General features: G+C 43.3%; 5 protein-coding genes across 6 annotated transcripts; 3 read left to right on the top strand and 2 right to left on the bottom strand.

Annotated features, from left to right (window-relative positions):
• The first annotated feature begins 29,333 nt into the window (after positions 1 to 29,333).
• Positions 29,334 to 36,515, top strand: TAGAP (T cell activation RhoGTPase activating protein). 2 transcript variants are annotated; one of them, XM_086461159.1, is made up of 9 exons: positions 29,334 to 29,395; positions 29,505 to 29,558; positions 30,123 to 30,189; positions 31,669 to 31,835; positions 32,628 to 32,789; positions 33,267 to 33,376; positions 34,084 to 34,279; positions 34,801 to 34,918; positions 35,120 to 36,515. In XM_086461159.1, the coding sequence occupies exons 1-9, from the start codon at positions 29,369 to 29,371 to the stop codon at positions 36,271 to 36,273; spliced, it is 2,055 nt and encodes a 684-aa protein (XP_086317285.1). In that variant the 5' UTR covers positions 29,334 to 29,368; the 3' UTR covers positions 36,274 to 36,515. The 2 variants fall into 2 exon arrangements, with proteins under 2 accessions (XP_086317285.1, XP_086317286.1); XM_086461160.1 differs by lacking the exons at positions 29,334 to 29,395; positions 29,505 to 29,558 and having other exon boundaries at positions 30,130 to 30,189; positions 31,672 to 31,835.
• Positions 36,516 to 48,502: 11,987 nt separating this feature from the next.
• Positions 48,503 to 57,113, top strand: RSPH3 (radial spoke head 3). The gene is made up of 8 exons (XM_086461161.1): positions 48,503 to 48,621; positions 48,868 to 48,955; positions 50,114 to 50,255; positions 51,590 to 51,735; positions 52,070 to 52,273; positions 53,314 to 53,476; positions 54,566 to 54,652; positions 56,851 to 57,113. The coding sequence occupies exons 1-8, from the start codon at positions 48,503 to 48,505 to the stop codon at positions 57,111 to 57,113; spliced, it is 1,212 nt and encodes a 403-aa protein (XP_086317287.1).
• A 12,882-nt stretch (positions 57,114 to 69,995) lies between these two features.
• Positions 69,996 to 109,478, top strand: PLAGL1 (PLAG1 like zinc finger 1). Its single transcript, XM_086460437.1, has 7 exons — positions 69,996 to 70,044; positions 99,915 to 100,070; positions 101,107 to 101,219; positions 103,497 to 103,646; positions 105,692 to 105,811; positions 107,304 to 107,800; positions 108,203 to 109,478. The coding sequence occupies exons 1-7, from the start codon at positions 69,996 to 69,998 to the stop codon at positions 109,476 to 109,478; spliced, it is 2,361 nt and encodes a 786-aa protein (XP_086316563.1).
• Positions 109,479 to 114,952: 5,474 nt separating this feature from the next.
• Positions 114,953 to 124,405, bottom strand: ZC2HC1B (zinc finger C2HC-type containing 1B). The gene is made up of 7 exons (XM_086460438.1): positions 124,369 to 124,405; positions 122,947 to 123,011; positions 120,703 to 120,822; positions 119,583 to 119,721; positions 117,416 to 117,540; positions 116,478 to 116,583; positions 114,953 to 115,089 (listed from the first exon to the last, which is right to left on the bottom strand). Exons 1-7 carry the CDS (start codon positions 124,403 to 124,405, stop codon positions 114,953 to 114,955), a joined length of 729 nt encoding a protein of 242 aa, XP_086316564.1.
• A 1,051-nt stretch (positions 124,406 to 125,456) lies between these two features.
• LTV1 (LTV1 ribosome biogenesis factor) lies at positions 125,457 to 135,360 on the bottom strand. Its single transcript, XM_086461162.1, has 11 exons — positions 135,310 to 135,360; positions 133,777 to 133,908; positions 133,069 to 133,257; positions 132,125 to 132,212; positions 131,080 to 131,200; positions 130,030 to 130,279; positions 129,194 to 129,321; positions 128,093 to 128,232; positions 127,757 to 127,809; positions 126,826 to 127,026; positions 125,457 to 126,224 (listed from the first exon to the last, which is right to left on the bottom strand). The coding sequence occupies exons 1-11, from the start codon at positions 135,310 to 135,312 to the stop codon at positions 126,111 to 126,113; spliced, it is 1,419 nt and encodes a 472-aa protein (XP_086317288.1). The 5' UTR covers positions 135,313 to 135,360; the 3' UTR covers positions 125,457 to 126,110.
• Positions 135,361 to 143,034: the final 7,674 nt, after the last annotated feature.

Consider the following 143,034-nt stretch of genomic DNA (forward strand, 5'->3'; position numbering starts at 1 on the left):
GGGTCAAATAATCACAAACACAGAAGTCTCTTTTTCTAAAGCATCTAGAGAGCCTGAATCACTTTTGTACTTGGACTTAGTGGTGACAGCCCATAGGGTTTTTGGAGAGCATGTCCCCATCCCTCTCCATATTCCTGTCCTCTGGGTTCATCTAGCACTGGCTCGCACAGCCCTGATTTAGCCACATGTCTCTGAGTCCTTCGTAACCCTCCCAGGGAGCCTCTTTTCCCACCCTCGCCCCTTCCATTCAGTTGTGTCTGGGGGAGACCCTGCCCATGCTTGGGCTGCAGGGCCCTCCCCAGCCCCGGGTGAGCCCCAGGGCTGATTGGAAAAGCAAATCCGTGCACCTGCTAGCAGGACATTGCTAATCTGCACGGGACCACTTCAGTGCCCAGAGCTGACCTAGGTGGGACTCCAAGCTGAAGCCACAGCAAAGCCAGGCTAAATGTTTCAGGCTTAGGAAAGTTTGGAATTTTCCTTTTCCACCTGATTTTCAGCCCCACTTGTTGTGCTGCCGATTTCCTGCGTGCCCACAGGAAACTCACTTTGTCCTCCTCCTCAGCACCCTCCCCAGGGAGGAACGCTGAGATTTATGGGTGAACAAAAAGCAGCTGAGAGCTGGGTCCTGTTGTTACCCCAGTGCAAATGTACTTGGCATGTATTGTGCAGCCCATTTGTGCCAGTGGCAACGGGCACCTTTGAGAGCAAGAAAGATGAGCCATAGAGGGCTGCGGGGCCATCCCAATGCAATGATAAACCCCAAGACTGAGCTGAGCCGAGTAACGCTCATCCTCCCCTTGCTCAGGTGTGCCTGAAGCAGTGCCCGTTCCCTGAGAGACAGCCTTCAGTGCTGAGCAAGTCTCATCTCAGCAGGGCGAGATGACTGCAGATTTGTTTGGAGATCAGCTTCAAACCATGCCATGGTATCAGCCCATATGGGCTATTTCAGCCATCAGCGTGAATGGAGCCAGAGGGCTTCCACCCACTTCCTGCCCGTGCTCTCACATTTGGTAGGCTTTTAAGCCCAGTCATGCAGTTATCCAGTGCTTCCACTGCCAGGCAATCTCCTGCTAGCCAGGCCCAGGGGTACTTAGAACCCAGGTTCAGCCAAGCACGGGTGCCTGCAGCCTTGCATGGCTGCGAGAGACCCAGAAGGGCTCTGCCCTTAAGAAAACCAAGGTCAAAATGTGTAAACACTATCAGTCAGCTCTTACGGCATGACACCTACTTCTCCTACTCTTTCTCTCATCCACACATCACCTCCCACAAACAGCACCTTTTACTTCAGTCTCCACAAAACTGGTTAATAGTTAAATGTCAACGAAAGCAGCAAAACTTTCACAATTCTGCAGCAGCCCTGAGCTCCCTGGTACCACGCAGCCGGCACAGCAAGCGAGGGTTTGGGAGGAAGTGGCACGTACTGTGTATATGGGTGTGCTCCTGTTGTTGCATAAGAGGAGGGCATTACTGGGATATCACTCGTGCTTCTCATTCCACATGTGACCCTGTCACCTGCTCTGCAGAGGAAAAGGCATGTGGCGTCGTGAGTGAGGCAGGGAACAACCAGATGAAGCTGCAGTTGTCTGACTGTAAGAGAACCTTCATATGCCTGGAAGGCATGCTTCACACCATATCGCTCTCCCTCTGCTCTCTTTGGAGTCCCTGGAGATTTGAGTGATACCTGTCATGGGAACCAGGTGCAAATGAGTTAGAAAATCCATCTGCACTTGTTAACCCTTTATGAGAGAGGGCAGACTAGGCCCTTTAGTTCTTAGAAATACTCTGGTTCGAAATGACTTGTCTCTTCTGCAAGTTGATCTCTACACTGTGCATCCATATACAGGAGATTTATTCACATTATTCTGCCTGGGTATGAATTTGGGTTTCCTTGAGACTGCAGGTGTGAAGCTGCTGTGGGACCTGGTGTCCCCAGAGCCAAGGTACAGCTGTCCCCACCTCTCCTGCAGCACAAGATGTCGTCTGAACAGAGGTCCCCAGCATCTATGGACAGATCTGTCCATCAGTGTCTGCATGGCCCATGACACCTGGCCTTGGCTTTGCTAGGGGATGGCACAGCGCTTTTACCCTCCATGTGTTGGTGGTCCGTATCTTGCTTTAATTCAGGTAGATGATGGAAGCTGGAACAGGCAGCTTGTTTTAAAGCTTCTTTCAGCTGTTTGTTAGCAAGACAACTACTTGTAAGGAAGCTTTTATACACTCAAAGCTTGATATGACCTTTGAGTATATAAAAAACAATTAGCAGAAGTAAGGAGATCAATTTTACCTTAGAAAGGTGTTTGAAAAGCTGGAACTGAAGGACTATGGAGAAGCTGGTGTCTGTATTTTTAAAAGGATTTGGGACTTGATGAAATTGCAGAAAGATCCCATAAAAATTGCTGCAGGATTTGAGAAAGCTCTGCAGCATGAATCTGAAGGATATCAGCCCAGATTACTACAAGGAAGATGAGGAGATGACTCAGTGTATGTGTGTAGATTCATTCATGTAGGGGAAACAGCTGCCACAAGGGACTCTTGAAAGTAAGAGAAATAGGCGTTAGGAGAAGTGGTAGCTGTACAAGCTGGGAAAAATAAAATGTGGTAGTACCCACACTGTTAATAAGCCATTGAGAAAGTTTGAACCACGGTCAAAAAAATACCAAAGTAAATGGCAGTCTGTCTGCTGAGATTTCCAGGTCGAAAGGAAGAGCTTTTTTGGGGAGTGTATGTGTTAACTAAAAGCAGAAATGTTTTAGTCAGACAGACATTGCTGGCTGGACTTGCTCCAAGACTAACCAACTGAAATTCCAGTGTGGACACGCAGCCAGACTACATGATTTTGTGGACTCTTTCCTGGTTTTGTGGATGAACCTATGTGTCCATGTTACTCATTTTCCTAAGGAAAAAAAAGAAAAACATCTCTGTTCTGCTTGATATTCCCTCACCCTGCAGTCCTCACCTGAGCACAGTTTCCATCAGCCTCATTAAAGCGGTGTTCACATGCTCCTGCAAGGCCAAGGCTGGATCTCATTCTTGGACCTTCTCCTGGCTCAGACCGTGACTCTAATGTGCCACTTCATTGCAAAAGTAAAGGCCCAGTTGCAAGACAGGAAAAGAATAAGCATCTAAAAGGGACCAAATACACCCAGAGGCATCTAAAGAGACAATTCCTTGCTTTCTTGGGCAAGCAGCAATATTTAACTACAGCCAGCCACACTTTGCTCTTATCCGCAGTTGTAAGTTTGGCCCCGTGGTGGCCCTGAATTGCAGCCTCCCAGAAACTCATCGATGAGCATCCATCTCCCCTTGACTAACAGCAGTAATCCTAATTCTACAAAAGAAAATGTGTACACTGATTATATCTCACAAATATCAGTTCAGATGGATTGTCTTACTTCTTATACCTCTCTATTTTTCATATAATATCTCTAAAAATAATCCCTGAAACCCCCCAACCTTAAGTGATTTTTGAAAAATAACAAAAAAACCCAAGAAATTCTCCAGTCAGTTATAAACAGACGACGGGAAAATCCTTCACTTGACTAATTGTAGTACTGTGGCCGGGCTTTGTCTCTGGGGATTTCTCAAAGTTCAACTTCTGCATGAGTGAGCTAAGAGCCAAACTGAAAGCGAAAATCGGGCTCTGCTTGGAGCCCTGCTGAGACACAGATGAGCCGGGTAAACCTGCGATTCTGCTTTAACTAACCTACACCAAACAAAACAAACGGGTCTTTTTGGTGCTGGCTTGAAGAAGAAATTTGAAAGGAGCTTGATTTCTTAAGAACAGCTGCTCAAAATCTTATTTTTGGCAGGCTGCTGGAGACTTTCTTGCTGAAAGTGGAAGAAATGCAAGAAGTCGACTCACATTTCAAATAGTTGGTTCTCAGGTGAAGAAACCTTACTTTTTTCAGTGAAAGCATTTTATAGTCAGTTAAACTTTTCTTGATGCAAAAGTAATTTCCAAAAATTTGCCCCTTCGTTTTGCAAAGAGACCAATCTAACTATTTTTCCTCAGCAAATTTACCACTTTTACCCTAATGGGGGCTCCTCACAGAGCTGGCTGGGGTGGAGCAGCACAGTCAAGCGACCACAGTTGCCCCATCAGCACCCTTCCCACTAACCCGGACCCTGCAAATGAGCAGGTCACTGCCCCCATGTCACCCCAGGGAAATCCACCCGCATCCTAACTTCAGAGAGCCTACTCATGGCAGATCCCTCCAGGCTATTCTGCTTAGCTTATAAAAATATTTCCCAGGAAAGTGGTAGCAGGTTCTCCTTTTGAAAAGGGTTACCAGATGCCTTCAAACTGGTAGCCGTCTCCATGCACAGACCCTGGTCACCTGCTGTGTCCAGGCTATAACCCGCTCAGGCAGAAACCTGGTCCCTGTTTCACCCATGGTGCCCTGATTTGGCTGAGCCCCAGCCACTGCGCTATAATAAGCCAGGTTAATAATAATCATGCCAATGGCTAGATCAGCAACATCAGAGTCAATCAAGCGTGCCCACCCTCGGACACCAAACCCAGCCTCTCTATATATAACATACTGACACAGTAACCTTATCAAAACAATCAATTGACTGTTTATCTAGCATTTAAGTATTCATCACTGGTTTTCAAATTAGCCATCTGATGTTTCCTGATTTATATATGAGAGGCGCAAGCTTTCACTTCAGGAGAGTGACTTGCACAAAGCGTGTGCTCAACTTGAGGAAGTCATTGGTATTCACTGCTCTTCCACACTGCTGTTCAGCCACGGGCAGCTCTCCTCCTACTCCAGCTCCACTTTTGTAGTTGTACTTCTCCATTCAGACCTTGGTAGTACAGTCTCTGGTTCAGATGCTATCTAATGAGCAGATCCTTCAAGACAAATGGAGGTGAAAGACCCAGCAGCTCTGTTTATTTTAAAGAAACTTGAAAATGTAATCATTCAGGAGGATACTAGAGGCAGAAAGGGAATTTCCCTGGACAGGCTTGGTCTGAGGGGGCCTGCTAGCAGGGAAGTCCATGGCACAGAAAAAGTTATGTCCAACCTTTAAATACATTTCATCTGCTTCACAGATCATAAATGTTCCTCTAGATTCTTTGCTGGGTAAATTGTTCATTTCAGGGTCCCAGCTCTTGTTTTTTGTAAGCATCTCAGCTAGAGGAAAATGAAGGAGGCTAGGCACCCTGAGGGGAGCGATGCTTTTCAAGCCCTTTAACCTCACAGAAATGCATCAAAATCTAGTAGGCTGTGTAGGTCATTATTCAGAAAGTGCTGCCACTCTAAACAGGTGCCAGCTGGATGCTCTGCAATCTGGTATGTAAATAGAGCTGGCTAGCGACTTTTAGCGCAGCTTTTGCCCAGTGGACCAGGACAGCTTTTTTGTAGCAATAAAAGGAAACGTTTTCTGAACGCTAGCAGACACAGAGTGGGTTTTGAAGTATGATGTTCCCTGGTATCTGGTGTTTGTTTTTCGGTTGGGTTTTGGGGTTGTTTTTTTTTCCCTGCAACTGTTTTGCATGCATGCACCTAAACTCTGTGTGGCTCATAGGTGTAGTAAAAATGATCACACTCTCCTCCTGTGTCCTGTCCCGATAATTGTGCCACATATTTGGAAATGCACCACAAATCAAGCCAGTTTTTCTTTTCCTGGCAGCAACAGAGGAAGGGACTCTGATAGTGCTCCAGGGCCCAAATGATCTGCTTTTGTTCTTAGAAAGACCCTCTCCTCAGGTAATATTATCAGCCTAAGCTCTAAATCCTTGGGGGGAGAAAAAATACCAGCTTTTCTGAAAGAGTCTCTGCCATAGCCTTAAACCACAAACACCCCTGGGCAGCTTTTCTCTTCACATTCAGCCCGTGCATAGGTCAGCCAGCCCACCGCACTTTGTTGACTTCTCGCTTTCCTCCTACATTCAAACAAGTTGGTGCTTCTTCATAAAGCTCATACTTCTTAAATTACTCAGGGCAAACTTAATTTTTCAGTCTGAAGGTCTGGGAAATAACAGAGGCTACACCTCCTGATTCAGCCTCAATTGCAGTATTTGCCTTACTAATGGACAAGTGCATCTTGTGTTTCCCATCAATGCTATTCATTTCTGCTGAGAAGTGACTTATGAGAGAGAGATGACTGAAAAATAACAGAAAGATACAGATGTATTCCTATCTAATTTCTTCTCATAGTCAGTTCAGATGTAGTTTTTCATTTCCATTGTTTGGGGTAATTAAAAAAGTTTCGGTTATTGTATTAGATACACTTCCCATCAGAAATTCCCCTAGATGATACCTATAGGCAGAATTATTAAAATCAATTTGCAGTGTCACCTTTGCGATACTATGATACGGGTTTGGGCTTTTTTTTCTGCTGAGAAGCACCAGGAAGAGCAACAGTCTTTCCTGCTTCTTTGGAATGGTTTTTTTGCTTTGTTGTTTGGTGCTTTTTTTGTTTTTTTTTTTTTTTCCCGGTAGAGCTGCTGGTAATTGTAAATCTTGTCTTTTTTTTCTTGGCCTCTTCTTGGGTGACAGAGGAAGGTGAATGGGAACTCAGCTGATACTTGAAGGAGAAGAAAGGCTGTGCCTTTAATGGCAACATTTTCATCTACCTTCTTTAGCAGATAGTATTAAAAAAGTATAATTTTAAGAAGCCTTCAAGGAAATAGAGTAATTAAACCCAGAATTTTGAGTACAAGCCCATTCAAGCATTTTTTGTCTTCCTTATGTTGCATGAAAAGACTAAAGCAATAGCATAGTACATTAATTCACTTTGTTAGTCATTCTTTAACATGACTGTATGCTGCTTAACAGAGAACAACCAAGATAAGGGTCTCTCTGGATATGACTGAGAAAACTGAGTGATGGAAAAAGCACAAGCTCTGGCAGAGAGGAAGGCTCTTCTCTCTTCAAGGACAGCAAGCTCAGAGTCCTGCTGCCACGACCTAATGCAAAAGGGCAGCATATGTGTCACAGCTTGCATGGATTGGACAAACATTTGTTAATTGATTCTATTTTGGAGGGTAGAAGATGCTCCAGAAGAACACTCTGTGTCCTTACCAGCAATCTTTCCGTTGAACACTGTGCTCTTCTGCCCATGGGGACAGAAGCTGATGTACTGGTAAAACTGAAATGGTTACCAGTGTATTATCATTCATGCTTTTTTTAGGCAAACAGTTTCTAATGAAATAAGAACCTAAATCAGCCTTCTCCTATTCTCATTTGTCAAGAATAAATAAAATTAATAAACTAGGGGCTTGGAAGAAAAAGCTTCTTATAAAGGCATGAGAATTGCAACTATTTCCAAAGCAAGCAGCATCACTTGCCATTACAGATAGAAACCTGGATTAGGTGGCTCGCAAGCTGGATCCGACCTGCCAATTCTTACATTCCTATGTTTTATGTACACTCTTTTTCCCCAATGAGATGGCTCAAGCTGAAAATTCAGCTGTGTTCGAGGCTTCCATGAGCTGCTGAATATTTGGATAAACATGCTAGCTGTGGTCACCTGTCGGGACTTCCCACCACCGCACATCTTCACAGATTTTGGTTTCAATTGCAACTACAAGCAGAAGTTCCAGAATAGCACAAGAAATGATGTTCCCCGAATTGTTTCTAAAATCGGGAAGTAGAAGAAAGCTGGCAAGACCTTCAGAGCTGATACAAATGCTAGCCTCATTCACAAGGTATGCCATTCTTGTTGAGTGCTTCTGCCACCCAGATTTTTGGACTTCCCCATCCTTGAGTATATTTTAAAAATAATGTAAAAGGACTATGCTTGGCTGTTCAGAGAACCACAAACCCGCAGGATCAGCCCACACCACAGAAGTCTTCAGGTTGTTTGAATGTGTTGCTTGGGGATTTGCTCTTTAGACACCTCAATGCAACCAGCATGGAGAAAGGGCAGGGCAGTCCCCTTAAATGGGCACTGTATGGCCCAGAACTATTACAGACGTGAATTATAAATGCAATCTGCAAATCTGCCCTGGATATCTGTATTTTTTTTCCCAAATAAAAATGAAGAATCATGTAGGCACACAAATGCTGCCTATACAGTGTATATGGAAGTCTCTATATGTAACAATACATTTAGTGTTGTCTTTTCTTTATACAATGCATTGTTATAAGGAGACAAAGATAATAATGCTCATATAGCTCTGGGCCTCTGGCCAACCTCCCCAAAATCAAGTTTTCTTGTTCAATTTGGAATAACTAGATGGAATAAAAATAGCTTGTTTAGTGAAATGTGGTCACCCACTCCAAAAGCAGACTCCTGCTTTATCACCATCAGCTCAGAGCAGTGTTGGGAGGCTGTCTGTTACAGTGGCTGTGTATCCAGTGTCATCTGGTAGCCCTGGAAGACCTTCCCAAATCTGGGAGCAATGTCTGCACTGATTTCAGCTCCTTCCAGCATTAAGCGCACAAGCTGTGGGCAGGTGGTGTCTGGAGAACTAGTTAGAGCTCCCTGACCTTCCTCCTGGCCCTGAGATTTGGGTCTGATTGCAACACCTTCTAGGTTAGAAAATACTTGCAAAAGACTCTTAGTCCTGTTAAGTTTCGTACTTTGGAAAGAAGATTCGTTTGGCTGACCTCCTCTGCTCTGCCTCCAAGGGTGTCTCTTTTGTGAGACACCATGCTAAGATGCCTCATATGGCAGAGACAAGAAGCACAGAGAAGTCTGTGAGCTGGCTGGCAGTGGTCCCAAAGACTAGCCAGGATTTGAGGAGAACTGTAGAAGAATGAGGGCACTTGAGGCATGTCTTTTTCTCACCTTGCAAAGCCCATCTTCTCCATCTTTCTTTGTCCTGAAAGTGGGGAGGATAGCAGAAGTGCTCCTGTGCTAACCTTGCAAGCAACTGAAGCTCTCATCCAAGGGGACACTGAAGTATCTCGGGAACAAGGCAAGACAGAGGAAGTGCCCTGGTGACTCGGACTGATAACAACAAATTGGGTTCAGCATATTTAAAATGGGACCCACATGACTGCCAGCAGCACATTGCAGAAAAGAAGAGTTACTTGTATTTAAGCTGATGGATATAGGTTTTATTGTGTGTGTTCTGGTTTCTGAAGGTCTGCAAACACTTGAGGTCCTCCATCAATAGTTAAAACTCCCAAGTGAAAAATGTAAAAAAATAAGCTTGAAATCACCCAAAGGAGGTGTTGACAAATAACAGTTTCTTAGGGATCCACAAGAAGAGATTTTGCCTCAGTTTGGGTTGGCTGAATGCTAGTTGATGAAGCATGAATGTGACAAATGTGGGCTCTTCTCTGTGTTACCAGATAATCTGAAACTCCATCTCTGGCTTTTTCAAATATACTGTGTTTTTTAATCACTAAGTAGTCAGTCAGCTGCTGTGAGGACAACAGAAACAATGGTCACCTCAGCACTGAGGGAAGACGCAGTGCTGCAATGATGACCATCATGCCCCAACGAATGGAGAATTCTGGTTATGGGAATGAGGAATTCAGCAAATTTCTCAAACAGCAAAAGGCACATAGTTGCTTTCAAATGAATAACACAAGCCAAGCTAAGTCACTTAACTGGCAACAAAACAAAGAGCTCATTTAAAAGGAACAGAGCATATCTGAGTAGTAGAAAACTTTCATGCTTGCACAACAAGTCACTAGGCACCGAGGCAAGACACTGACCAGTTGTCATGGATCATATGATGCTGTTGGTCACATGAACCAGCTTTGCAGACAAAATCTTTTCTGATGTGCCTTTTAGACCATTACTTAGCAGATTAGCTGCCATGGCCCTTGCGGAAGATTATGTATCTTCCCCATTTTGTAGCGTTATATATTCTGTATGTACTTGTTCTCACGAGTCCTTAGCAGGGTTAAAGAGACAGAGAGGCAAAGGCCCCCAATCCCTGTGAGGTGAGACTGGGAAAACTTTTACCTTTCCATACTCCAGTATAGATTGTTGCAAGTCTAAAAATTATTATACCTGGTCAGATTAGAGGGACTGTTTTTTCTCTGCTTGCTCGCTTAGTTCAGCACAAGGAAGCAGACCCTGCTTCTAGTTTATCAGCCTCCCACATGCAAACAAAAAGTGTAACACCTCAAAACCTGCCAGTTTCTCTGTGAGGAGGAGGCCATGAAGAAATGTCACCAGCAATTGCTTTTTGAACACGATGGGCTGGAGCATCCTCTCACTGGCACTGCTATTGCACAGCCCTTGCTGGAGCCCCTTGCTGACATGTGCAATCACAACTGCAAGTCTGCCTCTGCTCCCTTTTCTTTTTTTGCCTTTCTGCCTTCTACTTGGTCAAACTGGAGTCATAAACCCAAATGCTTTCTGGGCCTGGGAGCATTTTGCACTCACGATGCCCTGGGCAAAGCAGGGGAGAACTCAGCTTAGAGCATCCCCAGTGGCATGGCGGGAGCCTAAAGCAGCTATTACAAAACTATCAGGAAAAATCAGATATAGAATCCCAGACTTCTTTTGTCATAAGGAAGGCATGAGAGTGGTACAGACCCATTCTGCTGAAGGGAACCTAGATGAGTAAATGAGATGCACCTCAGGGAATAAAAGAGCTGAGTGAGAGCTACTGCTGGGTAGAACAGTTTAAGAGCAAGGTGCTACTGTTGTTATGTGAGCAGTATTGGTGGAAGGAATCTAGCGGTGTTATTTCCTAAGAGCTGCACAAGGATAATGTCTGTCTTTATCAGGAAATGAAAGAAGCACTTTTCTATAAAGAGAAGAAAGAAGAAGTTTTTATTCCATCTTAGTTTAATTACTCATTGGGAAAATAGGCTACCTCCAGTTTTCCTCTTAGACTGAAGGAAGTGTGCTACCATTCATGTTGTGTATGCTCCTCTGTACGTATTATGTGTTTACCACACGTGTACGGTGTTGTGGGAAATACTGAACATCTGAGCCTGTGGATTAAGCCCCTTTATAGTCAATGGGCAGAAAGAGGCAGTTCCAGCTGCAGAAACCCTCTAAGTTGTCTTAGGTTCCTGCCGTAGGACAGGATTCCTCACCATGTAGACATGACTTGGTCTCTCTCTCTGCACTATGGAGAGAGTCTAGATGACGAACTTGGATGTAGATATGTCAGTTTAGACAGAGAAAATAGCCAATGAGTGTTTTGCCCACTACCTTTTGCACTGACAGGGACATCTCATCAGTTCCTCATGGTGCCCCCTTGGACTGTCTGTGTCCACTCACAGTCTTAGCTTTTGATTGCATCCTCTTTGGGCAAAAGCTGTTATTTTGTGCTGTGTTTGAACAGCACCTCGTGCAATACAGGTTCAGTGAACCTTCAGTGTTGCCACACTCAAAACTGATTATAGCCATCATCCCAAAAAATGGAAGTATGTTTGTCTCGCACCTCTGTGATTTCAGTGTTGGGATACCAATGCTAGTGTAAATAGTAAGAAAAAAATAGACATATGTCATAGGTCAGAAACCATGGCAGTGCCAGTCAGTATGTGACTTCACAGCAGTGACTGTTGCTGATTTCTGCCATTGAAGACTCTAGGCCTCCATTCCCAAGGCTCTGCCTCAGTGAAATGACTCTCCCAGAGATGGTTCCCACGGTTGTCCTAAGAAGGAAACCTCAAAGTGCATCCCTGCTGCTCCCATCTGCAGCTGTGGCACAACCTTCTGCCTGAACCACAGGCTGGGTCTTGGTGAGCTGTGGGTTGTGTGCAGCAAGAAGGCAGCATTCAAGTTTGAAGAAGAGCAGGAGTTATTCATCTTCAGATGCAGTAGTTCTTTTATCCTTCTCTGGCCCACCAGCTTCTGTGTTGCCACTTTCTGGTGAATTTTGGTGATAGTTCACACATCTGTGCTGGGTTGTATGGCATAGCATTCATATGCCATCCTATCTGGGCTACCTCAGGCTTGTATCAGAATATGGGAAGTGAAAGTAGAGGCACCACTTTGTATTTATTAAACAGGCCATGCAGTAAGCATGCAGCACCACAACAGCGAGGCCAAGTTTGCAGGAGGGAGTGTGCTGAGATGTATGCATGTGTAGACAGGTGGAATGAGAAACGCAAATGTGCAGGGGTGCATCTTTTGTGTACTCCTACCAAGAGGAAAGTGGTCACTCTTGGTCGCAGGAGACCACAGATTTACTTTCATCTAAGAGTTGTCTAAAACCAGTTAACCACCAGTAAGCACCATTCCTCTTAGCAATCCTGAATTGCAGGCTGTGACATCTCTAGAAGAAGTGGATGGCCTGTATAAAATCTAGAGAACCACTGAGTTTTCTTTATTTCATGACAGGGCTTACCAGTAAATGGCAGCTATACAAGATGTAGAGATCCAGGATTGAAAGGGACTACTGTAGAGATGTCTTCTAGCATCATGCACCTTTGTGTCAGACAAGCCTTTAGTCATTTTATGTTTCTCTGCTCTTAGTCTGCCACAGGAGGACAGGAACACTTCCCTTCTTCCACCTCATCTCCTTTGTCCATTGCAACCTGTGTGTTCCTGGGGGCAATGGCAGCCTCTTGTTAGAAATATCCAAGAGCCATGGAGAACTCCTTTTTGGGCAGATCCTTTTGGTACCACTGGGATATGGACATGGCCCCAGCCCTGGCCTCCAATCTGCCTTCTTTTATGACCAGGGAGATGACCCCCACACTGTCTCTGCTCCACATTTGCTTCAGAATAAGCAAGGGAGCCAAGGTATTTCACTCCTCTGAAGCACCATGAGATCAGGGGTAAGAGGCACTTCAGGCCTTCACCTACCCTTTAGCCAGCAGGAAGCTAGGGGGACTCTCTGAAACTATCTGTGGCTGTCAGAGCAGGGCCCAGATGACAAATGAGCTGTGGCTTGATGGCTAAACTGTTTTCACTGACAGAAAGTCCCCACGGTACAGGATAGGGCCAGGTGCTGCCATGTCAGATCATGTTACCAACCTTGCACAGTCTCTGCCAGAGCTAAGGGAGAAGTGCACTGATTTGGAAAAGCCCTGGTGACCTGCCTTGGACATTGCCATGACCACTCTGAGGAACAATCCTGACACTGTAGCCCCGGCAGGCATTATATTGGTATGGGGAGACTCCAGGTGAACAGCAGCCTTACATTCAGCCAAAGTAAGAATGGGAAAACAGAAGGGGAAAGGCTGGTTATGTGGATATCCCATGTAGAAGCAGAGCTCCTTTGTCCTGGGATGGGACTGGGCTGGTGCAGGCACATGCAGCACCAACGGTGCTCCAGGAGAAACCTACAGTCTGTGCTCAGAGCCAAAGGGGAGGTGGGATTTAGGCTTGCTAGCCCTTGGTAACAGACATCCAACCCCAAAACTCCCTGGCCTTCTCAGCCCCGCTTCCATGAGGAATTCCTGAGCTTTTCAGATATGGGATGATGAGCTGGATGAGAAACACTTTACCCATCCCACGAAAATTTCTAAGTCTTACAAATTTTCAGAAGAAAATTATCTTCAGATTGCACAAAACTCCAGTTTCCCAAGGTATTTCCCAAGAAATTGGAAGAGAAGATTAAAGAGCTGCATTGAAATAAACAGGGAAAATCAGGCTAGACAGGCACTTAATGTAAGTCATAGACCTACCAATATTGGGCCACTTTCCTGTCTTTTGTTGCAAACTGGTAAAACGAAAGTTAAATTCTGTGGGTAGATTTTAATTGCAACATCATTCTCCGTGATGTCAGTTTATGGATATGTTGAGCCTCTAAGAAAAACTTGTCCATAAACTGCAGAAGTAACTGCCCTTCTGCCCCTCTTGCAAAACATATTCCAGGAAATTATGAGGGAAATAATATGTCTAGTGAGGAATCCATTTCCACGAAAAAAACCTTCAGGCTGGATGGGCCAAAGACACAAGAAACTGAACAGTGTGGAGGGGAAACATAACAGAAAACTGTGTGGTAGCTGCGTATCTCAATGCAGAAATAAAAACGTGTTAGAAAACACCACATGGGTTGTGATGAAATGTATCCAAAAATTTTGCAATGAGAAGGATAAGAATATTATTTACATTTATCTTAAGCCCACTCCTTATGCGTTCATTTGAAACCCAGAATGAGACAGGAATCTTATGAAAAAAACACCTATGTAGTCATATGGCCAGACATTATTAGAGCACATGAAGTCAAGCAGCTAATGTAGGCTTGCCCATGTGTGGGAGGACATTTATGAAATAAGGGACATGTGAACAATCCAGCCTTTCCAGAGAATCCGAGCTGGGACGTACCGGAACTGCTGAAAGCATAAACAACTTCTGGTGCAGGGAGCATGAACATCTTACAGGTGCAGGAGAAGAGACAGCCGCCATTAATGACGCAGTTTTAATTTCTTGAAGAAGATGGGTGTGAACATCTGTGAACGTGACTTGAACATGACTCGCAATGTGGCCAATCAGGTTGGACTATGGGCTGTTATTTGCGATGAAGCCAATCAGTATTTATTGGGTGTGGTAGAGGGTTATAAATTGCACTGGAAACACGGAAATAAAGGTTCACTTGTTAGATCACATTGATCGTGTCAGTGTCCTCACGCAGCTCCTGCACCCATGCAACCATAAAGCAGACACTTCCCAGTTTGACTTGACCATCAAGATCACTTTCTTTCTTCAATGTCATTTCCCAGGTCTTCATTAGAGGGAAACCAAAGACAACCTTTTTACTTTGTTATGCAGGCCCATGCATCCTTTCACTTCAGATTTCATTGCTTGTAAGCCTGAATTTGAAAGTTGGGACTCCCAAGCCCCTGGCAAGGAAAATCAGCTATATTTATAAATTTGACTGGAAGAAAAGTGACAACCCATCTTAAGCCAAGTCCAGGGAGATGGCCATAAACAAAGTTATAGATTTCTCATTCCTCTTGTTTGGGATAAAATTGTCCACGACAGGAGAAAAAAAAGGAACAGTGAGAATTAATACCGACAGCCTACAGATACAGTTCAGGAGACCCTTTTGCTCCCTGTCCTCATTCAGCACAAGCATGATGCATAGCTTTTCTCACTAACTTCAAGTGGCTGTACAGAAACCCTGCAGACCCATTCCGGCCTGTCTTCCCTATTGACAGTCTCTACTGTGGCTTTGGATCTGTCTCCCAAAGGAAGAGCAAATGGAAAAACAGACATAAACAGCTGAGCAGCTGGAAGGCAGGTTCTTTCTGCTTGTCATTTTTCCTGTCTACCTTCCACAGAGGTCTTTGACCTCCATGCTACTCACTACCCTCAATTACGGTCACTGCCCTAGTTGCGTAACATGGGAGTGATCAGAGCTGCTTGCTCCTCACTGAGCACTCTCAGCTACCCAACTTCTGCATATAATTATGTGTAACTTTCACTAGTATCTGCATTTCTTACTCCACCCTACCATCAGACCATGGTCTGAAAAGAGAAAATGGGAGAGAAAAAGAGAAGAATACTGTATCTGCATAAGAATTAAAGAATTCTTTTTCTCTGCTAATAATTACTTGGTATGTTTGTTTCCTTGAAGATGTCAGCCAAATGTCCTTGCCACAAGCCCTCCCACTATGCACCAGCTGAGGGGCTTGAACCCTTTGTCATTGAATGGGTTGAGTCAAAAAGCAAGTCATGGTGGCTTGCACCAAGTGAGGGCTGCTATCTCAAAGATAGGGATGCATATTTGCACCTGAGGAGTCAGCCAGCTCCTCACTCAGCATCTCTCAACTGCTGCCTCCCCATCTCACGGACAAAGCAGCAATACATGCCACAGAACAGGTGGAAGCTGTTCAACTGACTAAGCCATCTCCCTTCTCCCTGCACTGTTGCAGATGATTTGACAGCTGTCAGATGTTCTCAGCACAGTGGCTGCTGTTGTTGCGGGATTGGCACTGATGGGAATGGTGCCTTAAGTGAGGTGTTCCTGCATTTAGTTGTTTTTTGGACAGGTCCACAAGGCGTTCTCAAGGCAACCCAAGCTTGGGAAGGTCTTTGACGATGGTTGGTACTTTCTACCTTCCCAAAATCTGAGTGGACTTTAAGAAAATAATGCAAAGGTGTTTGTACCACTGCGTAGCTTTCCATATGCTGAACAACAAATACACTGAGGAGGTTTCTGAGTCCCTCAGATGAAAGATTTTAAGATTCATATATAGTAAAAACAGAGACCACAATCAATTGCCCCTTAAAATGTCTTCAGCCTTCTTCTACAGAGAGCTACAGTCAGCAGATACACTGAAGATTTGTTACTAGCGGCTCTTAAGTTGAAGTGTAACCATGCCTGGAGGTGTTGAGAGAAGTGTACACACATTCTCCCATAGGACAGCTGGTTAGTAGGAATCAGGTTAGGCAGCATTAATGGGGTGAGGCCCAGTGATGACTGGGGAGTCTGTAGTACAAATCAGCTATGGCATGTGCAAGTGCTGTTACCCATAATCAGCCGATACAATAGGATGGCTTCTTGGTTTTTGCTGTGCCTTTGTTATTGTTGCATATTTTATGGGCAGATCCAAACACCTCTTGAATTCCTGCAAGACCTTAGAAGGATTTGTATTTTAAACCTTGCATTATAACACCACAAAGAAAATGGTACCTTCCTCATTTTCCTGTGGCCATGCATATCACTTTTAGTGTATCAAGTTTGTGGAGAAGGAATGGCTTTTGCCTGTGCACAAGATTATTAGCATGTCAAAGTCCTGCTAAAGGTTTATACAGCGTGGCACCATGGTGCAGATGTGCCAAAGGATCTCAGTGATCCAGTGCCCACTTACAGTAAAGGAAATTACACTATAGGAAATATCTTGCTGTGGCCCCATAAGTTAGTCCAAGGCTGAGTTCATTCAGAGCAGAGCTCCACTAGGGACACAATGAAATATCTTCATTCATAGGATTTTGGCTGGTAGTAGATCTTTGAATCATACTAATTTTTTTTAGAGATGAGTCATTGACTAAAACTTGATTCAAGCACCATTTGGAGTAACTCGTCTCTGAATCCCTGCTTTGCAGCATTCCTGTGCAATATTTCTGTGACAACTCAGATCAAAACCTAGATGCTGATCCCCGTCCCATTTCTGTCTGTGTCCCCAGACCTGGCATTCCTGGCAAGCACCCTGGTATTAAATCATCCTCTGTAATTATCCGATGCAGTCTAGGTCATGCTTTTACCATCTGTTTTCTGTAGAAATAGTTTGGGGAATGCATCATGTAGACTCTCTGCATCTCCTTTTACTGGTACTGAAAATAAAAGGGATCACAATGAAAAGCACTGCCCAAGCACAGGTTAATTTTACCTCAGCTGCGCTCAATGCACAGTGGTCATGAAGAAGAGCAAACTGAAAGGAGTTACGCCTCATGCTGCCAGAGCCTGTCTGCCCTCTCCCTGACACTGATCTCATCCAAAATTTGCCAAGGCAGTTATATTCCCAACTCCTATTTAAAATCAGGGTAGGTGATTAAAAAGGCAATAGGTCCCTAAGTATCTTTGGGGATCTGGTCCTTGACACCACTTCCTCACCAGAGCCCTTAGCGGTGACTCCCCAGCACAATGTTGCCCACAGCTGCTGAGGCCAGCTCCAGCCTCCTCCCGCCGGACGGCACAGAAGTCACAGCAAAGGAGATAAAATCCCACACGTGGGCAACTGCTATTTCCATCCCCTCTTCTAAGGAACAGGGTCTAGGGTAGTACCTTCACTGTACAAAGCAGAGCCGTCATACATGTGATCATTGTGAAAGCGTCTGTGGTTTCTAATAGAAATTCCCCATTTTGAGGTCAGACATTTTTACTAAAAGTGATAGAATATTTCATGACAGCAGGCTTTTATAGGTATTCTCTCATAAAGGCACAATCCAACACCAAAAGCCTGTGATTTTTTTCCCGTTTTTGTTGTCATCCCTGCTCAATTTTGAACGCCACCTAAATCAGCATGGTGGCATTTTATACCTGGGGTGCACGGAGAGCCAGGCTGCAGGAATGAGGCCCTTTTCAGTTATACCTGCATGGATACAGAAACAACCGCACAAACCACTGCGAGGGAAGGCATTTTTGGCGGGAAAAATTCATTCTGCAAAACTAGTGGTATCTTACATACCGAGAAAAAGAGAACCAACAAAAACTGAATTTTGAGGAACTGAAACTAGGATCTGCAAAGCAATAATAAAGAAGAAAAAAAGAGAAGAAAGAGAAAAAAACAACCACAGTGTCTGACCGTAATTTCCTTTTAGAGGATTATCTCTGTGTAAGAAATTAAGCAACTACTTTCAAGTTGATGAAATTTTTTTTTTTTTTTCAATCAGTACAACATAATTTAGCTGGAATAAACTGGAAAATACAGGCATCTTTTTTTCTTAGTTTCATTAAAATAACTTTATCTGCATAGAATACTGGCCAAACCCCAGCCAAAATTCTCTAAGGTAAGCTAAGCAAAAATCACTAGTTGACCAAAGAAAGGATATTGTTCCCAGTTGTTATTGGATTCTTCCCCCACTGTCAAAAATAAGTAATCTTTAGAGTATGAAATGGGCCTTTGTCTCTTGACCAGGTATCCCAGTGTACTGAAAAATGAAGAGGGGAATTTCAAGCTCTGAGTGATACATAAGCCCAAATGCCATTGATTTTCATTCGCTTATGATGACACTAGAAGAAAGGGACAAACCTATTAATTACAAGGATAAAGTAGTGACTTCTGTCTTGGTACCAAAGGTATTCAGTTCACAGTACAGCTCAGCATGTTCAACTAAGCACTTATCTCTGCCCTTTGCTGAAAAATGATGAACTGAATCAAGTGATTTGATACACCGAACATCTCAGTGTTCACACGGATGGTGTCACACTGGTGGAAAGAGATGTTCTCTGGCTTATCATTAGGATATAGAGCAAGAAGTCTGCCTCCACACACACATCCCTCCAGTCACCGTCCCAGTGGTTTTTTTAGAAGATTAAACATGAAGTTTACGAAAAATTGGCAGCTACCTCTTACCTTTAACACTTCTTGTATGTTAAATATGCAAGAAGTCCTTGTACATTTTGACAGCCCTCCAGACATGTATTTGGGGACAGAGGCACACCTTGGCACAAGCCTTGCTGATAGCTAGAATGGGCTGTCCATCTAACCACCTTCCACCCTCTGTTTCCTCATCTTTGTAGATCAAAACCTGAAGGGGGTCACTAAAGCTTTATCTGAAAATCGGAATATGCTGTTCTGGGATCAGTGGAATGATCCATGTGGCATTTCCTGCAGGCTTGTGTCCTTTGTGCCCTGCTCCACCTCTCTGCAAAGACCTTGATCTCCACCGTGATTAAATCTCATTTCCATCAGGCACACACAGCTAGCTCAGAGCTGTGAGTACAGTGACTGAGTGGCCATGATGCACATGCTGATTAGCCACCTAAAACTGTTTAATGACTTTTTCTCAGGGAAAAAAATCCCCACCACCTACTAATTTCCAAATGCTTGTAGGAAATCCACTGACTTGGGGGAAGACTTGCTCACTTGCCTGTTATGACTGAAATTAATGCAGAGACTAAAACTTACTGCAGGTGATAGAGGAGCAAAAAAAAAAACCACCCGGGAAAAAGTGTAGTCATGTAAGCCTTGCCTGTGAGACTAGGAGCGCAAGATTAAAAGCATACAAAGGACTGAATCCAGTTAAATCTGGTAAAAGTTCTGCATGGCTGAAAAATAATTTGGCATAGGAAATTAAAAATTGGAGGACAAATAATATTGCATGTGAGAAGTTAGACACCAATGTCTTAGAGGGGATAGCTGTGGGTTGGGGGTTTCTGAGGAGCTGCCACTGAGGTCCCTCAACCCCATGCAGAATTAGACCCTTTTTGCTAAGAAGTCTTGCAAACATTCTTGCTAAAGAGGCTCTTAGCCTCGTTAGGAGCTTGAAGGTACACAGTGGTTGCAATGACTGCAGTGCCATGAGGCCCTTCCCAAGCTCACTTTGAAGGAAGTAGCCCCTCAAAGAGCATGTAGATATCGTATGACACTATATCCCACTGTCTGCCTGATGTTTAAACCATAGCCTCTGCTGTGACTGTGCTGCAGTCCCTGTGTCAGAACCCTTCACAGAGGTCAGGCAAAGGGAGAGGAGTTCATGCTCAGAAACATTTTTATTGCAGAATCTAGATGAAATGGTTCGTTCAGTTTCCATATTGGTTATTTCACTGTGACATTGTCATATTTTCTCCCGACAATAAGCTGCACGCTTAAAACAAGTGAGTATTTGATCTGGTCGGAAGGTGACTGTTGCATTTCGATTTGGTAAGTAGAACTGCAAAGTCCTTGAGGGACACAAGTAATTCCCAGAAAATAACTTATTGTCCTCACAGATGATGCATTTAAAATGCCTTCATTTGTCAAAGATTCGTCACTAAGACTAAAATTATGGTGTTCTCTTTGCTACGTAGCACATAGGAGACAGAAGAGGCAACACCTGCTAAACTCTTTACAGTGTTCTCCTGTGTGTACCACTTTTCACCAAAAGGTGTCAAAGCACCTTATGCAGTGCAGTGACCTTTTATTTTTGGCATGTTATTCATGAGAAACTGAGGCAGAAAGAAGGCAAGCTACCTTTCAGACGTTGTGTGGAAAATTAAAGGGCAAAACAAAGCATCTCTTGGAGTTCACCCACAAAACCCCAACACAAAGACGCAATTACCGTTTTTTGTTAGTCTGAAAATTCCCTAATAGGGGGATTACTGAGTGCTCTAGGTTTGATGAGTAAGTCCGTTCAATTGTTAAAGTAACAACTTTTTCCATGCTTGTGACATTAGTTAGGATTTTTCCTTTAAGGTCAGTACAGAAATATTATCTGTATTGTTTATTCCTGTTGGTCTCAGTTATGACAGGTTTATGTTGAGGCACACTCTTGTCCAAAGATAACTGAGGGAATGATTGGTTCTGGAAGCAAACAGAAATGCTGCAGAGAGGAGGGACAACATTGGGACATAACACAGACCTCTCAAACTCCTCTTCTTCTAGCACATCTGGCTCTCCTAAAATACCACAGACAGGAGTCAATTACAGTGATATGTTGTATTTCAGTGCCTGAGTTTAGCAAATATTTTCGCTGAGTTTAGCATTGGAGTTGACTAACGTAGAGCTATAATAATTTGAGGGATGTTATGTTTGAAAGATACACTATGGGGATCTGTGTGTGATGCAGTACAAACAGGCACTTTGCCTTGTTACGTACCAAATGGAAGTAGGACTCCCTTGCAAATGTACCAGCATCTTAGGTTTGGCATAACTTACAGAATAATGAGTGGTCCTTTTTACTCTCTGAATACTAAGTTAAATTAAGTTACACAAGGACAGGATTGGTTCACAGTGTTGCACAAGCAATACTAAGACTCTCTGCTTTACACACATTTCATCTTTCAGCTTAGCTTTTTATATCTTATGGTGCCTAAAGGTAAGAGGACTCAATCTCTCTTTGAAAAGACCCTTCTTGAGGTACTTCTGGGGTACCTATTTTATCTCAACAAGTAACCATGTAACTGACTAACATATCTAGTAAAATTCTGAGTATTTCTTCTCAATTTGTTCTTAGATTGAAGATAGGCATTTCTTTTCAGACCTGAGGAAAAGTTTTGCACCTACAGCAGTTGGCGATATATCCCCCTCTCACAAACTTTCTTGCTAATACTAAATAAGGCAGTTCAAGGCTGTAAGACCACACACAGTGACTGTTTTCAGAGAGAAAAATCCTGAAGAAACATACTCATCTGATAAATGGGAGAAAAGGTAAAGCTCAAACAAGGCACAAATAAACCTTTAAAAGGAAGTGCAAAGGGAGAACAAAATCTTCTGTTCGAGGCTCAGCCACCACTGAATGGGGAAATGAGCATGGTGGCATGCAGGTACCTTCTCTACATACTCCTTGCTGTCATCTCTGTGCAGTGACTGCAGATTTGAAAGCAAAGCCATGGTTCAGAGCAGGCACACAGGAGTGGAATAAGCAAATGCAGCCATAACAGCACCTGGTCTGCCTGGCAGCAGCAGTAATTAGTGGCCAACTTTGTAGGAACGCAAGTCTGAATAGAACAACCTGCCCTTCCAGCTGAGCCCTCTCCAGCAATGATCTGATATAGCTGAACTCAAACTCAAAAGCATTTTACTGCCCCCCACCCCACACTCGCTAGCAGATGATCCCATGTCCTGCTTGCTCTGGAGGGTGGGAATTCCTTTTTTATTCCCAGCCTGGAAGAGTCACTGTGCTTTTGCAAATGTGGGCGTGAGGACCCAGCTGCCCTGGTTCCAGGTAGGACAGCCCTCAGTGCCCCCAAGTTGTGCCGGTCAGTGCTGCTGCCTGAGGCCAGCTTGCCCTGCCCCATGGCAGCTGCGGCATGATGCACCTCCACTCTCTGCATGCAGTAGCAACTGTCCCATTTGCCCAGAAACCTCAAGGTGCCCTGAGGCAGGAGGCAGAGCCCGTGGCATAAGAAGCATTTGCTTTCTGACATCCTCATAAGGTAGTTGTGCTTTAAAATGGGATAGCAATACAAGAGTGGAGTGTTTATATAAAACACTAACATGGCAGCTGTTGCCAGTAGCAACAATATGGCAATCACCAGCTAATATGGAGATGTTTGTTTCGAATTTAGCATCTTGATTTTGATGGGTGGCCAAAACTTCATAGAAGAACATTTTATTTGGCTGTGTGTGGCTGTGCATGCACAAGGACAGGGCACAACAGCAAATAACTCTCCGAGAGTACAGGGTCACATATGCTCAGGGGAGTTTAACTGTAGACAGCAGAGTTCTGCTTGGAAAGATTTGCTTTTCCTGATGCTGCTTTTGCCTGGAGGATGGAATCCAGGTGTGTGGTCATAAATGTTCCCACTCATGGTTAATTTACTGGTGATGAATCATAGAATCATAGAATCATTAGGTTGAAATAGACCTCTGAGATCATCAAGTCCAACCATTGACCTAATACCACCATGCCCACTAAACCATGTCCCGAAATGCCACATGTACACAGTTTTTGAACACCTCCAGAGGCAGTGACTCAACCAACTTCCCCAGTCAGCCTGTTCCAATGTTTGACTACTCTTTCAGGAAAGAAATTCTTCCTAGTATCCAATCTAAACCTCCCCTGGCACAACTTGAGGCCATTTCCTCTTGTCCTATCCCTTGTTACTTGGGAGAAGAGACCGACCCCCACCTCACTACAACCTCCTTTCAGGTAGTTGTAGAGAGCAATAAGGTCTCCCTTATCCCATGAAGATCTGGTTACTGGCAGTTCTACTTACTACTTAGGAAGCAGGTACAACACAGGAATGATAAACTCACAAGAGCATCGCTACAATGAAGAGTTGGGTGATATTCCCATCATACCACTGGCGCTTGGAGGAGGCCAACTGGAGGTGAACAATGCAGAAATTTCAACTGCTTCTGGTTGTTCCTCCTGGGCGCCTACGGTGACTGCCGTGTTCACAGCCATGGGTGCTTGCTATGCCTGGAGCAGCTCCCACTCTATCAGGGGAGATGTAAGGTCCTGCCACTCCTGTGCCTGACTTTCTTTTCTAGTTTTTGTATCAATGGGACACATAGACAATGAAACTCAAAATTATATTCCAGCCAAGGTTTCTTGGTCTTATTCCAGACCGGCTCCTAGGCCATTGGCAGTCTGCAGATCATCTTTTGTGTGAAAGTGAGATGACTTATACCTGAAAATCACGTGCAAGTTAGAATTCAATGTGAAATATCTCTGGATTGCACTGATTCTCATTTTGAGATCTGAGACCATTTTGATACTGAAATTCAAAGTAAAACACAAGGTGCAGAAGGAGGAGAAATACAAGCCTACGTCAACCAAAACCGAGAAGAAAATATTTGTATTAATCCTGAAAAGAAAAATCAAGGTTCACACCTCTCTGGATCCAGTCATAAATATAATCTGTCCCTGAGAGCACATGAACTTGGCGGAAAAGCACCATCTCAGTTTCTGATTTGCAAATGGACAATGCAAAGAAGCAAAGTAAGTGAGAAACCTGCTGGAGTAACAAAAAAAGTGAGTAGCATCTCACTTTTCAATACTTTTTGAGTACCTTCAGCCAGAAATCTTGAAAAGAATACAATTCAGACTTAATCACACACATTCTCTATTATCTTGTTGTTTATTGTAAGCAAGCAAAGATTCAGATCCGCATCTGCTGTCAGAAATGATGGGCAACTTCAATTCCCTGATGCTTTTGTGCTGGCCACCTTGGGAGCCCAAGGAACAAGTGATTCCCAAGCACCACCATGATGCAACAGCAAGCTGAATTCAGACACAGCTGAACACCAACACAGACCCTTTGGAAAAATGGCCTATATGCACCTAACCCCCACAGCTAAAAAACCACCCACTGGAACCAGTCACCTGATGATAAGTAAAAAACTTTAGAGCTGCCAGCTCAGTCTTTGAGGGAGCACCCATGAAAGAATAAACAAACCATCCTGTAAAGCAAATGCAACCAAAAGGGTGTCATGGGAAAGGCACAGAATACACCTTGGGCTGTATTTACGGTATTATTTTTGATTTGTAACTTTTTCCTATGTGATAGTAACCCAGTATGTAGAAGGGTGGTGCAATCTAACCCACATTGCAATCTAACCTTGGTATCTAATTAAAGACAGAAATCAGCTGAACAGAGCTGGGAAAAACTGACAGTGGGTTTCACTTTCCAAAGGCAGGGTTAGCATGAGCCCAAGCCCCACCTGACTAAAACTGCAGGTGTTCAGCACCAGCTGGGTTGATGGATCTCATTCTGAACTGTTACAGGTAGGAGGTAGGACTGGTCTGATCAAAGTGCAGGCCACCCTCTTTTGTGTGGTCACACCCTGAACTGTGCCTATGCAGTCCACAGCATGCTCTGGAGAGTGGTAGGAAATTAGAGCTGCCTTCAGAAGAAGTGTAGAAATGTCACTTGTTCCCAGCAACCCACATCCCACCCTGTTCTTTGAGTCCGTGGACAGATTGTGCAGAGCTTTCCTTTCCAAAAAAAAAAAAAAAAACCAAAACCCAACCAAACCCCAAGCCAACAACTCGCTGACTTTGGCATAACTGCTTTCCTTATTTTGGTAACTGTTCCTATTGTCCCCTGGGGAGACCGCAGTTGTGCCAGTGAAGATAAAACTGGAATACAACCCTTTTTCTACACAGAGAGGCTCTTTCTGCTCTATATGGTCTTGAAAGAGTCACTGCTCCAGGCGTGTCCTGTTGCACCCTTCTCACGGCTATGCTCCTGTTGCGTCCTTGCTGGTACAACAACAGGGCAAAGGTGGGTTTCAGGATTCATTCACACACTCCCTCATTTCTAAGAGCCATCATGTCAAACATTTGCAAAAGTAGTAGGAATAAACATAAGAGATCTGTGGCTGGGATTCTCCCATTTGTGGTTTGATAAGGGGAGAAGAAAACAGATGCTTTCCAGCCACAGCAGATTCGTTCTTTTGTTCTTTTCTTTACTATGAGCTCCCAGTTCCTTTTGCTCCCAACTGATGCTGCCCCTTCATTGCTGCCGTCTGGAGTCCTTCACTGAGCCACAGTGTAAGAGGAGAGAGAGGAAAGAGGAGAAAATGCCTAGCTTGAGTGTAGCTCACAGAAAGGGATCGCCATTTGGTCTGTGTTGGCAGTGAGAGCTATATAAGCCCTTTCTCCAAAAACTTCTGGGGAAAGTGCTTGGGAGTGGACCACAAAAGCAGCCATGGGCTGGGAGGGGAAAGGGACTGCCTGGGCCCAGGAGGAGCCAGAAGCATCGATCTGATGTCCTAGCTTCTATAAGAAAAATGTTTCACATCTCAAGGACTACACCCAGTCTGGATCCACCCAAGGTCAGCTGCTCTGCGGGACCTCCCTGCTTCTGCTTTCCTTCCAGTGAATCCAAAGCACTTCAGCAGAATTGAGGGAAGCAACCTGATGTACAGGAAGGGAAAAGCTCCTCCACAGGCTAGTCCTACAAAACCCTTGTAAGTCCACCCCCTGATCTTTGTGTAAACATCCTTGTGTCTTTGAAGGAGAGTGCATTCAGTTAGTCAGGGATGGCTTGGGAGAAATGCATCACCTGCAAACAGCTCCAGGTGTGCCCAAGCCATCTGCCATCTGTTCTGCTCGCCCCTGGGCAACTACTGTGGTACAACAAACACATTGCTCTAATGCATCATGGTATAAGATCTGTACTAAACTGAGGGGCAGACCATGGCAAAGGCTCTGATCCTGCAAAGCAGAGCTAGGTGGTAGAGAGGGAATTGATCTCTTCATGGAGAGAAGCAGCTGTTCATGTAAGGGACCTTCATTTGTAAACATCCCATATGACAGGCCTTTTCTGTTACTATTCAGTGTGGAGATCAGCTTTGGGAGCTACATCTATGTAACCCTTTACACACTGGTGGAGGAAGCTGTGAAGCTGCTCTGGCTGGTAGGTGTGAGGGCAGCTCACATTGTGCTGGTCCTCCTGTCTTCACCCACCTGGCGCAGCAGCTCTTCTGACCTCAAGGGCCCTGCATGCAGCTCTGCAGTGCTCGACAGGAGCCAGCACATGCTTGCTTACTGCTTTTCACACATACAGCTCAAGCTTTGTTCTGTTTGTCCATACAATTACTCCACCAAGCTGTAGCTTTTTAGGATGGCCGCTATTCAGATGGGGCATGTTTGTTCATAATGAACTAAGCTGCTTTAAAGTAATTGTGGCACAAATTAAGTGTTTGTGATACACACCATAAAAAAGCTATTAAAAACATAATGATATCAGGAAGGTAAAAAAAATCAACTTGTCTTCCATATGGGCAGGCAGTCCTAGACACACACCTTGCATGTACAATAGCCATTATATACCCACAACTGTTAATAGATGGGAACTAATTAGACAGAGATACAGTAGTGTATGCCAATGGACAGTCTGGTGATGTGCTATCAATACACCACCAATTACTGTATCTTTTCCTCCTGGGACATTCAAAGCACTGTGCCATGTGTACAGCTGTGCCCTATTTGTAACCTAAGCTTCTGGCCTGGCTAATCACCACCCATTAAAATCCCATTTTCTTCATGAGTGGCACATTTTCCAGATCAAACCCCATGCCTTAATCATGCAACAGACCAAGCTCAGAAATACACCTGTGTACAGTGCTGGAAGTGAAGGCAAGGCAGAACTGAATTGCACAGGTCTCCTAAGCCTCCAAGACACTTAACAGAGAGATATGTTTAGATACACATTTAACAGATGTACTGAAAAATAGATGCCCCTTGTCCCAGGAATCCTGCTGGCACTATCAGCAGGGGTGCTGCAGTGGCCAGGAAGCCTTGGAAGAAATTTGCAGGCGAACACAATGCAGGATGACAGTATTTCTGCAACAACATGCATTGTCCCATGGAATTTAGTAGAGAAATGACAGATGTGATGGTACTGCTAATTAACAAAAAATCAGTTACAGCAGTGAGTAAAAGATCAGTAGTAAATGCACAGGGCTGCAGAGTAATTGACTGAGACTCCTGTAAGCTTCAGCCCTAAACAAGTCTACAGACTGGTGTCTCTACAGAAGCAATGGAAATGATAAGCCTCAGGAAGACTTGAAAGGTCATCTACAGCACCTCCGCTGGCAAAAGCAGGGCAGTTCTCCTTTTGCCTTTCTGGGCACATCTCTGTCTAACCAAAAGTGAATTTTGCACCTTGGATTTCTGCCAGAGTCAGGCTGAGACCACCTGTGTGTTTCACATGACAATCCAGGGTCAATACTGCACAGGCTTGGTCTGATGTGGTTAAGCAAAGAATGGCTTCCAGGGTGAATTCAGCAGCGGATGTAGCCATAACGCACATCTGTGTCATAGCACAAGAGCTGTGCTGTGACACACCCTGGTCCCCTGCGCATGTGAAATGGAGCATCCACCGGGGGAAGCAGCAGAGAGACCACAGTTTTACGAGTGTGCTTTCCACCTAAATATACCACTGAAATATTCCCAACTATTTGACTTTCAGCCTTAGCTCCTCTTTTTCACTGGATCAAAGGACTGGTACTCAGAATACTAGGTAGTAATTTGCCTCTGTCAATGAATCATTAGAACTAATATCATGCATTTAACATCAAACATTGATGAATTTTCATGATGGCCTGGTAAAGTAATTACTGTTGTCCTTATGTTCCTGATGTGCCCAGGTTGGGGAGAAGTCAGCAACAGACCCTGAAGAGGTACAGGGAGAGCAGAGGTAGATTTTTCCTGGATTTTTGATCTCTTCAGTTGAATTAAACTTTATTACTTGGACACATAATTCTTTCTAAGACATATTTTAAGCAAGACTTTTTATTACATATTGTCATACGTTACTAAATTATTACATTACACCATTTTGCCTATATAAGTCCAGTGCTTAGATTCTCAAGAACTAGTTGGCACTGGCAAAGTGTGTGTCTACATCTGCTTGCAGACAGTAAACTGTTGCCATTAGTTTTAAAAAAAATATACAAAAACATTTCTCTGAATCTTAGCTAGCCCACTCCCCCACCTTTTTAACTGTTCTTAGTGTAACTTAACTTGGCAGTGTGTCTTTAAACTGCAAAATCTAAGGTCTCGGAGCAGTCAAAGGACAGATGGTACCCACTGCCCTTTAGCGGTAAGGAGAAGCTGCCCACACTGCAGCCCCCTCTGCACATCCCACCTCATGCTGGTGATGCTAGATGGAACCTTTACCTGGCAAGTGTCTCATCTTTTCCATCCATAACAGCTACAAGGGCTTTTTTTTCTTTCTTTTTTTTCTTGAAGGAAAAAAACGTAGCTCCTCTAAAAGGAAAGAGGAAGCCAGAAATTTCATAGCATCTCAGTCCTGCCCCATGATGCTTCTTCCTGTCTGTGAATTTCCACCTGCCCCTTCTGCGTATATAAGGCAGCACACGTGGGGTAGAACTGTTTAGTCGACTGCCTCCATTCAAAGGACTGGTAGCAGTGGGGAGTGATGCTGTTTCTCCTTTCCTCTGCAGTTCACGGGAGGTGAAGGAGCTCTGGCTGGACTCACTCCTTGGGTAAGTACTGCCCGGGATCAAATCTGTGGTATCGCGGTTGAAGTCAGTGGAGCGCTCCCGATGCAGCTGTACAGAGATGTACAAAAATACAGACGGGGGAGAGATGTGCCTGCTGCTAAGTGTAGTTCGTGGGCAGAGCTGACTGACTCGCTTAGCCTTGTGTTTGCAGACTAACAACCATACGTAGCTGTCACCACTTGCTCCTTTTTTTTGCATGGATTGAAAATGGAAAGCTGCTTTTTTTTTCTGTTTTAATCAAGAGGCAGATAGGGCAGCAGGGTTGACTGCCTTCAAGAGAAAGGCTTTATGATGGACTTGTGTGGGATATCTTGCTGGTTCAGGATCATACTTAAGTGCTAGACTGGCTTGCAGGGGAGATAGACAAGAAAGGTGCAGTTTTACAAAGATCTTTGTCCATTCCCTGTTCAATAAACAGGCAAAAAAAAGGATCGAAGGAAACCAGAGTGTCCAGAGCTCCCCCGATCAAGCTCCTAATGAAAGTGTTAAGCAGCTGTAATACTGTAAGTGTCTTTATTGTTTCAGCTCTGTCAACAGAGTGATTTTGAAAAGCTCTGATTTCTAAACCATAGCATTCGATTACTCACATAGTGTCTTTGTGTTCTTGCCTAGTCAAAGACACTAAATGCTGGGAACATGGAGAGTCTGATTGAGTGCCAGTCAGAGGTAAGCAGCGGCTACATTTCCCCTGATCCTTCTTGGGTACTGATGTGAGATATCTTAGCAAAGTGTGGGTGGCCCTTGTAGGAGCTGCTGGCTGCCTACCGTTACTCATGAGCGGGCAGAGCCCTTCGAAGGCAACTCCATGCAGCACCGTGCAGAAGGAGATGAGCGTTGCTGTAAGCAGCCAGCTCCTTCCCTGGGCTCCCGGGGAGTTTTGCTCAGGAATCTGGCAGGCGCCAAAGCCATCAAAGCTCCCTGGAGGAGTTTGGGAGGAAACCTCTAGTGCCAGGGGAGGACACAGAAGAGCAGGCTGTGTCTGGCTGTGGCTTCCCTGCATCAAAAAGGCCCCCTGAAAGAGCATGGGGTTGCGACCTGCCAGGCAGGTCTGGGGTGGCTGGCTGCAGGGTTTACCCCAAACCCCGCTATTGGGCAGTGAGGCAGTGTCACTCAGGTGTTGGGCTTACTCTGGTTATTCCCCAGAGCCTCCTGCAGATTTCTGACGAGCTGCAGCAACTCCCTGGTGGTGCTGCTAGTGGCAGCTCTGTAACCCTAACACGCTTCTTGCAGGCTGATGCCAAAAAATGCCCCCCGCTGGTCCCAGCAGGCACTGAAGTCGGACTTTGCCACTCAAATGGTGAGTTTTAAAAACAAACTGAGGAACTGCCTTCTTATATAATGTTTGCAAGCTGGCACTTCTGCAAAACCACCCAAAACTGCTTGCTTCACCTCCCTGAGAGCAAGCCACAGCCCTCAGCCCCATCCAGGAGACAGCTTAAGTGCTGGAGTGCCACTCACTTGCAAATGACTTTTTTCCCTTACGCTCAATGGCAGATGTGACAGTGCTGAGTGCCAGAGGTCTTGTATCCCTGTTCCCTGGTCCTCAGAGCCACATTTCATTGTCTTCCCTGGCAGCAATGGGAAGTAAATGTGCTCTCTTCTCACTCAAGCATCACCACTGAGGTGTGGCACTGCAAGCGAGTACTGAGTACCGCTACCCGCAGTTGCACCACAGAGCAAATAAACTCTCTTGGCAGCAGCAACAGCACTTGTTTTCTCTCACCATGCAAAACCTTGGCACCTGTAAACAACCTGGAGGAGATCATTAGCAGGGCAGGGTCAGATTTGGAGCAGGCCATTATATCAGACTATTTTTCAGGAGTATCAGAAGCAACCATTTTATATGATACTATAATGTTATGTGACTTTCTCATAGCTTTTAACCCCTCCCTACCAAGGACTTGTGCTAAGCCACAAATACAGGTCCTGAGAACTTCTCATCTGCATAAGACAACTTCGTTTTGGAGTAGAACGCAAGTCCTTCACAGGAAATTTGTAGAAGGCCACTCCTTTAGAAAGCTTCCTAGCAAAAGGATCCTTCTCTCACTGGTTCTGAAAGGGAAAAAAAGCTAGACCTCATCCCAATACAACCATCATCTCCAAATTCCTAGCATGCCCTTCTCTTTAAGATGCAGAAGCAAACCCCCGTGCTATGAGATTTATGACCCTGAAGCCAATGAGGCCCTACTGTGATGCTCTCATCCTCTGGAGCAAGTATCACCTTCCACTGGCTGGCTGGCATGGGGCAAGCACTAGCTCTAGCAGGACCACTATCATTAAAGCTGGCTCTGAAGCTGGCAGAGCTGGAGCCTTGTGTTTTCATTCCAGCCTATGAAAGAGGCTGAAAAGCAGGAGCCCCTAGTTCTGCTCTTGCCCGAAGGCTGGGGCTCAGTCAGACTGCGTAGTGAAAATTGTTGTCATTGCCAGCTGCCCAAGTGACTTATCTGCCTTAGATAGTGATCACAGAAACCACTGCAATATCAAAAATCTTTATAAATGCTGTTATATCTGTGCTTTGTATGTTCCCACTCTCTAAGACGAAACAGTGACTAGAATGTAAAAGAAAACAAACCCCAAAACAGGAAAGGTGGTGTCCTTAGAGGGATGGTCACAGTTTTACAGTTTAGGCGTTTGTTTCCTTAGTAACCGCTTAGTTGTCTTTCTGTTTAGTTTGAGTTGTTTCAACATACATCTCTGCATTGCACAAAGATGAAAGGCTTCATAGCACACTCTGAGAGGTTTTTTAATTGATTTTTTGCTTTCCTTTTGCTTGCAGCAGATGGAACAAAGAAAAGAAAGAAGGTGATATCCCAGTCATTTACTCTGAGACGAAGCTCTACCAATGGGAATTCCCCAGGACAGTTAGATGCCAAAATCACTCTGTTTGGCCAGCCTCTGGCAATTATCTGTGGGGAAGATGACACACTGCCCCAACCGGTCCAGGTAGGCAAGCCTGGTGATACAGTTATCATACCTCTGGCTCCCAGTGTGAGGCAGGATCCCCGGTATTTGTGCTGCAGCACCCAGGAGATGAATGATTTTGGTATTTCTCTTCGACACACAGTCCTGATAAGCTCAGGGCCCATCCCAGAATTAGAAAGAGTCAGGTCTGTGTGTTGTGTCCAGCCCACACAACTTTCACTGGAAGTAACTTTGAGTGGAGACAACCCAGGATCAGGAATAGGAGAGGAAGATCTGCTCCTTAGTATAAACATCCGTGATTCTACAGAAGTCATTTAAATTTATCTTTCAGAAGCATAAAATTCCAAGGATTTCTGTATTTCCCTGCAAAAAGTGTTCAGCTATGGAGTGCCACTGACAAATACCCAAACGCTGTCTTCTGGATAAAAATGGTCTTGTGACAGATCTCCCACTGAGTTGTCTTTTCCAATAGATTTGGTTTTGTCTCTTCTAAGTAGTATTTGCCTGGCTTGGGAGGGAAGGGATTTGAATTAAGACTTAAGTCTTCCCTTTTTTCCTTCTGGAAGGAAGCAGGAATGACTTCACTGAAGTTAGTGGAATTCACCAGTCCAAAAAAGAGGGTGGTTGGGGGAAACTCAGGCTGTTGCCCATGTAATCTACCTGGAGCAAGCACTAGATACTGACCTAATTAGAGCACAGTGTACCTCCAGACAATTTTTCTTCTGTTTCTAAAGAAATGTCCACCTACTAAAGGACCTTCCTTCACCCAAGTACATGTTCTCCCATTCCTGTCTGTTTTTTTTTTCCCTGCAGGATATCCTAGCTATATTGTATATGAGAGGACCTTCCACTGAAGGGATATTCAGAAAAGCTGCCAATGAGAAAGCACGAAAGGAGTTGAAGGAGGACCTAAACAAAGGCGGGAATGTTGATTTGAAAAGCAAATCTGTGCACCTGCTAGCAGTGGTTTTGAAGGTGAGCTCCTCCGACCTGCGGAGGTGGGAGGACATTGCTAATCTGCACGGGACCACTTCAGTGCCCAGAGCTGACCTAGGTGGGACTCCAAGCTGAGGCCACAGCAAAGCCAGGCTAAATGTTTCAGGCTTAGGAAAGTTTGGCATTTTCCTTTTCCACCTGATTTTCAGCCCCACTTGTTGTGCTGCCTTTTTCCTGCGTGCCCACAGGAAACTCACTTTGTCCTCCTCCTCAGCACCCTCCCCAGGGAGGAACGCTGAGATTTATGGGTGAACAAAAAGCAGCTGAGAGCTGGGTCCTGTTGTTACCCCAGTGCAAATGTACTCGGTATGTACTGGTGCATTGCACTGCTCTGCTAGTGCTGTCGGTCAGGTAGCTCAAGCCAACCTGCCCCCTAGCGAGCCCATATCACTGTGATGCTCCCTCTGTGCTCAGGGCTGGTGTCCAAAGCCTCATCTAATTCTCTTGGCCTTGCAGGACTTCCTCCGAAATATTCCCTCCAAGCTCCTGTCGGCAGACCTCTACGAGAAGTGGATGCAAGCTCTGGAGAAGCCAAGCAAGCATGAAAAAATTGAAGAATTGAAAGAGTAAGTTTTGCAACCAGGAAGTTTTGCAACCAGTCCCAATGTGGTGGAGTGGCTGGCAGACGCCAGTGATGCCTCCCGAAATTGAGAGTCTCATTTAAAAGCCTGTCATTTATATCAGCTTGCTATTGCTCCATGGGATTTGGTTTAGAGGGCTCTAGCAGCAGCACTTCCTGAAGCTATTTGAGATTGCTCTATGAAACAACTGGGGCAGAAAGAGGAAAGAGGCTGCAGTGTCTCAGCTAACATAGTCATGGTGCTGTGGCACAGGCACTGACAGGGAGCCTTCACATCTGCTGGCGGTGAAGGTGGGCATGTGGAGACCACTGCCTCTTTCTGCTTTTTAGAAGGAGCAGACGTGGAGGCTGACTGCGAGTGCTTTGAAAGCTGCACAGCACAACCGCAGGCTTTCACATGCCTTTGGGAATCCTCCAGTGACATCTCCTGATGTCATCCCATCTACTCAAGGACATGGACTGCTGTAATGCTTCCTTTCAGTCAAGAGCTCATCATTCATGATCTTATAATTAACCATGTGTTCAGCTGCTGTTGGGGATTTCTGAATGATACTTCTGCTAAAGCAGTGAAAAAAGCACACGCATGCCTCTTTCTGGAGGAAGTGTCATCTGGCTGAGTTTAACTGAGACTTGCTCAAATAAAGAAGTAGCTGCACCGCCAATTAACATCACATTTTGTTTGTGTTCATGCAGGGTGGCTGACAAACTGCCTAGACCAAACCTCGCCTTGCTCAAGCACTTGCTCTCTCTGCTCCACCACATCAGCCAAAACGCTGAGACCAACAGGATGGACTCCAGCAACCTGGCCATCTGCGTTGGCCCAAACATGCTGAGCCCAGAGACGGACAACACGCTCCCGCTGGAAGTGCAGAAGGAGATGAATGACAAGGTGTGCTGACCTCACCAAGCAGCCACCCCCTTTGGGGCAGCTCAGAGCCATCCATAGGGATCCCAGTGCCACTGCAAAAGCTGAACAAAACAGCACCCCTGCATCTCGGGGGTGCCCCTCAGCTCAGATGCCTGCAATGTGATGGGCAAGGCTGTCCCTCATCTCTCCTCGTCTGAGCAAAAGTAGCAGTTGCCCTGCAGCCCCTATGTTGTAGCACAGCTCCTGAACACTTTGCATGTGGAGGAGAAGGGGCACGTGGTGGGCATTGCCACCCAGAGGCCCTCTGGACAGTGAATCCAAAGCTGTGGCTGATGGTGTTTTATCTGTATCAGGGTAGATCAATTTGTTTGCAGCATCAGGCCTCATGCTCCAGAGTGGACTCACCCTCTGACCTGGAGCTAGGATTTTGGCAGAAGCTGCTCTATGCTGCCCTTCATACAAAGACAGCAGGCAGGGGCAGGAAAGGCTGTTTAATAAGTTTTCAGCCCTTTTGACTGAAATAAACTGTTTTCTGTGTGCAGGTGACAGTGTTGGTGGAGTTCCTCATAAACAATTGCTCAGAAATATTTGGGGAGGACATTGCCTTCCCTGCCTGTGCCTTGGCTGAGGAGTCACCAGAGCACACAGACAGCTCCACAGGTATGAGAACAGACCGGGGATGTCACAGACTGCAGCTGCTGGGCTAGGTTCTTTGATATGGGAACACGTCTGTGGAAACACAGAGTCCTAAAGGGCTCAAGACACTGTTGCAGTGCTCTTCTACAGGAACTTCTCTTTCCATATAGTTCACTTTTATCCTCAGATGGTCAGTGAAAACTAACAGGTGGTTTCTCCCCACAGAACACCTATGTGCTGCTCATCAGAATGACTCTGCCTATGACAGCCCAGATCCTGAAGCTGAAGTCAGCCTCCGTACCTCTCCGATGGTGCAGCCCAAAGGGAGGAGCACTAGTGTGAGCACAAGATATCCAACACACATCTCTACCCCTTCACTGACTAATTTCAGGAATGACATCAGCACAATGGACAGGAGGTACTCAGAGCCAGACCTGTCCTTCCAGAACTGCCTTGAAGGCAGGATAAGGAAACAGAAGCTAAACAGAAGTGAGGACAATTTTCCGGTTCAGCAGAAACAGCTAGGGTTGGAGGCACTGGAGAAACGGCTTGCAATCTTGCCTTCACAATTATCAACTGACTCTCTACCCAAAACATCCTCCAGTTGCTCCCTGGAGAGCTCTGACAGCTCGGTCTTCACCAGCTCCCCAGTAGTTTCGCCCTCTAGTCCCAAAAAAACCTTTTTAAATAGGCCCCAGTCCTTTTCGACCAAGGCCACTGAAGACTGCAGTATGCCTAGCAGAGAGATCAAAAAGCATTCCATGTCGTTCTCTTTTGCAAACCGCAGGAAAACACTAATAAAAACCCAGAGTTGGGGACCTGGAAAATACACGGGTTTTCAGAAAGACTGTTTCACAAAGAAAGAAGATCAGTTCTCCTGCAGAGTTGTCCAAGAGAACAGCCCTGATGATGACAAACCATTGCCTGTGGCCTATCGGCAAAGGCCCCGTTTCAGGTCAGCTGATGAAGTGTTCAGAGAGGTAGACCAGAGGCATCCTGGAAGACCACCCTCTTACGAAGAGGCTACTAAAAACTGCCTAGCCACAGTTCAAACTATGAGATTAAAGATGTCAAACCAGGATGCTTTGCTGCCTCATCCATGCAGCAGCTGTGCACAGGACACAGCATATATGGCTCTAAGGGATCTACCGAGTGGCAGAGTTTCTGCAGCAAAGGATTCTGACGTGGAAACTGAAACCCTCAGTGTCACTGTGGGAATAAACTCCCGTGTGAGTTTACCTGTGACCCCAGGAGTCTACCGATTGAGAGCCATGTCTGAATCTTGTCAAAAGAACAAACTTGAGTGTGTGGCTCGGAGGTGCAGCCAGCCAGTTTTTGAGATAGACCAGATCCAGTATGCTAAGGAATCCTATGTTTAAAAAGCCTATCCCTCCTCTTCACACTGTACAAAGTAAATATTGTAAAAATAGATATCTTGCTCATCCTTTTTAAGATTTTACTTTCAAGAGATCAAGAATAAGCTAGCTCTGCATGAATGAGATGGTGGTGGGGAAGACCTGTGCATTATTATGTAAAAATGTAAGTGAATATGCTGTACATAACATGCTGTGTGGGAAAACTAGTTAGTAGTTGATGAACAGTGTTGTATTTGTATCCCTGAAAGGACAATTAAAAGGTTGGCAGGTCCAAAACCTGTCCCACCTTCCTTTAGTTTTCTGTATGGTCACAGACTCCATGCCATTCATTGTGTGTGTGCCAGGCTGATACAATGCTTTGCTGATTTTCTGCATTAGGAAGTGGGCTGGCAGTTACCCTAACTGGGGAAGAGCTGCTCTGTCATCAAGGCCACATCAGCACTCTTCCATAAACTCCCTGTACCTGCTGCCATTCCCTCTTCCTGCTTGCTGGTGATGAGAATGATCTGACCACTAACCGGCATTAGTGTTGCACACTAAGCCTGGGTTTAGAGCCACTGAAGACCTACAAGGTCGTTATGGGAATGTATCAAGTAAACCTCATGTGGATTGAGGGGCTTTAATCTAAATAAACTGGACAGGCTAAGCAGAAAGAGAGAATATCTTCAGGTTTGCCTTTATGAGGGTAAAAAAACCTAAACCCCAAAACCTCCAGTAAGCAAACATTCTGGATTCCAGCTTTAAATAGTTAAAGCAGCAGTTCATTTAAAAAAAAAAAAAAAAAAAAAGGAAAAGGAAAAAAGACAAAAAAGAAAATACCAGGCGGTATCCTTATAACCTTGTAAAAATGACTGGAAGTGCAATGTGTTTTTACATGTAGGAACTTGTTTTGGTTAGCACTTACCTCCCCTTTTATGGCTCAGCATAGCCTTGAACCAGGAGCAGGGAGACTTTTGGTTTTCTCCTATGTAACTTCACTACAATAAAACATTTTTCTGCATGAATGCTAAACTGTCTATTGTCTGTCTTTAAAGCATCCAGGCCCTACATGTACCTACTTTTATAATACTCTACAGATACTGCAGGTCTGCTTGAATGACATGGCGTATCTAAGTAGCAGGAAAGCAAGTGACTGACCAGCAGTATCAATCACTACTATTGTTGTAAGAGGCTGCAGACTAGATTTTGGGGAATAAATTCCTCTCTGTCAGGAAAACAAGTTACACTGCCATGTAACAGCAGTTATCAGTGAGACGGAGAGGGAGCTGCAAAGAGATGCTACCGCTCCAAAAGTGGAGCAGATTAGAAAATACCATACCAGCATCTCAGGTAAGATGTTTTCCAGATGTAGGTGTTCACAGGACACAGAGAAAGGGGAAGGAGAGTATCTGGCCTGACAGGAGAAGTGATGTGAGAAGGACCATACTGGTAGATCTAGAGAAAATACCACCTCACTCAGCTCCCTAAGCAGTGGCACTCTGTTTCCAAGCAAGTTGAACGAGAATACTCTGCTGCAAGCTGCAAAGGACATTTGCCATTTTCTGGAATCTGCAGCTCCTGAGTCACAGAATCACAGAACAGGTGAGACTTGAGATCCTCCTGTCCAACCTCCCTGTTCAAGCAGGGTCAGCTAAAGCATGTTGCCCAGGACTATGTCCAGACAGCTTTTGAATGTTTTCCCAGATGGAGATTCTGCAACATCTCTGGGCAACCTGTTCCTGTGTTTGACCACCCTCAAGTGAAAAAGTGTCTCCTTGCATTCAGGTGGAATTCCATGTGTTTTAATTTGTGCCTGTTACCTCTTGTTCTGTGTCGAGAGGGAATGACAGCTTTATTTTGTAAAAAAACACAAGCATCTTGCCCTCATGGCAGAATGAGTTTGAAGAGAGAATCCGCGTGCAGTGGAAAGGCTCAGAAGTCATAGGACTTAAAACACAAACTTGAAAATGTACTCAAACAACAACACGGCTACTTTTTTGGCAAGTGACTTATTCTTTTTGACTGTGACAAGACTAAGGATCCCAAGAAGAGGAACTGCTCGTTTCCTGTCCTGTAACCACACCAGAAAACCCAGGGAGAATAAAGCACAGACACTTCAGCAGAGATGAGGAAAGTCAGTCTTTAGGTCCAAGTTGTCCTAAGGCTGACATGGCAATCAAACTCAGAAAGCTTACCTGGGTTCTAAATATTCAATATAGATGATCCTAAATCTTCCAGCTCCTGGTTAAGAAAGTCCATTTGTAACTTCTTGTAAGGCATTTCAATAGACAGAAAGAAAGGAAGAGAGAGGAAATCTACGCATTGTTAACAAACAAGGGGTAAGGTGAAGGACTTGTATAAAAGAGTGGCCCAGTCCCCCTCACCTTCCTCTTGCATTTCTTCAAGTCCAGAAAACACCATGATTAAACAAAAACTGAATGTAAACAGACCCCAAAAGAGATTTACTCCCTCATTGACAGATAACATTGGTCTTCCTCCATCTCTTAAGATATGCCTGTTTAGTCAGCATTATTTTCATGTCATGTTCCTCCACAGATGTGATTTCTCTTCTATATAAGCACTTAGGACACCTCAAAAGACTAGAATGACGCAGAAAGCAGACAGCTTTGTTTTAGCACTTACTCCTCTGCTTTCAGCTCAGAAAACAGTTTTATCATGCTACCAGCCCACACTATGACATTCAAAGATCCAGCCCAACTACCCTGGCCTCTAAGACTAAGGCCCTTTAACTGCTATATCCAACAAGTCAATTATCTGAGAGCCTTTGTCAAAGCTGCCTTTGACTCCTTAGCCAGAAGGATCAAATACTCATTTACAGCTGGTTCAGCTAGAGATACATTTTGGCACAAGAGTTGAATGATGACAGTAGGCCTCCCCATACTGATGAGGTTACTCCATCATCAGTATTGCATCACTTGCTTCACACATTCAATTTTCTAACTAAATTTCATGAAGACACTCTAAATACACAAGGCACGTGGGACCGGAAGAGGGAAAAAAGCAACACTAAAGCAGAAAATCCAAGCCATTGCTTAGTAAGGCAATACTGGAATTAAGGCTGTTGGTGCAGTCTGAATTCAGTTCCTTGTGTTTGCATCTGCTATTGTTTTCAATCACATGATGACTCTGTTCTTCCCCACAGGATGCACCTGCTCTGGGGAGGAACCAAGGTTGTGCAGCAAAGGAGAAAATTTTAATTCTGGCATTCCCTGGAACGGCTTGTCTAGCAGGGCAGCGGGCTTTGGACATATGTCTATGTCTGATTTTCTAGGATGCGAAAGAGCCAACAGAAGAACAAAGGAGTTCCTCATGGAGCAACATGCTCCTCTCCTTCCTTCCCCATGTTGTGTGCCAGGGAGTTGCAAACTCTTGTTCTCTGCACTTGAATTAGGACAGAAACTTACAGCAAAAGCACATTGTCATCAACTCTATGGCCAAACATTAGTGAAGGCTGAGAGAAACACCATGCCTGCAAGTTTCACAAACAATCAGACTGGCATTCAGGTGCAGACTGCAGACATAGACACTTACATTTAGTTGTTTGTATGCAAGCATTTATGTGAGTTTGTGTCTCATCTTCTACAGTCTGCATCAGAGTAGCTCTCTAAACTCCTGGGAGAGAGATAAGCACAGGTGGAATACAGTTGCCTGAAAGTAGGTGTCTACAGTCATTTGGGTATCTTAGGGCGCCTTGAGGAATTTTCTAAGGCACCAAAAGTGGATGCAGTCTAGGTATTTAGGCAGTTGAATCCTTCCCTAAATTCTTAGACTCCCACCTCACACGTAGATGTGACCTTTAGATACCTTGAATGTAGGTGTCTATGATCTAGGCCTGATACTTACTTTTACTGACAGCAGAGAAACAGCAAAGCCTGGGATCTTGGGCTCCACCTAAGCCTTTACAGGAAATGTTCTTGAGCATGTACAGGCCCTCCTGCTTGCCCCCCTCCAGAGCTTGGGGCCTTCTGCTCCATTCCACCACAAACAACCCTGACTTAGACCTTTCCTTTTCTCCACTCATGACGCCTCATCTCTGCCTCATTTTCATTGCCTCCCCATTCCTAGCCTGCATTCCTCACCTCATCCAGTTATCCATCATTTGATTGAACAAAACTCAATCTGTCCCTGTGGACTTGATGTCACAGTCCCAATTTCCTTTCTGTCCTCTCCATCCCTAGACCCACTTCTCTCAGTCACACAGTTTGTTTTCCTCTTACAATTCTTCCATCTTCCCCCCATATCTGCACTGGTGGTTATTGCAATAAGCCCCACCAACACTCGTCTAGTCTCAGTCCCATGTGTACACCTCCCCCTTGTTTTAGTCTCTGCATATGCAGAGATTCAAAATAAGAAAAGGAAACATCTCTGCAAGCTACATGAGAAAATATACAATTTATAAAGACCAGTGATGACCTCAATTCACAGCTGTAACTATGGAAAGCCTCCAGGATGAAACTTCCATGGATGAAGGTCCCTGACATTATAGGATTTCAGCACGGGGTCTGAACATCTCTTGTTGTGGGGAAGTATGGGCTACTTTGGAAGGAGATTTGGAGCTAGGTTAAGGTAAAATAACAAGTCAAAATCAGCCATTTTCCCCCACGTCTCATCGAAGCAATTCACAAGCTATGATCTTAGGGATATTTTTGGTAATTTGCTCATGTTCTCTGAGAAAAAGCACTCTCAGTACATTGATTTTTTTCTGCCTTTACAAGCAAGGTCTTGGGGAAGAAGCTTTCTCACCTGTCCGACCTCCTCTCAAATCTGTTATCTGAAGGGCACTTTTTTTTCTGGGAACTGTGAAAACTAAAGACATCACAAATCCTTCACACCTGAAGAAGAACAACTGCTGGCCACTTAACAATGATGCACAAGAGAATTGTTACTGCCATGGTCACTTTCTATAATATCTGCTGCAACATAGCCCAAGAAAGCTCTCCACTGGTCACGGTCACAGAACATAAGATCTTTCTTCTGTATTTTCCTCCCACAATTGCTACCTGTATACCCCAGGCACAAGATGCAATAGAGATTGCTGGCACAAACCCCCTTGCAAAAATATTAATGGAATGAATTCCATCAACTTTATACTAACTAGTAGCTTGGAGTGTTACTGCCCACACTCCTTTACTTTGAGGGTGACAGAGCCCTGGAACAGGCTGCCCAGAGAAGCTGTGGAGCCTCCTTCTCTAGACCCGCCTGGATGCAGTCCTGTGCAACCTGCTCTGGGTGAACCTGCTTTAGCAGGGGGTTGGACTAGATGATATCCAGAGGTCCCTTCCAACCCCGACCATTCTGTGATTCTGTGATCACAGCAGACAAAAATCGCCTCTGTGTTATTTTTAGTCTGTGAATGGGAGTTCTTATTTCTCTACTGCCTGTTCTGGTTTTGGTGCTGATCCATCACAGGAGACCAGGTGGTTTGCTGTTACACCACACCAGCACTGCTTATTCCCAGGCTGACTCATTCCTCACCCATACACTGCAAGTGACAATTTCAGCTTCCCATCGCACGCAGGCAGGTCTCTTGACCCAGAGAACAAAATTTTTGCCAAAAGATGGCTATCAGAGGGGTGAGCTCTGAACAAATATAGGTAGGAAGCCCAGGATCCTGAACGACAGCATACAGTAGATAAAAGAGTTCTCAAGTTAAGGAGCCACTGATTTCCAGTGCCTCTTTTCCAGGACCTCCAAGCTCAAGGGTTCCCTAGAGGAAGATGGGATTATGATTGTCAGGAATTTTATCCTTCTGCCATCTGAATGTGTCCAGAGACACGTCTTCCCATAAGATTCCTACAAAGGGAACCCCTTCATAAAAAAAGGCTGAGAAAAAACCCCAGGGGCTCACTGCCAAAAACTCCATGACAATAACATTATTTTTCTTCCCTTAAATCCATTAATTTATTCCCTCTCTCAGGAAAAGAGGATGTTTTCAAGTGTCATTCATGTAATCCTACATTTCTGTTCAATGTAAATTATGCCTGCAATAACAGGTGCACAAGCCATTTCATTTGCCTACTAAGACATGTTCAAGACAGCAGGCCTGCTTCTCTGCTGCTCTGCAGACCCAGGGGGCACTGAGAGCTGTGTGGAGCAGGCGTTAAATTCTGTTTTCTTGGTACACGTTCCCTCTGCACGGCAAATGTGCCTGTCTCAGATGGAAAGCAGCATAGAAACTCATTCACCAAGTAACTTGGAAACTCAGCCATGAAGTTAACCAAGTTCACTTTGAAGTTGGCTTGATTGGCTGTCCAACCCAGCAAGCATTTCACACCCATAACTGATCATGTCCAACTGCAAAATTCAGGTGATAAAAACATGCTGCTACTCTGCTAGCATTAGCCAGATAGCAGTTACTGTGGCTATCGTGTGTCTCCACGAGGACAATTTCTGACTACAGGAAAAGGAAACCCACCTTGGTTAGGCGCTCTGGTTACATTTTTCTCTGAATTTTGTTAGCAGTCAGTCCTTATCACACGTGTCATCAGAACAGAGTGAAAACTTCAGAGGAACTTCTGAAGGCTAAAAATTTAGAAGAGGAAGCAACTTTTTAAATAAAAAGTCTGACAATAACAGAGCGAAAAATCCATGGGTAAAGGGCAGTCACTCTTGGAGAAGAGATATAATCCTCATATGGACAGCTGACTCTCATATACATAGCCAACTGCAAGTCTCCGTGGATGCTGGGCGAACAACCACTTTTTCTGTTTCTCTGTTACTCAGAAATGCTAATTATCTAATCCTTTTTTTCCACAGAATGCATCACTTTTACTGTTTTAAATCAGTCTCTTCCATTTGCTGTGATAAATACACCAATTTAAATCTCACTTCTGAACAAAGCCCATTCCAAATTCTTCATGTTCTTCTACAAGGGGAAAGGAAACCACAGATTATTTTTCATTTCTAACCTGAGGTGCCAGCACGTAAGTCTGAACAAATGGTTCACAAATCCCAAACAGGGTTGACTGTTGAGCTCTGCTTCCTCTGCTGGGTAATAATATGAAAAGGTTTCTATGAAGGGTTTCACATTTTCTAATGCTCTTTAGCCAACCAGCTATTTACAGAACTGATCCAACGGCTGCTTGAAACTCTTCCTTCCTACAACCCACAAACCTCCCACCCACTTCCCCGACAGATGCTACACTCCAAATTCAAACCCCGCACCTTCAGTACCACAGAGGCCAAGCCAAGAATTATAAAACTGTATTCTTTCAAAATGTTAAGGCCAAACTCAAGCAGATTCCAAGACAGATGATCAAAGAAGATGCTCTTATGATAAAGCTTACAGATTTGTCTGCTTTTCCACATGCTTGCTGTACAGTCTTGGGCCATGCAATCCAACCTCATCACATATAGGGCACAGCCCTGTCCACTTCCTCTTCACGCACTGAGGAAAAGTTTTTTTGCACTCACCTTCCCACACCCGCTCCTCCTCCAGGTGTGAATTCTGTCTCTCCGTCATAAGGCTGTGACTTTGCACAGCATGTGCAGCTGCACAGCTTTGCCTGCGATTCACTAACCAGTCTTCTTTACCACAACTGGTCACAAATTGAGAAAGTAACCACAGTATCATTCAAAAACTTCGCAGAGCACTGCTCTCCAAGGAGTATACAACGTTATATGATACAATATACAGATGTGCACTCATCTTATGAGCTACAGACACCAGAAGACATTTGAGAAGTCTTTGGGTGTGTGAAAGAGCAGAGCATTAACAAGTTCTCCATAGGTGATCATGGAGGATGGTCTTGAGATAAAGACTGGAGACTTGTAGTTAGGTTATTCAACACCAGGGTCTGCTTTTTCCACATGCCTCCTGCTCAGTGCTGCTCTTGGACTGTGCAGTTTAACTCCAATAAAGCACAGGTGATACTGCTGTGCCTCCCAGAGATGTGATGATAAAGGGCAATTCATTTCAAGATAGACAAACATCGAGGCTACACTGAAGGGGCAATAGAAGCAGATCAGTCTTGTTTCTTACTCCACAAGTTTAGTGCAGTTGAACAACTGCCCAAAATACATGGAGATGGAAAATAGGGTAGAGCTTCCTGGGACAAAAGGAAGACACTGGGAGATCCCTGTTCAAGGAAGGAGAGGTAAGTAGGGGCTGGAGAGGGATTAGCAGCACACAGTCTATTTAAGCTTAAATATGAAGGACACCAACAGTTGATTTTCCAATTCGCAGTTTAATGAATGATAGTTTAAAATGAAGTGTGCACTGCCCCACCCTCCAAGGTGCTTTCTCAGCCCTCCGTAACTCTTTCCAGTCACTGGCTCTGAAGTTTCATGGGGGCGTAGGGCAAGAATGCAAGCACTGAGAGCATTGAGAACAGACAAACAAAGCTCGTGGAGGAAAGGGAACCTAGGGAAAACAGTGCTGAGAGTCAGAGGTGATGTAGTAGGGGGAAGTAGGATTGTTACTTTTGGCTGGAAATCACAAATAATAAAATCTTTTTTTTGACTAGTGTTGGAGAAATGAAGGCCTTCAGGACTGGAATTTCCCAGTTCTGCCCAACCCCACGAGCTCAGGACTGGGGTCAAGAGGAAGCTGCGCTGCTATAGAGAAAAGGAAGTTTAATAATTTTGGTTTGAAGATATGAGTGATAGGATCTGTATTTTTTTCTATTCACAATTACATATCAAGATTAACAACCCTAGTTAAAAAAATATTGATATCACCTTAAGGACTAAAGTTTAGTTCAGGTATTTATTTATTTTTCCTTCTATGTCTCTCATCTGTCAAAACTCAGTCTGGCACATCTTTTTTAAAACTAAGTATCTCACTTTTTTAAGACCAGGCCTATACGTGGGCAATGTCTGTACATCACGGACGCATTGAACCTAGTGCCTATGAACAGCAGCAAAGACACCCTCTGCGGGCTGGCAGACACCAGTGATACAATACTGGTGCAGTATTGCTGATTCTCTTTGATCACGTCACTGCAGCAAGTTAAAAGCAGGTTTCAGTGCACTTGTATTAATTGTTCCCCAACAGCAAAGAGTACATATGCACCCCATTTGGGCTCTGCGATTCTTTCATCTTCGCAGTCACACTGATGGCTCTCCATGTTTGTACTGAGTTGTTTGTATTTCTGTCAGACATCTCAGGGCATTGATTAGCAGCAGCATGTTGCTTTCTGGGATTTTAAAGGCTGTCCCAAGCACCTCCATCCCTGGAGATTTTCATAACCTGGCAGGAGAAGGCCCTGACCAATTCAATCTATCTTTAAATTTGTCCCTGCTTAGGCAAGGGGGTTACACTAGAAACCTCCAGAGTCCCATTCAACCTAGATTGTTCTGTGATTCTGTGATGTCTACTTGAAGGCAACGGCATTTTGGCCTCGAGTAGAATTACTCCCAAGACTGGAAATTCCATTTCTTTATCTGAAGGTCTAGGGGGGTAAGAACTGCAGATTAAAATTCTATCTCAGGACCATGGAGAAACAAATCTAAACCAAATTTCAGGTAACTACATCAGGGAAGCGTTCCTGTAATTTTAAAAGCAGCCACGGTCCTCTCCAGACAGAAAGCAACGATCTGAGAAGGCAACATGCCCTTCCATGTCCTCCCTTGATAATTAAGCATTGCCTATATCCTTCCTTTCTTAATTATGCAATGCTGCAGAAAGTTAAGATAGTGGAAACAACACAGCTAGTCTGCTCATCATCATATTATTCAATGCACTGTGACACATGGTCTCCCAAGCTAGCAACATCCAAGCTATGGCCCCAGGAAGACCCAGTCTCAGCACTGTAGACCCCTTATATTGTGTTTCAAGATGTCATTCAGTAGTTACAGAATGCATTCCGGGTGCTGGAGGAAATAGCGGATGCCCATCTTTCGTTACTGGGTGGTGACACCTTCACGTTTGCTTTGCTGTGAATAAATTCATTTCACATCCAGAAAGCCAAGGGGCATGCCATAAGGCGTGGTACAATGCCAGGAAATTCTCATGAAAACAAACAACAAAACAGTCTGCTTGTGGCTCCGAGGCATTTTAACAGACCCACAGTAAACCTGGAAGGAAACAAAACCCTTGCTCTGCAGCTTTCAAGTCAGCTGAAGGCACCTCAGAAGACCTTTCTTAGCTGCCATATGGGAGATGGGTTGATTCACTCCTTGCTAGGCAGGCTCACTTCCCAGGCAGTATCTCCTGCGCTGAGATCTGCGCAGGTCCCAGACAATCCTCCAAAGAATATGTGAAACAGCCACTGTGACTGTAAGAGCCGGAGCGCAGCTACGGGTACTAACAGCAGCCTAGCCTTCAATTACAATCACTGTGTTCTTGGCTCCTGCTGCAGTCAGTCTTGTGATGACAAGAAATGTTCCAGAACTCAGGGGGTATTTTTAGAAAAAAAAAAAAACAACATAAAAGGGGGCAAAGAAGAAGAGCTGAGGTTTTTCCTGGGCATGTCTTTCATGTCTTTCTCACTTACAAAGCTCTGCTAACCTGCAAAGTCAGATATCTTCACCTCTCTCACACAGCACTTGAAATGCTGTTGCACTGAACTGGTAACCTAGCAGTTACCAGTGTTTCACACAGGTAACTCGGAGAGTTGCTCCATTCAACCAGCGGACATATGAGGTGAATGAGAAATACACCCAACAGGTGAGACACCAGGCTGGGACCAGCTGAACAGAGTTAACCTGTGATAAAACACCTTCGTCTTCATGAGACTGATGGGCAAGGGGTGTGTAACAGGCAGCCCCTCATGAATCTTTGCTCTGGTGGTTACAGACCCTCTTCTTGTCGTCTCCCTACCCAGTCCATTCCAGCCAGATTTCTAGGGTTGTTCAGCAAGCACACTCAGTTCCTTACTGGATGTGTATAGACTGATGTTATTGAAGGCTATGCTGCAGCTGTTTTTCATATGAACAGAAAACACCATGCCCCTAACAGCCTGGAAATGTCTACCGAGATTTCAAGTCCCCAGTCCAAAAGCAGAAATTGCTATTTAGCCAAACTCAAGTTTTCAGAAAATACGAGTCAGGTCCCCTAAATCAAAGGGTTGTATTGGTTCTGGTCAAATTTAAGGAACATAGTGCCTTGGCTTGACTGAACCAAGCTTCTCATTCATTAACTTTGTTTGCCCAGACACAAGCAAATATTGAAGGACCGCTCTCCCTTCCCATCCCAGTGACACTTACACTGTGCTCTTGTCCCACCACCCAGCTGGTAACCATGTAGTCAACACAACTCCCATTCCTCTATCTACTCTGCAAGCTGACTGTTAATTAATTACAAACCCATTCCTTCCTCTTTTCCCTTGCCTCCCATACTTGGCCTTGCTTTTTGGCATTCTTTTTTTGTTTGTGGTGGGTTTTTTTACTTCTTTTTCTGAAAGTTTCTTTTGCTATACATCTTCCCTTGTGCCTTGCAGGCCTCCTTTACAGTGCTCTCTGCTACTTGCAGTTCTCTTGTCTGTGACCATACACAAGGCTGTCATGGAGCACAGACATCTGCCATAGTAATGTTATTATTGATATTAATGAAATGTAAAATGTGATTGAAAGAACTGGGAAGCTGCTAAGAGTCCTTGGTATTGTCTTGATCCAATTCTGGTGAAACAGTAACTGGACATGATTTAAGACTAGATTTACGAACTAGCTATTAGACAGCATGGCTCTGTCAGAAGGGGCGATGGATTGCGGTTTGGCCAGCAAACCATGAAGAACTGCTTGGGACTGCCAAGATTAGAGAAGGAGGAGGTAAAAGGTAATTCCAGCAACGGAAGATCACAACCAACACCTTTCAGGACACCGGTACGTAAGCCACCAGCACGCCATCCCAAAGGTTTTCGCGACCCCCCGGCCAATCCTCGCACCCCCCGCGGCCCCGCCGGCCCCGCGCAGCTTGCACAGCGGCGGAAGGAGGACGGTGACACCTCGCGGTTACGCTCCCTCACGCCTGAGCCCCAGGAGGGGCCCCGCAGCACCGCCAAGCCCTTAGCGGTTAGAGCGGTTCTTTCCCGCTAAGGGCCCCGGTGCCTGGAGAGCGGGCTCGCCCTCCTTGCACCCCTCCAGCCCTTGGCTCTCCCGCAGCAGCGATCCCCGCCTCACAGGCAGCGGCGCGAAACCCCGCCGCCACAATCCCGCACCCCCCCGGGCCCCGCCGCCCTCCTGCCCTGCGCATGCGCGGCGCCCGTTGCCCCGGAGACGGGTGCCGCGGCCGTTCCCGCTCCCTCGTCCTCGCCGCGCCGGCCGGCGGCTGCTGGCCCGGCCGGACCCCGCCATGTTGCCCACCCGCCACATGGAGGCGGCGGCCCCCGCCGCCCCATACAGCTACTGCAGCCGACCCCGTGTCCTGTCCGCCCGCCCCAAGTACCGGGCGCGGCCGGACGCCGCCGAGCCGTGAGTACCGCTGTCCGTCGGGCCGCTGCCCCCTCCTGCCCTCCGCGCCTTCCCCCTCGCCCCAGCTCCCTCGCCGCCCTTCCTGGCGGAGGGGAGGCCCCGCCGCCCCGCCGGCAGGTCCTCCTCGCCGTGGCCTGAGGGGGGAATTTGCGCGCTCTGGCCTCTCAGAGCCCTTCTGGGCTGTTTGAGGCCTTCGCGGGTGGGCGGCGGCTCTGTAACCACACCTGTCCGTGCTTGATGTCGCAGAGAGAAGGAACCCGTTCGTTACGCCAACCTCATGTATGACAGGAGAGTGGTGCGCGGCAACACCTATGCCCTCCGCGTCATACCTGCGGTATGTGGTTTTATGCGGCTCATGCTGCAGCTTTGTTGAAAAGCAATAGGTAGGGCGGGAATGATGTTCCTCGTTAATAATTTTAACTACAGAAGTTGTACTTTTGCTTTAAGTATTTCACGCAGACACAGGCTCTCCAGTTAAACTAGCATGTGACTGTTCTCGGCTTTTCTTTAAAGCACTCAGTTTCACATGAACTTACGTAGTTCTGATTTTTTTTTCCCCATTAAGTTCTTGATTATTTTTTCCCCACCCTTTTTCACTGCAATGATCCTGAGCACAAGTCATCACTGCATAGTCTGTTATCATATGCAAGGTGTCATCAGAGAGAATGGCAGCTCTTGGGAAATTAAGTCTTTTGTAGACTTTGGCTTATCCTACCGTAGAAGCAGAGCTAAATGGTCCAGCTGTATGCAAAAGCTGCTTGTGTGGAGGCAAAAGTGTTTTACTTATCCAAATACAGTAGTAAATGGTTTAGTAGTACTTTATTTTCAGAGAATATTTCTACATAGATAATTTGATCATATAATAGTTTAAAGCACTCTGTATTTTTAAAAGCTACTTTGTGGAAATAACTTTGTGTTGTTCAGTAGCTGTTTCTTAGAGTGAATTTCTCGTGTGTTCTGTTCAAGAAGTTCGAAACTGATGTTCGTTTCAATCCATAAACAGAATACCGAATTTAAAAGTTAGTATGGGTTTCTTTTTTTTCATCAGCAATACCAGACCTATAATTTTTATCTACCAAACAATTGTGTTGGTACTATGATAACTGGACTTAAGTGCATTTGACCTTCTCAAAACTTTACCGAGAAACTCTCATTTGTGAGTAAGAACGTGCCATTTTAATATACTTTATCTCTCAAAGCAAAGTTCTGTGTACCATATCCACTTGCAAATAACAACTAACTGCTCTTAGTGTGAGATGCCATTGGTATGTGCCTGTAGGCAGCTAGCATACCTTACTAGTTTCATGCCCTGCAGTCTTTAAGGTAACTGAAAATTTAGCGTCAGGACCCAGAAAAGTAAATCTAAAATGCTAGATTTGTAGTATTAAAATCAACCAACCTCCTTCATTTTCCTCTAGAGAGAAATTAATATCATTTTCAGGTACAAAGTGTATTCTGTTTTGTGTTTTTTTTCTTCTTCACCCCTGCTTAGAGTACCCAGCCCAATCCTCTTGAGATTCAAAGGCAGAGGGAGGCACGGAAAAGAGCTCTGGCTAGAAAGCACGCGAAAGAGCAAATGCAGCCAAGAACACCTGAGCCCGTGGAAGGCAGAGAGCACATTCATGTGCAGACAGGTAAAATGCTGAATTTTTAAAAAATTCATCTGAAAACAAAAATTTGCTGATTTATATTCACTTACTAAATTGATGATGCAGTTGGTAGAATCACATAGGGTCAAGGTTAGAATCAGAGGATTCTAGAATCACGTTCTCTAATATTTTCTATTATAACCCCTTATTTTGAGTTGTATTTAATAAACTTGGCTAATTAGTGACATTTTCCCAGAGGCTGTTTTCCAGTTTTCAGAGTACAATCTTGAACACTAGTTAAGAACTTCATTTATTCTTTCCTTTTCCAGTGTCATCAGAGAAGTTTGGTATATACTTAAAATGGAGGTTTTTTTAAAATCTTGCTTAAGTCACATGTAAGAATAAGACTACTATTAAAAATTGGGGGACACACCCTAATCTAGAATAGGAAACAGCCCTATTTGTGGGAAAACAATTTTCTTTGTAGGAAAACCAAAATTTGGCACTGGGGTAATCATGAGTGAGTGTAAAGTATTGCTGTGCCCTCTGAAAATCATTTCAGATTGGACTAACTGACAAACTGGGAAAACAGCTGTGTTACACACTAATCAGGCATGGGCTTTGGTTTCTGAATGTTTCCTATGCCTCAGCCCTGCTGAGCCTCCCACACCGCCTCCAGTGCACACAGTCGCTTTTCACCATTCAAATACTTTGGACGCAGAAGGAGGCTATCTAGTCTGGACGTCTGGGTCTCATATCCTTCCCACTGACTACTGCAGATAATCTTAAGTAGTCTACAGACCTTATCTTCTGAGCCAGGCTATTTACCTCTGCAGTAGGAGACCGACAGTTATAATCCAAATCAAGCACGTGCTGTTACAGATGTGTGGTTACCTCAAGACCACTTCCGGTGGGACCAAAAGTAGAATATAATTCTTTAAACCCAACAGATCCAGTGTTCTGTTTTGCTGCATACAATGGAGAAAAATGTATGTTTTCAATATTACTCATTAGTAGACAGGCAATCATTATCCCTTTTTGAAATTGTCCTATCCCATTGACTCCACCAAGAATTGTTTATTCTGCAAGGTGGGCTGAAATGGTCTAGACTCTGACTTTGAAACCTACTAAGTGAAATGCCCTTTTAGGAATCACTTTGAAGAAGTGCACCTGACGTTACAGAGAACGTGGCATCAGACGGCATATGCAGATCTATCTTTTAAGTTGAGGTGTTTTTTTGTTGGGTTTTTTTTTAACTTTATAGAAGAAATTTTATTGTACGCTTTGGATATAATTCACGCTGTAGAGTCATCAAAAATAGTTGCGAGGTAAAATAAAAACAGTCCAGCTTTCAGCATTCGTTGTGCTTTTGTTTCTAGAACTGTATTTGGAAGAGATTAGTGACCGGATAATAGAGGTTGATACAGAGTGTCAAACAGATGCGTTTTTGGACAGGCCACCCACTCCGCTCTTCATACCAGCCAAAACGGGAAAAGATGTGGCCACGCAAATAGAAGAAGGAGAGGTATGAAGTGAAGTCAGGTGTGTGAAAACATGTCTCCCATACAAGACACATTTCTCATGCAAAATTGAGGCAGAAATAGAAATGAACTTATCCTCAGGACAAAAAAAAAAAAAAAAAAGTCTTCAATGTCTGCTTTGACTCCTGTAGAAGGTGTCCAGCCCAAGAAGGGGTTGGGAGCACAGAAATAGGGTCCAGGTGAGTGCTCTGCTTCTCCCTGGCAGCCCCCAGTGGCTGTGTGGTGTCTCACTCTGTTTCTCCTTGCCAAGGTGTTAAGAGTGATTGTGATTGTGATCAAGGGTCATTTATCTCCATTTCCCTGCCTTCCCATCCTCAGTTGTTTGACTTTGATGTCGAAGTCAAGCCGATCCTGGAAGTGTTGGTTGGGAAAACAGTTGAGCAAGCTTTGCTGGAAGTCATGGAGGAAGAAGAGCTGGCCCAGTTGTGGGCACATCAGCGTGCCTATGCAGAGCTGCGTAACGCGGAGCTTGCGGAAGTACAGCGCCTGGAAGAGCAGGACAGGCGATACAGAGAGGAGAAGGTAGGACTTCCTAAGAGCAGAACAGGCCTGTCCGAACGCTCATCAGCAGAGAGAAAACCATTTCCAGTACTGAAAGACAAGCTGTGAAATGAGCTGCATGTGTCCAAAAGGGTACTGTCAAGTTTGATATTCCTCAAAGCATTTTGGTGCCATACAGCTCCACTCTGCCATTTGCTGTCGTGCACCAGCACCATGCTTTGTATTTATTTGGAGCAGTTATGTTCCAGTGAGCTGGTGTACTTGGACACCTGATCAAGAGACCCAACAGCATTTTCCTCTGTACCTGGTGTAGCTGTTGCTCAAGCCTTTTCATTATAATAACTGCTAAATGAATAGTCAGAGTGCTTGAAAGTAAGAGTTATGCCTCTGAGTCTTTCACACCCAATGCATGCACTACTGTATGTGCACACATACCTCTCAAGATCTCCAAGTATTAAGCTATTTTAGTACTATCTAGTAAATAGGAATAAATAAAAAAGACAAATCTTAATTACTCACTAATCATCAGCCTTGTATAATTGGGGTTTTTTAATGTTTTTATGGACCAATTTGAGTTTTAATCTTTTCTTCCATCAAATAGGATATAATATTGAAAGATGAAAAGTTCAGGAAATCCTGACCCAACTTCATCTCGTTCCAAGGCCAACGATCAGCTTGATCGGCAATAATAAAGCAAAGAGTCATGAGATCAATGCATACTAAGGTATCAGAGAAGGGTTTCATTTGGCCAGCTTCAAGGCCTTTATTTTACAGACTTGCCCAAATCAGAAAAGGTATACCAAAGGAACGTGTTTCCCTCTAGTCCTTTTGGGTTTTAGTACTCCATAGACTGAGTACAAGCTTGCTTTCAAGCGCTCTTTCATATGAGGAGCTTTTGTGAAAGTTAGAGGCTGCAAATACCAGGTAGAGACTGTAAGTATCTGTACTTCTGATTATCTTTGCTATTTATGACTCTCACACTGTGATCATTCTTCAAAGTCTAGATCAAAGGGGTAACAGCTAAAGGCCTGGAAGTTTTACATGCAATATTGCCTTGGCAGGAACGTCGCAAACTCCAGCACATGCAAATGCTGCAGAAACAGAAAGAGACCACAGAGAAAATTGCAGCTCGGGCATTCGCTCAGCGTTACTTGGCTGATCTCATTCCCTCGGTCTTCAACAATCTTCGCGAGAGTGGATTTTTTTATGACCCTATAGAAAGAGGTTTGTGTTTATTATTTTTTTTACTAAATGAACTGAGTAATATAAAGGCCAAACCAACCATAAAACATAGCTTATTGTTCTGTTATTTAGAATAATGTCACAAGACTTTATTTGTTTACTTTTGTGGCTGAACAGATAGTTTCCAAACTCATATTTTTAACACAAACAAACATTACTGGTCAACTGTACGAGTAGTCAAGCAAGAGCTGACAGTGTGACAATGAGAGGAGCTGCTTTTGAATTGGAGAGAAATAAATGGGTGGTTAGGATTGGTAGAGCAGAGAAAGAGATATCCAAATTGATGTAAATGTATTTTGATAGGACAGGCAAATAAATCTGTAAGTCATTCTGAATCTTTTTTTAATGATTATCGGAGCAAGGGAGAAATTAGTCAATTAGAATTAGGCCCTGAAAATAATTTCAGAGTTGTACATCGGTGACTTCCAAGCTTTTAGAATCAGCAGCATTTCTCATGGGCTACCTTGCTGCACCCCACTTCCCCAGGCCCTGCACAGGTGCATAGACCACAGCTTGGGAACGGTTACACTCTCTCCAGAATGAGTCGTGGGGCAAATGCAGAAACTGAGTGTCTTTTGCAAATGGGACAGGCTTTGGGACCAGGGCCTGCAGAGAGCACGATTTGAGAAATACATGGGTAAGCAAGAGCCCTTTAGTCAGAGGGAACAAACGCTTTCAGCAGGCCAGAAGCCAGATGTCTTTGGAAAGCAAGGCAGGAAATGTTATTCTCCTGACTTGTTCAGGATAGTTATTTTCATCTCACTAGAACATTACTGTGTATCTTATCCATGCTAGCGCTTCAAGGGTGCCAGACCCCTTTGAAAATCACTGCAGTTGAGAGGACACTGGTCTAGGACCATAACGATGAGGAACCTCAGTAAGGGAGGCAGGAGATAAGAAACCAAATGTCACTTGGGAGATTTCATCTGGCTTTTGCAAAGCAAGTGTCTTTTGGCAAGGATGTTCATCCCTTAATGGTTGTAGCAAATGAAAAACAGCCCCAAGATCCTCTTGCTCATCCTTCATAAAACCACATTTTTTTCTTTCTTTCTTCCTGCTAAATTCTTATAGATATTGAGACAGAATTCTTTCCGTGGCTTATGACAGAAGTGGAAGAAACACTAGAGAGGAAGGCTCTGGGGAGGACAATCCTTGACTGTAAGTTCCTGGAATGTAATCTGGGCTCCTTGGTGTTCTTGATTGTTTTTTCCAGTCAGAACAAATACCACATTTACAGGGTCACTGTGGGTTAATGTAGGATGTGTCATTTTAGCAAGAACTCCAAATATCCATGGCTTTTTGTGGGGTTTTTTGGGTTGTGTTTTTTTTTTACTATATTAAAACATTTTTGATATTGGAAAACTACTACCACATACATCTAGGTAACTGATTTTCTGCTGAAATAACAGAAGTGTCAGTTATGCTACACTGTCCTCTCTCTGCTGGCTTTATACTGTTTGAGATGTGTTGATGCTGGGAGATGCAATGCGTTTGGCAGGAGCAGAATGGGTAAAGAACACCAATTCTTTCCTCTGCTATGAAACTTTTATTTCTCACATGTTACACAGCCACCATTGCTCTGCTGTTCTCTGTAGTGTGCCTGGTTGTGCCAGCGGGAACAGAAAAGCCCGTCCTGTCTGCAGCCACATGTATACCACAAAAGCCTCTTAACTCGTTTGTGTGAGGGAGTAGTATGTTCATCCTACATGAAAGGAGAAGAGAAAGATAATCATAGGCCATGGTTGACTGAGAAGTCAGGTGACCAACACTTTTCATCAAAACCAGGGCTTACCTCCGCAGCAGTTGATAATCGTGTCCTTGCTTTTCAGATAGAATAAAATACCAGTCGGCTTTTGGGCTAGTTCAAGCTGAGCATTCAGGTTCTTTTTTATTAGTCAGTCTTCAGAGGCTGCAGTTGAAACACCTGAACAATCTAAACTCTGTCTTGTGTAGAAACACAAAATTATGATGAATGCATGTCCACCGTGGTGGTCCTACTTTTTACACTTGAGTTATATCTTCATTCCTATAGTTTCCCTCCTGCTGTGATTTTGGGTTTTAATTACAATTGTGTTTGTTTCCTTTGGGTTTATTTTCAGTTTAACCAGGATCCTTTGTTAGGGTATAATTTGCATAATTGCAGCTGGTCTGTTAATATTTTAACTTATGATATACATGCTACTATGTACACTCAAGGATCACTTCTTCATGTAGCTCTTCAGGAGGGAGGGAATTTTCTTTTAAGAAAGAAGTGTTGGATATGACTACTGAATAAATCCCAAGAAGAATGTTGCTGGAGGATAGAGTATTGATGAAAACGTCTTAGCATATTCCTGTTAAATATTTCTGTGTAAGTTTTTAACTAGATATCATGGTCTTGCACCAGTTTTACGACACACAGAGCACCCGGAGCAGGCCAATAAGTAATATCAGCAACCCCTGTTTTGCTATTTACCCTCTGTATTTCCTGGCTTATACCCAATCACCTGCTATTGAGTAACCTCATCTCTGCAAAAGGAACTGCAAAATGAATTCTCCAAGTTTTCTAGAGGCAAACTATCAGCTGAGATAGTTTGTGGCTTCTTTCCCCCCTGATGCAGAAGCATAGGAAAAGTCTGTAAAGATCCATTTTTAACCTACTTGAATGAAGATGCTACTTAAAGGATTTATTTTGTCACTGTCCAATAAAAGACCTGTGAACTACAAAGGAAGCACCCTCAGTGTAAGAGTCTGACATTTGTCCTCTCAGAGATGACCATTCTTTTACTTGCTAAAGTCAACCCATGAATTAACAATGAAGGTCTTTGTAGTACCTGTACATTGTCCTATTTTCTGTGTTAAACCTCTCTTCTTTCATTGTTGGCCTCTATTTTTCATATTTAAATGATGTGTATCAAAGTGAGTCCACTGGAAGGAGTATGATGTTTAGAAAAATTTACAAAGGCTAAGCAGCAAAAATAATAAGGAATAGGTGCTTTACAGCTGCTTTTCAAAAAGAGAAAATCTTTTGATGGCTCCCATAGTTCCAGCATTTTCCACTATCAGAAACATCACCCTGTGTGCAACCTGCCCAGTCCTTGTTCCTGGCAGGGTGACCTGCTCCCGAAGTGAGGAACAACTGTGAGGAAATGAACAAAAGAATGCAGGTGAACCCTTTCAAATCACTGCTTTCAGTGTAAACTGCTCATTTGACTGGAACTAGGCCATGGCAGCAGGGATGGTTTTTCTCATTCAAGTATTCTTTCCTTTTTGGTATTATTTTGTTTGTTTTTTTCCTGTTTTAAGAAGTTGTAGGTCAGTAATATATAAAATGATCTCTAATTATAGTTTGTTAATGGTGGCTTTCTCTGTTTCAGCCTTGATTTGTACAGTGGTTGAAAAACGCTTAGATGCATTTAGCCATAAACCTCTGTCTGATCAGATAGAGGCACCTGCTGAAGAGCCCAGGCCAACAGATGCAGCACCCCAGGTGACTGGTGAGATGGACACTGCTGACCAACTGGTCGCAGAGAAAGAAGAGACTGGCCAGGCTGTTGCTGAGGAACAGCCTTCACGTCACATCACTTTCCAGTTAGAAGAATCGGATCAAGCAGGAACAGAGGATTTGGAAACTGAGTAACAAGCAGGCAAGTCATCAAGTGAATGGAGGTGAACGGCTTAGAAAGGAGAAAGGAATTCCTGTCTATTTACAAGTGTTGTGCCTTAGCCATGCTGAAGGATGAACCTAAGCAACAGTAGAGCATTAAAGCATGTTTTCCATATGCTGACATTGCTGATTTCAGGCTGTAAGAATCAAGAGAGAGGTTACTAGTGCAATGAATGGCAGTGAAATTCTATCCACTTCTACGCAATCCAATCCATCAAAAATCTGGGACATTTACAGTTGAAAAGTAATGTTGTCCTGCACCGCATGCTAGAAGGTCATGAGAAGAACATTGAGAGCATCCTTTGCAAGTGCTTTGATAATGTTCTCAGAACAGAATTTCCTTACTTGCCCTATTTTGAAAGGTAGCTATTACAGCACTTACATAAATTTCTTTTCACTTATGTTAGTCTCTCCTTTCCTGACAAACTTGGATGGGCATCTCAGCAGGTAATAGAGTGAAGGCTGTTGTTCCTGAAGCTCTTTAGGTTCAAAGAGTTATCTGCCACTGGGGATTTCTGCCAGTGTAAAATCCTCCTCAGCTTCCTGACTCCCAGAGCTCTGGTGAGGGGCTGGAGCCACACACTAAGTCAGCCTCAGTTTTCTTTGTAATCATCCTTTCCTGCTGGTTCACTGGGAACGGTACCAGACATGACTGACAAAATGCGCCTGCGCTGCTACATGTGTCTGTCTATTCACAGGCCAACTCCCCAAGTGGGGCATTCCCCCTCATAAAAGTACAGCTGCACTCCATTGCAGCAATGCCTTTTCCTTGCTCGGTGCACTTGTGGAAAAAGTCCTGCCTTGTCCAGACTGCTTTGTGCGACCTCCTCTCTGCAGGTCAGAGGAGATAGATGTGTGCTAACCCAGCAGGCCAGATCCCAATCTAGTGTGGGATGTCAGGAATGACACCTGAAGAGACAAGGACCTGCTCCACATCTCGTACCCTCAAAAGGGAGGTCCAGACACGTCCAGACTTTTCACTGGACCACTTGTACGTGTGGCTTCAAAGGCAGACCCTGCCTTCCCTCCGTCCTGGACTAGGACATCCAGTGATAATCAGGGCAGCTACTCCTTACATGGAAAAGCTCCCTTGGAAGGTGTCAGGTATTTACCTCTCTCTGTAGGCAGCTGAAAATCAGAAGCAATGAGATGTAACCACCAACAAATCCACTCGGTGGTTTGATGTAATACAAGTAAGTTAAAACTGAGTGTCTAGCGTTGCATAGTACAGATTGTAGACACACCCATGGATGCTTTTCAAAGCTGGAATATTACCCTGTAAACTCCTCCTCTGTTTGCTAAGTCAACAGTATTTCAACAATGTGCTTTTTTTTTTAATTTACGATTGATTCCTCAAAGCATCCAGCAAAATGTGTATGAAATTAAGGTAGTTGGTGCTCACTACATCTGTCTAAACATTCTAAGAAGAATTTATATTTATGCACATGACTGGAATTGGAGGCTTGAAATGAAACTGTGATTTAGGCATTGAAGTCAGTGGGAGGTTTACCTCAATTTCAGTAGGACCAAGATTTTGCCTTTTTTTTTTTGCACAATGGTGGACACTTCTGTCACGACTTCAGGTAAATTACTTCAGGCTAATTTTATCTAGAGAAATAAAAAGCCTTTGTGACATGATTCATTGAGAATAGTAAATGTTTCAGCTCATTTTTGGAACACTGTATGTCAGTTTTAAGGATTCCTCATTACTTAATAATTGCTTTGTCATGTCTTTACAGGAGACAGCATAACCTAGAGGACTGCCATGGATCATTCCTGAAAAGGTTCAAAGAAATGCTGACTGGAATATTTGGGTTTGGAACATTACAAGAAGTAGGTGATCACCTGAAATATTTTCATTTTTATCACTTCTGCTTTGTGTTTGCTAGAAAATATACTTGAATTGTTTAAATAGGTTTTGGCATTATTATGTATTCTTAAATTATTATTAAAAGAATAACGAATTGTGTGCCCTGCATTTTTACTTCATTAGAATATATAGATACAACTAGAGCATTGTGTAGAGTTTGCTGTACCAGGCAGGTTTTGTTTTTATGGGGCCATACAGACATGAATATACTGCACTGGCTGTTTTCCATTAATAGCCTTGTACTTGAATTCAGCCCCAGACACAGGCAGCTTGACAGGGGAGGGGACCCCTCGCGTCCTGTCAGTCACCGGAGAAGCGGAAAACCATGAGTAAGGAGGGAAAGAGGGATTTGGGGTCATGGCGTCACTGTCACCTGTTTGGGGTGATGCTGGCAGTCACGCAAGCTGTGCGGCACAGGCCTTGAGGGTGGCTCGGGGGCTGGCATGCAGGTGGCTGGGGCAAGCACCCCAGCCGAGCCCAGGTGTGAGCACCGCATCCTTCACACCGCCTCCTGCTGCCCTTCACCTCCAAATCCCTTTTCTCTGGTCAGTGTCCCCAGCAGCAGCTGTCCCCGGCAGGCAGGTAAGGCCGCAGGGTGGCCAGCTCCGCACCCACGGAGCGTGTGCGTGCAAGGGGGAGCGGAGAGGCGACAGCGCCTGCCGGCGCTGCAGGCACTAGAGGGCAGGACAGCCACAGCAATCCGGCTGCAGAAACGCACAGAAAGACACTGATGTCCCCTGTTGCACGCCCTGCACTAGTGACACCCGTCTGGACTTCACTCCTCTGCTAAACCCCAAAGGTGTCGACCTTTTGCAAAATCTACTCATATTTATAACATGAGGACCCAACACAGTCCACACTGAGATCACAGAACCACAGAATGGTTTAGGTTGGAAGGGACCTTAAAGATGATCCAGTTCCAACACCCTGCCATGGGCAGGGACACCTTCCACTCTATCAGATTGCTCAAAGCCCCATCCAACCTGGCCTCAAACACTGATGGGGCACCCACAACTTCTCTGAGCGTTGTGGGGTACAGGGCTTTCTAACTGCAGCTGCTGTGTTTTCCATGCCATGTCTCAGCCCTAGACTGAACTCTTTCAAAAAGTTCAGCAGAGCTATTTCAGCCTGTCCTTTGAATGAGATTGGAGGAAAAAGACATTTCACCACCTATATTCAACCGTCTTTTCAGATGATAAGCAATTCCGTGTGCTGGACCCAGGATGCAGGCTGCTGGGTGCGTTCTCCCAGAACTGTCAGAAACCAGACACAAAGTTCATTTTGGCATTGATGTGTGTCCAAAGGACCACTTGCAGCACAGAGGAGTCTAGTCCTGCCCAGGCTGGGTACCTGTCAGTAAAAGCCTCAAGCAGAGTGTGTGTGCAGAGCGAGGCTTCCTATCTTTGTGAGCAGCTGGTTACAATATCACTGTATCCACATGGTTTCCATCTATTGATTTCTCTGCAAAGAGCCAAAGCATTGTTCCAACAACCAGCTCAGCAGTTTAGCTCCATGTTAACACCTGCTTGAGAAGTGGGAGAGACATCAAGAATTACTGGCTGGCCCTGATTCAGTTTGGGAATCCTCTTGATATTGATGGACCAAACTGGACTCTCCACATTTCTCCATTGCACACTGACAGACCAAGAGCATTTTGGTGAAAGTAAAATTCATGGCTGGTTTGCTGCTGGCAGAAATCACGGGTTTCAAAGAGCTGTGAAGAGAATGAATAAAAAGAATACACCTACGAACATGTTTGCTCGCTTGCTTATATGCATGTGTTAAACATGAGCCTTACCTTACCCACCTTTAATGGCTGCAGCCCTGGGAGCCCACAGGAGCTGTACAACTTTCACAACAGCAGCAGACAACAATATACAGCAACAGTCCTGTGGTGTTTGCAAAGCCATGAAGATTCCTGCCCTGCCCTCCTGCAGGAGGCACCTTTGGACCAGTGTGACAGCATCTATCATAGTGAAATGGTGAAACTGTTTCAGTGCCATTTCTCACTGCCAGAGTTTCTTTACTGGTACAAACCAGAAGCTAGATATGGCCTGGAGCACTTTTCAGTGGTCTGGCTGTCATGCTGCTTTATTGTAATATCACCGTAGTTATGAACTGCCTGATGTTGCCACACTCCTCCTCTGCCCCACCACAAACATTTGGCCAGGCCTTGGTTATTAACATGATAATATTAACATACAAATGTTGTCACTGGCAGTTTAAGGTAATAAATTTGACAGTAAACTGTAGCAGCCGTGGTAGTGGCATACCCCATGCTGCTGACTGCCATGAGGTTCATGATTTCTGGCAAAAAGTGTGGCTGAGAGCCTGGTGCAATAATGCTTGAAACTGGCCTAGAAATATTACTTTTATCTATGAGTTTGAGCTGAATCTTGCAGTCACTGCTGAGACAACACATACAGTTAAAAATGACCTAACAGTGGAATTTGACTTAATAAGAATCATGATTCAATCATGCTTTGCCATTTGAAATTCCATCTACCTTAAACATAGTTTTTTTTAAGATGATCATGTTGGCAAGTACTCATATGCACGATATGTTACAGAGTACATCTGAAAGATTATTTAATGGGCAAATTCCAGCAGGCCAACCGTTATCATTTTAGTTAAAGGCAATTAATCAAATACATTCATTTCACACAGAGTTGACATAACACTCAAGTTACCCACAATTCCCAAAAACACAGCACACTGAATCCACAGGATCGCTGAAAGGTCTAGCCAGGTCGGACAGGATCTCCGGACCTCTGGTCATCTCGTCTGACCTTCTCTAAAAACAGGGCCCTAGGCTAGGCTGGGCTTTGACTGGCTGGGTGTAGCGCTGCTGAAAGAGGTTTGAGGGGCCTGGTGGCCTGCCAGCCGAGAAGCTGGGTAGCGATGCCCCTTGCAGCCATGAATGCAAACCGTGTCCCAGGTTGTGAGCATAACCAACAGATCAAGGGATGCCATTATTCCACTCTATTTGGCACTTGTTGGTCCACACTCGGAAGAGGACTGTGAAGGACAGTCTGATTTTTTGCCTTAAACAACCTGTTTTGCAGATTTTATGTATGTGTCTTGAACAAATCTGTTTTACAGTGCAAGCTTTATGTATTAGCCTTAAAAAACAGCCTGCTTTGCAGTACAGCCTGCTGCAGGGAGGGAACCAGCCCTGCACACTGTGGAGCGGTGCTCCCTCCTCGGAGATAAGAGGGTGGAACGGTGTTCCCCGCTCCAGAAATTTTAGTTGGGGTGATCAATAAGGGGGCTTCAGTTGGAGCGGCTACGCGACCTCCACTGTCCAAACGGACAGACCCTGCAGAAGAGGGGTGTTTCTGGACCTGAGGAGGCCCACTCCCTTATCTACAAGTGAACACTGGACTTGAGGAAGTCCACTCCCTTATCTGTAGTGGACAGAACCCCCTTGGAGCCCCCAAATTGTTGTATACTGCACCTGCGTCCTAATTAGCATGGAAAGTGAGGAGGGGATAGCATGAACAGGACACATGAATATTAATGGAGGGACAATAAAAATACCAATAATCAAGACACAAGTGTGCACCCACCACTGAAGAACCAAAGATCAGACCAGACCTGTGAGATGTTGCTGGACCCCAGGAGTGGTGGTATTTCTTTCTCTCTTTCTTTCTTTCTCTTTTTCACTTTTTTTTTTTCCTCTCTCCATATTATTAGATAAAATTAGGGGAAGCCATACCTTTATTCAATCTGTGAAATATTACCTTTATCCAATCTGTGAAATATTATTACTAATAAAGTGTGTTATTGCTGCCAACATATTGACCAAAGAGGGTTATTAACTCGCTACCTTTGCCAAGCAAAGGGTCTCTGCCGTGCAGAGGAAAACCCCTTTTAAAAGAGAGGATACAAAAGATTCACCTACCCCAAAACCCACTGAGTGAGATGGGACAATGACTGAGCCCGATTCAAAAGAGGTACTGAAGACTCGGAGAGGGTCCTGTGGAGGGCCACAGAGATGGCTAAATGCGAAGCACTTGCCATAGGAAGCAAGACTGAAGGAACTGGGTGTGTTCAGCCTGGAGAAGGCTCAGCTGGATCTGATTGTGGTTTTCCAGCACTGGTTACAGAGAAGGTGGAAGCATCTCCACCAGGATGACCCGTGACAGGACACGAAGAAGCAGCTACAAGTCTCTTCAGGGGAAATGCCAGCTGGCGGTGTGGGGACCCTCCCGCCCTGTGCCCCTCGGCCTGCCAGGGTGCAAGTCTGCAACAAAGCCCCAAGATAATGAAGCAAGATCGGTACGCGTGCAGGAAAACGCTTCACGCTGAGAGGTGCCTTCCTTGGCAGTAATTAACCACCGCCAGCGCAGGCGAAGGGCTCTGTGCGGACCCTCCCCGGTGCGGACAACTCCGTATGGCCACAGCAGCGGCGATGCCGGCGGTCGGAAAGCCGCGGGCCGGGATACTCACACTTCGTTCTTAACCAGTTTCCCGGTAGCGCCGTTGCAGTGTGGGACCCCCGGCACCCGCGGGGGAGCCGAGCTGCTCCCGCCCGCCCCTGCCCTTCCCAGCGGGCCCCGAGGGCCGCTTCCCGCCGGCCGCCCCGCGCTGTCCCGCCGAGCGGTGGGGCGGGGAGGGGACGCGGCCCGGCCCTCGGCACGGCCCTCCTCCGCCCCGCCCGCTGCCGCCCCGCCGCCAGGCGTCTCCCCGGGGCCGGGCACCGCCGCGGGGACGGGAGGAGCCGCCGCCGTCGCCGCCGCTGCGCTCCCCGGCCCGGCGCTGGGGGAGCGGGCGGCGCCCGCGGAGCTGGGCCATGAGGTGAGCGGGGCCGCGCCGGGCCGGGGGCGGCAGGTGAGCGGGGGCGGCGTGCGGGGCCAGGCCGGGGGCGCTCGGCCGCCCCGCAACAGTGCCGGGCCGCTCGGGGGAGCGGGGGCGGGCGCGCTGCGGGCGGGCCGGCGGAGGCGGTGGGCGGCGGGGCGCTGAGGGGCGGGGGCGGCAGCGGGCGGCAGCGGCGAGCACCGGAGCTGGCGGGCCGGGGGGAGCTGCCCGCCGCTGCAGGAAAGCGAATTGCGCCACATGCGTCCGCCTTCAGGAGGAGACTTCTATATTTATTTATTTATCCCTTCTCCATATCAACTTTTCCTAAGCCCCAGCCGTTGCGCAGGCTCTCCCGCTTCTCCGTCCGCAGAGCCTCGCAGCAGAGCCTCAGTAACGCACTGGGCCCACTCCATCCCCTCTCGCCTCCTGGAACAGAAAGGCTTCAGGACCAGGGACTAAGAAGGGGGCACATCCCCTCATCTTTCCTTTGTGCCCCTCTTCAGCCCCACGGCACTCACAGGGCTTTCACGGCAGAGCGTGGGGCAGCGGATGGCGCCTTGACGGGTGCGTTTGGCTGTGGCACCCCTCCGGCGTGAAAGTCAGGTCCTGCTCGGGGAGGTTTCTTCCTACGTGAGAAAAAATCTGTGGGCCCAAACGTGCGCCCACCGCTCACAAACAGGTGTCAACACCAGCGTCAAAATCCTGGCCAACAGAAGTGTCCGCAGCACAGTTTCCATCAGATTTTCATCCCTCGGCAGCAGGGTGACAGCTTGCTGCGGTCAAGTCTTGAGCTGTCATTGACTCCTACGGGAGACGTGACTTTTTTTTTTTTTTTTCCTGTGGGAAAGAAGGATTTACCACGGTATATGATTTGTTTTTCCTTAAAGCACATAACTTTGTTAAAATTTAACTTTCAGTTGTTTTTTGTTTTCCCATTAAAAGTCCATGTCCCATAGCCAAATAACAGTTCATTTTTCTAGAAAGGTGAATTCAGGACATCCAAACTCTTCTCCGAGGGCTGTTACTTTCCCTGTGTGACTTGAGCATAACAAGTATGTTCCTCCTTCAAAGGAGGGCAACTAAGACTAACTGCTTTTGTAGAAGATATTTAAAGTAGTTGCTGAAGAGCACAAAGTAGTAGTTGTCTTTAAAATGTGAGTTTAAATGTAATCTTTCCACCTCAGCTGATAATTTTAATTTATAAAGGACTCTATAGGACAGAATCCAAGCTATGTTTTGGGTTACATGATATATCGACATATGTATTTGTGTGTGGCCACTGCATCCAGCATATAGGGTTATTCATGAATAAACAAATGGTACATACATTCTCTTTCCAAGAAGTGGTAGGAGAGGATGTGCTTGCCAGAAGATTAGCAAATCCAGCTCTGACAGAATGAGGAAGAGGTTCCCAATCTGAGCACTCGCATCTCTCTGTGTTTCAGTTGTAAAACTGAACATCAATATGTGTGACCTGATTCTTGGTTGTCCTGATGCTTAGCAGAAAATCTGGCTCTTCAAGGCTGAGATATCTAATACTGTGCAGCAGCATGAAGTGTCAAGTGGTCCTGTCCTGACCTGGCAACTTCTCCCGCAAGACAAGAGCATCTCTTTTTTCTTGTGAGGTCTGTGTGAGGTCTGCAGTACTCCACTGACCCTGCATATGCAGTACCTCTATTGTGCTCTGACCCTTCGCTGGGCAGAAATAAAGAGGCTGTCATTGGGAATTTCCCTTCTCCGGTCCTTCCTGTCTGTGTTGTTGGTTTGGAGAAGCAGCACACGGAGCACCACTCCACCTGTGTGCGTGGGGAGCAATCATGCTGTACAACATGAAATGGGGCCGTGTGGGGCAGGTGGCTCTGGGTGGAACACGGCTAGTTGTGCTAAACAGAAGGACGGGTGCAGTGACAGGATCAGTGACAAATTGTGTGATTATTGTTTGATGTTGTGTGTGTTTGCTTCTGTGGTGCCACTGTATGCACGTATATTTTCCACCACTAGTGCGCACTTACTTGTCCTGCATTATAAATCAAGGCAGTCAAAATCTCATTTGCAAACCTAATGGAAGCCTATATAGATCCTGGAGTAGTATAACTGCGTAATAGGCTGATTGCCACTGTGTTTTGAATTGTTGAGTGCTCTCAAGGTGTATGTCTGACATTTAAACAGGACCTGATCATTCTGATCATGCAGATGCTGCAAACTGATAATAGGATTATTTGTGTAAGAAGTAGAAGTTGGGATGAGAGGGAATAAAAGCTAGAAATAAGATCAGAAGGACTGTACCAGTTTCTCTGAACCTGCGCATCAGAGTGAGAACAGTAGCGGGAGATTTGGAGAGTTTGATACAAGAAAGCACATAAACACAACAAAATAAATAATCATTTCTTAAAGGCAGAAGGGGTCATTAAATCATGTAGTTATTTCTTAAATTTTAACCAGTTTGACGCCTTAGATTGGCATCTTCAAGTTTATTAAAATTGCTTAGTTTTTAAGAGAAAAATGAAGAGTTAAACCATTATGAGTGCATTGCTTGAAGGTAGACTTTCTTTTGATATGGACACTTCTTTTGCATTCGTTTTGCAGACACGTAAGCCAGCAGATCACCGATTCATGCTGTCTAACTAAAGACGATACCTTCTATTTCCTTTCAATTCTGTAATCTGCTCTGCAGCGAGAATCTCCTTGTAGTGACACTCTGTAAGCACACCCATTTCTCCTCTCCCTGCCTGCCCTTCTGCCAGGACTCGGTGGAAACAGCGTAAGATAATTCCCCCCTGTGACTGTTGAGGCACATTTATTCCGCAGTGTGTTGCAGGGGCTGGGACCTGAGATGCTGTCCCTTTCCCTCAAACTCCTAACTTCTTGGCTGGTGATTAAAAATCAAAAACTTCAACCCACACCCCGCCCATAAGTGAATACACACACTGTACTTAAGACAGTCTGTGCTGGTGATGGATAAAAGTTTCATGTGTTTGATATAAGTTTTCATGCGTTCAAGCACTTGACATTACACCTAACTTTATGAACCTAAATAGTTCTCTTCAGTAAGAGCAATCTGGCTCACAAGATGTTTGCAGAACCAGAGCGTATTTAAAGTACACATTGCCAACTAGTTCCCTGCTGGCTCCACTGAGTTTTTATTTTAAGATGTTCCTGCTTTCAAAGATAAGCACGAAGCAGATGAGACTGCTCCAAACAAGGGAACAGCAGTCACACACTTCTACTTAAGCACATGCCACTGTACAACTGACCACATCACGTAATTGTCCCTAAACCTGTAAGAAACTGTTTGTTCTTTCCTTGCGTGTGTGGAAAGAAGTAGGAAATCTCTTTAAATGATGCCAAGAATACTGCTATTTTATGATAACTAGCAGGAAATAACAAGAGTTAGGACAGAAAGAAGGTCAGACTACTTGAATACTGTATGGGAAAATCTTGAAAGTTGATCATAAAATTTAATTCCACACATATTCTGAGGATAATCAAACAAATATTTTGCTTTAGCTTTGCTTGTTTGATGACTTACTTCTTTGTTCCATGCATTCATCTGAATATGGGCTATTTGGAATTTGCTGTGAAAGAGCGTTTCGGGTTCCAGATGCCTCCAACATGATGATCTAGAAGAAACAGTTCTTTCCAGTGGTCTTTGTCCATATGCTTCTCATATTTCCTTTTTTTTCTTACTTTTTCTACCTGTACCGATTGATCTTCTGTAAAGTGGCATGAGTTGCAGTGCTAAATCAGGATCAAAGGTGTCTTCATAAACTAATTCTGTCTTGGAGGACACATCTGCTTTTAGCTTTCTCCTTCCTGCACCTAGAGCGCTATTTGAGGAGACGCTGTTTCACAAAAAACTTGAGATAGCAAAATTTAAGCTTTCCAAATAGCATTAACTACTTGTTATTCCAAGCTGTAATGATGATGCAATAGAGATTGTATCATAAGGCATTGATTTATAGTTCTAATGAGCTGAAGAGATAACTTGATTACACTGATTACCTCTCAGTGTTTTCTTCCATTCAGCTTCCATGACTTTTCAAAGGATATCCCTGAACTCACTGGCACTGCATAGTCCCTTGGTTAAACCCCTGAAAAACTGCAGTGGGAATAAAATGCAGAAAAGTGTGCATTTCTGGTCCTTGCGGTGGGTTGTAAAAGGGTTTAAAGTAAGCTCAGTCATACTGAGTTGGTAACTCAACATCCTTGTTTGTTGTTATTTTTTACCCTGGAGCCTCAGGTTTCAAGAATAGAAAGATTTGGCTCTTTGAAGATGTTAGACAAATATAAACAAAACCTGTAGTTCTTGTCTGTGTTAGTGAAGAGCCTGGAAAAGTAGCTGTGCAGAAGACCTGTGTGCATTTCATCTTGTAATTCTTAACTTAGGTGCTGCTATTGGAGTATAAAAGATGTAGGGGGTATCTCGGGAATATCACCATGGTCTGCTGTGATTGGCACCTAGTCCTGACTCTCCAATGATTAACTAATGGGGAAGAAGACCTCCCAGCTCTGTCTGACCCACAGGGGTCAGAGAGTAAGTGCCGACATTCATCCCTGCCCAACTGCTGGGAGACAGTCCTCTGTGTAATGTGGATGGGTTCCCTGTTGCAATTGTCTCCTCGATCTGTTCCTCCCCTGCTCTGAGGGAGGTGGGAATGGGTCTGTCCTAGGAGGATGCTTCTTCATTGCCTATTTTCTGTGTATCCTGGGGAGGAGCTGGGGACCTGTCTTTTTTCCTATGTTGAGATACAATAGGAGAGCGGTCATCTCTTGAGTGTCTAGGGTGATAGCATTCTTCTTGCCTTACGTGGGGCAGTGGGTCTCCTGAGAGGGAAACGGGCTCATGGTTAAGCTAGTTCAACTGGTGGCTATCCAGACCTGCATGTTGCACACAGAGCTGTTTCAGTGCTCAGTGTCAACTCTGTGTGCTGAGAGGTGATGCAGATGACCTGCACGACCCAGACACGCCACATGGAATGGCTCACCACGTTCATTGCACAGATGGCACCGTGCTTTGTCTTCACAGTGACGGTAACCATGTTGGGGAAAGTTGTTGCTGCCGGTCTGGGAGCACAAGCCACTCCAGAATGGCAAGATTCACCCACGGATTAGTAAGTTTGCTGGGTTCATCCTGTTGGGAGGCACTGTCCCCTGTCAACCTCGTGATGCCATTGCCTCTCAAACGATCATCTGAAGAACTGGAGCGAGAAATGTCTTTGCAGCAAATGCAAAATAGCAGCTGGTAGAGTGCATAGGGTGGTGCCACCAGTGTGGTCGACTGTGTGCATTGGGCATGCAAGTCATGGGCATGGTGTAGGTAGGCTAAAGAGTCCTGTAGTGTAGACACACAGGGAGTGCAGAGAGCCACTGTACTCCTGTGCAGTCCATGAGCAGACAAAGACAGGGCACAGCATTTGCTCCAAGTCTGGTACCATGGCACAGGTAACAAAGTCAGTGTAGGCGTGCTTTGGTTTTCTTCAGAGCATATGATAGAATTGCACTCAGGAAGATACTAGAGCAGCAGTATCTAACCTGTGCTAGCGTATACAATAGCAAGCAAATGTAGTGCAGTGAGCAATGTTATACTTTGCTTCTCCACTCGGTCTCTTGTTTCCAGATTCCTGTTGCTATGAATGGTGTTGAGGGACTCTTGAGGATAAGCAAGGATACCTTCTGCAAGAGTGTCACGCATAACTTTCAGAGAGAACTGCAAAAGCAAAAGTCCCACATGCTTTTTTGGCCATAAAATGTCACTGCTATTTTGTTGGTTTACTTCAGCTAGAATGTTATTTCCATCATTGCAGCTGTATAATGTGATCAACGGCATTGTTCTATCCTGTCCTACAGAAGAAATAAGTAACATTAGAATTAATACAGCTTTTTTAGAGATGACAATTAAAAGTGCTGCAAGGCTGAGCAATAAACAAGTGATTTATAAAGCATTAAAATTCTGTTTTGCCAGTGCCCTGACAGACTGACGCCCAGAGAAGACACCAAGTATCTAATCATTATATTGTCCGGCAATAATAAACAGTGGAAGGACCAGTGAGACACATGTTAAAGACATAGCTAAGCTAGTTCAAAGTTTATTTTGTCCCCAGAGAGGTGGCTATTCCTTCTTTGTCAGGTGGAATTATCTCCGGAGTCATCGCCACAGATGTGGTGTGCAGAGAACGAAGGGGAGTATGAAAGGAAGGGAAGTGGCAAAGCTGAACAAAGATCTGGAAATAGGCGGTAAGCATAAGGCAAAGGAAAGATAATGAAATACCGGAAAGTATTAGCTAAAGGAAAGACGTTACTAAAAACATAACTCAAGTTGGAGTGAAGAAACAAAAGAGAAACTCTTAGGTGGAAGAACAGTGCAAAAACCCCAGAGATTTGTTTTGTCAACATAAGAAGTTCTGTTTTAATTCAATTTTCATTTAATCTTAGCAACCGACTCAACTTTCTGTGCAGAGAGAAAACCCTTGTAATGTTCTAGAAAGCAAAAAGATTCTACATACATGGTCCAGGATGCTTTCTGACTTCTGTTTTATTCTTGTATCTTGATGGGAGTCATGGCTCGCCTACATCAATGAGTGAGTAAAAGGCATTAAACTCTTTTTAAGCAATTAAGACAAGCTAAGAAGAAGTAACGTAACTCCTTTCTGCTTCAACTGCACTTAGATATCTCAGCAATCGCCCATATTAATTAAACAAGTGACTTAATAGCTCTCATAGTGAAACAGCAACAGGTGATTTTCCTGCTGAAATCAGGTGATTTACCTGTTGAAACACTACCTTTTTTGTATTCTCAGGGCTCATCCAAGAAAAGACTGGGGCTGCTGGCCAGGATGAATCCAAATGCACCATGATAAAACTACTCCTCCCTCTTTTGGTGGAAGAAAAATTTGAAAACTAGCTCATGAGGTATCCCGAGTGGATGCATGATTTGCTTCCTGTGAACCTGGCAGCCAAATAGCCCTTCCTCATTCCGATGGTGCCAAGCACTGCAAAGAGATTGCTCAGTGGTTGGTCCTCGGTGGCAGGTGCCAATGAAAGTAAGAAAAATCATGTCAGGTGAGGATTTTCACAGTTCGGAGGGAGGCTGTTATATCCCAAATGAAGGAGAGCGAAACCAACAATTTCAGTGAAACCAAACACAGCCTGTAGCACTGATTCATCGCAAAGCCGGTGAAACTGATACATTTGTGCAAAATGTTTTGGTTTCAGTTAACTGAGCCTATTGGGACAAAAATAAGTTTTACTGGAAATATTTTGACTTGTTCATGACTCACTTGTTTTTACAAACCTAACACTCCTTTCCCCACAAAACAAGTAAACAGGCAAAGCAAGCACATGTTTACTATAGAATCTGTGATCTTGAAGTTCTGTGATTCTGAAAAGTATTCTTTTCTTTCCCTTCTGTGAACCCGTGTGGGGGGGTGTGGGGTGGGTGTTTGTGAAATTTCTTACCGCTGTGGTGACACTCACAATGTCCTGGTTTGGAAACCTGTCGCTTTGGATTTTTACTTTTGCTTAGGACAAAAGATTGCAGAGGCATTTTGGGTCTCTTGGAGGTTGCAGATGGATCATAATGATATTCTTACCACTGGTCATGCCTGGCAAGGCTTCTGGACCTTACTACTTCTCGCATAACAGCTGCCAGTGACAGGAATAATTTTCACGCTTGGAAATCATCTTTGCTTGACCTGTGCACATTTACATGCTGTTCTCTCTAAAATGTTCTTAGTGTGAGTGATAGATGGAATCATCTCCCTTTTTAATGCAAGAATTTGCTATACAGATTTTCCATTGAGTCTGGTAAGGTATGTGGAGGGTTTTGGTTAATAAAAATGTATCCTAGTTTCCAAGCATTTATTGAATAAAATGAAGAGAGGCCGCCCTGAACAAAACAGAGATTGAGAAGGAAGAAAACAAAACAAGGATAAATGGAAGGGTAAATTGGTTTTCCCTCTTTATCTTACTCTAAAAGAAAAAAGAGAACTGTAAGTGATTTTTTTTGTGTAGTTGTTCTTATGGTTTCAGTGACTTGTCAATGTTGAAGCCTGAATCTCAGAACACTTCAGTCTTTGTAGGCCTCAGCACCCATACAGGCAAATATTTACAAATCTCTGGACCCCTAGCAAAGATGAAATACTGAATTACAGACTGTATAAGAGGATGTTAGAGGTGATCAAAGCGATTCAGGGGTTGTGGGTCTCAGTCTTTTAAAAAAAAAAGTAAGATTTTTGCGAAGTTTTTCATACCACTTTTATCAGCATTAAAAGTAATTTCAAAATAGGACATTACAAAAATGAGTATAGATTTTGTAAACTAATGGAAAACAGAGTATAAAAATAAGATTATTTTAAATATTTTCTACCCAAATCAGTAAATGGTTCACAAAATAGTTAAAGACAATGAAAAATGCGTGTCTTCTTCGATCTATAAAAATATTAGCAGGCTATATTACTTTAAAACTTTTTTCTTGTCAAATTTACTCATTTTTTAGACTATATAATTATCTATGAATTATCTTTATGGTCAGTGATTTGCACTGATTACTTTATTAAGCATCTAATTTAGAAAAATCCATAATCAGTTTATAATTTTAAAAATTAAATTCCAACTTGTTAGCAAAAATTGTCACACATCTACTTAGGTGCTAAGGTTGCTATCATACTTCTAATTTGGATCCCAGAATCTTAAATTGCATTAAATTGTAATTGTAATTTTATTTATTTTGACAAGGATGTTCCTTAAAAGTTGAAGCCGTGGACTTTACAGGACAACTTAGAACAGCATCTTTGTGGGAAGTGTGACCTGTGCCTTCAGTTTGTCCCATCAGAGCATTGACTCTTGAATCATACTGATTCTCCCAATGCGAATCTGGTTAGCAAGTCATCAGTGACCATTTATTAGAAATCTGTTTTTTTTTTTATTAATGTTGTAGTAGACATTGGAGATTAGAATGTCATGGTGCAACAAGTAAAACACAGTTAAGTAGTTTGTTGAGTGAAACCATCAAAGTGTTGGCTAGCGGACACTTGTAGATAACCCTAAGTTCTTCCACTTGCAGACCTCACATCCCATATAAACGTCTGACAGAATATGTTCATGTAGGTTTTATAAATTACTAAAATGACCTTGTGGTAACTTGGGGTGCAAATGTCAAGCGTCTGAGTTGTTTGGGGTTATTTTTCGTTAAGTCACTGAACCACACTGAATGGATGTTTCAAATGTCAAAGTTGGAGTTGAAGAGGTCATGCAACTGGGTGAAGAAATAAGGATGAATGACCTCTTGGTGAACTTTTAATGAAAGGTTAGAGATCACAGGATTTTTTTCTACATTATTGTAACAAGCCTTTCTATATCAGGGTAACTGTTAAATGAAGAATAAATAATTCTTTCCCTCTGTTGCTAGAGCCCTTGGAGAAGTTAAACAGATTCCATGACTGTCTTTGAAAAAATGGCATACGGACAGATGACTGTAATAAAAGTGCCAAGCTGCTGAAATATGAGGTTTATATCTGCCTGCAGTTTACATTCATTAATCCATGGTGTGCCAAATATCAAGTTCTTAATTTGGTATTGATATGGAAGTTAATGGTCACTTATTTTTAAGTGGTGTTTTTCAGTCTGTGGAAGTAGTGGCTGAACTCTTTCTTTACTGGTCTCTAATGGACTCTTCAGCATTGGTCTTGTTATTCTGGTTTCATAATTCCTTTCATCTTCTCCTACACTGAAGAAAGAAGCTTGCATAGACAAGAGCCAGTCTCCTTTAATTTATTCAAATTTCAGTTTTGCTGGAGAAAAGTGTAGAACTACATTCCTGTGCAGGATGAAATTTTAAACAAGCACGAGCGGTGTGCATGTAATGCCACATTTTTTTGGCTTCTTGTTTGAGTAACATGCAAGAAGTGGCATAGGATCCCAAGAAGGTTTGTATACCATGCAACTACTGAGAAGACTTCCAGTCCAGACCTTGGAAATGCAGGAGTCCAATTAAAACTCTGTGTCACAAGCTGTCGGTATGGGAGAACAAGAGGTTCAGTTGGTCTTTAGTTGACAGTGGGGAACAACTTTTTCTCTCTCCTTTAACTGAGAAACGGGTTACTGTGCTGAATATGAATAGTGATTCATTGTGTTGAATCTGCATCTATATCTGCATTTATTCGATAATAACCTGTGAGCCACAATTTGTGGATTCTTGAAATCATCATATGGCTTCATAATCAAAGGAAAAATTAAGGAAATAGGTAAGTAACGTTTATGAATGTGTGTAGCTTTCATTAGTCAACCATATATGCCATATTTGGAGGATTTAGATGTTTTTAGAGTTGGGCACCGTAGGCATTCTAAGCACTACTCTGAAAATATAACCCCTAAAACTAACATACCCTTTCAGGAAATGCAATAAGAAATCAATCCTCAAGTTACAGTTTAATTCCAACAGAATTAGTCCCTGATTATTTATTGTAATGGCTCTGTTTCAGTAAATTAGTTTTAATAATTGCCCCTTGCATCTGTACCACATGAAGTGGTGAATCGCATTTTTCGTGCAATATCCCACTCCAGCCAGTCCACGTGTGCGAATGGGAATGAAAGGACATGGGTGGTTTTGCTGCCGAGTTTGCCATTGGCAAAACCAGCTGCTGTTGGCAGAAAATCTGAGTGTGCAGGTTGCTGCAAACAGATTGAGGGATGTGACAGGCAGCTGTTATCCGGTACAAGGCTTGTGGCCTTTAATTAAACAAATCAGCTACTGTTGTCTCTCTACCTCGGGTATTAAGTTCTTAGTGAAAACTCTTTGCTTATGCTTTAGTCGAGTTTTCAAGATGTATTAGTGTTATCATTGCTTCCTTCAGACAGCTCAAGCATTCTCTAAGTCTGAGGCCTTCAGGAGTGGACTGAGGAAAATGATTTGTACTAACCAAGATGTGGTTAACAAACCGTGAGGCATATTATGAAGAGCATTAATTATGCTTTGATACATAATTTATTGATAGAGACATCCAGCTTTTATGAAGCGGCTAAAGAGACAAGGCTGCTAAACCTGTTGAAATGACTGTCAAGATCATGCATTGCAACTAAAATACCTGTAGAAATATCAATATTCTCAACCTGAAGTAGTTTTTCAGGTAGAACTTCCTCAGTTTTACAAGTTTCTGAATGAAGTGGTCATTCCATGGTGTTGGAATTTAAAGCTGCTAAAAAGTGAAAGCAAGACGCTGAAAGTGAAATTTGACCAAATAATTTCAATATTAATATTTACATAATATAGCAGCAACATCACAGACTGCATTACATTATTGCAATGGTGCTGTAGGACGCGTCTAGGCGATGTTGTAGGCATGTGTAAAGTTTGCGAGCACCTGAGGCTGGGAGGTTTTAGATTACCATAATCTAAGCAAGATGTGCAAGGTAAGGTATTGGCTTCTAAGTGACAAGTCTGGTTTTATGATTTCCTGAAATTTACTGACGTAGCTGAAGTACTGGCTAAATGTGTATCCCCCCCCTTTCTGGTCACGGGAGCGGCTGTTGCACCGTGCGGGACCTTGTTGGTCTGTCTGTCTGCGCTGTGGGTTTCACTCACCGTGTTTGGAAAGCTGGCCGCTGCTCATGCGTTTTATTTGTAGCAAGCTTATGAAAGGAGAGAGTGTTAAAGCCAAGGTTTTTGTAAAACCTTTTTTTGAAGCCGCAGGAGACTTGTTGACTCTTTGGGGAAGGCTGCCTGAGGAGGATGCAGGGAAGAGAAAGCAGCCTGTCCAGCGGAGAGGAGTGACAGTGCCCTTCCTGAAATGAGTGTTGGGATGCAGGCCTGAAGGGATGAAAAGTTTTGCCAAGGTATTGAGGCAGAACAGGAAAAAGTGGTTTTTCACGTGACCTTGTACAAGTGGGTTCGGTGTTTGTTTTGTGCTGGGGGTTCGGTCCTGAGTTTCAGGGAGTAGACCAGAGTCCTCTCCACAGGCTCATTGAAATGGAAATGGTTTTGCCCTCTGCTGTGGAATGCAAATTATTTTAGGAATGTTCCTGGGTCTTGAGGCTTTTTAAAACTCACACTTTTCAGATTTTTTTTTTTAGCTTATTTTAACCAATTCTCATAACAAAACAAGAGTCCAGAAAGATGGTTGGTGCCTTGGACCTGACCCAGCAAAATACGAAAAGTAGGTTTGTCTTCACATGTACAAATAGTTCACTGCAAGTCAGCGGTGGAAAGACATGGGAAATGCAGAAATGCTTTGCTGGATCACAGTCAAAATGCTGAGTGCTTTGCAAAGCCAAAGAACAAGAGCAGCCCTCAGTAAGGCAGGCTGGCATGAGATGCCACTTGGTATCATTCCCTAGGGATTTGCCTCCCTTTTGTTACTGTCACTTTTTAAAAATACTATTTAATATAATTTCTTCTGTTATCAGGGCAATGGAGATGAACATAGACCTGTACTTGATGCCTTGTCTGCCATAGGTCTTTTGCTGGCCAAAATAGACCAACATCAAGCGATACAAGGCTAGGAAAATTATGATGAGAGACAGTGCCATATTTCAGAACAGGAAAAACTTGCTTAGAAACAAGGAGGGGCATTTGTTGGGTTTTGTGTTTCTGGTGTCAGGACACAGGATATAAAATGGATTTACTTCTAATGAAAATTGGTTTTTTGCTTTAAGCTGAAAATAGGCTTGGATCAGTTAGGTGCATATGCAGACCATATTTAATGATGTTATTTAATATTGAGGTGATCGTAACTGTGATAGAAAGTGGATCAGTTCATGCAGGAAGTGGTAAGGCAGGACTTCTTTATGTATCCAAATGTAACACTCGATACAGCTTTGGCAAAATAATAGCCAACTGATCCAAAAATTATCAAAGTCAATAGGATGTCTTGTTGCCTGACCTCTTGAAGTCACTGGAAACTGATGGTGCTCTTGGTTGCTTGTGTACCAAGGCATTTAATCTGTAGAGATGTGTATATAGAGACAAAGTTTCCTGCAGCAGCAGGACTAGTTTATGTATTTGTATAGTATTTGTGTGTGTGTATACACACTTTAAAACAATATCAGGAAGGTATACAAAATATTCTTAGTAAACACATTAGAGAAAACGTATCCTTGAGTGCATGGCTTTTATCCACCCACGGTCTGCTTATGATTTTGTGCATTGTTCTTTTACATCTGCATAGTCCTTTGTAAAAGAGAGAGGTGTTCCACATGTAACTTTGGGGTTTCATTATTTTTTACATTCACAAATAAGACTTACATTTGAAGAATTTCTGCAGTATCAGTAAGCCAGGTTTCTGGATCGGAGACACAAGTGTTGATGTGTTGTACTGCTCAAGTTCTTTGCTTAATCGAGGGGATTCCCCAAAGATGGGGAATCCTGTACACAAAGAGAAACGTTATGATGAAAAAAGTTATTCTGTTTTATAATTATAAAATAATCCCGTGATTTGAAAAAAAATGTTAAAAAGTACATGCTATTTTGTATGATAAATTATAAAGTGGTTTATAATTTCCTGTTTCCTCCAGTGAGGGACTCTACATGTGTAGATAGAAAATGCACGGAATTTCACTGTTGGACATGTTTGATGAGTTATACTTAGCATGTACCAAATCCTGATTGCGGATGCACATGTGGGACTAACAAAAACCTAAGAAAATCTACATAGGTTTCTCTGAATTGAGATTTTGGGCATGCATATTCATTTTTCCTTGTTAGTACTGTTAATACTTAAATCATTTCTATATCATTATGATGTTCCTTCTTGTTCATGAATTCGGGAGAAGAGAAACTGTCAGCAGAAATGCAGTTAGCCCAGCATGAGCACTAGCAGTACCCGAAAGAGAACAAGTAGGGACACTAGTGGAATGCTAATGCTGTGTGATAAATGCGTTGTCTCCCGAAGGTATGTTTTCTCCTGGTGGATGCAGACTGAGGCATAAGGTATGCTAAAAGTTAAACAGTTAAACCCCTGCAACGGATTTCTGTAATGGGCAAAGAGAGTCCTTCCTGATTTAATCTCAGTGTAAGTAGGTTAAGTGTGGTTTTCCTGTCACATCGTGGCTTGTGTATTTTAAAGACATCTGCAACTGTATTACTTATAGTACATGTCTGGAAAAAATGCTTTTACTTGCATTTTACCTTTCCTCAGTTAAAAAGTGATAAAAGGTGCTTAGATAACAATGTCATCTAGTGGGGCTGGTGTGAGTCTGTAAACGGATTGTCCTGGATGTTCTTCCAAGTATCTCAAGCATAGCAGCGTCCCCTTTTCAGCTGCACAAGTAAGGTGGACAGACAACTTTACAGCATCAGGGGAGGAGTCTTCCGGTGACTGATTAACTAATATGTCTCTTTGGCATGCAACGTGAAACTGAGGTACATTTTTAAGCCATATAATGTCAGATCATTAGGAAAAGTATGCCTGTGCTGACAGATATTATTGGGTTTTGACATTGTTTTTGTGTGGAAAGCAATGTAAGGAATTCTGTACCTCTGAGGGCTTGGGAGGGGCAGATGCTGGCTGGTTCAGAACAGCTGTGTTTCCACTCTCAGTGGCTTCATAATTCAAAAGCTATGATCCAGGTCTTTGTCTCTGCATGGCATAGGTCTCTTGCAGACAGCATGTTCTCTTGTCATCTACAGATGGCATCATGATGCAAGCATAAGGGAATCACCCACAGTGTCAATGGGGCAGTATGAAAGCTTTTCCTGTTGCTTATATCTCTTCCACCATCAGTGTCTGCTTTTCCTCTGGCTTTCTGGGGCATGCTGCCAGGAAAGGTAGATGGACTTCTTCTGGAAAAGAGTCAGGTCAGTGGAAGAGCTCTGTCACATAGAACCCATGTGAGAGTGCTGTGGTGTTACATGCTGGACAGCTGTCTTGAACGGCTAGTTGTAGTCTTACATTGCAGACGTTGCAAAGGCCTCTTACAGAGCAGTTTCCTGGCCTTGCTTGCTGTGGAGTTTGTCATCTCTCGTGAAGATGAGCTTCACAGCCAGTGAAGGAAGCTCTGGTTGGTAAAACTGTGTCATCCTCCTAGATATTTGCAGTGACCGACAGTGGATACAGGGCTTTGGGTAAGAACTTCATTCAGAAACTTTAGCCAGGTGTCATCACAGTATTTGGGTAAGAGCTGCATTCAGAAACTTTAGCCAGGTGTCATCACGGTATTTTCCAAGCACAGGAGGAGTAGAAAGTGGAGCCTTTGCTGCCTGTCTTGCTGCCTCACAATGCAAACCACTGGTAAGCAAGGTAGTTATCAAAGGTGTTGTGGGCAGCCTTTACAGATGTCTCATGTATCATGAACAGCCCCAGAGGTCCTGTTCAGGCTAGTTTCCCTTGCTCTGCATTTGCTTGTGGGAGTCACCTTTCCTCTGACGCAGCACCAACCCCAATCCTCATGTAGGTTCTCCTCATGGACCATACCTGGAAACTGTCTATCTGATTTCATTACTCCCGCGTACTTTGCATCAGAACAGAAGAGGTAACAGGCATTGCCTTTCCCACTGTGGACCCTGGATGTCCTAGGGCAATCCCACTACCATAACGTGTACCCATCCCAACTTGTACGTGCCCACAGTGTGCCCACTACAGTCAGTTCTAAAACACAAAACGCATAGTCTGGAAATTTGTGGCAATGGTGGAACAACTAAGAAAAACAAAACCTAAAATCCTGGCTCCTACACAAATGTGCTCTGCAACATGTCCTTCTTCTCGACAGGCAGTGCAGAACCCATCCTTGCTTCCTCTAACCAGCGCATAACCATTTTTCACCACCACAAAGCACTGAATGTTTCATCATCCAATGTGCTTGTAATCACAGCTTTGCTATCTATAGGACTGTTAACCGACTATTACAGTTAACCCATCAAGTCCTATTCAACCTAAATGCAAAAGCTGATTTCCTGATACCTGAAAGCCTGTAAGAATCTCATACGGCTTTGCCTCCAATTTTCAGAGCTGCAGTTTTCATGAAACATCCCCGACTCTGCTCCTACTCCTCTTCTGCCCATTCATTGATGAGAAAAACACAAACAACTTCTTTTGTCTGTGTGGGCAGCACAGCAAATTTGGCCAATATACCTGCAACACTTCAATGTGGGTTATGAGGAGTAAAACACAGAAGATTGGCCAATGGGACTGTTAAACTGAAGCCAACATGGCCACTAGCCAACCACCTACGTTTAGATTGACATGTGACTGATGTGGCCAGAAACCCCCAGGCACTGTGCCTCATTGGCACAGCGTAAGGGGCTGCCATGACTCTGCATGTGTTAGAGGCCCCTTGGTCAGGGGCAATACACTGTGGAAGAAGGGCTGACCTTATGCACAAGAGAGCTGACCTTGAAGCAGGAGAGGGATTTATGGTGGTGGTTTTCTGCAGCTGTGAGGACAGGAAGTTCTGGGTCCATGTTGAGGATAATGGCAGGGAAGAGCTGGCATAGCATATGAAGGAGCTTATAGTTCTGCTTACACCCTGTCAGAGGTAATGTCCTGACTGACGGCTAGCAGAGAAGCCGTCCCTTGTGTTGGTGCACCTGCTGCTCTGTTGTTCTGCAAGTGTCTTGTGTTGCAGTGACTGGGATGCCCTCACAGAGGTGTTCCCTCTTGGTCTCTAGTCTCTGTGCCCTCCCCAGGGACTGGACTTGGGTACTGTGGGGTTGCTGCTGCTAATGCTGCTTCTTGAGAGGACCGTAGAGGGGAAAAATACGAGAAAGTTTATGAGGGTTTGATGGCCCATGGAGAAAAACACTTTCGTGCTCTTCATAGCGCCCTTATTCTCTGGGGCAAATCTTCTGCAGCAGGGTCTTGTACCTTTGACCACATCCTAGAACAACTGTTAGGAGTAGAGGTCTGTTAAAGGTGACCTGCCTGTACTGGTAAGAGCCTTTCATGCCATGGGGGGCAGCAGATAGATAGCAGTGTCATGGAGCAATTCCTTCCTGGCTCCAGACCACAGAAGAAGGCAGCCCTGTCAGTATGGGCAAAAGGGATGGGAGGGAAGAGCCGACCTGTGCAATAGCACTCTTCTGCCATGGTTTTTGCAGCTGCTTCTGAGTAATAAGTAAATGGGGAACCTCCTCATGCTTCTGATAGCTGCCCCCACCCCAGCAGCAGATTAGTTGTTTGATTGCAGCGGAGGTGTCTCATAGGTATTCATGTTGCTCTGGACCGTGCTGCTCTGCAACTGAGTGCCTCTGCTGTCATTCTGAACTGTCAGAGTTTCTGTGTCAAGAGGTATGGTCTTCTGTCCCAGCTAGTGTATATGCTCCTTCTTCTCCTTGCCCCCCTCCTCTGCCACCAAAGTGACACCACAAAACAATTCAGCCAAATCTTAATTGGAGTGTTCATGGACCACAGTGTCACTGGAACATGACTGGATAGCAGGCATGTGGGGGATGCGGAGAGGATGGGCTGAGGCTGGACTTTCATGACAGGAGACTGCTGCAGGCCGGAAGTAGGAGGATGAAGGTATACTACTGACTCAAAACCATGTGGAAGGAGAGGGCTTGTGTTGTGTTGGTTTACTAGGTAATTGCCCTACAGATTGAATGCCAGCACAATTAAATCATTATGCCTAGTGATTCAGTGGAGGGATGAAGTCTTTACTAGTTGATGGCACTGCTCTGACAGTGACAACATGTAGCCTGCTGTGTGTGGGGATGACAAAGGTTGGCATTTGTACAGTCACATATGGATGCCATTAAAGTCCACTGTTCCCTCTGCAAGGCCTAAATTCTTAGAAATTAGCACCACAGACAAGTGCCTTGCTCTCAGCCAGAATAGGAGTCAAACTGCAGAGTAGTTTTTTTCAGAAAGAAAGTGTTTTCTGACTGATGGAAATCAGGGTAGGACACTTGCTGCTTGGAAAGCCTACTCTCAGCATGGCTTTTCACCTGGGAAGAGGACTTGCTGATGTCCTTTTAGCCTATGAGCCCCTTTACTGCTTGTTTCTTGCATCTACACACAGTCCCAGTCAGAGATAAAAGCCAGTTTATAAGCTGTATGTTCACCAGAGGCAGCTGTTTTGTCAGAGAACAGAGGTTACAGAAGAGAAGTTGGTGTGCTGGCACTTGTGTTTCATGCCTTGTCTGCAGTCCCAGATCAGACAGAAGTGATGTACCAGCAGGCTGCCTGTCCTCTGCCTGGCTTCTTGTAAAAACAGACAAACTGCAGTACTGTAGGAATTAATTTGCTGAAACATAAGCATCTAGTACTGTCTGTGATGCCCTGGATAGCCCTGCCTGGCTTCTAGCTTCTGGTCCAGGAGGGACTCTTTTTCCTGTATAAGCAATATTATAGCGATCAGCCTCATGTGAGTACTTCGGATGTTCTAGGACACTTAAAAGCCACAGGATGCTTATGCATGGGCAATTGAAGCGTCTCTCCTTGTAGTGTCTTCTCTGCAGAAGGTCTCTGATGAGCTGCTACCTGTCAGTTTTATCCCACTGGTGTTAGGGAGTGTGTACAGCCCAAATGAGGGAGGAATGTTTTTGCTTTTGTGTTGAAAATAGGAATTTTCTGCCATAAAGACTACAGTATACCTGTCAACTACCCCTCACCACCCACCACTGCAAATCACTCTTTAAAATGCAAAGCTTGTACTTGTCTTCTGTTTGATGAAGGCAGCACAGACTTGAAAGACATGTTTAGGCATGTGGGAAGGAAAGACCAGCAGCTCTTTGTATTTTGACATCAGAACTCTTCCAAATTCCAGAGTGCAATGCATATCTAAAATATATTTTCTTTACATACTGTCTTTTATGCTAGGATTGACAATTTAAATCCTTGAGGGTTTGATTGTGTTGTGATGAGACACATGATAAGAGAGCAAGTCTGATTTACTAACTTGGTGTGTCTTGGTCTTGGGTCTGTGAGCACTTCAATGAGGATATGTAAGTTTATCAGTTGTTAACTTGCTAATGTAATCAGCATAGTTGTTATGTTGCCCAGTAGTGATGATCTGTATGTAGATCATTGTTGAGTAAACACTGGGGGGAATGCTCAGCATGGCTACTTTTGTATACAGGGACAAATGATGTGTCTCAAGCTAAGATGGCAACTTAGATGCTTACAATGGATTACTAGAAGCCTTAACTTAGTCTTCTCAAACTTGCAAGTGGCACTATAGTGTGCTCATAGATTTCAGCAGATAGCTGGATCTCACCTTCCTCATCCTGCTTATGGACAATGTGGCAGAGTCACAGCTTCTTCCTTGACAGATTCTCAGCAGGCCACTGAGTCCTCTCTGCCTCATCATGCTCTGCATTCACCTTATCTTACCACTTCTTTACTCTCCTAGAGTCTGTTTCCTCCTCAGTTCTCATTGTTCTTTGCCACCCATTTTTCCTGTCATCTCTATTGCCTTCTTCCATACTCCTCTTCCCTCAGTTCTCCTAACCAGCTCCTATCAATTTGGAAGTATCTTACTAATGATCATTGTATTGTTATTGTTAAAAATGAAGATGTTTTCTTTGACCTGTTTCAGTCAGCAATAAAATACTGTTGTCTTCATTAGTCAGGTTTTCACCCTAAATCATATACATACACCTTCAAACACTAACTGAAATTTTCAAGGTTTCTACAGGACACAACAAAATGGCATAAGCTGATGTGATTCGTACCATTATTCGCATGCCCCCTTATTTTGATATGCCTTATTATTTCTGTTGCTCCAAGTAGCCTTGATGAAGTGAAATTTTCTACTTTTCTATGATTTTTGACTTTGCTAACATTTGAATTAGGGATTGTGAAACTTTGGGTTGTGAAATTCTGCATAGCCTGTTTGCTGATGAAAGAGGAATGTACAAAACTGCAGGAACCCAGGAACAGCAGGAACTCTGAGAAAGCTATCTATACATACCAGATATTGAGGAGACATTAAGGAGGTATCAAAGAGACGATGCCTAGCAAACATCTACACAACTGATTGTTACAAGAGGTTGCATCAGAAAAGGGTCCCTGGCTTGTGCTTAAGAAGGAGGATTCAACTAGAGGACATCATGAGGAAGACTACGGATAACGACTAGAGACCCTCGAAAGACCACCGACCCATTTAGTTCTGCTTGACAGAACATGTGCAAGTCGGAAGGAACTTAAGTAAAACATTTCTGGGAAATCATTAGAATAACACCGCCTTTTTGGGGAAAGGTGATTAATGTATAATGAGAAAGGTCTATAAAGGCTGTAACCGCGTGACCAAAAAGCGCGCTCACCTTTGCAAAATGATTTGCGTGTGCGCCCAGCACTGCAATAAAAGAATGCCTTACTTTCGAATATCTACACATTGGTCTTAGAGAGTTATTGATCCGATATTTCGGTAACAGCCTCATCCACAGATTTGGATCATACTGTGTTGGAGACTGCTCAAACAGCTACAGAAAACTCTGACTCTGCTCCTATGTGCTGATAGTAAAATTTCAGTCAAAAAGCAGCAGATGAATGGGAAGGGAACAAGATGAACAGAGTTCAGCAGGAAGCTGGAAGTCTCCACAAGTCTTTCAAGAGAGCAAATAAAATGTCTTGTCCTGTATCTAGTTAACATTCCCTTTGACTTTGCAAGGGTGAGGACTCTTTAAGATGAATACCAGAAATAGCAAGCTTGAATGCAGAATGGCATGCAATGGGGTAAAATACATTGTGCCTGAAAATTCTGTTTTAATAATAAATGTTAATGAACGTGTGGGATACAGTGAACTGCTTTTAATTAAAATGCATTACATTAATATTGTCAGTTCACATTGTTTGTGGAATGAAGTAGAATCATTTATTAAGGAGTAAAAAATGGATGGATGTATTCTTTTCTCTACAAATTGAAATTGTTCCGTGTTAGATTTTCCTGCATACGTTCTCCTAATTTCCTAAAGAACTAAAAAACTATGCCTATGTTAACCAGCATGCGGTTTAAACATGAACAGTGCTAGTTCAGAAAACTGATCATTCTTTTTTCATTTATGTAGGTTTCCTTTGCCTGATCTGTAAACATGTCCACAGACCTGCTATGTAAGTACATTTCCGTCATCTCACAGTGATTTTTTTTTTACCATATGTTTTTATCAGATTCCCAGATGTGCTCATGATTAATGTCTTTTATTTTAAGTAGAAAGTCTGCTTTTACATTTGCATTTCTTCTGAGACATCTGTGGAACAATATTACTATTATAATCAACGGGATTATTCTTGGAGTAAAGCATGACTTAATATGAGTAAAATTGTAAAAATCTGGCCCATGTATAAGAACAGACTGGTTCATTGAGACTTAAAATTACAATTCTATCTAAAATGTTTTATCTATCTTTGGCACAAATACCATTCGAGATTACTACTGAGTGATGTGCTTGGGGTTTTTTAATCACTTTGTGAATTTTAACTCCTGTGTTTCCAAGGCATCATTATCCAAGTCACATCCAAATCTCATCCCTCATCGCTATTACCCATCCTTTTTCAACAGCAAAGAATATACAAGTGGCATATCCTTATATTTAGCTGTCATAACTACTACAAAAAACTACTGCTGAGGGCTCCCCAATACTCTCACTCTCTCACTTCAGCCTAAGCTATCAGCAGCATTAAGCACATTTTCTATGCTTATTGATCTGATCTGCATGCTTTCTTTTGGAGTCCCTCCAGTGCCTCAGCTGCCATTTTTTATCATTGCCTCTGAGGGCTGCCCAGCTGCACGCTGTGCAGTGTAAGAGAGGGGAATTTCAGAAACCCATTTATCAGTCTCCAGTACTTCTTCAGAGGAGCAAAGAAAACAATATTTTTTTTGTCAACAGCTGTAATGAGTTAATAAATACAAAAACATCAATGGCTTACCAGCAGATAGCAGCTATCTGTGGAGGCAATATCTGTACTTCAAGATCAAGTTATTTGTGAAAGTGCACAAACTGAGCTTTATCTGCTAACTGGCAATTTTGGGGCATGCTTAAGTGCCATTTAAATACAAGGAGAACTCTAAAATGAGGAAGGTAATATGCCTGACTGTATTGTATAAAACAGGCAAAACTGCTGTCAGGAGTGAAATGTTAAAGAAAGGAGAGAGGGCAGGGTAATGGCACAGTGGTCCTGGTCAAAATCTCTTAAGACTCCTCAGCTCCACTCAGGTGTTTAAACTGATTTGACTGTTTCAGCTAATTTATGCCCTGGCAGTTTCATTTTTCTCTCTTCAGCTCAGTGTCAGCATCTCTTTCATACTTTTCCTAGTGATCAGTGCATTAGAGAAGTTGTCACCTGAGTAGAGGTTGAAGGAGCATGGTGTATTCAGCCTGGAGAAGAGAAGACTCAAGGGGATCTATTCATGGTCTTCTGGTACAAAAATGGTGGTTATGGAGACGGACATGGCAGCGCTCTTTCCCCAAGCATGCACTGTGACAGGACAGGAGGTGATGGCCACGAGTTGCTTCAGGGGAGATGCTCCTGTATGTTAGGGGCATTTTCACCATAGGATTGATTAAACATTGGAATAGGCTTCCCAAGGAGGTGGTGGAATTTCCCACACTGGAAATAATTGAGATAGGGCTTGACAGGGCCCTGGGTAATGCTAATCTAAGGGCCTGCTTTCAACAAGAAGTTATCTCCACAGGTTTCTTGCAACTGAGATAGTTCTGCAGTTCTGTATTTCCTTGTGTCCTCAGCTATCTTCTGTGCAATGGTCAGTCATCCCTACTACCTGTCCCTGGTCTTTTCAGTATTGGACTGCTTGTGCTGTGGCAGGTCCTGTGATACTCAGTCATGCTAGAGGGATAGACATGTCTTCTCACTTGGAGACATGTGAATAGCCTCAAGGCAGTACCTCAAGCGCAGAGGGGACTTTCCAGGTTCCAGCTGGTGGGAGTACGCATGCATGTGGGGTTTGTGATGGCCAGGTAGTGCCTTGGAAACATGTCATTGCACAGGAGAATGCTAAGAATGACATAGCAAATCTGTACAGATGTGAAGTGACTCTAGATCTTTCTGTCTGTTTTTATATAAATAAATAGTACAGAGACAGCCCATAAGCTTAGTACTGGCCTATGCTAACAAGCAACACCAAGGCATGTTTTGGGGATAACATCTACCAGGCTCTGTTCCAGGTAAGGAATTTGGATGTAACCAAACTGTTTGTGGGGGAAAAGGGAAGGAGGTGAGGAGTGTTGAGACATGTGGAGCTGATGCCAGGTCTTAGCACCAGGGAACAATGTCTAGCTCTTACAGTTTAGTAGTAGACATGCAGCCTAACCACCCAGTCCCTAAGCCTGACCACAGCATCGTCTTTCATTGACGCTTGGTTCAATACAAAGTCAGATTCTAAGTTTAAAAATCTTGTTCCAGGTCACATTAATGAAGAATAGATGTATAATTAAAAAATCTAACCAAACCAGAGCAAACCCCCCTAGGATTCCTAGAAAAAAACCACTGCTGGTCTGGGGCAGATTGCACAAAGAAGATGTCATGGCTGCACAATGCAAGGGCTGCTGCAGATAGATCTCAAACTGCAGCAGCTCAGTTTTCCATCCTGCGGAAATAAACCGAAAAAGCCAGCATCCCAGTGAAGTTTCGGTATGATGAATTTGAGGTAGCAAGTGTTTCTCTGTTTTAGGTGGAGAACGTATGGAAAAAGAGAAGTTTATAAAATGTCTGGCAGCTACTGTTGCTCAGCCGGTTGGGGAAGCAGCGGACTTCCCTTGGAGCTTGTTTTTCTTTTTATCCTTGGATGAACTAGCGTGCAGTATATTATGCTGCCTGAATGTAGGGGTTTGTCACGGTTAGTGCCGGGGGCTGTCCCGGGAACATAGGAAGGCGACAGGCGTGAATGGAGCACGCGGTGGTCGGTGGGGCTCGTCCCGCTCTTCGGGAGACCTGTGGCTGCTCCTCCCGGCTGGCCAGCCAAAGCTGGGCAGGAAAGGAGGTGGGTCTTTGATCTCTTTGTTGTAGCTGCTCCCTGGGAATTTGCTGAAATCAATGCCCTGTTTTCCTGAAGAAATGAATGGCTATGCCTAACTAGCTTTGTGAAGCGCCAGGGAATTCAGCGCTGCTGTTTATTGACAGCTGAAAGGGAGCACATGGTGCTGAATGGGTCCTCCTGGGGAAACAAAACAGAGCAGAGTTAGACTTAGTTGAACACAGGGACGTTTGGAAAAGTCTGCTGAAGGAGGATGCCACGGTTCCTGCCACCTTGTGCTAGCATAGCCTGACTTTTTACTAAAAATGCCGTTTAAAATAAGGTAAGGATTGTTTTGATTTCCCATATGTACTGTGATTATGAAATGTTTGCATTTGTATTCTCGAGTGCAAAAACAATGCTTGAATTGTATTCTGTCATAGGAAACACCTAAGAGACTCTTGTGCTGTTCATAGCCTCTGTGTATGTTCGTTTGTTCTTTATCTAATGGTGATTAATTAATATGAAAAGTAATAGGAAATAATTTGGTATTTGGGTCTTGCAGTCAGGTCCTGTACATCAGTCACTTACGTAGGCTGTTATGTGCAATTCTTTATGTCTTTGAGAATCAGACTAATTGCGTCAGATGATTTCTGGACTGATACAAATTGCTGCCTTAATACTTACACACAAGGCAGTGACTAACAAGCAGGCCTGTCTGGCAGAAAATCTGGGAGTCTAAAATCCCTTGAAATGTGAGATATATTTCCAAACCTCTGTTTCCATGCATAGACTCAAGGCAAGAAATGGACTTGCCATTACGCTTGCTGGTTTTAGATGTATGGCTTTTTTTTTATAAAGACAGCAAAAGCTAGCAAGAGAAGGATGATAATGAAGAAGCAGTATTTTCTTCATGTGAGTCCAGAAGAGTTTATCACACCAAAGGAATTTGGTGTGTAATTCATATGTAAATTTTCTCCTGAAAACAGGAGAACAAATCGTCAGCCAGAGTTTCTATATTAGTTTCTGTGGTGACTGAAGAAAAAGATTTCTGAGCTCACGTAGCTACAACTTTGAGGTGTGACCCACTTATGACTGCATGAAAAAAAGTTAAGTAATGTCATTTCTTCCTTTGTCAGTTTAAGGGCAAGCTCCAAACGGAATAATTGCTGTCGTGCTGCCTTGTTCTTACATGGCAGTAAGAATTGCTGGGTTTGTGTTGCAAACCTGATTAAAAGTGTCTGTGCATGTGTGCAGTTGTTTGAAAACTCTTGAGTAGTCCCCTGATTTCAGGGAGAGTACTTAGGTAGTTTCATGTTTAATCAGAGTAGTTTGTGTTTCTCAGTCTGGCATTTTTTCTTTGGGTGACTTTGAGCTAGTAATCTTACTAATTTTGTCTCACTTTGCTCTTCTCTGCAGCAGATAACTTACTGTTTTTCTTGGAAGCATTGTGGCTCCAGACGCAAACATTCTTCCTTTAGAATACTTTGTAATCCAGAAAATGAAAATACATTGCTTAACTGTAGAGCATTAACTTTTTTGCTTGTGGCTCCTGCCTTTAAGTTACCAAGATTTTTGGAGGGAAAAGCAAAAAAAGTAAACACATTTATGATTTTGACAAAGAGGTGAAAACATTGAGTTTGTGGGCTCTGATGTCATTATTGTTACCCAAATATGTCAAGAGTGTTTTTTGACCTCATGTGGGTGTATTTATACATGATAGGCATTGGAAGCTGCTAGAATTTAAATCTAAAGCTAACTTAAAGTTAACATTTAAGTTGGAAAGGAGATATATTTGTAGGTCATTTTAATGCTGTAATCTAGATGTGTTATGAAAACTGACCGGTGAGGGTTTCTGGGTGGCTGTAATGGTGTAATAGAAAGAATTACAGTTGTGGGAAGCTCAGTTGATCAGAGCTTTTTTAGTTAGTATAATGGAGAAGAAGGTAGATGATTCACGTGTGACGTGGACTATGGTGTTTGTTCTCTGTCACTTAGGCATAAGGCAAGGCAGAGTGTGTTATGTTTAACATACTGGGATGGAAGGTGCTTAGCCAGATGCGTGTGGGGAAGTACGTGGGGATGTTTTGGCAAGACAGTTGTCCCTTTGTTTCTTCTAACATCAAGGATCTTTATAAAATATGAATATTGTTGTGACCTATTGGCAATGTTGCAGTGGAAGGAGTATAAAATAATCGATTTCCAACCAATAGTGTAAGATAAACCAAGTACAAAGTGGGATATGTGATCATCATACACAGCTCTAAGTAAATATGCATGTTAAATGACCAGGGTTATACAAATACATATCTGAGGAATGCTGCTTTTCCCTCAAGGTGATGCCTTTACCATCTGTTGATCTTGTTCTTCAAGCTAGGAAAGTATGAAAATGGGAATAAATTCTTTAAAATTTTGCTTTGCAAGGTTGCTTCTTACATTCTAGTAGTAGAGAGTACTGTTATTTTTATTTTTGTGACTTTTGGAAATAGTTTAAAGAAACTACAAAGTAATGAGAAATGTAGAAAAAGTGTTTGGGTTTTACTTAATCTCAAACTGAGATTACTGTCAACAAGAGAATAAATAGGGCTTTATGGAGATACATGTCTTCTGAGTTTAGAGTGCTTCATCTGCAGAAAAAAATCTTCAGATTTTTGCAACTCTCGGCTGTAATTCTCCAATAATACTCTATAATCATGTGTTTTGTAATTCTCTGTTTTAAAGAACTAGACTCAAGGCTGTCCTTATGCCTGAGGAGAATAGTTATTGTAAGGGAAATGTACTATACTGCTGCCTAATCTGTTGCTTTCTTTTCCTTTCTTAATCAGTCTGTTAAAGAAGCTCAGGTGGACATAATTTCTTTAGTACATTAGATAATTATCTTACAGTTCCCATTTAAAGTCTTTAGAAAAAAGAAGTATATGTTAGATCTCAGGAAAAAGAGAACAAGTAAATGGAAACACAGATAAGACACTTGCACGCGTGAGTGTTTTTTCACAGAAATATGTTTTTGTGTCTGTTCAGCAGCAGAGCTTCCCAATGTCTATGTATTTTTTAAAGAAATCACTTCATATCTTAAAAGAGGAGAATTTAGCAGGATCATAAAGGCTAAGGATGAGAGCCTCCTACCTGTTTTGTTCCCAGAGAAGCTGGGAATCAGTGTTGGAAATTAGGCAGATAATAACAGAAGTTGTTGGCCTTGTCCTCTGTTATGAAGGTGATACATAGTAAGAACTAAAGCTGTTCTGCTAAGCTGTTAATGACCCTTCATTTACAAAAACCAATGCTTTTAAAAGAAGACTCCTACATTTCAGGATTTTAAATATATGCTTTAGGTTTCATTAGTCAAAAAAGCCCCAACCAACCAACTTTTTTTTGTTCTCTTGGGTGAACTGGAATGCCAGTAGGAGGTTTGGATGGTTCACTGAGAAAGTTAACTGATTTTCCAGTTTTATTCAGACTTCATTTCCACTGAATGTAATACAGATTGAAGTGTTCTTTCAGGACCGGCCCTCCAAGATCCCAGTCCTAAGTGTCTGTGTATTCTCCACATGGACTTCCTTCTTTTATAATGTGGCTGCTCACACATCAGTAGAGCCGAGTGTACGGAATTCTACCTGCAGAAGTGGGTCCCATGGTTTTCACACTGTGCTTTTATTCCTGGTAGCTGTGACTTGCTTCATTTAGTTGTAACTGCCTCTAAAGACCTCAAGTTCTCCAGCCACCGGATGAGTACAGCGTCTTTTCTTTCTGTCATGCCAGGCTTGCTCATTGTGTCCTACAGTAAACTCATATTTCCTTCTCCAAAGCGTGTCTACCTGCCTAGTTCTTTCTACCAGTAAGCATCTGGAAATATATTCCAGCCACTAGTGTCTTTGCTGAGAAAGTTCCCACAAGTCCATGTTGAAAGTTTTGTCACAAATGGAAAAGCAAGAGTCAATTTTGACTGGTTTCCTAAAGAAAAGTGACTTTTGTCACCAAGCCCTCCACCAGTCTCTTCCACATGACATCTGGACTCGGTGGCCAGTAACAACCAAGTTCAATGAAGGAGAGAGAGAGACCCAATCTAAGGTTCCCTTTTAAGGGAATGTTGCAAGGGTTGGAAATATGTCAGCTAATTAATACTAGGCATTAGTCATTAGAATTGCTGCACTTCCTTTATCAGAACTGAAACCATGGTGTTGACCTACCATGAATAAAATTGTCGACTGTATTAAGGTACTTGATACTGTCTGTGTGGCTGTGTGCACGTGTATTTATACATACATACGTTTAGGAAGACTTGCTTGGAGTGCTTGGAGTTTTTTCTGCTACAACAAAGATAGAAGAGTCTGGTGTCTGTGTTAAATTGCAGCAGCAGCATTAACATTATCCACTAAAAGGTCCAACACTAAAATAAATCAACCAGCCTGCCAAAAATCTCCCCAGAAGAAAAGTGCTTGGGACGAATTAAAGCTACTTTTGCTGTGGGAGGTAAAACTTGTTCTGGGGGAGATGTAGATTAGGGGGTCTGACATGCGGCCCAGGAGCCACAGGGTGCTTATGAGCAGTTTGAGTGTGACTCTCTTGATGGCTGGCTGTATTTCTGTGGAGAGGGGGCTTTTAGTTTTGCAGTCTGCAGTGTGGACAGTGCTAGTGAAGACCTAAAGCAAGAAGGTGTCACAGGCAAGGGGGCACAGTCTTGTCACCAGGATGAGCTCCTGCTGCGGGAGATGGGCAGTGTGCAACGGGAAGGCTTGGTTCTCAGGAAGTGTTTGCTGGGCTTTTCATAGGACCAGGCTATGCTGACTGAGGCTGTTTCTCATAAAAAATAGCAGTTGTTTCTGTGAATTTGCTGTTAACCTCCTTCTCTGTTTCTGGATCTAATTTTATATGACTCCATGCCAAGCCAGTGGAGGGATGGAGAAAAGGAAAAAAAAAACCCTGAAAAATCCGACTGCATTTTTCGATTGGATCATTTGAAATGTGTTCAGCTTCCAGCAATGAGAGAAGTTTCTTTGTTCATGCTGATTAGAAGCTATTACGTGTAAAATACAGGAGGTGACTTCACTTCAACTGTGCTTGTTATGTGTATGGGTTCTGATAGCAACCAGACCCTGTGTGTTGTACCAGAAATGTGACACGTACGTTTTAGTCCCACAAATAACCAGAAAAAGATTATTTTTTTAATTAGCTTTCAATCAATCATTGAGTGCTTTGATCTCAAGTCATTTTTAGATGAATGAACCTACCAAGAACTTTGATAAACCTGTTGCTCAGACTGCAGAGTGAAGTTAAACTTGATAAACATGCTTACATACTTTCCCTGCTGTTTGGTTTGTTGTTTGTGGTTTGGGTTTTTTTTTTAAGTTTGCAAGAAAGTCGTCTAAGTTACTGCCCTTTCAGATGTTCAAACAAAGATAACTTTTTTTTCCTCCTAGCTGTGAAGTTTGTAAGATAGAGCAGAGCGCAAGTATCCTTCCACTGCATAGGCTTCGTGGGAACCTGCTGAAGCTGCTGTGTGCACATTGCCGAATTGCATAGCCCAGCAGCTGTGCTCCTTGAGGCTTCTCAAACTGTTTTGCTCCTCAGATTTGCTAGACGGAAGGAGTACAGTAGAAAGCCTCATTGGGACTGGTGGGAGGACGACTTTTTATGGGAAGCTGGTTAAATTCCTTCTGGCTGTGCCTGTTGTAGTACTTCATGGTCACCAGGCGAAAAACTTACCGTTCCCAGATGTGCTCGACTGTCATCATGATTACTCCCTATTAGGAACTAGTAATGAATCATAGTTGTTGTTATCTTTTATGTGTTTGTATAACAAATAGTTTAGGAGTTCTGAAGAATTTACATACTGGAACTTTTGTCTGCCAGGAAAATGCATGCATGCTTTGCATTAGAAGATTTCTTTACAGCCAGGGAAGCGCTGAGCCTCCCTTCTAGAGGTGTCCTTCTGTATGAAAAGCTGTGCTGGACAGGATCGTACCACTGGGAGGCAGGAAAGGGTGCCTTGACGGGTGATCTCCCACTGCTGGAGACCCAAGGATGTACCCTCCCTCCGAATCTTCTTTCCTCTTGGGAACAAAGGCAGGGGCATGGGGAGGATGGAGGGGAGAGGAGGCAAAGTGTCACTGCGGAGCAGCATCTGGGTCAGGGTGCCTAAGGGCTGGGCTCACCTGCAGTGCTGGGTTCCAGTTTTAGGGAATTAGCTTGACCTGCTGGTCTGACTGAACGTATGGGGTGGCAGTAAGGCGTGTTTGCTGTTTTATTTCTCTGTTTCTGTCTCCAAATATAGTAACTCATTTTTTAAGTTTTACATTTTAGTAGAGTGAGGTCATGTTCCTATGAATATGTTTAATGTTAAGAATGATTGCTGGGATGTTTGAACCACCTACCGTTCTCCGCCCCAGGGAGAGGGGGCCCCAAAAGAGGCATAGGTGTTTACTCACAGGGTGCAGCTCACCCCTGCGCAGGACCAGGACTCCTCCTCCCCCTCCACCAGCATCTCAGGATGCTCTGCTCCACTTGCTTACAAGCCCAGGGATGGCAGTCGGCCACACAAGGCCTTGGTAAGGGAGCCGATGTTGTCCCAGCAGCATGTCACGCAGTGTCCATGCTGGTACCATCAGGCAGAGATTGTGAGGCTTCAGGGTCTCCATGGGTCAAAGGCATGGGAACTCACTGCTTGAAATCTGTTGAAAGTTTCCCTCTCAAGTCCTTAGGAGTAAATCTCCTTCCCACCCCCTTCTTTTTTTTTGCGAGGGTGTTATTTTGGGTGCAGGCTTATGGAAAATACAATACCTGCTTCCCAAATAATATGCTGTATGGTGCATGAAAGTGCAAGCTTTCAGTCTTTGCTCAGGTAAGCAATTTTGATTGGGAAGTCAGCCCGGAGTCTGTTTTCCCTATTTATTTATTTTTTTCTTTTTCTCCATGCAGAGCTGAGCAGCTGTAACTCTCTGCTAATACAAGGTTTTGTTGTATGAGATAGAGGAGGCATGAAAAGGAAACACTGAAGAAATGGTCACCTATTTTTGTATTGGACTAGAGATCAGTTATTACAGTTAATAAGCGAATATTGGTCAGTAGAAGATTTAGCCTGACGAAATATCAGAAGTTAATGGGATTTGACTTAAATTATTCTTAATTCTGGTAATTATAAGAAGTTCTATTTTACTATAATATAAATAGGATGAATTATTACTCAGTTAAGAGCTTCAGCTCCTTTGTAAATGCACTTTGCACATCAAACTTAGGACATGTAAGGCTTCTTTCATGAACATTTTTTACAGAGGAAGTGTGTGGCAGTCGCCCACAGTAATGGGAAAATAACTTGGGATTAACGGTTTGCTAATTGAGTACTTTGAATTTTTTGCCAAATAAATTACATTGTAGAACAAGGTTTTCAAGCTTTTCCAGCAAGGAGTGCTGCAGAACAAACCATAGGGCAGGAAAACCTCATGTACCTTTGTGTAAGAAGAGCCAAGACTGGCATACTGCACATGCGATGTGTCTTAAAGAGAAAGTGTCCACAAGGTATTTTTGCAGCATTCCTCTACATGAAAGCTGGACAAGGCTAATGGAGCAGTACAGTTTTACTCTGGGATAAATTACTGTTGTTTGCTATGCAAATCTTATGATTGTAATTAGGCTAGGATTTGGACTGCTGTGTACACTGATCTTTGTTCCCTCTGTGCATGGGAGCTAATTCTAATGCTGCAGAACGGCACAGCGAATGTCGAGCGCTGCTCAGCTGACGATCGTTTCTCGCGGGGTGTCTTTGCTTGAAGGGAACAGTTTAAAAGGAGTGATTTGCCTCTGCCTTCACAGGGCGTGTAAATCCTACCGCAGGCATCTTGTGGGCCACTGAAGCGTTCAGGTACCGTAAAGTCTCTCTTGAAAGTAGAGGTTGGAGAAAACGCGGGAAGGACTGCCTGATAGGCATCTAGTTTTTAGCAAACTGTTTTTAAGAAGTGGTGTTCTGCCGCTGATTGGTTAAGGAGCTGGTGGTATGTTCGAGCTGTCACGACAGTGATTGCAGTTCCTAGTATGGCTATGTATAGCTCCTGTTATCTCTGCAGCCGGACTTTGTGTAACCGCAGCTTGTGGCTCCTTGCCCACGCTAATGAGCTCTCCCCGAGGCTGGGCTTGTGCCTGTGGGGGTGGCACAGCGTTCCAACGGTGCTGCTGTTTTGGAAACCCGCACTTGTTAGCTGTGCGCGAGTCCAGCTTGCCCGAGCTGCCATGCCAGCTTGGCTACTGCTGGCCGCGGGAGCTTGTCCCCGTGCAGCGTGGCTGGCCCTAGAGACGTCTGGAGGACGAGGCAAGCTGGCCACCGAGGCTTCCAGGCTGTAGTCTGCAGCAAAGGAGAGCTGTCACCTAGACCTAGACCTGGACTGGGGGTAAGCGCCAGCATGGCAAGGATGGTACAGGTGAGCCACACTCACAGCCCATTCTCCTCCCTGGGAGCGTGGCTGCCGATGTTTCGGTCAGCCTGTGTGGTGGCAGTGCATCCTGCAGGCAGTGTGTGTCTTTTTTGAGGTGACCCAAAGAGCAGGGGAAAGCCATGGCTGCCAACCGTGCCTCCCAACAGCTGGGCAGAAGTGGGAGCAGATGCATTCAGGCGCAGAGGTGCCAGGGTGGGGGTGTACAGAAGATGCACCCTTCTCTTAGCCTGTCCAGCAGCAGTTTGCAGGGCACGAGCATCTCAACTGTGTGATAAGGTGGTGGCTGCACACCCACAACCTGGCCGGAGTCTGCACCAGTGCCCATGCTGGGCTCCTCTATACATGTGTCTCCCTACTGCTGTAGTGGAGTTCAGTGAAATAAAAATCTTACCAGCTCCAGGATCTATTAGCTTTTGTAGTTTTATCTACAGGTAGATAAAAAAGGCATTATTTGGAACTTTTTCAGCATCGTTGCAAAGACATAGAGAAAGAACGAAGAAATACCCTCTAGGGGACAATATAGCACCGCTGCTCTAAAGATATAGTAAATAATACAATCTGGTTTTTAACAGCTTGTAGCTCCTGTGAATCTCATTTATTTCTTTTTGTTGCCTACTCATCTAAATCACAGCTAAGCAGAGGAGCGGAGGCAGTTTTACTTTTTCATGCATGCTTGCGCATTATCAAGTATTCCTGTAAACACAACATTGAATCCATTAATTTTGTTTGTGTAAATACAATTTAAGGGAGCAGGGAAACTGTAAAAGCATGGAGTGAGGTACTAAAGTGCCTAACAAAAAGCAGAAAAAATCTTCTACACAGAAAGTGATTTTTCTAACCAAGTGTGTTTCATTCCTAGTGCTAATACTACAAAGTGTATGTTGTTTCCATAGCTGGATACTATGTATTTCAGAACAGGTTAGAGAGTGTTCTGAGGCAGTTGTTAAAAGAATTATACATTTTACTTAGAGCAGCCCAGTTAAAAGGGAGCATAAAATCTGTGTGAGCTTTGCAAACCAGTGCCGTGCTGCAGCTATGATAATGCATACATTCCTTTGCTAACGGCATCTGTAATTTAGCATTGAAATACAAAGGATCGTGACAGTGGTCTGTAATTATCTCTGAGGAAGAATGTGAACTTGACAGTTTTGCACTGTTAGTTTGGGGGGAAGAAACTGCGAAGACCCCCCGTTCCCCAGGGTAGTCCCTAAAGTAATTACATTTACAGTGGTCCAGTCCTGTGCTTCTGGTACACCTGGCAGTTTTTAGTGTGTAATAAATTCAGAGTCAGGGTATTGATGTGCTGGTGTGGGGTCAGAAATACTGTGTCGAGTAATTTGGGATGCCTGTAAAGTAACTATGTCATCTATTTATCTTCATATCCCATGTATTGAAACATAGAAAATCCTAGAAGCCTTGGAGCTCTGGATATTTCAAGGTGCTGTGCAACGGTGCCAGGTTGTAATCCCAAGCCATACTAGCAATGTGCTTAAAAAACCATCCAGTTCTGCAGCTAATTCCGTTCAGTGCTAGCTGACAGCCTCGACATGACAGGCGTGCCGCCTGGGGAGCCGTCTCTGGGGCTGCTAAGCTTGGTGGCATGCTCAGTACCCGTTCGGATGCAAAGCAGTCCATGATTTTGGAGGAATGCCTCCCCAGCACCCACACTGCGTGAATTGTTTCAGACCGTACGTCTTCGATCTGGAGGACTAAGGGGGCGGTCAGCTAATGGGGCAGTGGTGCCAAATTTGAAGGACGGTTCAAGGGGGACCCTTTTCCCTGCTTTCCCTTTCCAGTCTTCCCGTGAGCTGCCCACCCTGGGGCCCGCGTGGTGGGTACGGCCCCAGGGCGGCTGGAAGGTTTGCTCAGGAGCTCGGTAGTGATGAATCACAGAGGCATGGCATGGATTGATAAGGTCGTGTACTTTATGATTAGATACATCCTCCCTTTAACAGCGGTTCTTTGTCTCCGTTTTGCTTTTGGTAATGTTTTTCGGCAGTTTGCATACAACAACTCTCCAAGCAGGAGCTGTTTGACTTGAGACAAAGTCGCTATTATTCTAGGTAAGCTCAGGAAGCCCTCATAATTTTGTTGCCCTCAGAAGATGTAGATTGTTGTGAATTTATTTAAAAGCCAGTTAAGTTAAATCACCAAGAAAATACTTTTTTTCTTGCAGCCTAGTTCTAAAGGACTTTCAGGTACATAAACCGGTGTGTAACAAGAAAAATCTGCCTTGCAGCTGTATTATTTAACTTTTGTGCATTTTAAATGATGGCTGTAGAATGGCATGTTCTTTATCAGTAGCACTAGCGAAAAAAATAATGTATTTCAGCTGTTCATAGTGCAGGTGTGCAGTCTGGGAGCAATGGCAAAAGAAAAGTCTTACATGGTCCCCAAATTATTGAAAAATATGGACTGCTGTAGTGCCTGCAGCCTGACCAACATGCAAGTCTACCTCTGCATTTAGAGTTGATGGAGAGCCCAAAGGACTCAGTAGGAACACTTCAGTCTTGTTTGGGGACGTTTTGGACTAGACACTTGAGGCATGTAATTTAGTCAAGTGCCTACTTGTGTTTACAAACTGAAACCTTTTCGAGCTGCCCTGAATATGGCATTTATGGTGCTACTGTCCTTTCTCAAAGACCATCTCCGATGTCTCTCCAGGCGGTGTCTCCTGAGCCTTTACACTTCTCTTGACCTCTCTTTGGCTACAAGCCCCTGTCTGTGGTGAAGGCTCACCTCTCCTGCCCCAGTCTCTGCTACAGCATCCTGTGGCTCCCTTGTACTCTCTCGGCTGTTCTGGCTCCCCTCCTCTGCTCCTTATTGTTGCTTACTGAATAGACTTGCTCAGCAGAGTTTTCAGAAGTAAAACAAAACGAGGTAGTCATGGATGACCAATATCAGCTTTTCCTTTTAACTCAGTCGTAAAGCGTTGTTGGCTCACTGGTTTGGTTTCTACTGTCTATAAAAAGGTTTTGTGCAAGAAGTCCCCTTTTTCCCATCGCCCTGTGTGACACCAGTGCCAGGCTGACCTTCTGCTGGAGAGTCTCATTGCTCAGTTGTGTCCCTGCTCCGTATGAGTTTCCCTGGCAACCAGTTTGAGCTACACTGAACCAAAAATATCTCACTGTGCTGGGGGAAAGTCAGTTTGCAGACACGTATTTCTCATTAATGACTTCTGTGGATGGTTTGTGTGTTTGGCCTGCAGATGTTGTTATTGTGAACTGATGACTGGGAGATACAGCGTACCCTTTACCCCTCTTGCTTGCTTCCACAGTCTATGAGAAGGCTGCCCTTGCATGATTGTCAACTGAGTTGTGACTGTAAGACCAGGTGTACTCATTTTTAATGGTATACCAACGGTCTGTTCTACTGACGATGGTCTGTGCATGCTCACAAAGTCACACTGATCTTTCTTGGACTCCTTGGATCTCTGCAAACTACCTTGGTTATTACTAGCAACTTTGCCCTTCTCATTTCTATCTAAATGTGTGCACCTTGATTTATAGGTGTGCGTGCTGTGAGCTCTGGTTTTGATGCCATCCTAGTCTTCAAAGGCATGGTTTGCGACACTCCAAATGAACATGCGTATCAATCCTTTGGAGTTCAAGACCCACTAATTTGCACAGGAGAGAATGCACAAACTGGAAGTGTTATTTCAAACCTTCCTAGTTCAGTTTTGGCTTATAGATAATCTTTTCACTACCTAATGTAGAACAGTGTTGTGAAGAAAAGCATTGGTAATTCAAGACGTGTTCTCAAGGTGACAAAATTAGAAGAGACTAAATTGGAGAGCAGTATGTCATTTTTAGTAACAGGTTCCCTTTTCTGGATTTGTAGGGTGTGAGGATTGCGGTAAAAGCCTTATAGGAGAATGCAAACTCCACGGACCACTCATCAGGGCTAAAGATAGGGTTATTCCTAGCCGAGCCCGTCTCACCCTACCTCATTACCTCACTTTGCGAGTGTTGGAGCTGCGAGCTGGAAACCAGCAGAGTAAGTATTTTAGCTCTTTTTCCCACATTTGAGAAAGAGGAGGGAAAAGTACTAATACTGGCTTGTTTTCATGAATAACTCAAGGCATAATCTTTGGGTATTAACAGTATGAAGACTGCTTTACTTTAAGCTGAGCACAGCTAAAGCTCACATTCAGCTACTGGTTTTTTGCGACTGATTTCTAGTAACTTCGATGCATAAACTGGTGGCAGGACATTAGCCAGAGCTGGTGTGACATTTAGCTGTGAGCAATCAGTTAGCTCTGTTCAGTCAATACAAGTTTAATGAATGTTGAATTTGTATCTAACAGTAACAGCCATGGACTATTACTTTTTTTTTTCTTTTCCCCAAGAATGCAAAACAGGAAAGAGTATTCAGCAAGAGGTCAGAAACAAAATGCTAAATCACCCCTGGCAAACTTAAAAGAGTACAGGGGGTTAATACACCTTTTGCAGCATCTTCAGTTCATATTATAGAAAGACTGTTGTTTCCTTCTGAGGGCAAGGCAATTTGAACGCCCAATCTTGAACAAGGGAACCTGTGTAAAATTAGTCCTGCCTAGACTGCATTTCAGAAAGAGAATGACAAGATGCCTTGTGTGTCGCACCATTGGTATTAGGCAGGGGAATATCTAGAATCATTAAGAAGGCTAATGTTGTGTTTTTATAGATTCTCCGCTCATATTGGGAGAGAACAACCCCGTAAAGTATGCCAACAGGCAGAGCACTATCGTAACATCAGCTTGTGGATTGAAGAGTATGAACACATTTGTATTGCATACTCAGTGTAACATCCTGTCATGGATTTTAGGCACTTTTGTATTCAATGTAATACTCATTTTTTTAAAAATCTCTGTACATATTTACATCCTTTTTAGATTCTTCTGGTTAGAATTAGTTACCTGGGTTATTTGTCTAGAAGAATAATTCATGTGTTCTGTACTATTGTGTTTGTCTTCATTTTCACAACTGTAAATGTACAAGAAATAGTTTGTGATGCCTGTATTAATATTAGACTGGTCTTTTTTTATTCACAGTCCTTGGAGTATTTGCAAAGAAAGTAATACAGAAGAGAACACAGTTTGGTCCTTATGTTGGTCAACTGTCTACAAAACTGACCTGCTATGATGAGAGCAGGCTAGTCCTGCAGGTAAAAACCCAGTGACTTACTATGAAGTGCGTGTGTGTCATTAACAGTTCATGTGTATTTATGTATTTTAACCAGTTGATTTGCTGTCTGATCTAGTCAATTAGTTGTACTTCTGATCTGTATGTATGAATGTAAATCATGTTATTAGACAGCACAGCATATAATCTGAAGTACCAAAACGTTCCTGTATATTGTGTTTTCTAGAAGTTTACTTTCCTGCTTTCTACTTTTACTGCTTCCAGGGTGATTTACCTATCAGTCTAACAGCCCTCGATAAACTTTTCAGAGCACATCTACTGAAAGTATCCAAGGATAGTACTGTTTTCCCAGATAAAACAACAAGATTTGTGCTTAACACCGTCACTGGGAGGGTTAAGACTGTGCACTGAGTTAGCAATAGTGGCAGAAATACGCACTAAGGCATCTGCTTAGTAGGGAGGAACAGTGCAGGGATGGGGAAACACTTTTTAATGATGTGATTATGTATAAACATTGACACACAGTACAGTAACTCAGTTTATTTAGTCAGATTGTTATTTAGGGCTGGTACCGTCCCTTGCTGCATGTGCAGATACTGATCGTCTCATCTGGACCGTGACACTATTGTTTGTATTTTATCCAGCACAAATAATGGCTTCTGAGGACTAGCCTAGCCTAGACATATCTGCGTGCACATCCTTTCCCACAGGAATTCCTTGAGAGTGATAGTTGATCGTAATCCTCTGCATCCTGGTCTTTGCATTTTGCTGCATGGGGTCATGCCTGGGCACACCTCTCTCTCATCTGTGATCAAGCCACAGCCTCTGTCAGGGCTTCCCAACAGGTCACAGTCCTTCCAGAGCCTGCATTTCATATCAGGCCCTCTCACTCAGGAGAGAGGGACCAGCCGCAGCTGTCCTGTGACATGCTGTATGTCTTCATTTGAGCTTTCTCCAGAAGCTTGTGACTGGAAAACACTGTCTATTGTGGAGGAAGGCATGGATACAGATACTTCTGTAATTTCATTTGAGAGCAAAAGTAATAGCTTCAGTAATTGCTGTAAACTTCATTTACTCATGAAAGTCATGTGAATGGTCTGCCAGAAAAGTAACACTGTCCTTCTGTGGGATTTTCATGGCATGTTGACACCAGAGAGGATTTGTTCTTCTTCATGACTGAATTTTTTCCATCTTTTTATGAGACACTTTAATTCTTACAAATGCAGAAAACATACTTCTCTAACAGGCTTGTGAGCATGGATGAGCTAAGCACCCAGTTCCTTCCTCTTCACCAAGCCATTGTAAACCACACCCTATCCTCTATCAGCCAGCCCCATTTGCTTAAAAGTATACAGTGATAAGCATAGCTCTGGCTGATGAATAGACTGTTTCTTCAGAAGAGAAGACTAGAGTCCCAGGCTTCCTATATGACAGCAGTAGCTGCCTTGACTTCTCCCTAGCAGCATTCTGAGTATGTGACCAAACTTGTCCAACAGGCAGGTGTTTTCATCTGAAACATGATGAAGTTAGGTAAAATAGTTCCCAGAAGCAATGGAAATGCAACTTTTTTTGTCATTAAGTGCTCAGTTACATGGTTAGTAGAACAGATACATGCTGTGCTGACATCTGTTGTGCAGCTTCAGCTGTCCATGTTCGAGACTATATTGCAGAAAAGCAACTGTCTTGTCCGAGGTTGGGAGTGTTTGCCTCGTAGAAGCATTCTCTTGGAAAGGAATCTAGGAAGAATGAAGTAAAGCAAAAAAAGAAAGAGATCTTTCTGGCACAATTGCTCATTTGTATTTACTTTTGCATTGTTAAGAGGAAAAAGAGAAGGTTGTTAAAATGCCATTATATTGTATGTTACTTCTCTGGACTTACTACACAAGTTATACAATTGTTGCATGCAAAATGTAGCATTAATACAGCACTAAAGTTTGAGATTATCAAGTACTCAGGAAGTACATTAAGGCATAAAGCTTATCTTCTACCTGCCTGCACTTAGTTCTTATAATATTATCTTTATATAACATAAGAATGATGAAATATAAACTGGAAATACATACAAAGGCTTACAGTTATTTTAGTATCTGGGTGCTCAGGGTATTCGTTCTTCACTTTCTTTTGCACTCAGTATTCTTTAAGAGTGATCTATTTCAAAACAACCATGATTTCAAAGGACATATGAGCAAGACAGGGTAAATAACTGATAGCCGTGGTTCCAAGTTAAAGAAAACTAATTGCTTCTACACAGGACTTGGTTTTATCATGTTCTTTCTCCTGTCCTCCCCTTTTGTTTCAGGTATTGAAAGATGGAGGGAAGTACTTTCTGGACACTCCCAATGAAGACTGTGGAAACTGGATGATGTTTGTCCGGCTAGCCCAGAACCAAGAAGAACAGACCCTTGTGGCTTATCAGCACTGTGGAGAAGTCTACTTCACAACTGTTAAGGTAGTTAAACCCACCTGTCATTCAAATGGAAATTTATAAGCAAAGGTTCTGAAAGGCTAACCCTTTTACAGGTGAAAGATTGATTATATTCTGCCGACTGGATCTTTATTATATACCACCTTTTATATCACTTAATCTGTAGTAAAGCAAGCAGTGTATGGGGTTTTCCAGTAAAAGGCAGTGTGTTCCCGCTGTTGTGGGGGTGAAGACGCTGAGCAGAGGGTAACAGGAATATCATTCATGATGGAAGTGTTTCAACATGAATGTTGTGAAGTTCTTCAGTTCCAGATAGTACATGGTGAGATTATCTGGCATGGTTACGTTCAACAGTACTTCATCCTGGAAAGAATAAACACATTCTTTTCCTTTATTACATTTTTGGACACACATTGTATTCTGAGCACATTACCGGGTACTCAGGAACAGGGTGCTAGGTAGAATCTTTATGTACTGTTTTCCATACACATTAAGTCTGAAGACTTAACTGCAGAACTCGCAATACTGCAGTGTTGCCATGAAATGATCAGTTTATGTTAGAGATTCTGGACCGCGTCTTTTTCTGAGGAGAGAGAACAAAGTACTCAGTATTTAATAAATGACACTGGAACATACAGTCTTATATTTTATTGTTTTGGCCACTTCCTTAGACAAAGTTTGTTTCAATCAGAACTTACTCTTTTGTACACTTAGGAAACTGAAGTTTATATGTTGAACATTGATTGTTTTACTTTACTTTATTCTTAAGTTAATGCTTGTCTCATTGTCTTATCAAAAAAGAAGAGAATATTAGTCAAATGAAGTTACTGTGGGATTAAAATCCAGCATTCCAATTTCATTTCCTAGGTTGGCATGCATTTCTGTGGGATAGTAGTATTTACTTTTGTTCTTCCATTTTTGTTTCTCCACCTGCACAGTGAGAAAAGTATTTGCCACGCAGTGATGCTGTGAGAATAAGTTAATAGTGATAACATTTTACACCTTCCAAAGTCTTTTATACCAGTATGAAGTATGGTTGCTTTTGGATTAATCTTAAAATAATTACTTTGATTTTCTTTTTTTAATGTAAAACAGTGTATGCTAATCTGAGACATTGTTTAAGCTGTGTTTGACATTCTGATGGAGTCCATACCATTTGAGATTTCAATTTGATTTTAAATGCATGCTGTACTTGTGGAACTGACAGGATTAATAATACAGTATTTGGGAAGCTCTTCTAAGAAGTTATAGTTATGAAGAGGTAACTTAAAATTTCTGGTATAATTTAAATATTATTGAACCAGCTCTCTGCTGACTTCAACAGAACTCTGCTCATTGGCATTAATGGAGAGTTGCAACCTATGTACTGACATGAAGGGTATCTTAGGATGAGGAGCGTGTCTTGGAACCTTTACTGTGCTTTGTATCATAGGGAATTACTTTGGATTTGTTTCTCCTAAGCCCTAGTGTCATTCACAGTACTGTGGCATCCTGCAGGTTTTGTCCTGGTCAGTGGAAGTGATAGCCTTTTGCTACACTTAGGCACACCCTGCTGGTTACAGTGTGAGGCTGCCTTAGGGCTGGTTATGAAGATATTTTCTCAAGATACTTTGAATAAAGGCTGTTAATTTGGGAGTAGAAGGATTGGCTCCTCTCCCCACTGTTTTTACAGAGATGGGATTTCAGTGACGTGAAACTGCACCTACAAAAGCATACATGTAAGCGGCATACTAACAGCACCGTTAGCATACTCACTGACCTAATGACTGCAGTCCCTAGAAATAAGTGCTTTAAAAAAAATACTGAATTATGAGGAAGTAAAAAATCATCCATGGTTGCTGTCTGTCTGATCACAGGAGAGCTTCACATGGCTGCTGCCATAGCTTTCTCTTATTGTTGGAGGTGAGACAGTGTAAGTGAAACTAAGTTACCAATAATTTAAACAGATTCAAAGAATGCAGCTTGGGTAAGGACAACAAATTGCGTGCCCTCGCCCCTCCAATCTTCAGTATTATTTGGTATAGGAAAATTGGCGCAAGCAAACTTGTGCTATTTTCTTCTATTCACAGCCAATTGAACCCCACACTGAATTGAAAGTATGGTATGCTGCCGATTATGCCAAATTTATGGAAGCTTCTGCAATCTTCATTAAAGAAGAATCCGATGTCTGTCCTTTGCCACCAGTAGCAGTAAGTACCCTTTAAGTATTCTGTATTCAAGCCAACACCAGACAGTAAATTACGGTTTATTTACGTGCTTTCACTGACCATAGAGTAGTTGGCTAACACAAAGCCAAGGGCAATTTTAACCAAATAGCTACTCAGCAAAAGGCTGCTCTTCCTCTCCTGTGTTTGTAATCCAATGGAGTCATTAGATGTAGCTAGAAGTAAGTGGCACTAGTGGGATGTGTTGGAAAGACTTAAGATCAGCATTAATTTGCAGATAACCAAGCTGTCCAGCCTCAGACTTATTTCACCAATTCCCCCTTGTTATGCTCTGACCAGTCAGATAATGCACTGATCATTTCGGTCTTTCCTGTGCAATAAACATTCTCTTCTAAGCCCAGTACCTTCCCCTCTGTATGGCAGTAGGAATCCTTAAACTGATAGGAAAAGTTTGTTAGGTGTTGAAAACGGGGCCATGAAGATTGATACCTAAGCTAGAAGGAAATGTTAAACAGGGAATACAGATGAACCAGGAATTCAGAGGTGCTCCAGGAAGGGAAGTAACCCTGTTGTTGCTTTTGCGTATGAGGCCTTCAGAGTATACCCCAGAAAGAAGGTGTGGGAGAGCCACAGCATTGAACACAGATAAGAAAGAGTAGGGCTCCATTTGTAAATACAGAGTGGGCATATCCTCACCACGCTCTCCAGAGCAAGCTAGCCCAAGAGCAAGAAAAAGTAAGGACAGTTTGAGAGAAGCTTGCATAAAATGTAGAGACAGCTAAGGAAGTACATGGTTGTGTATTAATTGGAAGTACATTTTATCAGTGACTGGCTTTTTTTTGTAATTGTTTTTAATTGAAATTTTTAGAAAGTCAATATTTAAAGCGAATTCAACGGAACCTAGTAGAGCTCTTATTTCTGCAGAAATAATACTTCCAAATAATGCAAAATAAAGTGTTTCTTACAGAGTTTAAGAAAGTCTAATGCCACATGTCAAGCTAAGTGAGGAAGTCTCTCTCGGAAGCATTGACCACTGCTGTCTAGTAAAGCATGGAGTCAGCCCAAAACATAGGGAGATCCTGGCTAAACTACATTTGTGTGCAGAAACCCACCCAATTTTTGTGTGGTTGCAATAGCAGGTGAATTATGTCACTCTAAGGACAGAGTACAATTTGCAACTGCTTTTATGAGTGATTCCATAAAATGAAAAAATGTAGAGACTTTGAAATTCAGTAAGCACAGATAAACAAAGGTGAAGGACTTAAGGACTGTTACAGTAAATGCTAAACAAACACATGGAAATCAGTATTTAGCCAACCATTTTTTTTCCTTTGAGGCTGTGGACTCCTAGAGAGAATCCATTTCCAGTTGAACAGCTGTGTGATAGTACATTAAAGTAAATATTGCCAAGGGTAACAGGTCTTGGGAAAGCCCAGGAGATGTAGGGTCAGTGAGAAGACTATGACCTTTCCTTAGAATGGCTAATAAGAAAGACCTATTTCTGTTCTCATTGCAGAAAGAGCCCATAGACCCTTGGATATGCTCCAGCTGTAGAAGCAGTTTTGCAACTTTTGCTCTGCTGGAATCTCACCAGTGCATCCATAAAGACCGAGTCCTTACCACCAGGTTCAGACCACCAAATAAATTGGGACCCGTAAAAGCAAAAAGCAAACTCAAAGGGAAACTGAGAGGAGCGGCATTAGGCAAAAGCATTGCTCAGTGCTTTGGGACCATTTCCTGTTCCTCTGCTGCAAAGCTGAGCTGTGCCAGCTCAGGAGGCACTTGTGATGCTCTTGTGAGGTTTATACCTAAATGGAGAAACGGCCGCTCTTCACTGTTGAAGGGAAGAGAAGTGAAGCAGCCAGACAGTTACCCTTGCCGACTCTGTGGGAAGATATTTGATTCCATTGACAAGCTCACAGTCCACACTTACGCACACAAAGGGGAGCGCCCCTACAAGTGTTCACAGCAAGGATGCACAAAAGCCTTCATTTCCAAATATAAACTGCTCAGGTACAGCTCTGAAGGCACTCCTCTTCTGGTGGGTGTGTGGGGAAAAAAACCAAGGACATCTTTTTCCTTTGTGGTGTTCTACTGACAGTTAATCCCCACATTCCATGTTTTATTATTCCTGCTTTGGTAGAATTGGAGAAAACTAGTCTCCCTCAATTGTGGTGGCTACTCAAAAAAGATTATGTTGAACAGTTTTAACTTACTCTATGCTTTATGATTAAAACCTTCGTCCCCCTCAAAAAAAAAAAAAAAGTTAGGCTTTTACTAGTAATCTGAGAACACATGAAAATATCTTCCTTCAAGAGTGCCAGTGTTTTCAAGTTTTGAAGCTGCAAGAGTAAATGTATTAGAGTAAAAGTAAATGCAAATAACTTTTTGTTTGTTTGTTTGTTTTTGTCTTAGGCACTCGGCCACTCATTCTCCACAGAAGTCTCACCAGTGTGGCTACTGTGAAAAGACCTTTCACAGAAAAGACCATCTAAAGAATCACCTTCAGACTCATGACCCTAACAAAATGGCCTTCAAGTGTGAAGAGTGTGGCAAGAAGTACAACACCAAGCTAGGCTATAAGAGACACTTGGCTCTTCATGCAGCCACCAGTGGGGACCTTACTTGTAGGGTATGTGCGCAGGAGTTTGGCGGTACTGAAGTTTTGTTGGAACACCTCAAAAGCCATGCAGGGAAACCAACTGGCAATACAAAGGAAAAGAAACATAAGTGTGACCACTGTGAGCGTCACTTCTATACCCGTAAAGATGTGCGGCGTCACATGGTAGTTCATACAGGCTGCAAAGACTTTCTATGCCAGTTTTGTGCCCAGAGGTTTGGGCGGAAGGACCATTTGACTCGCCATACCAGGAAGACTCATCCACAAGAACTGCTGAAGAGCAGGTTGCAGAATGGTGACTCAGTGGGTCTCCTTGACCAGCTTTTTCCATTCAGACTGAAGGAAGATGCCAGCATACTGTCACCTTTTCCTGAAAGGGTCTCCGTGCAGAATGGGATTTTAAATAATTCAGAATCAGAGGAATACAACTGTTCACATCTTCATTCCCAGCCAAGCTTACAAACTGCTCTTCCTCTTGAACCTTCTCCTCATTTGCAAAGGATGGGCTGTGCAGACAGCCTTCCAGCTGTCCATCCCACACCATGCTCAACAGCCATTCCTGGCAACCTGAACCTTCATCAGCCTAATAAATACGACCTTAGTTCTACCTCATTTGCAGCAGGATCCCTCAAGAATCTCCCGATAAAAGTAGATGTTAAAGGTTACAATGTGCATCTTCTTGAGGACCTGCCGTTACCAGAACCTCAATCTCTTCACAAAATCAGTCTGGAAGAAGCATCCTCAGGGCCTGCAGGGGATACTAACAAGTACCCAGTGCACAAGGAGACAGAGGCAGCAGCTGAAACTACGAGCCTGCCTTTCATGGATCTCACTCATGTGATGAGTTTCTGGCAGCTTCCACCAGGTGACAACCAGAACACTACTGGGGACATCACAATGGCATTTGGTCCAGAGGAACCATCACACAGGCTGAATGGCCTCGGCCAACAGCAAGGTGTTCAGCTAGCAACTGGGGGGATGGCCATAAATCAGCTGCATCATCTTCCTCGCTCCTTTCCATCCACTACAAATTCTGTAACATTGCCTCATTTTCACCATGCCTTCAAATAACTCACTGTGGTTTGGGGTTTGTTCCTTCTTTTTTTTAAGACTCTCCTTCTTACTTATATCTGTTAGGATGGGGTGGTTTTGCTTTTGTTCGGTTTTGTTTTGTTTTTAAGAAAAACTGCCCCAAATGTTTTCAAAGCACGTTATGAACATAGTAGTTAAATTCAAGTTGTTAATAAACAAGAAACTCTATTTTTCATACTACTATTAGTTTTTTAGCATACGACAGTAGTAGAACTAACGTATTTCCCTCAACACCCTCTATATTTTTGTTTCTTACCTTTCACGCAAACAACTGAATAAGTATCTTCATTGATAGCAAAGCATCATAGCAGGCACAATAAAACTATGACTGCTGCAGTAGGAGAAATAGAGTTAGGGTGAATGGGAAGGAGGTGGAAATCACAGAAAAATAATTTTAATGCACCATAAATCACAGCAAATTTATACACATGGCAAACATAACAAATGATCTATCAACATCACATAGATTTCTGTTAAGCACTTAATTACTGAGCTTTATGAATCTTTAATTTAAACGAAAATCAGTCCAAGGGTATATCTTACCTCCTTGTTCCACTTTTTTTTAAATAAAGGAGATCACTATTGCGATTACGTTTAACTAGATTGTGTTTTCTGAGGCACTCTTCAGCTGTGTGCATCTCCTGCATTTTTTCCTAGGGCTGGCAATAACTACCACTTCTGCAGGACTGTGTAAGAACTGAACTCTGGTATACATGGATTTTTCAGAATGGGAAGTGAATTGTCTCAAAGGTTAGAGCAAAATGTTAATTTTCATTTAGGGCTGGGTCTCTCTCTCATGTGTTATCCCATTGGGTCAACAGCTTGATTCATTTAACACTCAATGAAAAATAATGCTTCCTACCTAAGGGCCCTTTATTCACCTTTTCTTGATAAAAATGGCCTTTGTTTAGTCAGGGAAATGATGATTAATTGTAGCCATCTGAAATGTGGATTCCTTCACGGAAAGCCAGCCCTGGCCCAGGGGATCCTGCAACCAAGCAGAACCTCTGTGGGGCCAGGGCCAGAGCCAGGGCCATGTACAGAAGGGTTGGGGTGGTGAGCTGACACTGGGCCCTGTTCAAAGCCGGGTTATGAACCTGCCTCACAAGTGTCACCTGAAATTAGTGGGTGTGATAATAGTCGAGGCCATTTTAATCACGGGGGTTTTTGCAGCATTGGGACAGCTGCAGTTGGACTTCCAGCCTTTGTTTCTTCCAAACCAGAACCACGGGGACTGTTGTTTGTTTCCTGGGGTAAACTGTCCACGTACATTTCCATTTGGTGATGTGTTGATGTGACAGTCCTATCACCTGATGCGTGAATGAGCAGGAATTGCAAAAATCACATCTCCCGGTAGGTGACATTCACTTACTGCATTGTTTTCCTTGTTCATGCGAGTTGTATTCACTTGGCTTCATCAAAGCTTATGTACTTGTAAAAAAACACAACCACCTACCCACAAATTTTGTAGCACTGCCTGATCATATACTGTTAATAGACATTTTGTCATTTTGGTTTGTGCTTCTATAAGAGGTGTACTTAATTACTGAAATACTTGTCTTTGAATTAAAACGTGATGTTAAGAAGAAAACGTTATGCAAACACTGAGCTAGATGGGTGCCCGTATTCTTTCAGCTGCTGGGCTGTAGCAGGGTGCCTGATCTCTGAGCTGTCAAGAGAGATGCTGCTGCCTGACCTCAGCCTCTTCTGAAACATGGAAGGATGCATTGGTGAGAGATGCTTATCATATGTAACTACGGGTTAAAGACCAAGTCTCATTCAAGTAAAAAGAAAATAACCAGTTTTGATATTAAAATGCTTAAAAAGCACACAATGATGGTGTCTACAAGTAAAACAGAGAAGCAAACCTTAAATGTGTAATACTGCAGCTTTAACCCTTCAGTCCATTCAAATTTCTTCTTTCAGATTCTTGACATCATAAATGTAGAGGAAGCTAATGATGTCCCATCTCAAAGGATGGCAAGTTATTTCAAAAGGTTATGTTTGCAGAAAAATGGTTTCAAAATTCTCACAACTCAGGAAATACCCCTGAGACATCTAATACTTAAGGTAGGGCTGGACTTCCTCATAGCTGTTGTTCGGGGGACTTCTGTGAGCATTTTTGAGAGGCCATCAGTAGCTGAGGCTCAAGAATGCTTTGTTTCTGGGCAAACAAATTCTTTGGGCTGGCGTGGGCCCGAGTATCGCATTGCTGAAAAAGCAATAGTTCGCTTTTGGTGAGAGTGAGACCATAGGCAAGGTGGTGCTAAAGGAGAGGTGTGGAGACAGGAGTGAGTCTTCACCAGCTCTCCCTGGGCTTACCTGTGGTGTCTGAGAGGATGGGGCTGCAGCGGGCAGGCAGGGGTGACTTCAGGCAGTGACAGTGGAGAAGGTAGCAGGAGCTGCAGGACATCTGTCTGGTGGCACTACCTTTGGCTCATACAGGGCTGTGACAGCACCGGTGTGGGGAGAGGCAGCCCCACACACACTGGGGGTGTGGTGGAAACAGGTGAAAGCCCAGCCAGTGGCCAGTCCTCCTTCCTCTCTGGCACAGCCCATTTCTCCTCCAAATGGGAGAGGAGGATGCAAGGGCAGAGAGCCAGTATGGGGAAGGTAGGCTAGACCATGGCATAGCAGCTAAGAGATGGAACAGAAAGATCTGACCCTCTGGGAAGTCTTAGACTATTTTGCCTCATCCTAATGGAGATAAACCCACTCTTTTATCTGAATGCTGCTTGAAAATCTGTAGAAGCAGAGCACTATGTGGCAGCTAAACAACAGAATAATCAAATGATACTGTAAAAATAGTGAAACTTAGTAACATTTGGTCTCATACAAAAAATGTACTTATTTTATAAAAAAAAAAAATAGGAAGACATGTAAACCTGCTGAAGTAATGTTAAGGAGCTAAAATTATACTACATGGAACAAAAGACTGCAGCCTCTATGTAGAGAGTATTTCTAGTGCTCAGTTCCCATCCCCTATCAGAAACTATGTTAATTTCTTTTTCCTTCAGTTTTATTTACCAACTGTTTCTGTTGGAACTCTACATTTTCTTAACCAGTGAGTTGCTCTTAATTCCAGAGAATTTTTCACAGCCAGTCTGAAATACGATGGTATGTTCCATGTATTAATGATTGATTCATTTCCTGCTGGCAGAATTTTTAAGTGCTGTTCTTCAATACACTGTTTCTGCCCCTATAATTTTATTTTCTATAAGTTACTGGAACATGAGCTGTGAAATTGAACACTTCTACACACAGACAGATTTAATAAAGGGGGCAGGGGCGGGGGAGACAACAACAAATACAGTAAAACTTGCTCTAACTTCTGAGGATTCACTTAAAAGAAAGTAACTGTGATAACATTGCACAGGATAGTTTAGTATGGGGTTCCCCCCCCCCCCCCCCTTCTTCCTGGACTGAAAAAAAAAAGGCTAAGCAGCACTGCTTTAATATATTTGGGCTGATTTCATGGCTGCTGTTCCTAAGGGTCTAGCTCTAGGAGTTAGACTTGCTTCAGTGTCATCCTTTCTATATTTATCTAATCACTATTAGCTAAAGCCTAAGTAGAGTTTAAGTAAACTCTGTACAGTCTGGTATTTATTATTGCTGTGCCCAACTACTTTTCATCTTAATTTACTTTATAAACATTGAGTAGGCAAAAAAAAATTCTTATGGATTTTAATTGAAAGCCTTACTGGAAATTGTTGAGCTAAAACCCACTCAACATGCTGCAATATTGGAAGTTTATGCAAGGTGATCCAAGGCTGGTAATAGATCAGATGGCCAAACAATAAGAAGGGATATAGGGATATGCCTCCATGACATTTCTGTCTTATCAATCGATTTCTAAAAGCAATTGAAGTTTTTAATGCGAGAATGAGGTTTGGTTTTAGTTAGTCTGAACTTGAAGTGCTTTGAAGCTGATAGACAGCATACATGGCCATTTATCACTTATTGATCACTATCATTCATCATTTATTGTTTACTGGAAGATTCTATTAAATATGTACATGAAATTCCAAAATGTTCGTCTTGTTCAATATATCAAAGCAAACCAGTAGGGGGGAAAAAAATAATCATGTAATACTGGATCTTCCTACTTTTTGTTAAAACCATTGAATGAAATACTGGTAACGTCTATCCCCTCATAAGCAATTATTTAAATTTTGGCAACTGATACAAATAATCTCACTACTTTAAAAAAGACAGCATAATCTTTGTAGACGAGGGGAAAATAAAAAAAAATAATTAAGACTGTGAACTTCAGTCTGCTTGTTTTATTGAATGCGGTAGCTGTAGCACTTTAGGTGGAAGAGGTGCTGGAAAACTGTGTTGCTTAAGGTCTTCCATAATGCATCAGAAGAAAACCTTAATACATCCTTGCTGACCGGCCACTCTATTTTCTCTTGCGCACTTGCGGTCTGAAAGCAGCAACAAACCACATACTTGTTATTTGTATAGAAACAGCTTTTATATTTTACTCTGTTTTGTCTAAGAAGATTAAAACTTGATCCTTGGGAGGGTGATGCAGCAGCACATCCTGGAGATGAGAACATTTATTTGCACCACTCAAAGCCAGTTTTATCATGTCTGCTTGCTCAGGTAAACGCGCTCTTAGGTAGCACTGACACTGATCTGTCACTAGCCCAAAATGCTCTGTAAACCACCTGGCAAAGCTTAAGTTTTACAAAAATGCAGCAGCAGTTGCCAACAGCCAAACACCTACAAGCTCAGCCAGGCCAGTGGCTTCCACAGTTCCCAGGGATGTACAAGACTGGCCTGTATTTTGGACACTACCGTGGATGTCTGTCCTGAGGACCTGCTGGAGGCACCTGCTGTCCCAAGCCTCTGTAAACTGGCTGAAACTACAGCCCTGGCAATACCTGGATTTGCCAGTGTCCCTAAGGAGAGACGTGTCTCCTTCCCAAGCCTGTCAAGCCCCAAGTTTCAGGGCTCAGTAGCTAACCTTGAGAATGGTGATGGTATCAATAAATCCCTTTTGGTGACCTGCAATACCCTGCATGAAACTGTCAGAGTTACTACACTGTTAACATAGTCACAGGTAATCTGGGGAGTGGAGAACACTGGATGAGACCAGTGGGTACTGTCAACAGTTTTTCTTGTAGCTGGGAAAGTCAAGGAGGTAGGTAGATGATGGCACCATGGACTGAAAACTCCCATGCCCATTGCAGTCTTCCCCACAGTTGAAGGTACTTAGCCACTGACCAGCAGCACTCAGTGTCAGCAAAACTCCACACAGAAGGATCCTGCAAAGACTTTGAATGTGAATCTCTGCAACAGACTGTTTTGTGCAGATTAGGGTTCATCCCACATTCTAAGCACCCATACAAGCTCATTTCCCAGGCTCAAAATACCTTGCCAGCTACAGCAAATCCGTCTTGGCCGCATTCCCTGCCAGGATCTCATATCCTGCAGTCGTGTGCATCTCACAGGGGTGCAAGATACCGATCATCTGAGCCATCCCCTTGCACCACAGCCACCATAAGCAGGGGCTGGAAAGCTGCCTTGCTGCTCTGACCTGGCTCTGCATGGCGCGAGATGGGAACAACCCTGACTGTGTGGTCTGAAGACCAGAAGCATCAAACATGATCTGGGAAAGCAAACACTGAGGAGAAGGAAGAACGTCCAACACCTGACGTAGTGATTATTGAAATGGATGCTGGCATCTTCCTCACTTGGACAATGGAAGCACATCATGAGAGCACAAGACTTGCCAGAGAGGTTTGCTTTATCAAGCAGCAAATCCTCTCAAGATGCCTGTTACAGCAGAACACAGTCACTGCCTACTTGAGATGGAGCTGCTCCAAACCAAAGAACATTTAACACCAAAATGACTATTCTCAGCAGTCTATACTGGGGACACAAGGAGGTCTGCAAAAGTTTTCAGTGCAATCGATTGCTTCATTTAATACAAAGAATTTCATACTTCAAACACAGGGTATTGCATATACACAAAGGCAAATGAAGTCCTTTTATGTTATAATGTTGAAATACTACTACTAATAAAAAAATTTCTTACCCAAACTGTCCTGAGGACTTTTTTCCAGTAGATGGACACAAAGATTTTCCAGTTTTCTGCAGTGTTCCTGGAGAGGTCTCTGCAGATCATTATTTTTAAAAATTATTTGCCATAGAAAAGAATAACCTACATAAATTCAACATACAACCTAGAAATGCAGGGATCAAGGATATTGATACAAAGAGCAGCATGTATTATCATGTTCAGGTCATACTACAAATAACCGTTAAAATAACTCTATAAAGCATCTTCTAAACATAGACTGAGTACAGGTGATGATTACTGGTAGCAGTGGGTGCTAGCAAACATATTACATGGTATCCTGCTTAGAGGGAACTGTTTTAGGCTTGTGGTGGTGTTAATTTTAGGGCTGAATCAACAAGGGGAAAGTCATACGGAACAAACAACATACAAACCTTGATGCTTCATCTAAATGGATTTAAGATAAAGATGATGGAATAAATCTTAAAATCAAGGATTAAAGGTTCTGGAGTCCTTTACGGGACAGAAGGAAACTCACACTCAGACTGCATATTTTAGATCTGTATAGACACTTCTGTTTGAGGACCTCTAATTGAAAAGCCTAAGAAGTCCCTCCTGAGGACCCACATGAAAACCTCTGTGTACACACTCGGCACAACAGATCAGGATGATGACTTGGAAAGCCATTCAATATCAACAACATCCACCTGGAAATTTTTCGCCCTTCTGATTTCTAACAAGTGTTGCACAGAAACGAGTTTAGGATTTTATGTCAAGGTCTGAACTTGTTAAAAAAAACCCAAAACCTTAAAAAAATTTCAAACTTTATTATTCTGTCAGAAAACTGGATTCCAAAGCCTAGGATCTGCTTTCAAAATGGCACCTCCCACTGCAGATACATCAGAGTTTGTCATAAGAAAAACATAAACATGGCTAAATTAGCTCCTTACCTGGCCAGGGTTCGTCTGTATTGGCACCTTCTTGTACGCTCTTCTGAAACAATAACGCAGCAAGTGTTAAGGTTGGGGGGTTTTTCCGAGTCACTGGTTGCTTGCCCTAGTAAAAGAAGATGCACAATCCACACTCAACTCCAGCAAGGAGCTTACAGAGCCTGGTGAAAACTCTCCAAATTGCTGTTGAAGCAGTGCTAGGAAGGAAGAGGAATAAGGTGCACCCTCTCCCACTTGGAAGCCATTTTTCCTGCCCAAAATAGGTAAAAGAGTAATAGGATTTTCAAACATCTTTTTTTTTTTTTTTTTTTAAAAAAAAAAAAAAAAAAAGAAAGAAAGAAAGAAAAATCAGTACTTTCCTAAAGGAACTGTTTTTTTGGTTTGTTTTGTTTGTTTGTTTTTTGGTTGGTTGGTTGGTTTTTTGTTTGTTTTTGTTTGTTTGTTTTTTCCACAATAAAATAGGAGCTCCCTTCATGAGACTGCCAATTAGCTCCATTTTTCAGATTCCCCAAAGGGGCTTAGCCCTTTGGCCTTGTGTCTAGTGACCAGGGAATAAATCAGCTATACATTTGCAGGGAACAGCAAACCTGCCAACAGCAAGGAGCCCTAATGAACAGGAAGAGCTTTCTCTATGCATTGAAAAAGCTGCCAGGTTTCTCCTTCCCTACAGCTGTTACCCTGGAATCCAATCACAGAAGGATCTGAAGAAATTGTTGTCCAACTTTTTTGTACTATCATATTCTGTCACTTTTTATATCAGACAAAGGGCTCCGGTTTTGGGGAACTCCTAGCTGATATTCAGCATGTATCTTGTCTTAAGAGTTTACCAGCTCCCCTGAAATCTTAAATTTTGTATTCATATAGGTCTTTACTCACCATAAACTACAGTTTGGCAAATCTGCCTCCAGGACAAGACAAGTGTGACTGTGTGTGCTTACCGAAGTCTGTCCAGTAGTCTTTACATCAGTGGCACAGCAGGCAGCTTGTTCTTCACAGAACTTCATGTGCCTCTGTGCTGCAGCCTCATTAAATCTTCGTGAGCAGTGTGGACACTGGATATAGTCTGACCCTATGAAAGGAACAACCTGTGTCACAGTTTATACACTACAGGAGAAGAATTGCCCTGCTTCACTGGTCAAGATGCAGTTCAAAACCTGGCTCCATCAGCAGGTGACCATGGTGAGTTCTCATCAGCTCCCAAAGTACAAACTTAGAACTACAAGAACCTCCTCTAGAAAAGCACTTGGTATCCTAAAACACATGCTTATGGTATTAACCCAGCAAACAGTAATTGCTTTCAGAAGTAAATCCCTGTGGATTAATAAAAGCAGATTTTATTATCTTTGCCCTATTCCCACTCCCACCCTCACAATTAACAAGTCTACAGAAAAAAAGCATTATTTAAAAATTCCCCGAGTAGTTAAAACCAATGATTTTAAGACTTCTTTTGAAGACTCATCATTAACATTGCTATTTGGCAAAACACTGATGAAGAAGTTGTGCCCCGCCAGCTGAAGCCCATCCAAGAGCCAGGTTTCTGGGTGTGAAGCAGCGTTATGAAGAACACCCAGCAGTGCTTCCTAGAGTAGTTTTTGACAGTGTTGTTACAGTCCTGATCCTGCTAAAAGCTATTCAGCGATGTGTATCGCTGGTGTAGTCCTACCTGTTTCAATGTATGGTCAGTGTTCGGGGTCAATGCAGTCACTTTCATCCCTCGCACTGCCCTTGCTGTTCTCAGACCCCTCCTCCCTGAGCAGCGCCTTTTACAAAGGCAGCCCAAGTGTCCTTGTCCTAATGTTACAGATACAGCACCTTTACAAATCATTTCTCTCCATAACAGCCCAGAAAATGTGCCCCAAGTAGCCACCAAAAGCCAGCTCCAGACCAACAGCGTGGGCAAAATGGTTCTGAACGCAGGGGAGGGGAGGATGAACAGGGCAGATGCCTGGCTTTGAGGGGTGCTAGCAGAGGGACCTGCACTTCAGGGGAGAACAGGGAGCTTTGGGCTGTATTTGGGGGAGGAAGAGAGGGAAGAGGAATATCTCTCTCCTCCCCACAATCCATGTGCTTTCTCTCCAGTTCTGTAGTATAGGATATACAGTCCTGTAGTACAGGATATACATCCTCACTAGGCCCCTCAGCAATTTGTCTTTCCTAAAAAGCTGTTCTGTTCCATTCTCCACAACTACCACTCCGTTTCCTCCAAGAGGGAGAAGGAAAGGGAGGGGTCTGCTCTTAGAGTAGGTAGAGTCAGACAAGAAATAACAGTCATTAAAGAATTCAGCAGTGGAAATTCGGAGAGGAGTTTGACCCCAATCAAGGAAGGAAGATGTGTCCTGCTGCTTATACTGCATCGCTGTCATCTAGAAGAGGAGAAAGGCTGGAATCACAGCAGCTGGTTTTGCTATCAGTCACGAATTCCTGCTTTGGAAGTCAGCCCAGAGAGCACCCCCCCTTCCCCCTCCCACCCTCTGCCTTTCTAATGCAGGCAGGACTCCACTAAGACCCTTTCCAAGATTGCTCCCATGTTTCATAAATCACATGTCGTGAGAAATGCTGGCTGTATGTGCATCTTTTTGGATCCGTAACTTCTAACACAGTGAGCTCTGTCCAGAAACCACACCTGGTATTAGTAAACCAGATCTTTTTCTAAATGACTTCCCCTACCTGCACAGCTGAGTGGGGAAGGGAACAGTGGAAAAGCTACCACATGGGAGTGGGGAAGCCCACGTGCACTACAGCTGTTTTGAATGGTGAAGGGATGTATTTCACCCTCTGTTATGCCGTGGTACAGCCTCTGCTAGAACACAGGCATCCCGACTCTCCTACTAAAGCATTGTCTAATATACCAGACCCCAAACTTGCTGCCTTTAAACTTAAAAGATACAGTTAGTTTTCTCTTCCTCCTCACCACCTCTGCATTGCAGTCCTACTCAGTTTAAGCCAAGGAATACAGCTAAGAATCAGAGAGTATGGAGGGAGTTAATGTTCACATTGTGTTGTGCTGGGAGGTGTGAAACCAAAGCCCAGCTGTGGATAACAAGAGGTCACTGCTTTATCAAAGATCAGTACAAGAACAGTAATAAGATAAAGTAGACCACAGACCTGGATTGATGCTTGGTGGGGAAGGAAGCGGAAGAGGGCGGCCCTCCTTCAGAGCTTTTGAGACCTGCCTGGCTGATTGAATAGTATTAATAAAATCCTCATGGTGCTGCCTCCAGTTAGATTTCTTCCCTGGCTGTTTCTGTAATAGAAATAAAGGAAAACACAAACAATATTTCCCCCTTGCAAGGGACAGAAAAAAATCTTGAGTGAGCATTCTTCCTTTCTGAGCGAAAGGAAAAATGTTACAAACAAAAGAAATTTGCTTTTTTTGAAAGGCATAGGAAAGCCGATTTAGCCCTGTTCTGTCTATTGACAGCACCAGAAGATGGATAAAAGAACAATGCACTCCAACAAAACACTCTGGTCATGGCAAACCAAAGGGTGCTTAAGAGGGAATAAAAAAGACACTGTGACCAACGCCTTCCCTTCTCCTCCATTTGTCAGATTCTTCTTGCTTTAAACCTTTCTCACTTCTGTTTCTTTCCACAGCTGATTTTAAGGGACATTTTGCAATGGCAGTCTGCATGGATACCAAACCAGCAGTGATTTGGCATCGCTGGAAAAAAATTATGCACATGCATGTCCATGTGTATTGCCTTCCTCCTCAGCAATGCATGAAAAACAACTTGTTCCAGTAAGAGCATAAATCTTCATTCCCTCCAGCTCTGTAAATGAGTTAAATTTAAATACATTTTTAAACCCTGGAGTTCAATAGCAATGAATCTCTGTAGCTTCCTTTGTGGAAGATTTGGGGCTACTGAGAGCTCTCAGGTTCAACCTGGAGCATTCATGCACCATCTTGGATCATGCTCTCTTTCAGATTTAAGTGAAGACAAAGCTGTCAGAGACTTGCATAGTCTTTAAAACACATTTCCTAGAAGAGCAGAGACACTTAGGTCCCCAGTGTAGCCATGACACCTACTGGTTTGGCTTCTGAACAGAAAAATAGTCTGAAACACTAGCAGCACAGGGAGGGGGAGGAAAGCGTTTGGCACCAAGTCAAACACATATGTGAGACTCATCCACAACATCCAGGCTTTGTCCTTGGAGGAACAATAGCATTACTGAATGAAAGACTTCACGTGGAGATAACACACACACACTTCGATTTTAACTATACCTTTTGGGGGGGCTGCTTCTTTACAGTGGTGATTTCTGTTCCCTGCAGTCTCTGTTTCAAAGAGCTGAAGGGCTTGCGCTTCTTGTTGAACACTTTCTTGCATATTGGATCATGTCTCAGCTGGGATGTGAAGAAAAAATAGATGTTTATGGGTTGAAGACGTGCTTTGTTAATGATGCTTCCTTACTTAGGCTTTCAAATTACTTCTGTTCAGGAGCAACGAGCTGAAGCAGTATTTATTTCAGGTTCAGTTTAACTCCTGAAGGAGTTCAGCAAAACTTTAGAAACCTGTCCAAATACAGCTGCAGTTCAACACAAGTAAGAAATAGAAGCCATTTCCAGTTTGTTCTGCTGAGGGACATGCTCGAGGCCAGCACAAATAATGACTTGCAGAGAAGAACAGGCGGGTCTACGAACAGGAACAGTCCTGTTGGACTCCACTGCTACCACCACACTTGGTTTTCTTTCCTTCTTGTTTAAGAAGGAGAACAGACCAATCTTGTTCAAGGGGCCGATACTTACATTATTAGTTCTTTGAGTTTAGATAAGTGTTCCAGACCAGGGGCTCCCCTGACAAACAGCAGTGCTGTCCATCCCATTAACACCACTGAAACAGCAACAGCCCCAGGCTGAAAGGGAACAGCTGCTTACCAGCACGCATAACCTGACAACTCAGAAGGAAAACTAGGGATAACACCTGCAGCTGAAAGCACAGGGAAATTTTAGGCAGATAGAGATCCAGTGCTGAATATGTGGAAGAGCCACGTCTCACAACAAAGGAGGTTTTAAGGTTCACAAGTGTCTCAGATCTTAGCAACCACCTCAGTCTTCTGCAACAGGATGCCTTTGTGAGGAACACTGTGAAAGCAAGGACCAAACTGTGTCCTCTCTCTTGTACTGTGGCTCACACCTATTTGAGCCCATCCACAGCTGGTAAATTAAAGATCCCATTCCTGTATTCCTTTGCTTACTCCTTCTTTCCAGTTCTCAGTTATTCTTGATTTTCTCATTAATCCCTCTATGCCATCCATTCTCTTCCTGTAGGAGTTAAGCAGCTGCCTGAGCAAGGCATTCTAGTTACAGCTCAGCTGGGCCAAAAAGCACCTCATTCTACTACAACGCATGTTTCTAAATTCTCGTTTCCCATTGAACCTTTCTACTCATGTGCTTCAGGTCCTTGTGTTCCATTTCTAGGCATTTTTGACAGCAAATGCAAGAGGAAGATTCCTCTGCAGGACCAAGAGGGCAGCAGATACCTGTGTCTTGCTCACCGAGGACCATACCAGTCCTGCATCATCAGGGCACAGAGAAGCATCGCAGGGCTTGTATCTCACACTAGTCATAGTGACAAGAAACTTCTCGCCTCCCTCAAGACATAGGTAGCTGTCTTTTCAAACAATTTTGCTAAATCAAACCATCATGTTCTTCATGTGTCTGATCTGAGAAACCAAACATGGAACTACTAACACAGGGTAGTTCCACTTTGGTCGCAGTGCTCATAGCCATTCAGCTTCCAGTATATTTTTCTTGTCTAATTTTTTTTTTTTTTTTTTTTTGGCTAAATCAGGTTTTAGTTCTATTGCAGGGCTTATCTGATCCACCACAGAGCCACAGGATCAGTAACGCAAACTGAGGAGGGGAGGGGTGCGTGCAGAGCCCCCCGCCTCGCAGAAAACCCCTGAAGTTGGGTTGTGCCAGGCAAACTGTGCAGCCACCCATTTAGTTTGTAATCCAGGGATCAGGGAGGTCGGGGGAGTCTTTTCATTCACTTCAGCAGGCTTTGGAAAAGAGCCTGGTGCCCGCATTATGCTGTCAAAGGGACTACTTATCAGATGGTTTATTAGTCTATTTTTCCCAGGAAGCCTGAAATAACAAATTCTGCCTAGAAACCTGGAACACAAAGGAAGCTTCAGGTTAGTAATTTATGTCTCACCAAGAGATAATACATTATTTTAAACACACTATATAGTAAACATCTGGTTTTGGACAAGCAGGTAGGTTAAGACAGTGCAAGACTGCAGAATAATTCACACTATTTCTATGCATTTTCATTAATTCTCTAATCAAGTTCACTAATGAAAGCAATTATTAGATCATTTTCTCTTTTAAACATGTGTTCAACCCATTTCTCTACCAGCACCCATCTCCTACTTCCCCAGTGCCCACCACTCTTTTCAGCTAGACGCATTGACATTTCCATTAAAAAAAAAAAGAAAAAAAGAAAAAAAAAAAGGTTTGTTTTACCAGAACATCATGTGCAAAATGTCTTCCACAGGTTGTACAAGGAGCCAGATCTTGACCTCGGGCAGCTGTGTAAAATTCAAACCATGCGAGAGTCTCAGTTAACACAGGACGGGACAGCTCGACCACAGCAGAGTCAGCGTTTGGACTGAGCCCTCGGTAAAACGTATTTTGGTCAGAAAGGGACACCTGCAGTCGCGTGCCAGGGCTCCCTTTCGCAGAACTGCCTCATTCATCCTGTTCCTATGAAGCGCAAGCTCTCCTCAGCTACGATGGACAGCTTTTTGTTTTCCACGTGACTCCTCAGGTATGTCCTTGCACAACGACAGCACGGGTGGGCGAGGAGATAATGGAAGAGGACTAGAAGTTCATCGCTGCGAAATTCTGGGAGGTGGGCTGGAAAGCAAAAGCAGGCGATCTGCACCCAGATTTCTCCCATTTCGCCTGTAAGCCACCAGGAGCTAGCGACGCCCAGTAAGGGCTCAGGGTGAGCTGTCACGATTTCAGACAGCTGCAGGCGGCACAAGCTACGTGTGACACAATCTTAAAACAATGTTTCCATGCCACGCTTAAACAGCATTCCAAGATGACCTTACTTTGTAGATGTCAAATTTGCGGGGGATTTTTTTGGTATTTAATCAGTATTTTTTTGAAAAAATAGGTTTTCAAGTTACATGGGAAGAATTTTTGAGCCTGACTCCAACGGCAGTCACATATCCTTATTTCAGAGCAGGGACATTTCTTGTATTAAACAAAAACAGCTTTTAGGAAAATTTGAGCACTAACAAACAGCCCTTTTTATGGGACTTGTATCCTACAGAGGGAAAGACTTCTCATTGAAGTGTTCCTTACCTGCTCCTGCTGAAACAAAAGAAACCCTGGCCTCGCTGAGCAGATGTGTGCCTGCTTCTGTTTCTTACCTGTTCCTTCAGATGTCACCACACTCCAAGACACAGTGTTAAGGTTACCACAGTGTTTCATTGGTTAAAGGTGCAGAGGAACAAAGCAATTCTGTAACCTTTTTGACTCTTATTCTAGTGCCTCTGCTTCAATGTCTTTCCACTTTTGTTCCCACACAATATCTTCCTGTGTGTCTGTGCTTACTCTAGACTATACTCTTCCTTTCGAGCATCTTCCTCTGCATCCCCCACCTCTTGTTCTGTTCTCATCCCCTCAAGGTTTGACTGATACAGCTTTTTTTTTAAAAAAAGGAATTTAGGTACAAGCACAGTATCACTGAATAAGCAATGAGAAGTCAGGAAAAAGGACAATTTGCCACAGACCAGTTACTTTAGACGCGTACAACAGCAGATGAGTTAAGCCCTAGTAAAGAACACACACACTGCCTTTAGTAAAAGATTTTCCTTTTCAGTAAATCACAAAATCACATTCCACCCAAACCACTGAACAGCATCTGTTACTCACTTGTTCCATTTAACTCCTTTCCTGGTATCTGACTCATCTCAACATAATGGTTTCTCAAATTCCCTCTTCTGTGCTGCTGGCAGGAGTCCCGAGTACTAGGTGGTCAGCCTCCACTACTCCAAAGCTCACAATTCATTACCATGCAACAGCAATTACATAATCAAGCATTATGACGCAGGCAGACCCTGCTTAAGCCTGTCAAACATATGAAAACTAGTAGAGGTATCAGCTAAATGAAAACCATAAACCAGTTCTAACCTGACCAATGATTTCTAGTGATTTGGTTAACACAAACTCTTGAAAAATTTTAGAAAATGAAGGCTTAATCTGGATGTCAACACCGTGCTGACACTTCAGTTTTCTGAGCAGTGATCGAGACTTGTGGACTTAAATGCCCGTTTATTCCCTTCTCTCAAACCATGTTACTTTAGCAATTAAAAGATATTACAAAAGCCTTCTTCTAATAAAAACAAGTACTTTGAATTGTTTCTGTATATTAAAAGGTCTCATCAGTCCTTCTGTTAGCTTGTCTCCACCTAGTACTCACAGAACTATTTAAGGAATATTTAAGACGCTCTGAACGTAATAGTAGTCAAGCCACTCTACTGATGTGGTGGTTACTGTGTTCCTTACCAATAAAACGGTTAACTTTTCACCCAAAGGCAGAACATTGCTCAGTCTATAGTCCTAAAGACCTAAAGCTGAGGGTTTCTTACGAACCCAGAAGGTCTGACCACAAATCTCATTCATTTCATTCACAGGTATGGACTGGTCACTATCAGAATAATTCACTTGCCCAGTACAGAAATCTAAGATCACGCCAAGCCTAAAGACACCAGCCCTCTGCTCATCTTCAGAAAGCCTTTGCAACAATTGCGGCGGGTCTTAAGTTTGTGTTTCAATGAAACGAAACTGAATGCAAGACCCAAAGAATGACATTTCAGGAAAATCAAGACAACAACTATCTGCAACATACCATATTTTTCTAAGTATCTGCTGTTCTGTTTGCCACACTACTCGGACCGAGAACTTTCAGCAAAGCTGATTTCAACGGCAGCAGCAAAGATCACGGACTACTGCAACAGCAATGCTTGTTATGACAGATTTTATTTGCCAAGAAATGTAATACTCAGGTTAGATAACAGGGATGCCTACCTACACAACAGCTTTTCAGACACCTCTGTTTACAAAAGTCTATTTTAGACCTTTCATAATAGTACCCAAACAATAAATAACCGACCCAGAAAAGAACTAAGGAGTGGGTGAAAACTCCTTGACTTACAAAGCTGTGCTGTAGCAAGGCACTCTATTCGACCATCAGTATTAAGGGAGAGAAGGCATAAATGGATATATTGCTTTGTAAACTGAAATAATTTAATAGAAGACTCTAATCAGATCAAACCTGTAGGATTCTGCTAATTTTTTGAATACATTCAACAAATATATATATAAAACTTTGTCCAGTGATAGCTTGTAAGAAAAATATTTAATAATTTTAACACAATTCTACTGTAATGAAACTTTGCAACTGTTGCCATGTCACTCATGACAGAATAGACATCGCTAATACATTGTTTTACGTCGAACTTCATTGCAGAAAGAATGACAAGTTCCTGGTTCTTGTTACAGCAATGCCCGAATAACCCCCTTTGCGCGTGACTGGCAAAGCGACGAGTTAGTAGTTCCCTTCTCAATTCCAATGAAAGCTTAAGGATGTTTCCACAATAAGTTCCTCAGTTTCATCAAGACAGCTTCAGTCCTTGAACGTTTTGTTTCAGATTGAGCAACTCTTTCTCTTGCCTTGTTTTCTCCAGTTTGAAGGCGAGCTTATTGGCTTTCTTTTCCATTCTGCGTTCCTGGGCACAGGAATAATTACAAATTTACAAAATAAGCATAACGTGCAAAAAGAAACCATTCTAATGAACAGCTCTAGATCCTGAAAACAGCAGCAATCTGGACAGTATTATTATTTATGGCACCAACAATTAGTAGTCTAATTAATACGCGCGCCACCAGGATTATAATCTTTAACTAGCCAAAGCTTCTAATATGCTGGCAATTTCTGTTCCTCAGTAAAACCACCAGTACATCACTGTGGCAAATCAGATGTTTCGTATTTCTTTCAGAGACTTTTCACTTTGTGTGATCCAAGTTCTTCGCTTCCTGAGATAATGAGGAATTATGAGGGCTCCTTCCAAAGCTATAGATGTAACAGTGGCCACAACAACAGACCCAAATTCCCATACAGGAAATGAGGAGGACAAAACCATGAGGTTAACTTTCTTTCCAGTAGTTTTTTTTTTTTTTTAAAGCAGTAATAATTAGTCCTTTGAGACCAGCAAGTTTTCCCCCTTAACTTCCAGTCACAAGTAGAAATGAGCTTTAAAAAAAGTCTGTAAACCAGAATTCAGGTAATGTAACCCATTTTTGCAGGGTTTCATTTAAAACAAGGTGTACCTTTCGCTCCTCTTTTATGGCCTGTTTCCTAGCTTTGCGATCCTCTTTGCTCTCGTCTTTGGAACGGGGCTGCGTTGATGCTCTTGGCAGGTCACTGCCATTAATCATTTGCATGCGTTCAATCTGCTTGGCAGTAAGGCCTTTCTGAGGCAAGATATGCAGGGGAATTCCGGTCTTCTGGGAAATTTTTATTGGTTTGGGCTAAAATAGAGAGCACGTATGTATTAACAGTCCCTTGCTTTGTCTCCAAGCAGCGCACACCGCACTGCCATACAGCGGATTCAGATTTAACAGGAATAAACACCTAAGTCTCCTCACTCTATTATTTCCTTCCCTCAGAAAAAAACACATTAATCCCAAAGTATGAAATCAAACACACCTGTGAGCAGATTATGGCCTCCCTTTTATTTAAGTATTAGTGAAAAAAAAACCCCAACATAAGTAGGCAATTGATATTCCTTTATAAACTTTCAAGAAAAAGGTCTCCCTTCAAAAATCTCACATCTAGAACATCAAGCTGTGCTCTAACGATAGGGAACATCTGGAAGGCCAAAGAACTAGAATAAATTGTTTTGAACCATAGAAGTGAAAGAGAAGCCTATTTTCATGAAAAAAAAAAAACCTAGTATGTAGTTGTGAGACAGATTACACAAAGGTGTATCACACATAACAAGAAAGTAACTTCCTTGCTCTCTACATTCCTGCCAAGCTATTAGAGAAATTTTGAACTTACTCAATTTTCCTTCAACAGAAAAAAATATATCCACACCCTTCTTCAGTGAAGAAGCAAAACTAGAGGCTAACACTCTCCCCAACCCTCTTCTCTGCTCCCTCCTCCTTTCCAAAACAGATATCCATTGAGAAAACAATCACTTTCGTCTCAAGTTTTCCCAGGCCAGGTTGTTAGTCAGAATAAGCTTAATGATTTTACCTTTGATGGCTCCTTAATAAGCGTTGGGTGATTATATAAGTTTGAATATGTACCTAGGTCACAAAGAAAGAAAGAAGAAAGCAATGAAGAAAGCCTTGCAAACAGAAATTAGGTAAATCTATCATGAATTGTATTACTGCTTAGTCTTTGAAGATATAAAATTGCAAGATCTAAGTTATTCACACAAAAGCAGTAGTTTTACCTAGCAAGAATTGCTGCTGTTGTGTTTCAGAAGCATAAACCATTTTACCTAAAGCCCTGCTAGAAAAGTTCTGAGATCACCCATCACTTACCTTGAAATCCTAGGAACAAACAAGCAAACTCCAAAATACTTACTCAAAATGGATTCGCAATCCCACTTCTCTTTTGGTTCCTCAATAACTACAGCTACTATTTCTTCCTTTTCTTCCTCACTTTCTTCGTTCACAGGAGAGTCTAAATCTTCACAGGGTTCAAGAGCATCCAATTTCACACAGCTTTGAGGAAGTCCAGAGAAGAAAAAAAGGTTTATCTTTTCTTGAAAATGTGCGATTATGTAAACCCAGTCTCCCCTCAGTAAAACCCCAAACCAAAGAAAGACATTCCCAATGAAACTTGCAGCAAAAATAAGTTCCCTTAATAATTCCCCAAATAAACTAAAACATTAGGAGAAGAGCAGAGTCAAAAAAAGAAGCATTTCTGCGCTTCAAAAGTACGTGGCACACAAAACCTGTGACTGGAGGGCAGGAAGAGAAGAGGACACACTGTTTAGTCTGTAAGCGAGGCAGCCCTAGAGGGGATTACGCACTCTGCTACTGACCAGCCACCTTTCACTACAAGGGACACGTCACCTGCCTTTCAATCAGGGAACACAAGGCTAATGTGAGAACATTTCGGCGTTTAACTCTGGGATATCATCACCTGCTTTAAGACGCAGTGGATACACCGCGGAAATGCAGCCGTACGTCGACCCAGGGCTGCCCTGTAAGCACGCATTTTTGCAGTGCTCCCAACGGCGCTACCCGCGCAACAGTCGCCTGCGAGTTCATCGTAACCTAAGGAGGTACACAGTGGAATCAGCTGCATACCAGCAGGGCAGAACAGACTTGCCTACAGAGTCTGTTAAATACGAAAGCAAAGGTATCAGGAGAAAGGTAAGTTACCCGAAAAAAGGAAAGGAAGAATGCCTCTAGGTACTGCTTACACTCCGTTCATTTCAATTATACAAAAGGAGCATAACCTCACATCAGCCAAAAAAAGGCCTCCACTTAATTTTATCATCTCATAAGTTAAGATGGACATTCAGTCACATAAAAAAACCTGGACAACACTCATATGCAGCTGCTTTTGTGGTGGGACGTAACCTTTGAGGACATGAACCGGAAACACGAGACCCAAACTTTCAATACACAGGTCACACAACTACTTATGTGAAGCAGTACTGCTGGGAATACATACTTCTTTGCCTTCTCTTTGTAGTAATCATTCAGGACTTCCTGCAACCGAGCATTGTCTGTGTTAATGTAGCCTTCTAACTCCACGTTATCCAGGGCTCCAATTTCATCTTCATCAAATTGTTCAAAAAACTAAAATAAGGAAGTGGACACCTGTGATTAGATTGCGTTTGTTGTGCAACTTCTTGATAGCTTAAAGAAGATCTAAGCGTTTCTTTCTATTTGCCCCTTTTCCCTCTCCATTCTCGTTTGCTGAACTGACACATCTGCAGTAGGACTTCCTCCATACTGTCAGTATTCTTTCAGCATGGGAGTCAAAAGTTCTACTTTAACAATATATAAATCAGCTTCCGGAAAATGTTTCTTATTCTGACGCATTATTTCAATCTGTACATTAAAAAGCCTGTCACTGCTCAGGACAAAAGTTACACCATATTTCTACCGCTCCGACATCATTTCATGAACGTATACTTGGCACAGTGGGGAGAAAGGGTGAGAGAAGGGAGTCTTTACCAGGCACTGGTACAGGATTTGCCGTGTTGAACTGAGCCCCTCAGACAAAAGTGTAACACCGACGCTGAACGCTCACTATAGTGACTGAAGTAATTTTGTTTCACTGTATCAGCGTCAGGCCTTTTAACAGCCATTAACCAGACAAGCCTCAGCGCACACGCCACTGAACGCGGACCACGTGCGAGGAACGGCTGTTTGACGCCCCGACTCCTGCAGGCAGCGAGAATTTGCACAGGTGTGCAGGACACCGCCTGAGGAGATGAATCAAAAGGCGAAGAAGGATTTAACACCCTTATATTTAACAGTTACATTCTCGAGCTGCCTCACCTTCTCAAATCTGTCATCCAACAAGGTTAACTGCTCATTCCTTCTCATTACTGAAGATGTCATAGAATATTCTGTGAAACGACTCCTGGTTTCTTCTTGCGTAAAAAGAAATTCCTTTGTCTGTCCATTAACCCCATCATCTGATAAAGGACCTTCCGAATCATAGTCTTTATCATTACTGCAACTATCCTTTTCATCACTATCATCCTCCACATCTTCCCATTCATCTTCGTCCTCAGCATCTGATCCCCTGAACAGAAGGATAAAACAGTTTTAGAATGGACTTTTCCACAGCTCTGACCAACGCTGGGTTACCTGAAACAGTCTGGCAGTAATTATTTTCATGGCAGTAAAAATTAAACAAGTGTAGCAGTAACTGTCCTGCCAAAGTCGGCGTAACACTACTTTTGTCTGAAAGCTGAAAACATTTCTGGTAACTGCTGGATGGCACATCTGTGCACTGAGAGCAAGGTTATGTTTACATTCAGCTACACATGTAAAAGTAGAAAAAGAAAAATACTAGCTGCAAGCTTGAGTATTAAAACTAGCAAAATTTCTCACTGTTCATAAAATGATGAGAATGATACCAAAACCTAAATGAATAACATGCACTGGGGTATCACATGCAGCACTTGTAAAAGTTCTGGCAACTGTAGCATCTAACACCTTTATGTTTAACAGTTACATTCTCGAGCTGCCTCACCTTCTCAAATCTGCCATCAATATTATTACTAACGTGTTTTACATGTGTTAAGATGGTAATGTTTTAAACAGTTCAAGAATCCTATTAGTCCATATATTGCATCTGTAAACAAATATGTATAATCCATGAGCTCGAAGTAACAAGTGAAACCCATCTCTTGGATAACACATGACAATTTGATTTTGTAAGCTACCACCCCCATGACACAAGGCAGTACTTTTCTTTAACACATCTAAGTTTTCAGTTTGCTACCTGAAACAATTTTGCTTCCTACAACAATACATGAAAAATCAAGTAGCATCACTCCTATTTACATATGACAAACAGCTCTACGAAGCTCTGTCTACCCTTTCTGTGGTTCATTTGCTTGTAGAACAAAATCATCTTCCAGGATATTTTCTGGATTGTCAAAGTCAAAATCATCATCAAGAGCTGCAACAATATCAGGGTCAAAATCCAGTCGTGGTCCTAGAAAGTTAAAAAAAACCCAAAACATAAATGTGTAAGTTTCTCTGACATTATGAAGCTACTTTCCTGGAAAAAAAACAACCCAACTAGACTGTTAATTTGCACTAAGGAAACAGTAAATCTAAGAAACACAAAGTTTCTCAATATTATTTGTAGATTTGACACAAGCCAGGGCAAGTCACCAGCCTCTTGTCAATTTTCCTCATCCAGAAAAGAGCATTTCTCAGAAGTCTTAGGCTTCCATAAATGTATTTTAATACATTTTACTTAGAATATTGTAGAATAAAAAATATCCAAGTCAAAGCACTGCATGAACAACCCTAGGCTCCCACCCCCTAAAATTCCCAACATTATGAAAGGTCAGGAAGTGTTTCCCTGCTGCAATCAACAGAAGTGTCTCTAGCATCCTTCAGTCCGGACAGAGAGAACTACCACGAACATTTCCCGTTACACAATATTAAGACAGCTGTAAAGTGAATGGGCAGTGCAAACACAGATACATAACAAAAGCGTACCTACAGCCTGTAACACTGAAATAAAACTAATGAAGGAAAGTAAAGGCCGCTTGGCATTTGGAAAGAAGAGAAATTTTGAGAGTGAAAATCCAGTTCCAGACTTGGATGCCAACAGACGCAGTAATAAATCGACAGTATTATCTACAGTTTTTCCCTGTTACTGGTTTATATTTGCTACACGATAGTAAGGGCTCATGGATTCCACCCCCCTCCCCAGGCAAAGCTAAAAAGCTCTTACCAGTGAATCACAGAAACAGGTCTCAAACTGAAACACTGGCCTCTTATAGATCATTCTTTATGTCTGCTATTGAGTCTGTTCTAAACCAAAACTACTGCAATCGAAGAATAACTACCATCCAGTACCTAGATGGCAACTCACGTTACAGAAAGGCACAAGATTTAATGATACCTGAAACAGGAGCAGCTTTATTTAACAAGCCCACATCCTCTTCAAACTCTGTGGCAAACACTGAGGAAGGCAACTTAATAGATGGAGCCTTAGGAAAAGAAACAAAACATCACCACAACTACTTGTTCTCAGCTTCTCATTTGAGCTCACATTATCAAAAATGTGCAGATAATCACGTGACCAAAAGAAACCCTGTGAGTGCTACTGAAATATTAAGACAAGCGCTACTTTATTGGTGGCAAATTTTGAAAGTTCTGCAATGAAAGCTAGGTAAAGGGTTGGCAGCATTAATTCTCATGTCAATACTCTCCAGGTATAGAGACGGTATTTTTGCATCTCTGAAGCTTTTTAGAGAATGGCTGTACAGCAGCACAGTGACACTCAATGTTTTTTTGTTTTGGAGAACATGAACACACATGTGAAATGAACCCTTTATTGAAAGGCTTATTAAAAGCTTACTAACATACACATCTAAACTTTAAATCTTATGGAGCGTCACCAAACTGTACCTGAAAGGTATTTCTGTAAGAACTCTGGTTTTGACTAAAATTACAGTATTTGGTTAAACCAAACTCCCTCAATTAAAAGTGACTGACTGGCAATTGCACACTTCATTGCTTAAAATTACTTACTGATTTTCCATTCCAACCTGATCTAGCATCACAAAATTCCACAAGTTATGCCAGCAACGGAAAAGGTTGTTTTTATTCCCTCTGGGTTCTGTTACATTCCACTTTAAAAACACGATCTACTGCTAACACAATCTGGTATACTGACAACTCCCAGAACCCCAGAAAAAACACATGACTTGTTCAAACCAATACCTTTGTAAGCCATCTCTGTCAAGAAAAACTTCTCAGGGTTGCTGAATATGGTTCATGTGTCTACAGGACACTAAGCTCAAAGAACAGCCTAAGATTACTATTAGCAAAAATCCTACTTACTGGAACTTGCTGAATTTCATCTTCTATGTGCCCCTCACTTGTGACAAAAATTCTGCTTTGCTGTCCATGCACAGAAGGGACAAGCTCAGAGGGACCAGAGGCTTCTTTTAGATGCTGCAAATAGTCATAGTCATCATCAAAGAAGACTCCATACTTCCGCTGCTCTTCCCTCCTTTGCTCCTCATGCCCCTTAGAGTTGTAAAAAAAACCCAAACAAACAAAAAAAACCCATTTAGTTACTTGAGTCCATTTAAAACTTATCAGCAAAAGGAAAAGTAACACATCTAATGAGAATGCCTGAATTCTAGAGTCCTCGTAGTCTTCTCTCCACCCATTACCCTAACGCACAGCCAATCAGAATTGTAACCACCTCGCTCAGGTGCTGCCTGAGCAGGACCTTAAACAACTTTTTCAATAAGCAGCACAGCCCACAAAACCTTTTTTTTTTACGGTCAGTCAGGCAATTTTTGTTGTTGGGGTCTTTTAAAATACGTTTATATCCCCACTGCCAGTTAGTCATCCTTCATCCCATCAGGCAGTAACTCACAACTGTCAAATCCCCTACAAAACCCCCTTCTTTTTAATAAGCTGGACTACAAACTACCTTCTCTCAGGCTGTGTTTTTGAATTGTACGATTGCGTAGCCACTTTTCTCTCCCGCAGCATTTCTTAACCAAGTGAACCTCAGTATTAAAAGTGAATATTTACCTTATGTGTAGGCAGCAGAACTCTCTGGGGTGCAGTATCATCAGCAGCAAGTGGATCCCTCTGACTTCTGTGCACTAAGTGAAACGTTACCGCTTTCTTCTTCTCTATGAAGGGTTTCTTTTTCTTGTGAGGCTGCAAAAGGACATCTGGTCAATCATTAATAAAAAATTGAAACATTAAATGCACCTAAAAATAATCGTTTGCCTGGACCGTGCTGCTGTATTCTTTTTAAGGCAATGTCTTATAAACGTATACGTAGAGGCAAAGCAAAAAGAGACTAGTGGTAGCTTAACTCTTCTCACCACATGCACAACAACCATTTCATATGTTTTAAGAGCATATGCAGCTGTGTTCAGCCGCAAAATGGCAACATATCGGTACAATAAATATTTGATTAGAGCATATACACCTTAACATATAATCCTAGATCGGAATTTTTAAGTAACTACTTTCTAAACACTGGGTCAAATCCGAAACAAACTTTATCCAAGAAACACAGGAAACTGACATACGGAAATTCACCTAGACACACCTAGCTTCTTGAAAATTGTTTAGGCAGCTGTCCTACACCAGTGATTTGGTATCAACCCTGAAAATTATCGACTGCACCATTACACAGACGTGGCTCTAACATCAAAGATACACCTACATTCTGGCTCAACAAAAATCTTAACTATTCTTAACAGGGTGAATGCCTTTTCTACAAGTTAGCACATTGGACTTGGGGAAATACTTTTATCAAAATTTCTGGCTTTACTTACCTACCAAAATAGGTTAATAGCACGTATATGCAACTTGGAAACTACTCTACGGCTCTAACCTACCTTCTTTACCAGGTAACTTGAAGTATACAGCACAACACACCATTTCGCATCAAAGTTCAGAGCATATCAACTGCCACCACATGTTTTGAGTTAAAAAACCCAAACCGCGCTTTAAAATCTTATGCTTGGCGCAACCGTAAGAAGTATAGCAAGTTTCTGGAAGCAGGCAACCTGCTGCCCCTACAAACACTCTTGCTGGTGACCGACGGTGCAAGGGAAGCGTCTGTAGCACAGCGACGCTCCACGAGGCGGAGCAGAAAAGGTGCCGCCCTCCATCCCCCCCCGCCGGCGGCTCATAGCCCACACCTCGGGACGCCGGGGTAGGCGTCAGCTGCTCCCGCCCGGGAGGTCCACCGGCCGGGGAGGCAGGCAGGCCGGCCGGCCGGCCCTCAGCGCGGCTTCTCCCACGCCGACGCCGCCCGCCTCCTCCGGCGCCCGCCCGCCCTTCGCCACCGCCTCCCGCTCCCCGCGGCGGGGCCGCGGCTGCCGGGGCAGACCTCGCGATCCGGGCCGTCGAAAACTCCCGGGCAGCCCAGGGAGCAAAGCGGTCGGTGTGCCCCTTCCCCCCCTCCAAACCGCGCTACGGGTACGGCCCGATGCCAACCCAAGCGCTGGGGGGGGAACGGACGGACACGGCCGTTCGCGAGGCGCTGGCGGCCGCCCGTGCCCGTGCCTCTGCCCCTGCCCCTGCCCCTCTCCTCCTCCTCACCATGGCGAGAAGGGAGAAGGGAGCCGCGACGGCCGCTCCCGGCACCCCCGGTCCTGCTCGCTCTCACGCGGGCTGGCTGTCAGCAGCACCGAGCTGCGGCCTCCATCTTGGCACAAACCAGTGACCAACGGGGGGAAAGAGATAGGCTGCCACTTCGGACATGTTTGATTTTTCCCCAATAACAAAACCAATGAGAGTTCCCTCAAAATTAAATAGTGTTTTGACAAAGGAGAGGCTCCGAGAACGCAAGCAGGGTACTTTCTCCGACCCTCTAGAAGCATATTTTCCCAGTTCTCCCCCCCCAAGCCAGTGAAGAATGGTTCCACCCACACCGGGCCTCAATGGCGGAACGCTTTGTGGCGGGCCAAAGGGCAATGCGCGTGCGCAGTGGCGGGGCTGTCTCCCGCAGGACGGGGGGGCGGGGCGGGGCTCGCTGCAAGGCAGGCGTGGCTTAGGGCTCGAGGCCCCGCCCCCTCTCCCGCCGCCAGGGGAGTCCCCACGGGGGAGAGGGGTGGGGGGGTGGTGTCCGTTAGGGGCGGGGCGGGGCCGTGGGGGGTTCCCCCGCCCCCTCAGCGCGGCGGCGGGGCCGCGGTGCAGCCCTGTCCCCCGGCGGGGCCTGCAGTCGCAGGCCTCCACGGTCCCAGCGGCGGAGGCGAGAGAAGGCTCCGTGGCGGACCCCAGTCCCTCCGGTTACCGCGCTGGGTGCGCCGGCGCTGCCGTGACACACGATAAACTTCCAGGAAAGGCCTGCGTGAGGCAGGAGGCGCAGCGGTACCGCCCTCGGGGCCGGCAGGCAGGGCCCTGTGCCGCAGGGCCCCCTCACCACAGCCTGGCTCCGCACGAGCTCGTGGCCAGGCTGAACGTGAAGGCTCAGGGGTGAATAAAACGCCTACATCTTAACGGTGTTTCGCCACCCTCGCTGTGCAAATCACACCCGTGCTTGTGCACGGACACACGCGTGCACGCCCCTTGCCGGGGAAAAGGAAAGTGCGCTTGGTATTTTAGGAATACGATGTAAACCCGTTTCGTTACATTTCAAAAAGAAAGTGTGAAACACAGAAAGGAGCAGGTTTTTTTTCCTGTGCATATAGGCTATTAACACAGCAACAGCTATGGAAAGGTTGTTACAGGAAATTAAGAAAGAATTATTCACATATTATGTGTGTATATGTGCGCAGCCAAATATATATATATGTATACCTTAAAATGCTAGCTTTAATCATACCTGAGTGGATTTCATTGGTTTTCAGTAGGTGTCACTAAAGCTCCAAAAGAGCCCAGATTTTCACTCTTTCAGCTATTGTTTTCTGCATCTTTACCATCAAGTTTCATCACATCGCTCTTAAAGAAGTGCGCAAACTGATCTGATCTACGTCATCAGTTGAAATGACTCCTGTACTAACAGGATTCAAATTATCCCTGCATATATCTGCGCACAGGCTAGACCTTCCTTTCCTCTTACTTCCTAAAAGTACACCGTGAGTATCCTGTTCCTGTCAGCCACCTGAAGGCTGTAGCACGCACCTCGTGTTACAGGGCACAGGAAAGTTAGTGGCCCTTTGGCTGTACGTTGTGAATGGGTTTTTCAGGGCTGCACCTAACAGGAGAAACCCCCTTCCTATACTATGTCTATACGCCAAACCCAGCGACTGGTGGAGTAGCAGAACTGGCTTTTCACAAGGTAACTAAGAGCAGAATCACCCAACTCTTAAAAATACAGTGCTTAGCATTTATCTGTGGGGTAGTGAAGTAAGTTGGATTACCCCTTACTGCTTCCAGGTCCCTGAGGTAGCTCTGGCATCCACAGAAGTGCCAAGTACATGTACCAAGACTTAGCAACAGGAGTACATCTGACAATCCCCTAAGCCTGGTGACCCCCTATCTCATAGTGGCAGTGCTGTCATTCCATATACCACAAATCTGGTCTAGGAGCACCATGTCAGTCTGGAAGTGGGAAAAATTAGCTTTTGCTCACAGGTCTGCTGCTAATTGTCTGTTTCATATGTGTAAGTTAAATTTACCTGTTCAGTTTTTTAAGTCTCAGCATTTTCTGCCTTGCTTTAACTCACATCCCCACCTGTATCTCCTGTTTAGATTCTAAGTGTTTAGTGGGAAGGACCTATATTACATGTTCACCCTGTGATTAGATCAACAGGCTCCCTTATCACGGAAGATTGATAATGTATGCTAACAATGCTAGGGCTGGAGATAAGTTTTAAAATGGAGGGATTAGCAATAATAAGCATTATATTGCCTCCTTTGTTGATACTTAAGGGCGATCCATCTCTTTCCAACTGATTTATGACACATCAAAATTCAAAATTTAGTATTACATGGATGTGAAATGTGTACAAGAGAGTGCCTCGGATGGAGACTCCACTTAAGCTTGTAATTCGACCTAAGCCTTGCAAGGCCATCCATCCCACTGCACTCTCTCATTGTGTTCTCTTGCAGTTTAAACTCAGCAAAGACCATCTACAGAGACTGAGGCAAAACGCGCTCAGGCCACTAACCACTTCTTTCATACTTACGGAAGAAGAACGGTCAGTACTGGGATGGTATCACTGTCGAGGCAGCCGCTTGAAAAATAGTAATACTGGAAACATGCATTTCCTTAACATAATCAACAACTTGCCTTCCATGTGAGGAAATTTATGCTAATAATTTTTCTCTTAATTCTCGCAAAGCAGAAGTTATTACGAAGTAATTGAAAAGCAGAAGTTACTGTCAGTCACTTTGTAACGTTAAAAGATTGGCAGGCATACTGCAGACTTAGGTTGAACCCTCAGCTGTGCAGATCAGTTTTGTCCCTGTGCAGTAGGTGTGACTGGTGCAAATCTGCAGTCAATGAAACTGGAACTAGTGAAAACCACTTCTTGCTGATGAAAAAAAAAATTTGGGAAACTGGGAGCATAAATTAGGTCTCTGAACTGTTGAGTTACAACAGTTTTTTAAAATAATTGTCACCTCTTTGAACACACCTCTGCATGAATACACCACCCCCAAGACAACTACCAGATATGTTTGAAGGACTCCCAAAATTCAAAGGAAGCTTTCAGGAACCTCCCTCCATCTCCTTTCTGTGCAGAGGGACTTCTAATTCAGTCTCTGGAGGCCGCTTTCCAAAAAGTAACAGCTCTCTGAGGTTAACTCTATTATACATGCCCATGCGCTTGCTAGAGATTGAAGAACAAAGTATTTTCTGGAAAGATTTTCTGAACAATTTTATTGAGGTAATTTTCTTCATTTTATATTTATATATATTAATTCATACATATCTATAATTCAAAGAGCTAAACAGATGTGTAAGGCACTTGGAACTGTGCACAGCAGAGTATCCTACAGTACTGTACAACTAGGCAGCACAGATCTTTTTTCCTTGTTAAATAAAAACACCATAAAAGAAGCATAATATATGTATTGTACAAAAAAGATAATACATACTCTGTTTTTCAGATGACAATATTGGAATGTATTTGTGTGTGTGTATAAGGTATATACTACAGCACAGATAAAACCCCAAGAAGCAGCTATCATTAATTCGTAACAATTCCAGTTATTCACATTCACAGATATCAATACACCTATGTAAAATGGAGTATTGGATCAGCCGCTTCTTTATAGTTACCATATTCAATCACACTAAGTCAAGCTGCCAAAATACAAGTAAATGCATTCATTTTATAATTGTTACGTAAAACACACACTGCATATGCTGAAAAGTTATCAGTATTGATTCTCCACAGTCTCACATCTTTTGAAAGTCATTAAACTTGTGGAAAGTACATTTTAAAATGCCAGCAATCCTAAGCTGATAATGTTTCAGATATATTTTTTACAGTCATTGATAACTATCCAGCATGACGGGCAGTGGGGAACCAAGTCTTCAATTTTGTTTGCCTTATTTTACTTGTAAATAGGAAAATCTAGTAAAATTCAAGCGAGTTACTTTGAGCATGATTTGTTTCTATTTTTAATCAAATTAATAGAAACAATGAAGTCTAAGAACTGGCCCAGTGCCTATTAATAGGTGACACTCTCCATCACGTGCTGCAAAATTTTAATTCCAATGAATCCACGTGAAAATTTCATTTCAGGTGATCGTGGCCCACTTACGGTACATTCAGCATGTAAGAGCCTCCTGGCTTTACTGGACCCTCATGAGACCCTACTGGAGCTTAACCACCTGCACTGGTGTGGATGGGTTATCAAGCACTCCTTACTGGAGTCATCTCTCCGAGGTGTCCTTGCAGACTTGATTGGAACAGGCACGTGCTCAAGGATTCCTACTACTGAGCAGCACCTTGCCCCAGCCTATTGCAGCTCTGCCAGAGAAACACACGCTCCTGAATGCCCCGTGTTCAAGATACAGTTGGGTCTACAAAGCACAGCATGCTAACGTTGCCATGATTTACTGTTCGAGCAGTTGTTCCATAAATGCTGGGAAGGGATGCAGACTTACTAGGTCCTGAGTGTACAGCAATGTGGTCTGCAGTGTTCTTGCACCTCTCCTTGGTTTGGTTGTAAATGGAATTCTAGTTCTCTTTTAGGGAAAAAAAAAAAAAAAAGAGAAAAAATCTTAAGAGCTATTTAAATGGATGCAGGCAATTAGCGTGTGCCATCTCCACACCCTTCCCACCCCTACTCATACAGCTAGATGCCCATTCAAACAAGCCATTGATATATTTTTGTTTCGAATCACACCAGCTAAAATAATTGTCCAAAACACAGTAATTCTTTAATTCCAAAATTTATACAAGTTTACAAATCAATATACCACCACACAAAGTAGTGAAAGGAAGAGAGGATACGTTCAGTAACATTTTACTATATTATAACAATGTTCAAATATGGTTAAATTTGACATAGTATTGCAAGAATTTTTTAATATAAAGAACTAATGATTGAACAAGGAGATACAGAGAATACCACTACTTTCTTTGTTCCTATCCAATGCAATATTTAGCTTCTAGAAAATAATGAAATACAGGTGAAATGCTGTATCTAGTTCATATGAGCTCTGTTCCCATTTATATCCTGAAACAAGATGGGAACACTGACAAAGTGAAACAAGACCTTATTAATCATTAAAGTTAATAAACAGAAATGTGTCAAAACATTACAGTGAAATATGTTACTTTTACTCGATTTCTCACTTTCTCTGTATAGATACATTTCCATAAGGTTTTGGGTTTTTGTTTTTGTTTTTGTTATCCTCAGATGTCTGTTAAACAGAAGCTTTAAGCTATTCTGGGGAATTTACTTTTATTTTAATTTGAACCTCAAAATATTTTAGTATTGACCTAACAAAAACTTTCAGAATTGTTTGGGTTTTTTTTTAATCAAAAGCTAGGTCCCAGCAGTGAGCATTGCACTGAGCTTTGTACAATAAGAATAAAGATAGCAACAATAATGGAGCTACATGTGGGAGCTCCTAAAGGCAGGAGGCAAGTTTATTCTGTTTTTCACCCTGAGTATGTCTTTAATTTACAGCAGCGGCACAGGTCTTAACTCCTTGAGAGCCGAATAAAAACAGATGATGCGCAAGTGTTGAAAGACCCCGTTCCGGTATACCTGACAACGTAATGCAAACATAGGCTTTTAGCTTGGTTTACTTCATTGTTAAAGCATTAACAGACATTAAGACATGGGCTCATATTCTTCTAGACTCTACTTAGGATGGCAGCAGTGCTCAACCAGACTTGTCCTACTGGTGCGGTCTGCCTGGTACCCAGGTGACAGCATGGCTCTCCCTGACCTGGCTCCAACCCGCTGCCAGCTGCAGCCGAGGGGGTTTCGGGTGATTCCCAGGCTGCCAGACTAAATAGACACTTTTAGTCTGTGGTGGCTGGATCTTCCTCCTGTTTTATAATACACAATTGTGTCTCAGACTATATTTATACTCAGGTTAAGTGACAGCTATTTTGAAACAAATTCTGTGATGTAGCTGTAGTATTACTAGTCACAGATCTGGGTTTGAAGCATCTCCACTGCAAACAAAGCACTAATCTCACCTGGAAGGAGGGGTCTAATTACTGTAATATCAGGGACACTTTCATCTCTTTGTTTCACAGCTTTCATTTGGTTTTCAAGTAAAAAAAAACGTTTAAAAAGTGAAAAGGTTTTTACATGCCAACATTGAGGTTGTGGTGCTTCTCTAAGAGCTGCTAGTGTGGCCGAAGCAGAATGTAAGGCTGCCCTGCCCCACACCATCAGAGGTCAGTGAAGTCCACCACAGCAAGAGACACGCACAGCTGCAGGTAAAAGCTAAACCCAACAAATAAACACAATCTTGTAGACCTACAAATGGCTGTTAATACTTTCAGTAATTTTGAAGAGATACTGTTCCTGGTCCTACCTTGTTTCAAAACACCACTTGAAATGGTATTTAGCTTAAATAATCATTAGCATTTAGCTTAAATTTTTTTTGGTCCTTGTTGAGTCAATACATATATCACAATTTGACAAAATTCAGATAGACTATTTTTCATTTGAAATAACTAAATTTAGTTATAAGGACTAACATGTATTACCTGAAAGAAGAGAGAGATGAGAGACATTCTAGAACCATTCAGATTTGTTATGTGAAGAAGAAATTAGGATTTGATTAAGTATCCATGCTTCTGCACCCACAGCAACATGCTGTGATGCATGATCCTCCTAATAAATGTGATATATGAGGTCATTTCAGAAACCACTACCTCAAGCTACTGATTTTCTCTTTGTATGGATGTAGACATCTGAGTTCATATCTGACTCTCTGGAGCATAGGTATGTGTGTAAGGTTTGTCATATGTTGTGGACGACACTGAAATGGTTTGTCCAACTTGATAAAAATTAGCACATTGATCCCTTTTAGCCAGCTGGACCGTACTACACATTGCATGGAAAGTGTTATTTTTTTCTTTGCCTTTTTTACTTTTTTTCCCCTCAAGGATTATTCACTCAGGAGTTTCTCAGAACTTACCACGCTTTTTCCTTTATAAAAAGCGTGCAGCATCACAGACAGTTAGGTGCATGACGTATTATTTCCAACGGGCCGTTGTAGCAACTTGAAGACGTTTGAAATCATCAATACAGAGGACTAGGACATACACCAGAAACTGGACTTCAGGCAGCTCAATAAGGTAAAGCAAACTTGCTTCACTGCACATAGTGACATACCAAAATCTTGTTATTTTTTATTGCATGGGAAACACTTTACAGCTGTCATTTTTCTGCCATTTGATATTTGGAATATAAAAATAGTATATACAATTCTAAGTCTGTGTGCGGGTACAATACACAATAGATAGTTTATAGTTCTAATTCTGCAAGTATACTACATTTTCACATTAAGTTCAAATAAAGGCAACTCTTTTTGTCCAGTTACATAAATTTGCTTAAGTAGTTTGCTGAACTGTGGGCCAAAGAATGCATCGGATTATTTGTCATCAAAATAGTAAGAAACTACATAAGAAATTAAAGATTAGCTCAGCATCTCTATCCAGGCTAGTATTCTGCATCTAGCAATGGCTTGTCGTGAATCCTTTAAAAAAAACCCAAACCCAGAAGGAGGATAGGGAAAGCCTACGTGCTACATCACCTATGTATCCTCATGTCTTATGGCAAAACGCAGCTTGAGGACATTCGAGCCAGAAGTTGTATCCTCCTCTTTGTGTTTTAACTCTTAAAACGAGAAGGTGGCACATATCTTTCCATCCACACTCCAGGCCTAGTACAGAG

Source organism: Leptosomus discolor, chromosome 2 (assembly GCF_034619465.1).
Source record: "Leptosomus discolor isolate bLepDis1 chromosome 2, bLepDis1.hap2, whole genome shotgun sequence".
Taxonomy (NCBI): Eukaryota; Metazoa; Chordata; class Aves; order Leptosomiformes; family Leptosomidae; genus Leptosomus; species Leptosomus discolor.

Excerpts from the sequence above, each read along its gene's own strand:
- RSPH3 (XM_086461161.1), top strand. The coding sequence starts at position 48,503 with ATGTTGCCCACCCGCCACATGGAGGCGGCGGCCCCCGCCGCCCCATAC. Across the intron at positions 48,622-48,867 it reads CGGCCGGACGCCGCCGAGCC|AGAGAAGGAACCCGTTCGTT; the intron begins GTGAGTACCGCT and ends TTGATGTCGCAG. Across the intron at positions 52,274-53,313 it reads GGCGATACAGAGAGGAGAAG|GAACGTCGCAAACTCCAGCA; the intron begins GTAGGACTTCCT and ends TTGCCTTGGCAG.
- LTV1 (XM_086461162.1), bottom strand. Across the intron at positions 129,322-130,029 it reads TGGATGACAGATTTGAGAAG|TTTTTTGAACAATTTGATGA; the intron begins GTGAGGCAGCTC and ends TCCTTATTTTAG. Across the intron at positions 127,027-127,756 it reads TTATTAAGGAGCCATCAAAG|CCCAAACCAATAAAAATTTC; the intron begins GTAAAATCATTA and ends TCTCTATTTTAG.
- PLAGL1 (XM_086460437.1), top strand. The coding sequence starts at position 69,996 with ATGAAAGGAAGGGAAGTGGCAAAGCTGAACAAAGATCTGGAAATAGGC. Across the intron at positions 101,220-103,496 it reads AGAGCAGGCTAGTCCTGCAG|GTATTGAAAGATGGAGGGAA; the intron begins GTAAAAACCCAG and ends CTTTTGTTTCAG. Across the intron at positions 105,812-107,303 it reads GTCCTTTGCCACCAGTAGCA|AAAGAGCCCATAGACCCTTG; the intron begins GTAAGTACCCTT and ends TTCTCATTGCAG.
- ZC2HC1B (XM_086460438.1), bottom strand. The coding sequence starts at position 124,405 with ATGAGTCAGATACCAGGAAAGGAGTTAAATGGAACAA. Across the intron at positions 119,722-120,702 it reads AGAAGCAGCCCCCCCAAAAG|AAACAGCCAGGGAAGAAATC; the intron begins GTATAGTTAAAA and ends TTTCTATTACAG. Across the intron at positions 116,584-117,415 it reads AGACTACTGGACAGACTTCG|GGCAAGCAACCAGTGACTCG; the intron begins GTAAGCACACAC and ends TTCTTTTACTAG.
- TAGAP (XM_086461159.1), top strand. The coding sequence starts at position 29,369 with ATGAAAGTGTTAAGCAGCTGTAATACT. Across the intron at positions 29,396-29,504 it reads TGTTAAGCAGCTGTAATACT|TCAAAGACACTAAATGCTGG; the intron begins GTAAGTGTCTTT and ends GTTCTTGCCTAG. Across the intron at positions 29,559-30,122 it reads TGATTGAGTGCCAGTCAGAG|GCTGATGCCAAAAAATGCCC; the intron begins GTAAGCAGCGGC and ends CGCTTCTTGCAG.